The following is a 144,179-nucleotide window of genomic DNA, read 5'->3' as shown; positions in this document are numbered from 1 at the left end:
CCCTTTAGACGAAAACCACAAAAGTGGATCCCGTAGAATACTATGGATGCGTAGGGGTGCTAATACCTTCCCTTCGCATAACCGACTCCCGAACCCAAGATTTGGTTGCGAGACCCCGTCTTGTCCTTTCCTTTTTCAGGTTTACTTCGAGCGTTTCCTTTCCCTCCTTTGGGATGAATAACGCACGGTGGCGACTCTTCTGTCTTTTTCTTTCGCCGGTTGTTTTTTTCGCGCACCGTATTTTTCAGGTTGCGACAGAGTGTCAGTCTTGTAAACTGTAGGTCTGCACTTTTATCCTGCATGAGGGAAAATTATATTATTGGTACAAATTTATTCATTTGGTTTGGAGGTATATTTGAAAGTCCTAGTGCTTCAAATTTTATATGATAGAGAAAATCAACATAGCTTTAATTTTTTATTTGCTTCTTTCAAAAATAACCCTAATTTTATTTAAAACAATAGTTATATGAAAAAACTCTAACAAAAGGACCATTGAAAAGGTTTTTGAGTAACGTAGATTTTTATGCTTTTATTTATACTATTTTTTGACGAATAATGAGTTTTAATTAGTTGCAGATATCTTAAGACTTTTCAATAGTACGCACCACCCCAACATGCTACCAATATTCATTGTATTAAATGTTGTCCAAATTATTACAATGGAGTTTATGAACCTATGCAATTATAGGAAAAATATTTAAATTTAAGTTTATCTGCCCTTATATCTCAGTGGTAGAGCGTCAGTCTTGTAAACCGAAGGTCTGCAGTTCAATCTTGCATTGAGCCAAATTGAAATATTGTTACAAATTTATTCAGTTTGGTTTGTATTTTTTTTCAAAGTTGCAGTGGGTAACGTTCTACCCTCATAGGAAAGTTTTGTCACTATTTTTATTTTTAGATCTTTTTAGAGATTCTAATATTGAAGAGTGGCAAGAAGTAATGCATATAACAACGCCTCCATTAAACATCGATAATTATTATTTAGTTCAAATTATATTGTTGGTACAAATTTATTGAAATAGGTTTGGAAGTTCTAGTGTGTCAAATTTTATAGAGAAAATCAGCATAGCTTTATTTTAACATTTGCTTCTTTCAAAAACACACCTAATTATATTTAAAATAATAGTGATGTGAAATATTTCTAACAAATGGACCATTGAAAAGGTTTGAGTAAGATACATTTTTATGCATTTATTTGTATTGTTTTCTTACAAATGATGAGTTTTAATTTGTTGCGGATATCTTAAGACTTGTCAATAGTACGCACCAACCCAACATGCTACCAATATTCAATGATGTCCAAATTATTACAGTGGAGTTTATAACACTAAATTATATCAAAAATATGTAATTAAATTTCATCTGTAATTATAGCTCAGAGGTAGAGTGTCAGTATTGTAAATTGAAGGTCTGCAGTTTGATCCTGCATAAAGGAAAATTATATTATTGTTACAAATGTATTCAGTTAAGGTTGGAAGGATGTTTCAAAAGTCCAAGTACTTCAAATTTTATATGACAGAGAAAACCAACATAGCTTTATTTTATCATTTGCAACTTTCAAAAGTACACCTAATTTTATTTAAAACAATAGTTATATGAAATATTTCTAACGAAAGGACCATTGAAAAGGTTTTTGAGTAACATAGATTTTTATTCATTTTTTGTACTGTTTTTTTTACAAATGATGAGTTTTAATTTGTTGTAGATATCTAAAGACTATTCAATAGTACAGACCACCTCAACATGCTACCAATATTCACTTTATTCAACGATGTCCAAATTATTACAATGGATTTTATGAACCTATGAAATTATAGCAAAAATATTTAGATTGAATTTCATCTGCCCTTATAGCTCAGTGGTAGAGCGCCAGTCTTGTCTACTGAAGGTATGCAATTTGATCCTGCATGAGAGCAAATTATATTTTTGTTACAAATTTATTCAGTTAGGTTTGGAAGTATATATGGAAGTTCTAGTGCTTCTAAATTTATAGAGAAATTCAGCATATCGTTTTATTTTAACATTTGCTTCTTTTGGTATTCCTATTTAATGATATACATGTGTTTTTCTTTCAAAGTTGCAATGGGTTAACGTTCATCCCTTATGAAAAAGTTTTGTCACAATTTTTATTTTCAGATATTTTTAGAGAGTCTAACATTGAAGAGTGGCAAGAAGTAATGCATATCACAACGCCTCCATTAAACATCGACAATGGTTATTTAGGTTAAAATATATTTTTGTTACAAATTTATTCAGTTAGGTTTGAAAGTTCTAGATTTTCAAATTTTATAGAGAAAATCAGCATATCTGTATTTTATCATTTGCTTCTTTCAAAAAAAACACCTAATTTTATTTAAAGCAATAGTGATGTGAAATATTTCTAACAAATGGACAATTGAAAAGTTTTGAGTAAGATAGATTTTTATGCATTTATTTGTATTGCTTTCTTACAAATGATGAGTTTTTATTTGTTGGAGATATCCTGCATGAGGGAAAATTATATTATTGTTACAAATTTATTCATTTAGGTTTGGAATTTTGTTCGAAAATCCAAGTGCTTCAAATTTTATATAATAGAGAAAATCAACATAGCTTTTTTTTTATCATTTGCTTATTTAAAAAATACACCTAACTATTTAAAACAATTGTTATATGAAATATTTCTAACAAAAGGACCAATGAAAAGGTTTTCGAGTAACATAGATTTTTATGCATTTATTTGTACTGTTTTTTTTACAAATGATTAGTTTTAATTTGTTGCAGATATCTTAAGCTTTTACATAGTACGCACCTTCCCAACATGCTACCAATATTTACTTTATTCAATGATGTCCAAATTATTACAATGGAACTTATGAACCTATGAATTTATAGCAAAACTATTTAGAGTGAATTTCATTTGCCTTTATAGCTCAGTGGTAGAGCGTCAGTCTTGTAAACTGAAGGTCTGCAGTTCGATCCTGCATAAGGGCAAATTATATATTTGTTACAACTTTATTCAGTTAGGTTTGGAAGTATATATGGAAGTTCTAGTGCTTCTAATTTTATAGAGAAATTCTGCATATAGTTTTATTTTAACATTTGCTTCTTTTGGTATTCCTATTTAATGGTATACATGTGTTTTTGTTTCAAAGTTGCAATGGGTTAACATTCATCCCTTATGAAAAAGTTTTGTCACAATTTTCATTTTCAGATATTTTTAGAGAGTCTAACATTGAAGAGTGGCAAGAAGTAGTGCATATTACAACGCCTCCATTAAACATCGACAATGGTTATTTAGGTTAAATTATATTGTTGTTACAAATTTATTCAATTAGGTTTGGAAGTTCCAGTGTTTCAAATTTTATAGAGAAAATCAACATATCTTTATTTTAACATTTGCTTCTTTCAAAAAAACACCTAATTTTATTTAAAACAATAGTGATGTGAAATATATATAACAAATGGACAATTGAAAAGTTTTGAGTAAGATAGATTTTTATGCATTTATTTGTATTGTTTTTTTACAACTGATGAGTTTTTATTTGTTGGAAATATCTTAAGACTTGTCAATAGTACGCGCCAACCCAACATGCTACCAATATTCAACGATGTCCAAATTATTATGATGGAGTTTATGACACTAAATTATAACAAAAACATGTAAAATAAATTTCATCTGTCCTTATAGTACAGGGGTAGAGTGTCAGTCTTGTAAACTGAAGGTCTGCACTTTTATCCTGCATGAGGGAAAATTATATTATTGTTACAAATTTATTCATTTAGGTTTGGAAGAATATTTGAAAGTTCTAGTGCTTCAAATTTTATATGATAGAGAAAATCAACATAGCTTTAATTTATCATTTGCCTCTTTAAAAAATAACCCTCATTTTATTTAAAAAAATAGTTATATGAAATAACTCTAACAAAAGGACCATTGAAAAGGTTTTTGAGTAACGTAGATTTTTATGCTTTTATATATACTGTTTTTTTTTTACGAATAATGAGTTTTAATTAGTTGCAGATATCTTAAAACTTTTCAATAGTACGCACCACCCCAACATGATACCAATATTCATTGTATTCAATGTTGTCCAAATTATTACAATGGAGTTTATGAACCTATGCACTTATAGGAAAAATATTTAAATTTAAGTTTATCTGCCCTTATATCTCAGTGGTAGAGCGTCAGTCTTGTAAACCGAAGGTCTGCAATTCGATCTTGCGTTGAGGCAAATTGAAATATTGTTACAAATTTATTCAGTTAGGTTTATGTTTTTTTTTCAAAGTTGCAGTGGGTAACGTTCTACCCTCATCAGAAAGTTTTGTCACTATTTTTATTTTTAAATATTTTTAGAGAGTCTAATATTGAAGAGTGGCAAGAAGTAATGCATATAACAACGCCTCCATTAAACATCGTTAATTATTATTTAGTTCAATTATATTGTTGTTACAAATTTATTCATATAGGTTTGGAAGTTCTAGTGTATCAAATTTTATAGAGAAAATCAGCATAGCTTTATTTTAACATTTGCTTCTTTCAAAAACACACCTAATTATATTTAAAATAATAGTGATGTGAAATATTTCTAACAAATGGACCATTGAAAAGGTTTGAGTAAGATACATTTTTATGCATTTATTTGTATTGTTTTCTTACAAATGATGAGTTTTAATTTGTTACGGATATCTTAAGACTTGTCAATAGTACCCACCAACCCAACATGCTACCAATATTCAATGATGTCCAAATTATTACAGTGGAGTTTATAACACTAAATTATATCAAAAATATGTAATTAAATTTCATCTGTGTTTATAACTCAGAGGTAGAGTGTCAGTCTTATAAATTGAAGGTCTGCAGTTTGATCCTGCATAAAGGAAAATTATATTATTGTTACAAATTTATTCAGTTAGGGTTGGAAGGATGTTTCAAAAGTCCAAGTGCTTCAAATTTTATATGACAGAGAAAACAAACATAGCTTTATTTTATCATTTGCAACTTTCAAAAGTACACCTAATTTTATTTAAAACAATAGTTATATGAAATATTTCTAACGAAAGGACCAGTGAAAAGGTTTTTGAGTAACGTAGATTTTTATTCATTTTTTGTACTGTTTTCGTTACAAATGATGAGTTTTAATTTGTTGTAAATGTCTAAAGACTATTCAATAGTACAAACCACCTCAACATGCTACCAATATTCACTTTATTCAACGATGTCCAAATTATTACAATGGATTTTATGAACCTATGAAATTATAGCAAAAATATTTAGATTGAATTTCATCTGCTCTTATAGCTCAGTGGTAGAGCGTCAGTCTTGTCTACTGAAGGTCTGCTATTTGATCCTGCATGAGAGCAAATTATATTTTTGTTACAAATTTATTCAGTTATGTTTGGAAGTATATATGGAAGCTCTAGTGCTTCTAATTTTATAGAGAAATTCAGCATATAGTTTTATTTAAATTTTGCTTGTTTTGGAATTCCTATTTAATGATATACATGTGTTTTTGTTTCAAAGTTGCAATGGGTTAACATTCATCCCTTATGAAAAAGTTTTGCCACAATTTTTATTTTCAGATATTTTTAGGGAGTCTAACATTGAAGAGTGGCAAGAAGTAATGCATATTACAACGCCTCCATTAAACATCGACAATGGTTATTTAGGTTAAATTATATTGTTGTTACAAATTTATTCAGTTAGGTTTGGAAGTTCTAGTGTTTCAAATTTTATAGAGAAAATCAGCATATCTTTATTTTATCATTTGCTTCTTTCAAAAAAAACACCTAATTTTATTTAAAACAATAGTGATGTAAAATATTTCTAATAAATGGACAATTGAAAAGTTTTGAGTAAGATAGATTTTTATGCATTTATTTGTATTGCTTTCTTACAAATGATGAGTTTTTATTTGTTGGAGATATCCTGCATGAGGGAAAATTATATTATTGTTACAAATTTATTCATTTAGATTTGGAATTTTGTTCGAAAGTCCAAGTGCTTCAAATTTTATATAATAGAGAAAATCAACATAGCTTTTTTTTATCATTTTCTTATTTCAAAAATACACCTAACTCTATTTAAAACAATTGTTATATGAAATATTTCTAACAAAAGGACCAATGAAAAGGTTTTCGAGTAACATAGATTTTTATGCATTTATTTGTACTGTTTTTTACAAATGATTAGTTTTAATTTGTCGCAGATATCTTAAGCTTTTACATAGTACGCACCTTCCCAACATGCTACCAATATTCACTTTATTCAATGATGTCCAAATTATTACAATGGAACTTATGAACCTATGAATTTATAGCAAAACTATTTAGATGGAATTTCATTTGCCCTTATAGCTCAGTGGTAGAGCGTCCTTCTAGTAAACTGAAGGTCTGCAGTTCAATCCTGCATGAGGGCAAATTATATTTTTGTTATAACTTTATTCAGTTAGGTTTGGAAGTATATATGGAAGTTCTAGTGCTTCTAATTTTATAGAGAAATTCAGCATATAGTTTTATTTTAACATTTGCTTCTTTTGGTATTCCTATTTAATGATATACATGTGTTTTTGTTTCAAAGTTGCAATGGGTTAACATTCATCCCTTATGAAATTTTTTTGTCACAATTTTCATTTTCAGATATTTTTAGAGAGTCTAACATTGAAGAGTGGCAAGAAGTAATGCATATTACAACGCCTCCATTAAACATCGACAATGGTTATTTAGGTTAAATTATATTATTGTTACAAATTTATTCAGTTAGGTTTGGAAGTTCCAGTGTTTCAAATTTTATAGAGAAAATCAACATTTCTTTATTTTAACATTTGCTTCTTTCAAAAAAACACCTAATTTTATTTAAAACAATAGTGATGTGAAATATATCTAACAAATGGACAATTGAAAAGTTTTGAGTAAGATAGATTTTTATGCATTTATTTGTATTGTTTTCTTACAACTGATGAGTTTTTATTTGTTGGAGATATCCTGCATGAGGGAAAATTATATTATTGTTACAAATTTATTCATTTAGGTTTGGAATTTTGTTCGAAAGTCCAAGTGCTTCAAATTTTATATAATAGAGAAAATCAACATAGCTTTTTTTTATCATTTTCTTATTTCAAAAATACACCTAACTCTATTTAAAACAATTGTTATATGAAATATTTCTAACAAAAGGACCAATGAAAAGGTTTTCGAGTAACATAGATTTTTATGCATTTAATTGTACTGTTTTTTACAAATGATTAGTTTTAATTTGTCGCAGATATCTTAAGCTTTTACATAGTACGCACCTTCCCAACATGCTACCAATATTCACTTTATTCAATGATGTCCAAAATTATTACAATGGAACTTATGAACCTTTGAATTTATAGCAAAACTATTTAGATGGAATTTTATCTGCCCTTATAGCTCAGTGGTAGAGCGTCAGTCTTGTAAACTGAAGGTCTGCAGTTCGATCCTGCATGAGGGCAAATTATATTTTTGTTACAACTTTATTCAGTTAGGTTTGGAAGTATATATGGAAGTTCTAGTGCTTTTAATTTTATAGAGAAATTCAGCATATAGTTTTATTTTAACATTTGCTTCTTTTGGTATTCCTATTTAATGATATACATGTGTTTTTGTTTCAAAGTTGCAATGGGTTAACATTCATCCCTTATGAAAAAGTTTTGTCACAATTTTCATTTTCAGATATTTTGAGAGTCTAACATTGAAGAGTGGCAAGAAGTAATGCATATTACAACGCCTCCATTAAACATCGACAATGGTTATTTAGGTTAAATTATATTATTGTTACAAATTTATTCAGTTAGGTTTGGAAGTTCCAGTGTTTCAAATTTTATAGAGAAAATCAACATATCTTTATTTTAACATTTGCTTCTTTCAAAAAAACACCTAATTTTATTTAAAACAATAGTGATGTGAAATATATCTAACAAATGGACAATTGAAAAGTTTTGAGTAAGATAGATTTTTATGCATTTATTTGTATTGTTTTCTTACAACTGATGAGTCTTTATTTGTGGGAAATATCTTAAGACTTGTCAATAGTACGCACCAACCCAACATGCTACCAATATTCAACGATGTCCAAATTATTATGATGGAGTTTATGACACTAAATTATGACAAAAACATGTAAATTAAATTTCGTCTGTCCTTATAGTACAGGGGTAGAGTGTTAGTCTTGTAAACTGAAGGTGTGCACTTTTATCCTGCATGAGGGAAAATTATATTATTGTTACAAATTTATTCATTTAGGTTTGAAAGCATATTTGAAAGTCCTAGTGCTTCAAATTTTATATGCTAGAGAAAATCAACATAGCTTTAATTTATCATTTGCCTCTTTAAAAAATAACCCTAATTTTATTTAAAACAATAGTTATATGAATAACTCTAACAAAAGGACCATTGAAAAGGTTTTTGAGTAACGTAGGTTTTTATGCTTTTATTTATACTGTTTTTTTACGAATAATGAGTTTTAATTAGTTGCAGATATCTTAAAACTTTTCAATAGTACGCACCACCCCAACATGATACCAATATTCATTGTATTCAATGTTGTCCAAATTATTACAATGGAGTTTATGAACCTATGCAATTATAGGAAAAATATTTAAATTTAAGTTTATCTGCCCTTATATCTCAGTGGTAGAGCGCCAGTCTTGTAAACCGAAGGTCTGCAATTCGATCTTGCGTTGAGGCAAATTGAAATATTGTTACAAATTTATTCAGTTAGGTTTATGTTTTTTTTTCAAAGTTGCAGTGGGTAACGTTCTACCCTCATCAGAAAGTTTTGTCACTATTTTTATTTTTAGATATTTTTAGAGAGTCTAATATTGAAGAGTGGCAAGAAGTAATGCATATAGCAACGCCTCCATTAAACATCGTTAATTATTATTTAGTTCAATTTTATTTTTGTTACAAATTTATTCATATAGGTTTGGAAGTTCTAGTGTATCAAATTTTATAGAGAAAATCAGCATAGCTTTATTTTAACATTTGCTTCTTTCAAAAACACACCTAATTATATTTAAAATAATAGTGATGTGAAATATTTCTAACAAATGGACCATTGAAAAGGTTTGAGTAAGATACATTTTTATGCATTTATTTGTATTGTTTTCTTACAAATGATGAGTTTTAATTTGTTGCGGATATCTTAAGACTTGTCAATAGTACGCACCAATCCAACATGCTACCAATATTCAATGATGTCCAAATTATTACAGTGGAGTTTATAACACTAAATTATATCAAAAATATGTAATTAAATTTCATTTGTGTTTATAACTCAGAGGTAGAGTGTCAGTCTTGTAAATTGAAGGTCTGCAGTTTGATCCTGCATAAAGGAAAATTATATTATTGTTACAAATTTATTCAGTTAGGGTTGGAAGGATGTTTCAAAAGTCCAAGTGCTTCAAATTTTATATGACAGAGAAAACCAACATAGCTTTATTTTATCAATTGCAACTTTCAAAAGTACACCTATTTTTATTTAAAACAATAGTTATATGAAATATTTCTAACGAAAGGACCATCGAAAGGGTTTTTGAGTAACGTAGATTTTTATTCATTTTTTACATTGTTTTTTTTACAAATGATGAGTTTTAATTTGTTGTAAATATCTAAAGACTATTCAATAGTACAAACCACCCCAACATGCTACCAATATTCACTTTATTCAACGAAGTCCAAATTATTACAATGGATTTTGTGAACCTATGAAATTATAGCAAAAATATTTAGATTGAATTTCATCTGCCTTTATAGCTCAGTGGTAGAGCGTCAGTCTTGTCTACTGAAGGTCTGCAATTTGATCCTGCATGAGAGCAAATTATATTTTTGTTACAAATTTATTCAGTTAGGTTTGGAAGTATATATGGAAGTTCTAGTGCTTCTAATTTTATAGAGAAATTCAGCATATAGTTTTATTTTAACATTTGCTTCTTTTGGTATTCCTATTTAATGATATACATGTGTTTTTGTTTCAAAGTTGCAATGGGTTAACATTCATCCCTTATGAAAAAGTTTTGTCACAATTTTCATTTTCAGATATTTTTAGAGAGTCTAACATTGAAGAGTGGCAAGAAGTAATGCATATTACAACGCCTCCATTAAACATCGACAATGGTTATTTAGGTTAAATTATATTATTGTTACAAATTTATTCAGTTAGGTTTGGAAGTTCCAGTGTTTCAAATTTTATAGAGAAAATCAACATATCTTTATTTTAACATTTGCTTCTTTCAAAAAAACACCTAATTTTATTTAAAACAATAGTGATGTGAAATATATCTAACAAATGGACAATTGAAAAGTTTTGAGTAAGATAGATTTTTATGCATTTATTTGTATTGTTTTCTTACAACTGATGAGTTTTTATTTGTTGGAAATATCTTAAGACTTGTCAATAGTACGCACCAACCCAACATGCAACCAATATTCAACGATGTCCAAATTATTATGATGGTGTTTATGACACTAAATTATAACAAAAACATGTAAATTAAATTTCGTCTGTCCTTATAATACAGGGGTAGAATGTTAGTCTTGTAAACTGAAGGTCTGCACTTTTATCCTACATGAGGGAAAATTATATTATTGTTACAAATTTATTCATTTAGGTTTGAAAGCATATTTGAAAGTCCTAGTGCTTCAAATTTTATATGATAGAGAAAATCAACATAGCTTTAATTTATCATTTGCCTCTTTAAAAACTAACCCTAATTTTATTTAAAACAATAGTTATATGAAATAACTCTAACAAAAGGACCATTGAAAAGGTTTTTGAGTAACGTAGGTTTTTATGCTTTTATTTATACTATTTTTTTACGAATAATGAGTTTTAATTAGTTGCAGATATCTTAAAACTTTTCAATAGTACGCACCACCCCAACATGATACCAATATTCATTGCATTCAATGTTGTCCAAATTATTACAATGGAGTTTATGAACCTATGCAATTATAGGAAAAATATTTAAATTTAAGTTTATCTGCCCTTATATCTCAGTGGTAGAGCGCCAGTCTTGTAAACCGAAGGTCTGCAATTCAATCTTGCGTTGAGGCAAATTGAAATATTGTTACAAATTTATTCAGTTAGGTTTATGTTTTTTTTCAAAGTTGCAGTGGGTAACGTTCTACCCTCATCAAAAAGTTTTGTCACTATTTTTAATTTTAGATATTTTTAGAGAGTCTAATATTGAAGAGTGGCAAGAAGTAATGCATATAACAACGCCTCCATTAAACATCGTTAATTATTATTTAGTTCAATTATATTGTTGTTACAAATTTATTCATATAGGTTTGGAAGTTCTAGTGTATCAAATTTTATAGAGAAAATCAGCATAGCTTTATTTTAACATTTGCTTCTTTCAAAAACACACCTAATTATTGTCGCATCCGCGAAAAACAACCGGCGAAGCTCAAATAAAAATACAACACACAGAGCCGCCACTGCGCGTTATTTATCCCAAGATAGGGAAAGGAAACGCTCAGAGAAACCTGGAAAGGAAATGGTCTCGCGACCAGAGAGAAAGGGTAAGGGAGTCGGTTACGCAAGGGGAAGGTATTAGCACCCCTCACGTCCGTCGTACTCGACGGGATCCACGTTCTAAAATAAAGAATAGGTTGCTAAACATCACACACACACACGGGGAACGCAGGTGGGGTTGAGAGAAGGGAGCTCGATAGGACATCGCATCCTATGCCTACATATCTCGTCTGGAACGAGAATCAGAGCCACTGTAGTTCGGCTTACGCACGCCAAACAACACAAAACATACAAACAAGCAAGGGTGGCAAACATGGAGCCCGACAACCACTGGATGGAATTACGTCGGCATCCGAACCAAAACACACTCACAAGGGCAAACGTGGAGCCCGACTGCCAATCACTGGGCTTACGTCGGCATCCGAACCAAAACACACAGTCAGATAACAAGCAAACACAAACAAAAGAAAAAGGTTGCCCGGAGTGGTCTCGCACGACCACCTGCCTACATACCTCGTCTGGAACGAGGATCAGGGCGATGTAGTTCCCCTGAAAGGGACTGCATTGCTAACCAGAAACCAGGGAAAGACACACTACTAGGGAGCTGGACTCGAGCCTAGTGTTGTCATGCATCGTTGCCCTAAGTTCAGTTTTCTATCCTACTTGCATAAGCAAACTATTCCTATCCAGGAAAGAAGCAAGCACACAAGCATACAGCATAATTCAAGCATACATCAAATGAGAACAAGCATCTCAAACAGATATCCACATAGCACGCACTATAACCAAACAAGGGGCTCACACAATAGGTTTGACTGCCTCAACAAGTCATCTGTACTGGCTGGGTTTGCTCTTAACCTTGCCATTACGAGGCTAAGGTGAAGCAGATGAGAGGTGAAGTGAGGATCAGACCTCACAGCTCTTATCCCTAACCAGGGAGAGCTTCTGACAAATGAGCATGGGTCCAGAATGGGGGAACCCTTCTATACTCAGAGACTCTGACACAATGTGCACTGCACAAGATCTTGGGCTTGTGATCTCAATGCTACAACCATGTAATGGGAGCAAGGAGAAGACTCAACTGAATAGTGGGGGATAGATTGCATATCCCTACCTTCCACCAATTGCCTTGATTAAGGACTTTACCTGCTTAGGCACAATATTAAACAATCACAAACATTGCCTCTTAAGGAGGACTTCAGACAGTTTGCCCGGTCAAATAACAGACCGGGTCTCCATACTACATGAAGTTAGGAAGTTATACCTCGATGCAAGTTGCTTAAGCAAAGAAAAGCAAAAGTTCACAAGGAACTGAGCAACTAAAAGTACCTGGAAACAGTCAAACACAGTTAGTACTCAGACATACCAAAATAAACAGCAAGTATTAATCAGTCAGACGATACAAACTAATGCACAACAAAGGCAAGCTATGAGCTCAAGCCCAAACTTCACAACCTACAAAACAAAGTTGTGTTAGTGTACAAACATCAAACAACATCAATTAAATTGACTTGGATCATTCTTCATATACATTGCACCTTTTTATCATGAAAAATCAATCAAATGTTAGCAACTAGACCACTAGGCCAAGCCTAGGGTCCAAAGGTGACAAAAATTCCTAAACAGCAAGGTATCTCTAACCAAACTCAAATTAATGTCAAACAAAAGCCAACACAATTAATCCAATGTCCATATCATTCATTATATTCATTCCATGCACAAAACAATTCAAACTAGTTCAAATGAAGCACCAAACATCCAAACAGAACTATTGCATTCAATTCCATATCAAAACAGTTCCAAAAATCCCCAAATAAATTATACCTAAACAGCACATGTTCAAGGTCTAGCATGTCAAATTTTAGCTTAATTGGACAAATGGAACCATGTCAATGAAAATCAACAAAAACAGACACAATTATATGCTCCAAATCACAACATCAACACATGCAGCCACTTCAAAAATTCATAAATCCATGAAGACAATAAAGAAATGGATGAGACCAAAACAGGGATGTCATACAATGTGTCTATAACATTCCTACCAAATTTCATGATCATTCAATACCATATGAGCATTTCACAAAAGATCTACCAACATATGTCACATGAGCTTGCACATTTGACCAACAGAGATGAAAAATAGCAATCAAATTGAAATGCCACATAAAATTCCACAAAAATTCACATAGCATCTTAACATGTTAATGAACATCCATGCAAAATTTCACATCATTCTAACAAGTCTAGGTCATTCAAATAAATCCAGCAAGTTGACATAATGAGGTGTGACACAAATTGTCACACCTAGATTCCAAAATTCATAACTCAAACACCAGGAATCCAAAATTCATGAAATTTACATGTAAATAAACATCAGCCAGTATACAATTACCACAAAAAATTTCAAGCATTTCTTTGTAACCATGAGAATTTCACAATGGATATGGCAAAGTGTACCAAAATATATCACATGTTAATCAACCCTAAGTCAAACACAATTTTCACCATGCACAACTTCAATCAATAGGTCAATAAAATTCTACAGTCAATTAGGAAGTCAACAAAAAAAACCACACATTTTTCTGATCATTTAAACATTTTTTATGAATTTTTTAATGTGTTTATGATTTTTCTAATAATTATTTGGAATTAAGTTAATTAAATTAAGTGTTCAATGGCAGACCGGTAATTATCATTAGCCAGTCCAAAACGCGGCGTTAGCAATTAACGAGGTGGCGCATGGTGATTCGCTCGGCTCGGCGGGAAGCGCGATTTGAAAATTGGCAGCGAGCAGATGAACAACAGCAGCGGATTTTCCAGAATTTAAGAACAACATGAATGTTCTTCATCTCAAAATCGATTTCGCTCAAAACTCAATCAAATCTCACAAATGAATAACCGTTGGAAAGGTCTCACTCTCAGGATCTCAATTATGTCTATGATTTAACCTACAAGTTCCTAAATCTCACGGATCGATCGACTAAAGTTTCACATTCAAAGCTTCGAGTTCAGATTTCTCAACCTATAGTTCATCAATTCCTAAACTAATCACATCACTACGATCTATGATAAACAAGCTACAAAACGCACATAATCACTGGCCAAATCATTAGACTCGAGTTCTAACCTTGATTTGAAGGCAATGTTGGAATCGAAGCTTTCAAGGTGTTGTGATGCGAAACAGTCGAAGAACAAGCTTCAAGGAGTAGCCTGGAACACTCAGGATCAATGGCAATGGCTTCTAGAAGGAGGAATTCGATTTCACCATGGAAGGACCTTGCTTGAACAGTCGTGAATGGTGGTGAATTTGAGATGAATCTTCACAAACAGATGAGGTAGATGATGAATGAAGTTTGCAGCAAGAAGAATTTCGAAAGTTGATCAAGAATTGAGGAAGTTCTTGTCAATTTTTGGTTTTGGTGTTCTTGAGAATTTGAGAGAATTTCAAGAATTTGAGATCTGATTTTGGGAAATGTGTTTTTCTGTTATGATTAGATTATGATTAGGTTTATATATGATACCTTAATCCAAGCTTAAACATGTTAATTAACCAAATGCCTTTGATTAGTGAAATGGCTAATTTTCAAGTAAGGGCAAAATTGCCATTTCCACATGCCAGCTCATTGCCACCTCATGGACAGCTCACACACTCTCTAAATGACATGTGTGAGCTGTTGCAACTTGTTCCACTCTCATTGGATGTGTATTTTAGACAATCACATGTGAATGGTTATGTGTCCATTTTTGCAATTTCATTTCACAAGTCAAATTCCAAATTACAAGTCTTTGGCATGCAATGATGATTCCAACAAATTTCAAATACCATTTATGAGGTGTTGCAAAAATCCCCACTCAAAAATTCCAATTATTTCACAAGTTGGACAATTTTGCCCCTGGTTCATTTAACTGTCCAGTTGAAATTTGACTTTTTGCATTGACCATTTTTGAGAAAATCCAATTATGCACCATGAAAGTACATGTCAAATGGAGTTTGTGCATATAAAGAACTTGCAATTTGGACAAACCATGTGGAAATTATGGCCTCCTGATTATGGGTCATTTTTGAAATTCACTGAGCCATAACTTGCCAACCATACATGGGATTTTCAAGTTCTTGGACTTTTTGGAAAGGTGAGAACAAGATCTACAACTTTCATGTTGGACAATTTTTCATTTGAAGCTTCCTTGGACACGTGGTCTTGAGGTCAAAAACTTTCCATTTTTTGGAAACTTCAATTACAAGTCACTTTCTATTTTTGGCAGTTTTTGTCCTGACTTGATTTTCTTCATTCTTAAGCTTTGAGATGTCAAATAACACTTGTTCCAACATGAATGAAGTGTATCCAACTCATTTCCACCTCCAAATCCATCAAATCATGTACAGTTGACCACAGCTGACTTTTTCAACTGATAGATGAATTTGGCAATGCATAGATCCAATTAATCTCCAATCCTCTGATGAAATGGCCCAAGGGTGAAACCCTAGCCTCAATAAGCACAATATAATCATAGAATGAACTCCATATCCATCATAAACCCCATCTCCTGATTATGCCCTGACTGGCCCAATGCAACTGATTAGGGTTGACCAGTGGTCAAAACCCTAATCTCAAGGAATCCTGCTTCAATACTTGATGATGACAAGCCATGATGATGATGATGAATCAATGTAATCAAGATGACGACCAATCTCCATTGAGAATCATAAAACCCTAATTTGAACTGCCTCATCCTCAGATGGCCAATGATCAATCAATAAACCCTAGGCTTGCACTTTGACTTCCTCATCTTCTGACCAAGACTTAGGATAGTGGCTTGCACAATGTAACCACATGATATGCAATATGCAATATGCAATGCCTAATGACCTACAAATGTATGTAATATGTTAAGCTTAGTCCCAAGAGAGGAGGGCAAATTTTGAGGTGTTACAGCTGCCCCTATTCAATCCACTGTGAACCTGTCGATACGAATAGCCTCGGCTTTCCGATGATCAGGATGAAGAGTGATTGAATACCAAGAACAAGACGAACAATTTGCACTCTGATGGGATAATAATTAACGCCTGTCAGCATCGGCGAAGAAACAAACTCGAAACGTCGACCTGGGTACCAAAATAAATGGTAACGCAGGGATAACCATGGCCTGATCACCACATCCGCTCGGGATTATCACTCTCTCTTCTTTTTATGCTTTTCTTGAACCCCAAAATTTTCTCTGCGCAAACGATCCTCGGACCTCTGCATTTGAACCCCAGGAAATGCCTCAGCACTCCTTTTTTGCCAAAATAATGAACCCCATTCTCCGATTTGAACCCCAGTCGCCTGAGGATAACTCGCGATCGCCAATATGAACCCCGTTCTCCAGAAAATGCCGCAACATCTCCTTTTCTCCATTTGAACCCCAGAACATGCCTCAGCATTTCTTTTCTCCATTTGAACCCCAGAAAATGCCTCAACATTTCCTTTTCTCCAATCTCTCGTGATAATTCCGCTGGCAACGTCGGAAATAACACCAAACCACTCTGAGGGCGACATGTCAGAGGGTAAACCTTCATAAAGAAGGTAGCATGTGTAACTCTTCCTCAGAAGACACCTATAACGACCTCCATCGGCCTCAGCCAGAGTCTAAGGTAACACATGAACGGAAGAAAATCCTAAGGACCTCATCCCGGATATAATCTTCAACTCCATCTCCATTTGAACCCCAGAAAATGCCGCAACATCTCCTTTTCTCCATTTGAACCCCAGAACATGCCTCAGCATTTCTTTTCTCCGATTGAACCCCGCTCTCCAGAAAATGTCGCAACATCTCCTTTTCTCCATTTGAACCCCAGAAATCGCGCTGATCGCGTAACGTCTTCTGATTTTATCTCCATCTCTGTCCGACGGAAACATTTCCTCCAATATCGCACTACTGGGGAACATTGCTGATCTGACGTCATGATGCTAAACTCCTCAGAGCAACACCTTCACTGTCTGGCCAAAACCACTTCTCAAACGGTAACCACGACTTGAGACTAGCTTATGCTTGCAATGATGCATGATTGATTTTTTCTGCGTAATGCTCCATAAACATGGAAATGCTACGCGATTATTTATTTTTCTATGCAATATGCCATGTTATTTTTCCATGATGAATGCATAAAAAGGTATCCCCCTCAAGGGACTCTTCTGGGGAATACGAGACACTCTGCTGAGAAACTCGTCACCGCTCCGATTTCCACCCGGCTGGGGAATAGCACTGCTGCTGGGAATAAGGCAACCCTTGCTGGGGAAGAACCTCCTTTGCACCCAATCCGCTCGAGGAAATGCTGGGGATAGGAACCACCAACACTCTGTGGGGATACAACAGTCTTTGCCTTGCTGGGGATATCAATCCTGATTCTGCTTCGGGAATCCTCATAGATACCTGACGACTTCACTGGGGAAATGCTCACAGCAATTCCGCTGGGGAAATAGCAATCTCCAGACTCAACTGGGGAAACATCAATTTGAAACCTGCTGGGGATAACCATCCTGACCCTGCTAGGGAACCGCATACTACTCCGCTGGGGACAACCCATGCAATCCATAGATAGCATCAACTCAGCTGGGGATGCAGATATCCGTCCACTACGGGAACTTGTTCAATCCACAGGTAGGATGAACACTGCTGGAGATATATATCATTGAAACCCGCTCCACTCGGGGAGTAGCTACCCTCGGGCTTGGCCGCTGAGGAAACACCATCGTAAACCCGCCGGGAATAACCATCCTGACTCGGCTGGAGAAATCCACAGACCTGGGATCTGCTGGGGAGCTAGTCCTATGATTCTGCTTGGGGACCTCGCTGGGGAAATGAGAAAAGTTGGTATAGAACACCCGTCGACTCGTCGAACCATGGTATCCACCTCCCAATCTCGTATCAGCTTTCCACTTTTGAGAACTCCAGACTCGTCTGGACCTTTTCTGCTCCATCATCTTGTATTCCAAATCGCTCCGCGCTCGACGAGAACGTACTCCTGGGATTATACAGAAATTTCAGTTTTCCGACTTTGAAGAGTCTTCTTGGTTAATTCCAAAGGTCGCCGGACGTCTCGTCGTCTCTTCATCGTCCCTCGTTCCTGACTGGACCCTGCGGGGAATTACTACAAACTTTCAAGTCTCTTGACTTTGAAGAGTTTTCTTGATTAATATCAAGGATCGTCGTACGTCTCAACGTCACTTCGTCATTTTTCGTTCATTCGTCTCTGAACGAACTCTCTGGGGATCTGTCACAAAGCTTCCGCATCACAACCTGCAAGTGAGTGAAGAATGTCTAACAGTTCCTGCAAAACAGATCATTAGATAAAACCGTGCCCCAGGCGCGTCAAAATTTCAACACTTGGGTCACTCAACCTTCCAAATAGTATTTCCAGTTTTCATCTTATAAACATGCATTGGAAGGAACCTGCATGTATTAAAATGCAAAGATTCTTTATCAAAATAATCGGACGTTTTTGCAATCAAAGCGGTAATGAAAAACAAAAACAAAATTATTTGACTGAATATGCATTTTATTGATTGAAAAATGTGGCTCAAATTGAGCAATACAAAGGAAGCAATTCCTGAAAAGAGGTAATTGCGCTCAAAAGGAAAAATCTATCCTAATGGCAATGTAGAACCCGTGATCTCATCGAGTTCCAACTCGGTTACACCCCATATGTCCTCAGACTCTCCATGCTTTCTGCTTTCTGAACAAGACAATTCTGACTGATCCCCACCGGGTATTGTCCATGATGCTTTAACTAAAGCGCAAACGATCATGCTGGACGCAGTTGTTCGTTTCAATCCCTCTTTTGCCTGGACCGCCCTCTCGGGTTTTCAGTCCACCGGGATACCCTTTTTTGCCCAAGTCGCCTTTTCAGGTTCTCGACTTGCCGGGTGTACAGTTTTTTTTCTTTTTATCCTTAATTTTTGCCCGAACCTTTCTTTCTGTTTTTGGTTCGCCGGGATGCCCATTTTTGCCTGGACTATTTTATTCTTTTCGTCCAGCGGGTCTCTTTATACGAAGTATTTTTTAACTGCGTCCGCATTCACAGGGGATGGAAAATCCTCGCCATCCATGGTCGTTAACAACAAGGCTCCGCCAGAGAAAACCTTCTTGACCACGAATGGACCTTCATAATTCGGTGTCCATTTGCCCCTTCGATCGTTTTGAGGAGGAAGGATCCTTTTCAGCACCATATCACCTACGTGATATACCCGAGGTCGCACCTTCTTGTCAAAAGCACGCTTCATCCTCTGCTGGTATAACTGCCCATGACAGATGGCAGCTAGCCTCTTTTCCTCTATCAGGCTCAACTCTTCATACCGGGTTCTTACCCATTCAGCCTCTTGCAACTTCACGTCCATCAGGACTCTCAAAGAGGGAATCTGAACCTCAACAGGTAATACAGCCTCCATCCCATATACCAATGAGAAAGGAGTTGCCCCAGTAGATGTACGTACCGACGTTCGATACCCATGCAACGCAAACGACAACATCTCATGCCAGTCTTTATAGGTTACCACCATTTTCTGCACAATCTTCTTAATATTCTTATTGGCTGCCTCAACCGCCCCATTCATCTTCGGACGATAGGGAGAAGAATTGTGATGCTCAATCTTGAATTCCCGGCACAGTTCGGCCATCATCTTATTGTTCAAATTAGAACCATTATCAGTAATGATTCTCTCGGGAACCCCATATCTGCAAATGATGTCTCTTTTGAGAAATCTGGCAACAACCTGCTTCGTCACATTCGTATAAGAGGCTGCTTCAACCCATTTGGTGAAGTAGTCAATAGCCACTAATATGAACCTATGCCCATTCGAAGCTGTAGGCTCAATCTTTCCGATCATATCAATACCCCACATAGCAAACGGCCATGGAGACGACATTAAGCTCAACGGATTTGGAGGCACATGCACCTTGTCAGCATAAATCTGGCATTTATGACACTTCCGCACGAAATTAAAACATTGGGCCTCCATTGTCATCCAATAATAACCTGCCCTCAGCAGCTTCTTTACCATTGCATTCCCACTGGCATGGGTACCGAACGACCCCTCATGAACCTCTTTCATCAATTGGCTTGCTTCTGCATCATCAACACATCGGAGCAAGACCCAATCAAAATTTCTTTTATACAAAACCCCATCCTTATTCAAGTAAAACACCATGGCTAACCTCCGCAGAGTCTTTCTATCTTTCTTCGATGCTCCCTCAGGATACTCTTGCATCTCAAGATAGCGTTTGATATCATAATACCACGGCTTCTCATCATCAGGTGCTGTATCAACAGCAAACACGTAAGTCGATCTATCCAGACGTCCTACTTCCACATTGGGGAACTGATTCCACCTCTGCACCTTAATCAAGGCGGCCAGAGTAGCCAAAGCATCTGCCAAAGGATTCTCCTCTCTAGGCACATGATGCATCTTCACCTTGGTGAAAAACGTCAACAATCTCCTCGTATAATCTCGATACGGAACTAAATGAGATTGATGCGTATACCATTTTCCGTTAACCTGATTTATCACCAGAGCTGAATCTCCATATATGACAGCACCAACACCGCTTCCATTCACGTTAACGGCCCCATCAAACATCAGAATCCATTCGGATTCAGGGTCAGGCCCCTCCTCCGGGATCGGTTCCTCGCAATCTTTCGATTTGAGAAACATGATGTCCTCATCAGGGAATTCAAACTTCATCGGTTGATAATCCTCAATAGGTTGCTGGGCGAGGTAATCAGACAATACACTCCCCTTGATCGCTTTCTGAGAGGTATACTGTATATCATACTCAGTCAAAATCATTTGCCACCTCGCAACCCGTCCGGTCAACGCTGGCTTCTCGAAAATGTACTTGATTGGATCCATCTTGGAAATCAATAAAGTGGTATGAACCAGCATGTACTGCCTTAGTCGGCGAGCAGCCCAGACCAAAGCACAGCAAGTTTTCTCGAGCAGTGAATATCTTGTTTCACAGTCGGTAAACATTTTGCTAAGGTAGTATATGGCATGCTCTTTTCGACCAGACTCGTCATGCTGCCCCAATACACACCCCATAGACCCCTCGAGGACTGTCAGGTACAGAATCAATGGTCGTCCCTCCACAGGCGGCATCAGAATCGGAGGCTCCTGCAAATACTCTTTGATCTTTTCAAATGCCGCTTGGCAATCATCATTCCACCTGACCGTTTGATCTTTTCTTAACAATTTGAAAATCGGTTCGCACGTGGCTGTCAGATGAGATATGAACCGTGAAATGTAGTTCAATCTACCTAAGAAACCACGAACCTCTTTCTCTGTTCTCGGTTCAGGCATTTCTCTTATTGCTTTTACTTTTGCAGGATCAACCTCAATTCCTTTCTCACTTACAATGAACCCCAGCAATTTACCGGACCGCACTCCGAACGTGCACTTGTTCGGATTCAACCTCAGTCTGAACTGTCTCAACCGGTCAAACAACTTGGCCAAATCTACCAAATGCCCCTCTTCTGTTTGGGACTTTGCTATCATGTCATCCACATAGCATTCAATTTCATGATGAATCATATCATGAAACAAAGTCACCATGGCCCTCTGATAAGTAGCACCGGCGTTCTTGAGACCGAATGGCATCACCTTATAACAAAAGGTACCCCACGGTGTAATGAACGTTGTTTTCTCCATATCATCTGGCAACATTTTGATTTGATTATAGCCAGAGAAGCCATCCATGAAGGAAAACACCGAGAATTGAGCCGTATTATCTACCAACACATCAATGTGAGGTAATGGAAAATCATCCTTCGGACTAGCCCTATTCAGATCTCGGTAGTCCACACACATTCTCACTTTCCCATCTTTCTTCGGGACTGGCACGATGTTCGCAACCCATGGCGGATAATTAGTGACAGCAAGGAAGCCAGCATCCCACTACTTCTGCACTTCCTCTTTAATTTTCATTGCCATATCAGGTCGAGTTCTGCGCAATTTCTGCTTCACTGGAGGACAATCTGTTCTCAACGGTAGCTTGTGCACAACAATATCGGTATCCAACCCTGGCATATCTTGATAAGACCAGGCAAAGATGTCGACATACTCTTTCAACAACACTACCAATCTGCTCTTGACACTTTCCTCCAAAGCAGCCCCGATTTTCACTTCTTTCTTAACCTCGTCGGTACCCAGATTTACCACCTCAATCTGTTCCTCATGCGGCTGAATCACCTTCTCCTCTTGTTTTAACAACCTGGCTAATTCCCCTGGCAGTTCACAATCTTCTTCGTCTTCTTCTTCAGCAAGATAGATTGGATTGTCGAAGTCATATGAGGGTATAACAGGATTGTTATCAATGAGATCCGGAGAGGAATCGCATCTGCATGAATGTTGATTCATGCATTGCTTTAGAACCGGTGTGACAAAACAAAAAGAAAAATGAAAACATTGCCATTTTTATTTGTTTTTATTTTAAACTGCAAAAATAAATGAAAAACAGGGAACACCGCTTTTAATTGAAAAACATCCTTTTATTCATGATGCAAAATCTTGCAAATTTAAACATGAGGTGGCCCTTACAATGAACCAATACGTGTCGGGCAACACGCATGGCTTTCATGCATATAAAAATGAAAACAAGAAAAAGATTACTCTTCAAGGAGAGTGACCCGGATGATCTCTTCGGCCTTCCAGTTCTGGATTTCCATCCCTGGTGTGCACGGCTTTATCCATTGGTCAATGTCGCAGTCACTATCAGCGTCTTCACCCAGCATGCATATGTGATCCGGATCCAGCATTCCGGCGCTTGTGAAGGTTACTGACGTACGACGTCCTCTTCCTTGCCCTGAGCCTCTGCCAGGTTGATATCCAACCCCAAAGCGATCCTTCTTCTCGGGGACCTCCATCATTTTGCCCCAACCAGGAGCCTCTCCATTCTTAACCACCTCAGCAGCCTGTTTGTAGGAAGCGATGGATGGTTTCTCTTCTTCTTGTTTTGCGAACAGGGCATTCTCCACCCTGACGGTTTCGAAAGCCTGACTCGGCGTTTCCCAGATTTCACCATCCATCTCCACGTACTTGAATGAAGACAGGTGGCTGACAAATATGTCCTCTTCCCCACAGACAGTAACGACTTGACCTCCCCAGACATACTTCAGTTTCTGGTGCAAAGTCGATGTAACTGCTCCCGCAGCGTGGATCCATGGCCTACCCAACAAGCAACTGTAAGCTGGATGGATGTCCATAACATAGAAAGTCGACTTGAACACCTCGGGTCCAATCTTTACTGGCAATTCCACCTCCCCAAACACAGCCCGTTTTGACCCATCAAATGCCCGCACAATCAAATCAGTCGGGGTCAAAATCAGCCCATCACAGTTTAGCTTAGCCAGGGCCTTCTTTGGCAACACATTCAATGAGGAGCCGGTATCAACCAGCACATGCGAAAGCACGGCTCCTTTGCATTCCACCGCTATGTGTAGCGCCCGATTATGGTTCCTTCCGTCCACTGTCAGGTCCATATCCGTAAAGCCCAGCCCATGGCTAGCATGCACATTGGATACGACCGTCTCCAGCTGATTGATAGTAATCTCCTGAGGAACATACGCCTTCTTCAGAATTTTCAATAAGGCCTCCCTATGCCCCTCTGAGCTCAGCAGCAATGAAAGAATTGAGATCTTGGACGGAGTTTGCTGCAAATGATCGACCATTTTATACTCCGACTTTTTGATGATTCTTAAGAACTCTTCAGCTTCATCATCAAATTTGTTGTCCGACCCCGCAGGCGCCGGTATCACCACAGGAGTACCATTATTATCCACCACGGCCTTTCCCTTTGCCCTGGCTAAAGCCTCGGCCTTTTCTTTTTTATCTTTTTCTTCCTCCCCTCTCCTCAACGCATCAGGAGCAAATAACCTACCGCTGCGAGTGAAACCGCTGGGACCGGCATTATCCACCTTTAGCACGGTGGTTTCACTTGCAGATTGCTCTTCCCACTTCTCCCCATTATAGTACACCTCCCCACCATAATGCCATGGCACGGCATCATCTTTGTCGTAGGGAATTGGCCCAGGTACCGTGATGGTAACTGGAGCCTCCTCACTAAGGTTCGACAAATCCACCGGATCATAATAAATTGTTATGGTGGAGACCTCCTCTTTTTCTTCTTTGTCAGCCTTCTCAATCATAATAACCCCTTCGTCCATCAAACCCTGGACACACTTCCGCAGAAGCTCACAACCATTCACAGAAACAGCGCACTCAGCACACTCCCGGCCGCAGCCCGGATAAACCCCATTCTTCGACAACTGCCTCTTGACCTCAGCCAAAGGCGTCTTCAGCTGATCAACACCAAACAGCCCAACTCTATTCTCCGCAGAAATGGCATTCACCCCCCTCTGACCATGCGCAGGCATGGGATTGGCATTCACATTGGGAGATGGAGCAAAATTGATTGCCTTGGAATCCACTAAGTCTTGAACTGTGTGCTTAAAAGCTTTACAATTCTCAATATTATGCCCAGGCGCGCCTGAGTGGAATTCACACTTGGCATTCTCGTCATAGCTGGCTGGCCTTTGATCAGGTCTCAAAGGTGCCAGGGTTCTGGTCTGCACAAGGCCCAAATCTGCCAGTTTCTTGAACAAGAAGGCATAGGTCACCGGAGGCCTATCAAATTGTCTGTCCTGTGCTCTGCCCCTGACCTGATAACCTGCCCTTTGCTGCCTTTGCTGAAAAGGTTGCCTCTGTTGTTGTTGTTGCTGTTGTTGCGGTGCAGGTTGAGGCTCAGCAGGGATTGTTACCGCAGCAGTGTGCTGGAAGTAACGGTCCCTACTGGGTCCACGTTGAGTATAAACAGCGCTGGTATCTCCTTCCTTCTTCCTCTGCCCACCATTACCGAATGGCTTCTTTGAACCGAAAGGAGACGCAGAAGCATTACCCTGGATCTTACCCAGCTTCAACCAACTTTCAATTCTTTCCCCTGCCACCACAATGTCAGAGAAATTGGTGACAGGACAACCCACCATCCTTTCCGCAAACGGCCCCTGCAGGGTCCCCATGAACAAGTCAGACATTTCTCGATCAACAAGAGGAGGTTGAACTCTCGCAGCCAGTTCTCTCCACCGCTGAGCATACTCCTTGAATCCTTCATTATTTTTCTGAGACATACCCTGCAGCTGGGTACGACTCGGAGCCATGTCAGCGTTAAACTGGTACTGCTTGAAGAAAGCATCCCCAAGATCCTGCCAGTTCTTTATATCGGAAGATTTCAACTTAGTGTACCACTCCAGGGAGCCTCCGGACAGGCTGTCCTGGAAGAAGTACATCCACAGTTTCTGGTCCATCGTGTACGCAGATATCTTGCGGACAAAAGCTTGTAAGTGCGTCTCTGGGCAAGAACTCCCATTATATCTGTCAAACGTGGGCGCCTTGAACTTCTGTGGGATCACAATCCCCTCAACCAGCCCCATGTTCGACATATTCACTACCCCGGGAGTGGCATAGCTCTCAAGCACCTTTATCTTCTCAGCCAGCAGCTGAATCTCCTTGTTCTGAGGTGGAGCATTATACGGCACAAACGGCTCGTTCTGCATCGAGAACTGGTCAGCCTCCCTGTCTTCCTCCTGATCTTCATCGAACCCATAGAACGGAGGCACAAAATTATCCTTCTGATTCTGACCCGGTTGGCCACCCGCACCACCAAGACCACCAGCAGTATTCACGAGACCCACAGTCGTCCTCTTTCCGCCGTCTCGAGATCCCTGCCCCTGGTTGGAGACTCCATCCAGGTTAACCCCACTGTTTGCTGCAGAAGCCCGCTCGAGCTTTTCAACTTTGTCTGCCAGAGCCTTCTGACCAACTGCGAAACCTTGCATTATGTTGATCAGCTCGTTCATTTTATCTTTTAGCTCAAGCATATCTGCGCTGGGAAGTTCCATGAGTCTGGGAGTATTTCTTCTGGTATAATATCTGTGAGGGCGTGTTGAGTGCAAGGGTACTGTTCTACGAGCACGAGCAATGATTCCTGTCACAAACAAGCACGTTAGTAACAAACACCTGCAAAATAAAACACAGTTATTATGATTAATGCATGGATGCAGTGTCTATCCACATGAAGGACACTTCGTCTCTTGATCCTGGTATCATTGAGACAAGTAATAATCCGGCACCAATATTCTGATGTTCAGCATCTGATTTTATCGTGCAGATCGGAGATATGTGATTCAGCATGATACCCCCAACCATGTGTGTGCTTGTGTGAGTGCATACGGTAAAGCAAATAAAGCTCGAAGATCAATCACTGAATGAAAATTACCCTCACATAGCCAAAAGTGCACAAATAGTGCCATAGTCATACATCAAGTCAAATAAAGTCAAATACAATCCTCCAGAATAGGAAAGAAATACAGACAAGTGAATTCCGTCAACAAGCCTGACGGTAATCCAATACAAATGAAAGATCTAACTGGATGAGGGTCCCATAGATGGCCTTATCTCATCTTCCATCCTCGCGAACTCTGCGGCGAACCTGAGCTCGGTGTTCTCCTGTTGTAGTCTTCCAACTTCCTTCTGATGAATCTTCATCTGCCTGAAGTAGTGATCTCTCTCAGCCATGTAGTGATCTCTCTCAGCCCTGATCTTTGCTTTCTCCGCTTCCCACTCTGCAGCCAGAACTCGAGCTCTAGCATCCCTCTGATCTCGGACAAGGATTTGCCTCCTCTTCTCATCCTCAATGACCTGTGACGCTCTGAACAGCTTCTCCTTGGTGATGTGGTGCTCTCTGGTAGATGATGCTAATGCCTGATTAACCTTCCCATAGTAGGCTGTATCCATCTCAAAGCGTTTGGCTTCCAAGGCATGTCGCTTGTCTTGATCTTCCATCTTCACTTTGATCTCTTGATTAGATGCCTGAAACCGAGCAACACTTCTCTCCAATTCAGCTTTCTCTGCAAGTAACTGATCTCTGGCCCTCTTCATCTCGAGGAATTCCTCCATACTGACAGAAGAACTTGGACCCTCAATCATAGGACGCACAGGATCACCTCCGGGAAACGGTAGAAATGTAATCTCAATCCTCTTCCGCAACCAATCATCAAACAAAGGAAAATACCGACTGTTGACTTTGCCATAAGGAACTTTACCCTTCTTCTGGATATCTCGCCACTCATCCAATACTTGCCTCAGCTTGGTCTGGTTACCATCAATCGGGAAATAGAAGGACTCCTGAATCTCTCGTCCGAGAGGAGGACCCTCTACAGCAAACCCCATCTGTCTCCTGAGAAGCGTCGGGTTGTAATTAATGCAACCCTGAACCCCCACCAAAGGCACATTAGGTAAGCTCCCACAACTGCATATAAAGTCCCGTCCAGCCAAACCATTATGAGTCCAAGCAATATCATCAGCCCGCAGACCCATTAACCTGAAGGACCACTTGACACTAGGATCAATCTGAGCAAAGGCACCCCGAGAAGGCAAATACCCCATAAACCATCGGAAGAGCAACTGAGAACAGCATCTGATCAAGCCACCACGCCTCTTCTCATTTCTGTTATGCACTGAGTAGTAAACATCTCCAATCAGAGTAGGAATAGGGTTTCTCTGCATGAACAATCTGATAGCATTATGGTCCACAAAATTCTTCTGATTAGGAAACAGAACAATCCCATAAATGCTCACAGCAATCAGAGCACAAACCGTCTTCCAGTTACCCATAGCAGCATGCTCCTTGGCATTAGCCTCCAAGAAACTCAAATGAAACCCGGGTAACTTTCCCTTTTCCTTCAACCCTTCCTTGACCATTTCCGGACCCAAATAAAGAGCACGTGAAATTCCAAGGACATCTGGCTCTGCTCTGGTGACATGAAAAGGAATCTGATCTCGGATCTGAATACCCAGGATGCTAACATAATCCTCCATCAGAGGTCCCAACAGATAGTCTGGAAATACAAAACATCTCAGCCCCGGGTCATAGAACTGGAGAAGAGTATGAATGGCACTCCTATCACTGTCAGTGAGTCTGAAAACTATCTTCAGGATACTACCGTACGCCTCTCTGAACATCCCCACATGGTCGGGTGTAATCAATGCTATCATATCTTTCAGCACACCAATCTCTGGATCGAAGAAACTGTATGCAATGTTGTCTTTCAGACCGGTCCTCATATCTGAGCAGAAAATCTCTCAACCAGGATATCAGTCAAAAATGTCCCTGCATATGGATAAACCTGTGTTAGATGCAATTAATGCAAAATGTAATGATGCTGATGAATGAATGCAATGCGTTGCCATCCTCCGAGCCATCTGATCATCTGCACTGAATCTGGTCTCTGAACTGATCATAACCATCTGAGGAATGTACCATCACAAATCTGACCCACGGGTTCCGAAATAAACGGAAGAAAGATACATCATCATCATCATCATCAATCTCTGAGCAGACATTCGCGACCATCTGAATCGGCCCGGGGAATCCAGAAATAAACGGATCCCCACTGATAAACATCTCGGCCCAGGGAATCCTGAAATAAACGGATCCCCACTGATAAATCACGGACAGCACTCCGGCGTCACGGCAATAAATGACCATAAATCCGACTTATAAATAAGATCCACGGAACAAAAGTCACCATCTGAGTCACCATCTGAACATGCATCTGAAAGAATCACCCTCCCCTCACAGGTAAATTCTAATCAGGTCATCCTAAGGCGGACAATAGTCTCGACAATCGGGCAGAGATACTCAATGGGTTTGCCCTTTCAGGTGTGCCATTGTAGCTCCCTTAAGACCGTCTAAACCAAAGATCCGGGAAATGATCGGTCACCAGAGTCAATAACTCAGATGGAGTAACTCAAACAAAGCGGAATATCCACAGAGATGAGCACTACCAAATGAGCCTCGTCCGGCTTGTGGTACATCACGCCGCCAGGCACATGTTGACTTAACATGAAAGAGGCAACATGAGACCACACTAATCCTAGGTGTATACTCGGGCCTGGGTTTTAGCCCCACTCAGAACACCCACCCCACACAGAGGAACCACCTGCACAGAGGACGGCAACAACATGATAGTATGATGCATGCAAATATTAATGCAAGTATAGATACACACTGGTTAGAATAATAAATGCAATAAATCACACAACAAGCAACCTAAACTAATCCTAGAACGCTAGGAGAGACTCGCTTAGGGAAGATGGACCAGCACAGGTCTACATCAGAGAAGTCCCCAGTGGAGTCGCCAGCTGTCGCATCCGCGAAAAACAACCGGCGAAGCTCAAATAAAAATACAACACACAGAGCCGCCACTGCGCGTTATTTATCCCAAGATAGGGAAAGGAAATGCTCAGAGAAATCTGGAAAGGAAATGGTCTCGCGACCAGAGAGAAAGGGTAAGGGAGTCGGTTACGCAAGGGGAAGGTATTAGCACCCCTCACGTCCGTCGTACTCGACGGGATCCACGTTCTAAAATAAAGAATAGGTTGCTAAACATCACACACACACACGGGGAACGCAGGTGGGGTTGAGAGAAGGGAGCTCGATAGGACATCGCATCCTATGCCTACATATCTCGTCTGGAACGAGAATCAGAGCCACTGTAGTTCGGCTTACGCACGCCAAACAACACAAAACATACAAACAAGCAAGGGTGGCAAACATGGAGCCCGACAACCACTGGATGGAATTACGTCGGCACCCGAACCAAAACACACTCACAAGGGCAAACGTGGAGCCCGACTGCCAATCACTGGGCTTACGTCGGCATCCGAACCAAAACACACAGTCAGATAACAAGCAAACACAAACAAAAGAAAAAGGTTGCCCGGAGTGGTCTCGCACGACCACCTGCCTACATACCTCGTTTGGAACGAGGATCAGGGCGATGTAGTTCCCCTGAAAGGGACTACATTGCTAACCAGAAACCAGGGAAAGACACACTACTAGGGAGCTGGACTCGAGCCTAGTGTTGTCATGCATCGTTGCCCTAAGTTCAGTTTTCTATCCTACTTGCATAAGCAAACTATTCCTATCCAGGAAAGAAGCAAGCACACAAGCATACAGCATAATTCAAGCATACATCAAATGAGAACAAGCATCTCAAACAGATATCCACATAGCACGCACTATAACCAAACAAGGGACTCTGACACAATGTGCACTGCACAAGATCTTGGGCTTGTGATCTCAATGCTACAACCATGTAATGGGAGCAAGGAGAAGACTCAACTGAATAGTGGGGGATAGATTGCATATCCCTACCTTCCACCAATTGCCTTGATTAAGGACTTTACCTGCTTAGGCACAATATTAAACAATCACAAACATTGCCTCTTAAGGAGGACTTCAGACAGTTTGCCCGGTCAAATAACAGACCGGGTCTCCAGACTACATGAAGTTAGGAAGTTATACCTCGATGCAAGTTGCTTAAGCAAAGCAAAGCAAAAGTTCACAAGGAACTGAGCAACTAAAAGTACCTGGAAACAGTCAAACACAGTTAGTACTCAGACATACCAAAATAAACAGCAAGTATTAATCAGTCAGACTATACAAACTAATGCACAACAAAGGCAAGCTATGAGCTCAAGCCCAAACTTCACAACCTACAAAACAAAGTTGTGTTAGTGTACAAACATCAAACAACATCAATTAAATTGACTTGGATCATTCTTCATATACATTGCACCTTTTTATCCTGAAAAATCAATCAAATGTTAGCAACTAGACCACTAGGCCAAGCCTAGGGTCCAAAGGTGACAAAAATTCCTAAACAGCAAGGTATCTCTAACCAAACTCAAATTAATGTCAAACAAAAGCCAACACAATTAATCCCATGTCCATATCATTCATTATATTCATTCCATGCACAAAACAATTCAAACTAGTTCAAATGAAGCACCAAACATCCAAACAGAACTATTGCATTCAATTCCATATCAAAACAGTTCCAAAAATCCCCAAATAAATTATACCTAAACAGCACATGTTCAAGGTCTAGCATGTCAAATTTTAGCTTAATTGGACAAATGGAACCATGTCAATGAAAATCAACAAAAACAGACACAATTATATGCTCCAAATCACAACATCAACACATGCAGCCACTTCAAAAATTCATAAATCCATGAAGACAATAAAGAAATGGATGAGACCAAAACAGGGATGTCATACAATGTGTCTATAACATTCCTACCAAATTTCATGATCATTCAATACCATATGAGCATTTCACAAAAGATCTACCAACATATGTCACATGAGCTTGCACATTTGACCAACAGAGATGAAAAATAGCAATCAAATTGAAATGCCACATAAAATTCCACAAAAATTCACATAGCATCTTAACATGTTAATGAACATCCATGCAAAATTTCACATCATTCTAACAAGTCTAGGTCATTCAAATAAATCCAGCAAGTTGACATAATGAGGTGTGACACAAATTGTCACACCTAGATTCCAAAATTCATAACTCAAACACCAGGAATCCAAAATTCATGAAATTTACATGTAAATAAACATCAGCCAGTATACAATTACCACAAAAAATTTCAAGCATTTCTTTGTAACCATGAGAATTTCACAATGGATATGGCAAAGTGTACCAAAATATATCACATGTTAATCAACCCTAAGTCAAACACAATTTTCACCATGCACAACTTCAATCAATAGGTCAATAAAATTCTACAGTCAATTAGGAAGTCAACAAAAAAAACCACACATTTTTCTGATCATTTAAACATTTTTTATGAATTTTTTAATGTGTTTATGATTTTTCTAATAATTATTTGGAATTAAGTTAATTAAATTAAGTGTTCAATGGCAGACCGGTAATTATCATTAGCCAGTCCAAAACGCGGCGTTAGCAATTAACGAGGTGGCGCATGGTGATTCGCTCGGCTCGGCGGGAAGCGCGATTTGAAAATTGGCAGCGAGCAGATGAACAACAGCAGCGGATTTTCCAGAATTTAAGAACAACATGAATGTTCTTCATCTCAAAATCGATTTCGCTCAAAACTCAATCAAATCTCACAAATGAATAACCGTTGGAAAGGTCTCACTCTCAGGATCTCAATTATGTCTATGATTTAACCTACAAGTTCCTAAATCTCACGGATCGATCGACTAAAGTTTCACATTCAAAGCTTCGAGTTCAGATTTCTCAACCTATAGTTCATCAATTCCTAAACTAATCACATCACTACGATCTATGATAAACAAGCTACAAAACGCACATAATCACTGGCCAAATCATTAGACTCGAGTTCTAACCTTGATTTGAAGGCAATGTTGGAATCGGAGCTTTCAAGGTGTTGTGATGCGAAACAGTCGAAGAACAAGCTTCAAGGAGTAGCCTGGAACACTCAGGATCAATGGCAATGGCTTCTAGAAGGAGGAATTCGATTTCACCATGGAAGGACCTTGCTTGAACAGTCGTGAATGGTGGTGAATTTGAGATGAATCTTCACAAACAGATGAGGTAGATGATGAATGAAGTTTGCAGCAAGAAGAATTTCGAAAGTTGATCAAGAATTGAGGAAGTTCTTGTCAATTTTTGGTTTTGGTGTTCTTGAGAATTTGAGAGAATTTCAAGAATTTGAGATCTGATTTTGGGAAATGTGTTTTTCTGTTATGATTAGATTATGATTAGGTTTATATATGATACCTTAATCCAAGCTTAAACATGTTAATTAACCAAATGCCTTTGATTAGTGAAATGGCTAATTTTCAAGTAAGGGCAAAATTGCCATTTCCACATGCCAGCTCATTGCCACCTCATGGACAGCTCACACACTCTCTAAATGACATGTGTGAGCTGTTGCAACTTGTTCCACTCTCATTGGATGTGTATTTTAGACAATCACATGTGAATGGTTATGTGTCCATTTTTGCAATTTCATTTCACAAGTCAAATTCCAAATTACAAGTCTTTGGCATGCAATGATGATTCCAACAAATTTCAAATACCATTTATGAGGTGTTGCAAAAATCCCCACTCAAAAATTCCAATTATTTCACAAGTTGGACAATTTTGCCCCTGGTTCATTTAACTGTCCAGTTGAAATTTGACTTTTTGCATTGACCATTTTTGAGAAAATCCAATTATGCACCATGAAAGTACATGTCAAATGGAGTTTGTGCATATAAAGAACTTGCAATTTGGACAAACCATGTGGAAATTATGGCCTCCTGATTATGGGTCATTTTTGAAATTCACTGAGCCATAACTTGCCAACCATACATGGGATTTTCAAGTTCTTGGACTTTTTGGAAAGGTGAGAACAAGATCTACAACTTTCATGTTGAACCATTTTTCATTTGAAGCTTCCTTGGACACGTGGTCTTGAGGTCAAAAACTTTCCATTTTTTGGAAACTTCAATTACAAGTCACTTTCTATTTTTGGCAGTTTTTGTCCTGACTTGATTTTCTTCATTCTTAAGCTTTGAGATGTCAAATAACACTTGTTCCAACATGAATGAAGTGTATCCAACTCATTTCCACCTCCAAATCCATCAAATCATGTACAGTTGACCACAGCTGACTTTTTCAACTGATAGATGAATTTGGCAATGCATAGATCCAATTAATCTCCAATCCTCTGATGAAATGGCCCAAGGGTGAAACCCTAGCCTCAATAAGCACAATATAATCATAGAATGAACTCCATATCCATCATAAACCCCATCTCCTGATTATGCCCTGACTGGCCCAATGCAACTGATTAGGGTTGACCAGTGGTCAAAACCCTAATCTCAAGGAATCCTGCTTCAATACTTGATGATGACAAGCCATGATGATGATGATGAATCAATGTAATCAAGATGACGACCAATCTCCATTGAGAATCATAAAACCCTAATTTGAACTGCCTCATCCTCAGATGGCCAATGATCAATCAATAAACCCTAGGCTTGCACTTTGACTTCCTCATCTTCTGACCAAGACTTAGGATAGTGGCTTGCACAATGTAACCACATGATATGCAATATGCAATGCCTAATGACCTACAAATGTATGTAATATGTTAAGCTTAGTCCCAAGAGAGGAGGGCAAATTTTGAGGTGTTACAATTATATTTAAAATAATAGTGATGTGAAATATTTCTAACAAATGGACCATTGAAAAGGTTTGAGTAAGATACATTTTTATGCATTTATTTGTATTGTTTTCTTACAAATGATGAGTTTTAATTTGTTGCGGATATCTTAAGACTTGTCAATAGTACGCACCAATCCAACATGCTACCAATATTCAATGATGTCCAAATTATTACAGTGGAGTTTATAACACTAAATTATATCAAAAATATGTAATTAAATTTCATCTGTGTTTATAACTCAGAGGTAGAGTGTCAGTCTTGTAAATTGAAGGTCTGCAATTTGATCCTGCATAAAGGAAAATTATATTATTGTTACAAATTTATTCAGTTAGGGTTGGAAGGATGTTTCAAAAGTCCAAGTGCTTCAAATTTTATATGACAGAGAAAACCAACATAGCTTTATTTTATCAATTGCAACTTTCAAAAGTACACCTATTTTTATTTAAAACAATAGTTATATGAAATATTTCTAACGAAAGGACCATCGAAAGGGTTTTTGAGTAACGTAGATTTTTATTCATTTTTTATATTGTTTTTTTTTTACAAATGATGAGTTTTAATTTGTTGTAAATATCTAAAGACTATTCAATAGTACAAACCACCCCAACATGCTACCAATATTCACTTTATTCAACAAAGTCCAAATTATTACAATGGATTTTGTGAACCTATGAAATTATAGCAAAAATATTTAGATTGAATTTCATCTGCCCTTATAGCTCAGTGGTAGAGCGTCAGTCTTGTCTACTGAAGGTCTGCAATTTGATCCTGCATGAGAGCAAATTATATTTTTGTTACAAATTTATTCAGTTAGGTTTGGAAGTATATATGGAAGTTCTAGTGCTTCTAATTTTATAGAGAAATTCAGCATATAGTTTTATTTTAACATTTGCTTCTTTTGGTATTCCTATTTAATAATATACATGTGTTTTTGTTTCAAAGTTGCAATGGGCTAACATTCATCCCTTATGAAAAAGTTTTGTCACAATTTTTATTTTAAGATATTTTTAGAGAGTCTAACATTGAAGAGTGGCAAGAAGTAATGCATATTACAACGCCTCCATTAAACATCGACAATGGTTATTTAGTTTAAATTATATTGTTGTTACAAATTTATTCAGTTAGGTTTTGAAGTTCTAGTGTTTCAAATTTTATAGAGAAAATCAGCATATCTTTATTTTATCATTTGCTTCTTTCAAAAAAACACCTAATTTTATTTAAAACAATAGTGATGTAAAATATTTCTAATAAATGGACAATTGAAAAGTTTTGAGTAAGATAGATTTTTATGCATTTATTTGTATTGCTTTCTTACAAATGATGAGTTTTTATTTGTTGGAGATATCCTGCATGAGGGAAAATTATATTATTGTTACAAATTTATTCATTTAGGTTTGGAATTTTGTTCGAAAGTCCAAGTGCCAAAATTTTTATATAATAGAGAAAATCAACATAGCTTTTTTTTTTATCATTTGCTTATTTCAAAAATACACCTAACTCTATTTAAAACAATTGTTATATGAAATATTTCTAACAAAAGGACCAATGAAAAGGTTTTCGAGTAACATAGATTTTTATAAATTTATTTGTACTATTTTTTACAAATGATTAGTTTTAATTTGTTGCAGATATCTTAAGCTTTTACATAGTACGCACCTTCCCAACATGCTACCAATATTCACTTTATTCAATGATGTCCAAATTATTACAATGGAACTTATGAACCTGTGAATTTATAGCAAAACTATTTAGATGGAATTTCATCTGCCCTTATAGCTCAGTGGTAGAGCGTCAGTCTTGTAAACTGAAGGTCTGCAGTTCGATCCTGCATGAGGGCAAATTATATTTTTGTTACAACTTTATTCAGTTAGGTTTGGAAGTATATATGGAAGTTCTAGTGCTTCTAATTTTATAGAGAAATTCAGCATATAGTTTTATTTTAACATTTGCTTCTTTTGGTATTCCTATTTAATGATATACATGTGTTTTTGTTTCAAAGTTGCAATGGGTTAACATTCATCCCTTATGAAAAAGTGTTGTCACAATTTTCATTTTCAGATATTTTTAGAGAGTCTAACATTGAAGAGTGGCAAGAAGTAATGCATATTACAACGCCTCCATTAAACATCGACAATGGTTATTTAGGTTAAATTATATTATTGTTACAAATTTATTCAGTTAGGTTTGGAAGTTCCAGTGTTTCAAATTTTATAGAGAAAATCAACATATCTTTATTTTAACATTTGCTTCTTTCAAAAAAACACCTAATTTTATTTAAAACAATAGTGATGTGAAATATATCTAACAAATGGACAATTGAAAAGTTTTGAGTAAGATAGATTTTTATGCATTTATTTGTATTGTTTTCTTACAACTGATGAGTTTTTATTTGTTGGAAATATCTTAAGACTTGTCAATAGTACGCACCAACCCAACATGCTACCAATATTCAACGATGTCCAAATTATTATGATGGTGTTTATGACACTAAATTATAACAAAAACATGTAAATTAAATTTCGTCTGTCCTTATAATACAGGGGTAGAGTGTTAGTCTTGTAAACCGAAGGTCTGCACTTTTATCCTACATGAGGGAAAATTATATTATTGTTACAAATTTATTCATTTAGGTTTGAAAGCATATTTGAAAGTCCTAGTGCTTCAAATTTTATATGATAGAGAAAATCAACATAGCTTTAATTTATCATTTGCCTCTTTAAAAAATAACCCTAATTTTATTTAAAATAATAGTTATATGAAATAACTCTAACAAAAGGACCATTGAAAAGGTTTTTGAGTAACGTAGGTTTTTATGCTTTTATTTATACTGTTTTTTTACGAATAATGAGTTTTAATTAGTTGCAGATATCTTAAAACTTTTCAATAGTACGCACCACCCCAACATGATACCAATATTCATTGTATTCAATGTTGTCCAAATTATTACAATGGAGTTTATGAACCTATGCAATTATAGGAAAAATATTTAAATTTAAGTTTATCTGCCCTTATATCTCAGTGGTAGAGCGCCAGTCTTGTAAACCGAAGGTCTGCAATTCGATCTTGCGTTGAGGCAAATTGAAATATTGTTACAAATTTATTCAGTTAGGTTTATGTTTTTTTTTTCAAAGTTGCAGTGGGTAACGTTCTACCCTCATCAGAAAGTTTTGTCACTATTTTTATTTTTAGATATTTTTAGAGAGTCTAATATTGAAGAGTGGCAAGAAGTAATGCATATAACAACGCCTCCATTAAACATCGTTAATTTTTATTTAGTTCAATTATATTGTTGTTACAAATTTATTCATATAGGTTTGGAAGTTCTAGTGTATCAAATTTTATAGAGAAAATCAGCATAGCTTTATTTTAACATTTGCTTCTTTCAAAAACACACCTAATTATATTTAAAATAATAGTGATGCGAAATATTTCTAACAAATGGACCATTGAAAAGGTTTGAGTAAGATACATTTTTATGCATTTATTTGTATTGTTTTCTTACAAATGATGAGTTTTAATTTGTTGCGGATATCTTAAGACTTGTCAATAGTACGCACCAATCCAACATGCTACCAATATTCAATGATGTCCAAATTATTACAGTGGAGTTTATAACACTAAATTATATCAAAAATATGTAATTAAATTTCATCTGTGTTTATAACTCAGAGGTAGAGTGTCAGTCTTGTAAATTGAAGGTCTGCAGTTTGATCCTGCATAAAGGAAAATTATATTATTGTTACAAATTTATTCAGTTAGGGTTGGAAGGATGTTTCAAAAGTCCAAGTGCTTCAAATTTTATATGACAGAGAAAACCAACATAGCTTTATTTTATCAATTGCAACTTTCAAAAGTACACCTATTTTTATTTAAAACAATAGTTATATGAAATATTTCTAACGAAAGGACCATCGAAAGGGTTTTTGAGTAACGTAGATTTTTATTCATTTTTTATATTGTTTTTTTTTTACAAATGATGAGTTTTAATTTGTTGTAAATATCTAAAGACTATTCAATAGTACAAACCACCCCAACATGCTACCAATATTCACTTTATTCAACGAAGTCCAAATTATTACAATGGATTTTGTGAACCTATGAAATTATAGCAAAAATATTTAGATTGAATTTCATCTGCCCTTATAGCTCAGTGGTAGAGCGTCAGTCTTGTCTACTGAAGGTCTGCAATTTGATCCTGCATGAGAGCAAATTATAATTTTGTTACAAATTTATTCAGTTAGGTTTGGAAGTATATATGGAAGTTCTAGTGCTTCTAATTTTATAGAGAAATTCAGCATATAGTTTTATTTTAACATTTGCTTCTTTTGGTATTCCTATTTAATAATATACATGTGTTTTTGTTTCAAAGTTGCAATGGGCTAACATTCATCCCTTATGAAAAAGTTTTGTCACAATTTTTATTTTAAGATATTTTTAGAGAGTCTAACATTGAAGAGTGGCAAGAAGTAATGCATATTACAACGCCTCCATTAAACATCGACAATGGTTATTTAGTTTAAATTATATTGTTGTTACAAATTTATTCAGTTAGGTTTTGAAGTTCTAGTGTTTCAAATTTTATAGAGAAAATCAGCATATCTTTATTTTATCATTTGCTTCTTTCAAAAAAACACCTAATTTTATTTAAAACAATAGTGATGTAAAATATTTCTAATAAATGGACAATTGAAAAGTTTTGAGTAAGATAGATTTTTATGCATTTATTTGTATTGCTTTCTTACAAATGATGAGTTTTTATTTGTTGGAGATATCCTGCATGAGGGAAAATTATATTATTGTTACAAATTTATTCATTTAGGTTTGGAATTTTGTTCGAAAGTCCAAGTGCCAAAATTTTTATATAATAGAGAAAATCAACATAGCTTTTTTTTTTATCATTTGCTTATTTCAAAAATACACCTAACTCTATTTAAAACAATTGTTATATGAAATATTTCTAACAAAAGGACCAATGAAAAGGTTTTCGAGTAACATAGATTTTTATAAATTTATTTGTACTATTTTTTACAAATGATTAGTTTTAATTTGTTGCAGATATCTTAAGCTTTTACATAGTACGCACCTTCCCAACATGCTACCAATATTCACTTTATTCAATGATGTCCAAATTATTACAATGGAACTTATGAACCTGTGAATTTATAGCAAAACTATTTAGATGGAATTTCATCTGCCCTTATAGCTCAGTGGTAGAGCGTCAGTCTTGTAAACTGAAGGTCTGCAGTTCGATCCTGCATGAGGGCAAATTATATTTTTGTTACAACTTTATTCAGTTAGGTTTGGAAGTATATATGGAAGTTCTAGTGCTTCTAATTTTATAGAGAAATTCAGCATATAGTTTTATTTTAACATTTGCTTCTTTTGGTATTCCTATTTAATGATATACATGTGTTTTTGTTTCAAAGTTGCAATGGGTTAACATTCATCCCTTATGAAAAAGTGTTGTCACAATTTTCATTTTCAGATATTTTTAGAGAGTCTAACATTGAAGAGTGGCAAGAAGTAATGCATATTACAACGCCTCCATTAAACATCGACAATGGTTATTTAGGTTAAATTATATTATTGTTACAAATTTATTCAGTTAGGTTTGGAAGTTCCAGTGTTTCAAATTTTATAGAGAAAATCAACATATCTTTATTTTAACATTTGCTTCTTTCAAAAAAACACCTAATTTTATTTAAAACAATAGTGATGTGAAATATATCTAACAAATGGACAATTGAAAAGTTTTGAGTAAGATAGATTTTTATGCATTTATTTGTATTGTTTTCTTACAACTGATGAGTTTTTATTTGTTGGAAATATCTTAAGACTTGTCAATAGTACGCACCAACCCAACATGCTACCAATATTCAACGATGTCCAAATTATTATGATGGTGTTTATGACACTAAATTATAACAAAAACATGTAAATTAAATTTCGTCTGTCCTTATAATACAGGGGTAGAGTGTTAGTCTTGTAAACCGAAGGTCTGCACTTTTATCCTACATGAGGGAAAATTATATTATTGTTACAAATTTATTCATTTAGGTTTGAAAGCATATTTGAAAGTCCTAGTGCTTCAAATTTTATATGATAGAGAAAATCAACATAGCTTTAATTTATCATTTGCCTCTTTAAAAAATAACCCTAATTTTATTTAAAATAATAGTTATATGAAATAACTCTAACAAAAGGACCATTGAAAAGGTTTTTGAGTAACGTAGGTTTTTATGCTTTTATTTATACTGTTTTTTTACGAATAATGAGTTTTAATTAGTTGCAGATATCTTAAAACTTTTCAATAGTACGCACCACCCCAACATGATACCAATATTCATTGTATTCAATGTTGTCCAAATTATTACAATGGAGTTTATGAACCTATGCAATTATAGGAAAAATATTTAAATTTAAGTTTATCTGCCCTTATATCTCAGTGGTAGAGCGCCAGTCTTGTAAACCGAAGGTCTGCAATTCGATCTTGCGTTGAGGCAAATTGAAATATTGTTACAAATTTATTCAGTTAGGTTTATGTTTTTTTTTTCAAAGTTGCAGTGGGTAACGTTCTACCCTCATCAGAAAGTTTTGTCACTATTTTTATTTTTAGATATTTTTAGAGAGTCTAATATTGAAGAGTGGCAAGAAGTAATGCATATAACAACGCCTCCATTAAACATCGTTAATTTTTATTTAGTTCAATTATATTGTTGTTACAAATTTATTCATATAGGTTTGGAAGTTCTAGTGTATCAAATTTTATAGAGAAAATCAGCATAGCTTTATTTTAACATTTGCTTCTTTCAAAAACACACCTAATTATATTTAAAATAATAGTGATGCGAAATATTTCTAACAAATGGACCATTGAAAAGGTTTGAGTAAGATACATTTTTATGCATTTATTTGTATTGTTTTCTTACAAATGATGAGTTTTAATTTGTTGCGGATATCTTAAGACTTGTCAATAGTACGCACCAATCCAACATGCTACCAATATTCAATGATGTCCAAATTATTACAGTGGAGTTTATAACACTAAATTATATCAAAAATATGTAATTAAATTTCATCTGTGTTTATAACTCAGAGGTAGAGTGTCAGTCTTGTAAATTGAAGGTCTGCAGTTTGATCCTGCATAAAGGAAAATTATATTATTGTTACAAATTTATTCAGTTAGGGTTGGAAGGATGTTTCAAAAGTCCAAGTGCTTCAAATTTTATATGACAGAGAAAACCAACATAGCTTTATTTTATCAATTGCAACTTTCAAAAGTACACCTATTTTTATTTAAAACAATAGTTATATGAAATATTTCTAACGAAAGGACCATCGAAAGGGTTTTTGAGTAACGTAGATTTTTATTCATTTTTTATATTGTTTTTTTTTTACAAATGATGAGTTTTAATTTGTTGTAAATATCTAAAGACTATTCAATAGTACAAACCACCCCAACATGCTACCAATATTCACTTTATTCAACGAAGTCCAAATTATTACAATGGATTTTGTGAACCTATGAAATTATAGCAAAAATATTTAGATTGAATTTCATCTGCCCTTATAGCTCAGTGGTAGAGCGTCAGTCTTGTCTACTGAAGGTCTGCAATTTGATCCTGCATGAGAGCAAATTATAATTTTGTTACAAATTTATTCAGTTAGGTTTGGAAGTATATATGGAAGTTCTAGTGCTTCTAATTTTATAGAGAAATTCAGCATATAGTTTTATTTTAACATTTGCTTCTTTTGGTATTCCTATTTAATAATATACATGTGTTTTTGTTTCAAAGTTGCAATGGGCTAACATTCATCCCTTATGAAAAAGTTTTGTCACAATTTTTATTTTAAGATATTTTTAGAGAGTCTAACATTGAAGAGTGGCAAGAAGTAATGCATATTACAACGCCTCCATTAAACATCGACAATGGTTATTTAGTTTAAATTATATTGTTGTTACAAATTTATTCAGTTAGGTTTTGAAGTTCTAGTGTTTCAAATTTTATAGAGAAAATCAGCATATCTTTATTTTATCATTTGCTTCTTTCAAAAAAACACCTAATTTTATTTAAAACAATAGTGATGTAAAATATTTCTAATAAATGGACAATTGAAAAGTTTTGAGTAAGATAGATTTTTATGCATTTATTTGTATTGCTTTCTTACAAATGATGAGTTTTTATTTGTTGGAGATATCCTGCATGAGGGAAAATTATATTATTGTTACAAATTTATTCATTTAGGTTTGGAATTTTGTTCGAAAGTCCAAGTGCCAAAATTTTTATATAATAGAGAAAATCAACATAGTTTTTTTTTTATCATTTGCTTATTTCAAAAATACACCTAACTCTATTTAAAACAATTGTTATATGAAATATTTCTAACAAAAGGACCAATGAAAAGGTTTTCGAGTAACATAGATTTTTATAAATTTATTTGTACTTTTTTACAAATGATTAGTTTTAATTTGTTGCAGATATCTTAAGCTTTTACATAGTACGCACCTTCCCAACATGCTACCAATATTCACTTTATTCAATGATGTCCAAATTATTACAATGGAACTTATGAACCTGTGAATTTATAGCAAAACTATTTAGATGGAATTTCATCTGCCCTTATAGCTCAGTGGTAGAGCGTCAGTCTTGTAAACTGAAGGTCTGCAGTTCGATCCTGCATGAGGGCAAATTATATTTTTGTTACAACTTTATTCAGTTAGGTTTGGAAGTATATATGGAAGTTCTAGTGCTTCTAATTTTATAGAGAAATTCAGCATATAGTTTTATTTTAACATTTGCTTCTTTTGGTATTCCTATTTAATGATATACATGTGTTTTTGTTTCAAAGTTGCAATGGGTTAACATTCATCCCTTATGAAAAAGTGTTGTCACAATTTTCATTTTCAGATATTTTTAGAGAGTCTAACATTGAAGAGTGGCAAGAAGTAATGCATATTACAACGCCTCCATTAAACATCGACAATGGTTATTTAGGTTAAATTATATTATTGTTACAAATTTATTCAGTTAGGTTTGGAAGTTCCAGTGTTTCAAATTTTATAGAGAAAATCAACATTTCTTTATTTTAACATTTGCTTCTTTCAAAAAAACACCTAATTTTATTTAAAACAATAGTGATGTGAAATATATCTAACAAATGGACAATTGAAAAGTTTTGAGTAAGATAGATTTTTATGCATTTATTTGTATTGTTTTCTTACAACTGATGAGTTTTTATTTGTTGGAAATATCTTAAGACTTGTCAATAGTACGCACCAACCCAACATGCTACCAATATTCAACGATGTCCAAATTATTATGATGAAGTTTATGACACTAAATTATAACAAAAACATGTAAATTAAATTTCGTCTGTCCTTATAATACAGGGGTAGAGTGTTAGTCTTGTAAACCGAAGGTCTGCACTTTTATCCTACATGAGGGAAAATTATATTATTGTTACAAATTTATTCATTTAGGTTTGAAAGCATATTTGAAAGTCCTAGTGCTTCAAATTTTATATGATAGAGAAAATCAACATAGCTTTAATTTATCATTTGCCTCTTTAAAAAATAACCCTAATTTTATTTAAAATAATAGTTATATGAAATAACTCTAACAAAAGGACCATTGAAAAGGTTTTTGAGTAACGTAGGTTTTTATGCTTTTATTTATACTGTTTTTTACGAATAATGAGTTTTAATTAGTTGCAGATATCTTAAAACTTTTCAATAGTACGCACCACCCCAACATGATACCAATATTCATTGTATTCAATGTTGTCCAAATTATTACAATGGAGTTTATGAACCTATGCAATTATAGGAAAAATATTTAAATTTAAGTTTATCTGCCCTTATATCTCAGTGGTAGAGCGCCAGTCTTGTAAACCGAAGGTCTGCAATTCGATCTTGCGTTGAGGCAAATTGAAATATTGTTACAAATTTATTCAGTTAGGTTTATGTTTTTTTTTTCAAAGTTGCAGTGGGTAACGTTCTACCCTCATCAGAAAGTTTTGTCACTATTTTTATTTTTAGATATTTTTAGAGAGTCTAATATTGAAGAGTGGCAAGAAGTAATGCATATAACAACGCCTCCATTAAACATCGTTAATTTTTATTTAGTTCAATTATATTGTTGTTACAAATTTATTCATATAGGTTTGGAAGTTCTAGTGTATCAAATTTTATAGAGAAAATCAGCATAGCTTTATTTTAACATTTGCTTCTTTCAAAAACACACCTAATTATATTTAAAATAATAGTGATGTGAAATATTTCTAACAAATGGACCATTGAAAAGGTTTGAGTAAGATACATTTTTATGCATTTATTTGTATTGTTTTCTTACAAATGATGAGTTTTAATTTGTTGCGGATATCTTAAGACTTGTCAATAGTACGCACCAATCCAACATGCTACCAATATTCAATGATGTCCAAATTATTACAGTGGAGTTTATAACACTAAATTATATCAAAAATATGTAATTAAATTTCATCTGTGTTTATAACTCAGAGGTAGAGTGTCAGTCTTTTAAATTGAAGGTCTGCAGTTTGATCCTGCATAAAGGAAAATTATATTATTGTTACAAATTTATTCAGTTAGGGTTGGAAGGATGTTTCAAAAGTCCAAGTGCTTCAAATTTTATATGACAGAGAAAACCAACATAGCTTTATTTTATCAATTGCAACTTTCAAAAGTACACCTATTTTTATTTAAAACAATAGTTATATGAAATATTTCTAACGAAAGGACCATCGAAAGGGTTTTTGAGTAACGTAGATTTTTATTCATTTTTTATATTGTTTTTTTTACAAATGATGAGTTTTAATTTGTTGTAAATATCTAAAGACTATTCAATAGTACAAACCACCCCAACATGCTACCAATATTCACTTTATTCAACGAAGTCCAAATTATTACAATGGATTTTGTGAACCTATGAAATTATAGCAAAAATATTTAGATTGAATTTCATCTGCCCTTATAGCTCAGTGGTAGAGCGTCAGTCTTGTCTACTGAAGGTCTGCAATTTGATCCTGCATGAGAGCAAATTATATTTTTGTTACAAATTTATTCAGTTAGGTTTGGAAGTATATATGGAAGTTCTAGTGCTTCTAATTTTATAGAGAAATTCAGCATATAGTTTTATTTTAACATTTGCTTCTTTTGGTATTCCTATTTAATAATATACATGTGTTTTTGTTTCAAAGTTGCAATGGGCTAACATTCATCCCTTATGAAAAAGTTTTGTCACAATTTTTATTTTCAGATATTTTTAGAGAGTCTAACATTGAAGAGTGGCAAGAAGTAATGCATATTACAACGCCTCCATTAAACATCGACAATGGTTATTTAGGTTAAATTATATTGTTGTTACAAATTTATTCAGTTAGGTTTTGAAGTTCTAGTGTTTCAAATTTTATAGAGAAAATCAGCATATCTTTATTTTATCATTTGCTTCTTTCAAAAAAACACCTAATTTTATTTAAAACAATAGTGATGTAAAATATTTCTAATAAATGGACAATTGAAAAGTTTTGAGTAAGATAGATTTTTATGCATTTATTTGTATTGCTTTCTTACAAATGATGAGTTTTTATTTGTTGGAGATATCCTGCATGAGGGAAAATTATATTATTGTTACAAATTTATTCATTTAGGTTTGGAATTTTGTTCGAAAGTCCAAGTGCCAAATTTTTATATAATAGAGAAAATCAACATAGCTTTTTTTTTATCATTTGCTTATTTCAAAAATACACCTAACTCTATTTAAAACAATTGTTATATGAAATATTTCTAACAAAAGGACCAATGAAAAGGTTTTCGAGTAACATAGATTTTTATGCATTTATTTGTACTGTTTTTTACAAATGATTAGTTTTAATTTGTTGCAGATATCTTAAGCTTTTACATAGTACGCACCTTCCCAACATGCTACCAATATTCACTTTATTCAATGATGTCCAAATTATTACAATGGAACTTATGAACCTGTGAATTTATAGCAAAACTATTTAGATGGAATTTCATCTGCCCTTATAGCTCAGTGGTAGAGCGTCAGTCTTGTAAACTGAAGGTCTGCAGTTCGATCCTGCATGAGGGCAAATTATATTTTTGTTACAACTTTATTCAGTTAGGTTTGGAAGTATATATGGAAGTTCTAGTGCTTCTAATTTTATAGAGAAATTCAGCATATAGTTTTATTTTAACATTTGCTTCTTTTGGTATTCCTATTTAATGATATACATGTGTTTTTGTTTCAAAGTTGCAATGGGTTAACATTCATCCCTTACGAAAAAGTGTTGTCACAATTTTCATTTTCAGATATTTTTAGAGAGTCTAACATTGAAGAGTGGCAAGAAGTAATGCATATTACAACGCCTCCATTAAACATCGACAATGGTTATTTAGGTTAAATTATATTATTGTTACAAATTTATTCAGTTAGGTTTGGAAGTTCCAGTGTTTCAAATTTTATAGAGAAAATCAACATATCTTTATTTTAACATTTGCTTCTTTGAAAAAACCACCTAATTTTATTTAAAACTATAGTGATGTGAAATATATCTAACAAATGGACAATTGAAAAGTTTTGAGTAAGATAGATTTTTATGCATTTATTTGTATTGTTTTCTTACAACTGATGAGTTTTTATTTGTTGGAAATATCTTAAGACTTGTCAATAGTACGCACCAACCCAACATGCTACCAATATTCAACGATGTCCAAATTATTATGATGGTGTTTATGACACTAAATTATAACAAAAACATGTAAATTAAATTTCGTCTGTCCTTATAATACAGGGGTAGAGTGTTAGTCTTGTAAACCGAAGGTCTGCACTTTTATCCTACACGAGGGAAAATTATATTATTGTTATAAATTTATTCATTTAGGTTTGAAAGCATATTTGAAAGTCCTAGTGCTTCAAATTTTATATGATAGAGAAAATCAACATAGCTTTAATTTATCATTTGCCTCTTTAAAAAATAACCCTAATTTTATTTAAAACAATAGTTATATGAAATAACTCTAACAAAAGGACCATTGAAAAGGTTTTTGAGTAACGTAGGTTTTTATGCTTTTATTTATACTGTTTTTTACGAATAATGAGTTTTAATTAGTTGCAGATATCTTAAAACTTTTCAATAGTACGCACCACCCCAACATGATACCAATATTCATTGTATTCAATGTTGTCCAAATTATTACAATGGAGTTTATGAACCTATGCAATTATAGGAAAAATATTTAAATTTAAGTTTATCTGCCCTTATAACTCAGTGGTAGAGCGCCAGTCTTGTAAACCGAAGGTCTGCAATTCGATCTTGCGTTGAGGCAAATTGAAATATTGTTACAAATTTATTCAGTTAGGTTTATGGTTTTTTTTTTCAAAGTTGCACTGGGTAACGTTCTACCCTCATCAGAAAGTTTTGTCACTATTTTTATTTTTAGATATTTTTAGAGAGTCTAATATTGAAGAGTGGCAAGAAGTAATGCATATAACAACGCCTCCATTAAACATCGTTAATTATTATTTAGTTCAATTATATTGTTGTTACAAATTTATTCATATAGGTTTGGAAGTTCTAGTGTATCAAATTTTATAGAGAAAATCAACATAGCTTTATTTTAACATTTGCTTCTTTCAAAAACACACCTAATTATATTTAAAATAATAGTGATGTGAAATATTTCTAACAAATGGACCATTGAAAAGGTTTGAGTAAGATACATTTTTATGCATTTATTTGTATTGTTTTCTTACAAATGATGAGTTTTAATTTGTTGCGGATATCTTAAGACTTGTCAATAGTACGCACCAATCCAACATGCTACCAATATTCAATGATGTCCAAATTATTACAATGGAGTTTATAACACTAAATTATATCAAAAATATGTAATTAAATTTCATCTGTGTTTATAACTCAGAGGTAGAGTGTCAGTCTTTTAAATTGAAGGTCTGCAGTTTGATCCAGCATAAAGGAAAATTATATGATTGTTACAAATTTATTCAGTTAGGGTTGGAAGGATGTTTCAAAAGTCCAAGTGCTTCAAATTTTATATGACAGAGAAAACCAACATAGCTTTATTTTATCAATTGCAACTTTCAAAAGTACACCTATTTTTATTTAAAACAATAGTTATATGAAATATTTCTAACGAAAGGACCATCGAAAGGGTTTTTGAGTAACGTAGATTTTTATTCATTTTTTATATTGTTTTTTTTACAAATGATGAGTTTTAATTTGTTGTAAATATCTAAAGACTATTCAATAGTACAAACCACCCCAACATGCTACCAATATTCACTTTATTCAACGAAGTCCAAATTATTACAATGGATTTTGTGAACCTATGAAATTATAGCAAAAATATTTAGATTGAATTTCATCTGCCCTTATAGCTCAGTGGTAGAGCGTCAGTCTTGTCTACTGAAGGTCTGCAATTTGATCCTGCATGAGAGCAAATTATATTTTTGTTACAAATTTATTCAGTTAGGTTTGGAAGTATATATGGAAGTTCTAGTGCTTCTAATTTTATAGAGAAATTCAGCATATAGTTTTATTTTAACATTTGTTTCTTTTGGTATTCCTATTTAATAATATACATGTGTTTTTGTTTCAAAGTTGCAATGGGCTAACATTCATCCCTTATGAAAAAGTTTTGTCACAATTTTTATTTTCAGATATTTTTAGAGAGTCTAACATTGAAGAGTGGCAAGAAGTAATGCATATTACAACGCCTCCATTAAACATCGACAATGGTTATTTAGGTTAAATTATATTGTTGTTACAAATTTATTCAGTTAGGTTTTGAAGTTCTAGTGTTTCAAATTTTATAGAGAAAATCAGCATATCTTTATTTTATCATTTGCTTCTTTCAAAAAAACACCTAATTTTATTTAAAACAATAGTGATGTAAAATATTTCTAATAAATGGACAATTGAAAAGTTTTGAGTAAGATAGATTTTTATGCATTTATTTGTATTGCTTTCTTACAAATGATGAGTTTTTATTTGTTGGAGATATCCTGCATGAGGGAAAATTATATTATTGTTACAAATTTATTCATTTAGGTTTGGAATTTTGTTCGAAAGTCCAAGTGCCAAAATTTTTATATAATAGAGAAAATCAACACAGCTTTTTTTTATCATTTGCTTATTTCAAAAATACACCTAACTCTATTTAAAACAATTGTTATATGAAATATTTCTAACAAAAGGACCAATGAAAAGGTTTTCGAGTAACATAGATTTTTATGCATTTATTTGTACTGTTTTTTACAAATGATTAGTTTTAATTTGTTGCAGATATCTTAAGCTTTTACATAGTACGCACCTTCCCAACATGCTACCAATATTCACTTTATTCAATGATGTCCAAATTATTACAATGGAACTTATGAACCTGTGAATTTATAGCAAAACTATTTAGATGGAATTTCATCTGCCCTTATAGCTCAGTGGTAGAGCGTCAGTCTTGTAAACTGAAGGTCTGCAGTTCGATCCTGCATGAGGGCAAATTATATTTTTGTTACAACTTTATTCAGTTAGGTTTGGAAGTATATATGGAAGTTCTAGTGCTTCTAATTTTATAGAGAAATTCAGCATATAGTTTTATTTTAACATTTGCTTCTTTTGGTATTCCTATTTAATGATATACATGTGTTTTTGTTTCAAAGTTGCAATGGGTTAACATTCATCCCTTACGAAAAAGTGTTGTCACAATTTTCATTTTCAGATATTTTTAGAGAGTCTAACATTGAAGAGTGGCAAGAAGTAATGCATATTACAACGCCTCCATTAAACATCGACAATGGTTATTTAGGTTAAATTATATTGTTGTTACAAATTTATTCAGTTAGGTTTGGAAGTTCTAGTGTTTCAAATTTTATAGAGAAAATCAGCATATCTTTATTTTATCATTTGCTTCTTTCAAAAAAACACCTAATTTTATTTAAAACAATAGTGATGTAAAATATTTCTAATAAATGGACAATTGAAAAGTTTTGAGTAAGATAGAAATTTATGCATTGATTTGTATTGCTTTCTTACAAATGATGAGTTTTTATTTGTTGGAGATATCCTGCATGAGGGAAAATTATATTATTGTTACAAATTTATTCATTTAGGTTTGGAATTTTGTTCGAAAGTCCAAGTGCTTCAAATTTTATATAATAGAGAAAATCAACATAGCTTTTTGTTATCATTTGCTTATTTCAAAAACACACCTAACTCTATTTAAAACAATTGTTATATGAAATATTTCTAACAAAAGGACCAACGAAAAGGTTTTCGAGTAACATAGATTTTTATGCATTTATTTGTACTGTTTTTTACAAATGATTAGTTTTAATTTGTCGCAGATATCTTAAGCTTTTACATAGTACGCACCTTCCCAACATGCTACCAATATTCACTTTATTCAATGATGTCCAAATTATTACAATGGAACTTATGAACCTCTGAATTTATAGCAAAACTATTTAGATGGAATTTCATCTGCCCTTATAGCTCAGTGGTAGAGCGTCAGTCTTGTAAACTGAAGGTCTGCAGTTCGATCCTGCATGAGGGCAAATTATATTTTTGTTACAACTTTATTCAGTTAGGTTTGGAAGTATATATGGAAGTTCTAGTGCTTCTAATTTTATAGAGAAATTCAGCATATAGTTTTATTTTAACATTTGCTTCTTTTGGTATTCCTATTTAATGATATACATGTGTTTTTGTTTCAAAGTTGCAATGGGTTAACATTCATCCCTTACGAAAAAGTGTTGTCACAATTTCATTTTCAGATATTTTTAGAGAGTCTAACATTGAAGAGTGGCAAGAAGTAATGCATATTACAACGCCTCCATTAAACATCGACAATGGTTATTTAGGTTAAATTATATTATTGTTACAAATTTATTCAGTTAGGTTTGGAAGTTCCAGTGTTTCAAATTTTATAGAGAAAATCAACATATCTTTATTTTAACATTTGCTTCTTTGAAAAAACCACCTAATTTTATTTAAAACTATAGTGATGTGAAATATATCTAACAAATGGACAATTGAAAAGTTTTGAGTAAGATAGATTTTTATGCATTTATTTGTATTGTTTTCTTACAACTGATGAGTTTTTATTTGTTGGAAATATCTTAAGACTTGTCAATAGTACGCACCAACCCAACATGCTACCAATATTCAACGATGTCCAAATTATTATGATGGTGTTTATGACACTAAATTATAACAAAAACATGTAAATTAAATTTCGTCTGTCCTTATAATACAGGGGTAGAGTGTTAGTCTTGTAAACCGAAGGTCTGCACTTTTATCCTACACGAGGGAAAATTATATTATTGTTATAAATTTATTCATTTAGGTTTGAAAGCATATTTGAAAGTCCTAGTGCTTCAAATTTTATATGATAGAGAAAATCAACATAGCTTTAATTTATCATTTGCCTCTTTAAAAATAACCCTAATTTTATTTAAAACAATAGTTATATGAAATAACTCTAACAAAAGGACCATTGAAAAGGTTTTTGAGTAACGTAGGTTTTTATGCTTTTATTTATACTGTTTTTTACGAATAATGAGTTTTAATTAGTTGCAGATATCTTAAAACTTTTCAATAGTACGCACCACCCCAACATGATACCAATATTCATTGTATTCAATGTTGTCCAAATTATTACAATGGCGTTTATGAACCTATGCACTTATAGGAAAAATATTTAAATTTAAGTTTATCTGCCCTTATATCTCAGTGGTAGAGCGTCAGTCTTGTAAACCGAAGGTCTGCAATTCGATCTTGCGTTGAGGCAAATTGAAATATTGTTACAAATTTATTCAGTTAGGTTTATGTTTTTTTTTTCAAAGTTGCAGTGGGTAACGTTCTACCCTCATCAGAAAGTTTTGTCACTATTTTTATTTTTAGATATTTTTAGAGAGTCTAATATTGAAGAGTGGCAAGAAGTAATGCATATAACAACGCCTCCATTAAACATCGTTAATTTTTATTTAGTTCAATTATATTGTTGTTACAAATTTATTCATATAGGTTTGGAAGTTCTAGTGTATCAAATTTTATAGAGAAAATCAGCATAGCTTTATTTTAACATTTGATTCTTTCAAAAACACACCTAATTATATTTAAAATAATAGTGATGCGAAATATTTCTAACAAATGGACCATTGAAAAGGTTTGAGTAAGATACATTTTTATGCATTTATTTGTATTGTTTTCTTACAAATGATGAGTTTTAATTTGTTGCGGATATCTTAAGACTTGTCAATAGTACGCACCAATCCAACATGCTACCAATATTCAATGATGTCCAAATTATTACAGTGGAGTTTATAACACTAAATTATATCAAAAATATGTAATTAAATTTCATCTGTGTTTATAACTCAGAGGTAGAGTGTCAGTCTTGTAATTGAAGGTCTGCAGTTTGATCCTGCATAAAGGAAAATTATATTATTGTTACAAATTTATTCAGTTAGGGTTGGAAGGATGTTTCAAAAGTCCAAGTGCTTCAAATTTTATATGACAGAGAAAACCAACATAGCTTTATTTTATCAATTGCAACTTTCAAAAGTACACCTATTTTTATTTAAAACAATAGTTATATGAAATATTTCTAACGAAAGGACCATCGAAAGGGTTTTTGAGTAACGTAGATTTTTATTCATTTTTTATATTGTTTTTTTTTTACAAATGATGAGTTTTAATTTGTTGTAAATATCTAAAGACTATTCAATAGTACAAACCACCCCAACATGCTACCAATATTCACTTTATTCAACGAAGTCCAAATTATTACAATGGATTTTGTGAACCTATGAAATTATAGCAAAAATATTTAGATTGAATTTCATCTGCCCTTATAGCTCAGTGGTAGAGCGTCAGTCTTGTCTACTGAAGGTCTGCAATTTGATCCTGCATGAGAGCAAATTATATTTTTGTTACAAATTTATTCAGTTAGGTTTCGAAGTATATATGGAAGTTCTAGTGCTTCTAATTTTATAGAGAAATTCAGCATATAATTTTATTTTAACATTTGCTTCTTTTGGTATTCCTATTTAATAATATACATGTGTTTTTGTTTCAAAGTTGCAATGGGCTAACATTCATCCCTTATGAAAAAGTTTTGTCACAATTTTTATTTTAAGATATTTTTAGAGAGTCTAACATTGAAGAGTGGCAAGAAGTAATGCATATTACAACGCCTCCATTAAACATCGACAATGGTTATTTAGTTTAAATTATATTGTTGTTACAAATTTATTCAGTTAGGTTTTGAAGTTCTAGTGTTTCAAATTTTATAGAGAAAATCAGCATATCTTTATTTTATCATTTGCTTCTTTCAAAAAAACACCTAATTTTATTTAAAACAATAGTGATGTAAAATATTTCTAATAAATGGACAATTGAAAAGTTTTGAGTAAGATAGATTTTTATGCATTTATTTGTATTGCTTTCTTACAAATGATGAGTTTTTATTTGTTGGAGATATCCTGCATGAGGGAAAATTATATTATTGTTACAAATTTATTCATTTAGGTTTGGAATTTTGTTCGAAAGTCCAAGTGCCAAAATTTTTATATAATAGAGAAAATCAACATAGTTTTTTTTTTATCATTTGCTTATTTCAAAAATACACCTAACTCTATTTAAAACAATTGTTATATGAAATATTTCTAACAAAAGGACCAATGAAAAGGTTTTCGAGTAACATAGATTTTTATAAATTTATTTGTACTGTTTTTTACAAATGATTAGTTTTAATTTGTTGCAGATATCTTAAGCTTTTACATAGTACGCACCTTCCCAACATGCTACCAATATTCACTTTATTCAATGATGTCCAAATTATTACAATGGAACTTATGAACCTGTGAATTTATAGCAAAACTATTTAGATGGAATTTCATCTGCCCTTATAGCTCAGTGGTAGAGCGTCAGTCTTGTAAACTGAAGGTCTGCAGTTCGATCCTGCATGAGGGCAAATTATATTTTTGTTACAACTTTATTCAGTTAGGTTTGGAAGTATATATGGAAGTTCTAGTGCTTCTAATTTTATAGAGAAATTCAGCATATAGTTTTATTTTAACATTTGCTTCTTTTGGTATTCCTATTTAATGATATACATGTGTTTTTGTTTCAAAGTTGCAATGGGTTAACATTCATCCCTTATGAAAAAGTGTTGTCACAATTTTCATTTTCAGATATTTTTAGAGAGTCTAACATTGAAGAGTGGCAAGAAGTAATGCATATTACAACGCCTCCATTAAACATCGACAATGGTTATTTAGGTTAAATTATATTATTGTTACAAATTTATTCAGTTAGGTTTGGAAGTTCCAGTGTTTCAAATTTTATAGAGAAAATCAACATATCTTTATTTTAACATTTGCTTCTTTCAAAAAAAACACCTAATTTTATTTAAAACAATAGTGATGTGAAATATATCTAACAAATGGACAATTGAAAAGTTTTGAGTAAGATAGATTTTTATGCATTTATTTGTATTGTTTTCTTACAACTGATGAGTTTTTATTTGTTGGAAATATCTTAAGACTTGTCAATAGTACGCACCAACCCAACATGCTACCAATATTCAACGATGTCCAAATTATTATGATGGTGTTTATGACACTAAATTATAACAAAAACATGTAAATTAAATTTCGTCTGTCCTTATAATACAGGGGTAGAGTGTTAGTCTTGTAAATCGAAGGTCTGCACTTTTATCCTACATGAGGGAAAATTATATTATTGTTACAAATTTATTCATTTAGGTTTGAAAGCATATTTGAAAGTCCTAGTGCTTCAAATTTTATATGATAGAGAAAATCAACATAGCTTTAATTTATCATTTGCCTCTTTAAAAAATAACCCTAATTTTATTTAAAATAATAGTTATATGAAATAACTCTAACAAAAGGACCATTGAAAAGGTTTTTGAGTAACGTAGGTTTTTATGCTTTTATTTATACTGTTTTTTTACGAATAATGAGTTTTAATTAGTTGCAGATATCTTAAAACTTTTCAATAGTACGCACCACCCCAACATGATACCAATATTCATTGTATTCAATGTTGTCCAAATTATTACAATGGAGTTTATGAACCTATGCAATTATAGGAAAAATATTTAAATTTAAGTTTATCTGCCCTTATATCTCAGTGGTAGAGCGCCAGTCTTGTAAACCGAAGGTCTGCAATTCGATCTTGCGTTGAGGCAAATTGAAATATTGTTACAAATTTATTCAGTTAGGTTTATGTTTTTTTTTCAAAGTTGCAGTGGGTAACGTTCTACCCTCATCAGAAAGTTTTGTCACTATTTTTATTTTTAGATATTTTTAGAGAGTCTAATATTGAAGAGTGGCAAGAAGTAATGCATATAACAACGCCTCCATTAAACATCGTTAATTTTTATTTAGTTCAATTATATTGTTGTTACAAATTTATTCATATAGGTTTGGAAGTTCTAGTGTATCAAATTTTATAGAGAAAATCAGCATAGCTTTATTTTAACATTTGCTTCTTTCAAAAACACACCTAATTATATTTAAAATAATAGTGATGTGAAATATTTCTAACAAATGGACCATTGAAAAGGTTTGAGTAAGATACATTTTTATGCATTTATTTGTATTGTTTTCTTACAAATGATGAGTTTTAATTTGTTGCGGATATCTTAAGACTTGTCAATAGTACGCACCAATCCAACATGCTACCAATATTCAATGATGTCCAAATTATTACAGTGGAGTTTATAACACTAAATTATATCAAAAATATGTAATTAAATTTCATCTGTGTTTATAACTTAGAGGTAGAGTGTCAGTCTTGTAAATTGAAGGTCTGCAGTTTGATCCTGCATAAAGGAAAATTATATTATTGTTACAAATTTATTCAGTTAGGGTTGGAAGGATGTTTCAAAAGTCCAAGTGCTTCAAATTTTATATGACAGAGAAAACCAACATAGCTTTATTTTATCAATTGCAACTTTCAAAAGTACACCTATTTTTATTTAAAACAATAGTTATATGAAATATTTCTAACGAAAGGACCATCGAAAGGGTTTTTGAGTAACGTAGATTTTTATTCATTTTTTATATTGTTTTTTTTTACAAATGATGAGTTTTAATTTGTTGTAAATATCTAAAGACTATTCAATAGTACAAACCACCCCAACATGCTACCAATATTCACTTTATTCAACGAAGTCCAAATTATTACAATGGATTTTGTGAACCTATGAAATTATAGCAAAAATATTTAGATTGAATTTCATCTGCCCTTATAGCTCAGTGGTAGAGCGTTAGTCTTGTCTACTGAAGGTCTGCAATTTGATCCTGCATGAGAGCAAATTATATTTTTGTTACAATTTTATTCAGTTAGGTTTGGAAGTATATATGGAAGTTCTAGTGCTTCTAATTTTATAGAGAAATTCAGCATATAGTTTTATTTTAACATTTGCTTCTTTTGGTATTCCTATTTAATAATATACATGTGTTTTTGTTTCAAAGTTGCAATGGGCTAACATTCATCCCTTATGAAAAAGTTTTGTCACAATTTTTATTTTCAGATATTTTTAGAGAGTCTAACATTGAAGAGTGGCAAGAAGTAATGCATATTACAACGCCTTCATTAAACATCGACAATGGTTATTTAGGTTAAATTATATTGTTGTTACAAATTTATTCAGTTAGGTTTTGAAGTTCTAGTGTTTCAAATTTTATAGAGAAAATCAGCATATCTTTATTTTATCATTTGCTTCTTTCAAAAAAACACCTAATTTTATTTAAAACAATAGTGATGTAAAATATTTCTAATAAATGGACAATTGAAAAGTTTTGAGTAAGATAGATTTTTATGCATTTATTTGTATTGCTTTCTTACAAATGATGAGTTTTTATTTGTTGGAGATATCCTGCATGAGGGAAAATTATATTATTGTTACAAATTTATTCATTTAGGTTTGGAATTTTGTTCGAAAGTCCAAGTGCCAAAATTTTTATATAATAGAGAAAATCAACATAGCTTTTTTTTTATCATTTGCTTATTTCAAAAATACACCTAACTCTATTTAAAACAATTGTTATATGAAATATTTCTAACAAAAGGACCAATGAAAAGGTTTTCGAGTAACATAGATTTTTATGCATTTATTTGTACTGTTTTTTACAAATGATTAGTTTTAATTTGATGCAGATATCTTAAGCTTTTACATAGTACGCACCTTCCCAACATGCTACCAATATTCACTTTATTCAATGATGTCCAAATTATTACAATGGAACTTATGAACCTGTGAATTTATAGCAAAACTATTTAGATGGAATTTCATCTGCCCTTATAGCTCAGTGGTAGAGCGTCAGTTTTGTAAACTGAAGGTCTGCAGTTCGATCCTGCATGAGGGCAAATTATATTTTTGTTACAACTTTATTCAGTTAGGTTTGGAAGTATATATGGAAGTTCTAGTCCTTCTAATTTTATAGAGAAATTCAGCATATAGTTTTATTTTAACATTTGCTTCTTTTGGTATTCCTATTTAATGATATACATGTGTTTTTGTTTCAAAGTTGCAATGGGTTAACATTCATCCCTTACGAAAAAGTGTTGTCACAATTTTCATTTTCAAATATTTTTAGAGAGTCTAACATTGAAGAGTGGCAAGAAGTAATGCATATTACAACGCCTCCATTAAACATCGACAATGGTTATTTAGGTTAAATTATATTATTGTTACAAATTTATTCAGTTAGGTTTGGAAGTTCCAGTGTTTCAAATTTTATAGAGAAAATCAACATATCTTTATTTTAACATTTGCTTCTTTCAAAAAAACACCTAATTTTATTTAAAACTATAGTGATGTGAAATATATCTAACAAATGGACAATTGAAAAGTTTTGAGTAAGATAGATTTTTGTGCATTTATTTGTATTGTTTTCTTACAACTGATGAGTTTTTATTTGTTGGAAATATCTTATGACTTGTCAATAGTACGCACCAACCCAACATGCTACCAATATTCAACGATGTCCAAATTATTATGATGGTGTTTATGACACTAAATTATAACAAAAACATGTAAATTAAATTTCGTCTGTCCTTATAATACAGGGGTAGAGTGTTAGTCTTGTAAACCGAAGGTCTGCACTTTTATCCTACATGAGGGAAAATTATATTATTGTTACAAATTTATTCATTTAGGTTTGAAAGCATATTTGAAAGTCCTAGTGCTTCAAATTTTATATGATAGAGAAAATCAACATAGCTTTAATTTATCATTTGCCTCTTTAAAAAATAACCCTAATTTTATTTAAAATAATAGTTATATGAAATAACTCTAACAAAAGGACCATTGAAAAGGTTTTTGAGTAACGTAGGTTTTTATGCTTTTATTTATACTGTTTTTTTACGAATAATGAGTTTTAATTAGTTGCAGATATCTTAAAACTTTTCAATAGTACGCACCACCCCAACATGATACCAATATTCATTGTATTCAATGTTGTCCAAATTATTACAATGGAGTTTATGAACCTATGCAATTATAGGAAAAATATTTAAATTTAAGTTTATCTGCCCTTATATCTCAGTGGTAGAGCGCCAGTCTTGTAAACCGAAGGTCTGCAATTCGATCTTGCGTTGAGGCAAATTGAAATATTGTTACAAATTTATTCAGTTAGGTTTATGTTTTTTTTTTCAAAGTTGCAGTGGGTAACGTTCTACCCTCATCAGAAAGTTTTGTCACTATTTTTATTTTTAGATATTTTTAGAGAGTCTAATATTGAAGAGTGGCAAGAAGTAATGCATATAACAACGCCTCCATTAAACATCGTTAATTATTATTTAGTTCAATTATATTGTTGTTACAAATTTATTCATATAGGTTTGGAAGTTCTAGTGTATCAAATTTTATAGAGAAAATCAGCATAGCTTTATTTTAACATTTGCTTCTTTCAAAAACACACCTAATTATATTAAAATAATAGTGATGTGAAATATTTCTAACAAATGGACCATTGAAAAGGTTTGAGTAAGATACATTTTTATGCATTTATTTGTATTGTTTTCTTACAAATGATGAGTTTTAATTTGTTGCGGATATCTTAAGACTTGTCAATAGTACGCACCAATCCAACATGCTACCAATATTCAATGATGTCCAAATTATTACAATGGAGTTTATAACACTAAATTATATCAAAAATATGTAATTAAATTTCATCTGTGTTTATAACTCAGAGGTAGAGTGTCAGTCTTTTAAATTGAAGGTCTGCAGTTTGATCCAGCATAAAGGAAAATTATATTATTGTTACAAATTTATTCAGTTAGGGTTGGAAGGATGTTTCAAAAGTCCAAGTGCTTCAAATTTTATATGACAGAGAAAACCAACATAGCTTTATTTTATCAATTGCAACTTTCAAAAGTACACCTATTTTTATTTAAAACAATAGTTATATGAAATATTTCTAACGAAACGACCATCGAAAGGGTTTTTGAGTAACGTAGATTTTTATTCATTTTTTATATTGTTTTTTTTACAAATGATGAGTTTTAATTTGTTGTAAATATCTAAAGACTATTCAATAGTACAAACCACCCCAACATGCTACCAATATTCACTTTATTCAACGAAGTCCAAATTATTACAATGGATTTTGTGAACCTATGAAATTATAGCAAAAATATTTAGATTGAATTTCATCTGCCCTTATAGCTCAGTGGTAGAGCGTCAGTCTTGTCTACTGAAGGTCTGCAATTTGATCCTGCATGAGAGCAAATTATATTTTTGTTACAAATTTTTTCAGTTAGGTTTGGAAGTATATATGGAAGTTCTAGTGCTTCTAATTTTATAGAGAAATTCAGCATATAGTTTTATTTTAACATTTGCTTCTTTTGGTATTCCTATTTAATAATATACATGTGTTTTTGTTTCAAAGTTGCAATGGGTTAACATTCATCCCTTACGAAAAAGTGTTGTCACAATTTTCATTTTCAAATATTTTTAGAGAGTCTAACATTGAAGAGTGGCAAGAAGTAATGCATATTACAACGCCTCCATTAAACATCGACAATGGTTATTTAGGTTAAATTATATTATTGTTACAAATTTATTCAGTTAGGTTTGGAAGTTCCAGTGTTTCAAATTTTATAGAGAAAATCAACATATCTTTATTTTAACATTTGCTTCTTTCAAAAAAACACCTAATTTTATTTAAAACAATAGTGATGTGAAATATATCTAACAAATGGACAATTGAAAAGTTTTGAGTAAGATAGATTTTTATGCATTTATTTGTATTGTTTTCTTACAACTGATGAGTTTTTATTTGTTGGAAATATCTTAAGACTTGTCAATAGTACGCACCAACCCAACATGCTACCAATATTCAACGATGTCCAAATTATTATGATGGTGTTTATGACACTAAATTATAACAAAAACATGTAAATTAAATTTCGTCTGTCCTTATAATACAGGGGTAGAGTGTTAGTCTTGTAAACCGAAGGTCTGCACTTTTATCCTACATGAGGGAAAATTATATTATTGTTACAAATTTATTCATTTAGGTTTGAAAGCATATTTGAAAGTCCTAGTGCTTCAAATTTTATATGATAGAGAAAATCAACATAGCTTTAATTTATCATTTGCCTCTTTAAAAAATAACCCTAATTTTATTTAAAACAATAGTTATATGAAATAACTCTAACAAAAGGACCATTGAAAAGGTTTTTGAGTAACGTAGGTTTTTATGCTTTTATTTATACTGTTTTTTTACGAATAATGAGTTTTAATTAGTTGCAGATATCTTAAAACTTTTCAATAGTACGCACCACCCCAACATGATACCAATATTCATTGTATTCAATGTTGTCCAAATTATTACAATGGAGTTTATGAACCTATGCAATTATAGGAAAAATATTTAAATTTAAGTTTATCTGCCCTTATATCTCAGTGGTAGAGCGCCAGTCTTGTAAACCGAAGGTCTGCAATTCGATCTTGCGTTGAGGCAAATTGAAATATTGTTACAAATTTATTCAGTTAGGTTTATGTTTTTTTTTTCAAAGTTGCAGTGGGTAACGTTCTACCCTCATCAGAAAGTTTTGTCACTATTTTTATTTTTAGATATTTTTAGAGAGTCTAATATTGAAGAGTGGCAAGAAGTAATGCATATAACAACGCCTCCATTAAACATCGTTAATTATTATTTAGTTCAATTATATTGTTGTTACAAATTTATTCATATAGGTTTGGAAGTTCTAGTGTATCAAATTTTATAGAGAAAATCAGCATAGCTTTATTTTAACATTTGCTTCTTTCAAAAACACACCTAATTATATTTAAAATAATAGTGATGTGAAATATTTCTAACAAATGGACCATTGAAAAGGTTTGAGTAAGATACATTTTTATGCATTTATTTGTATTGTTTTCTTACAAATGATGAGTTTTAATTTGTTGCGGATATCTTAAGACTTGTCAATAGTACGCACCAATCCAACATGCTACCAATATTCAATGATGTCCAAATTATTACAATGGAGTTTATAACACTAAATTATATCAAAAATATGTAATTAAATTTCATCTGTGTTTATAACTCAGAGGTAGAGTGTCAGTCTTTTAAATTGAAGGTCTGCAGTTTGATCCAGCATAAAGGAAAATTATATTATTGTTACAAATTTATTCAGTTAGGGTTGGAAGGATGTTTCAAAAGTCCAAGTGCTTCAAATTTTATATGACAGAGAAAACCAACATAGCTTTATTTTATCAATTGCAACTTTCAAAAGTACACCTATTTTTATTTAAAACAATAGTTATATGAAATATTTCTAACGAAAGGACCATCGAAAGGGTTTTTGAGTAACGTAGATTTTTATTCATTTTTTATATTGTTTTTTTTACAAATGATGAGTTTTAATTTGTTGTAAATATCTAAAGACTATTCAATAGTACAAACCACCCCAACATGCTACCAATATTCACTTTATTCAACGAAGTCCAAATTATTACAATGGATTTTGTGAACCTATGAAATTATAGCAAAAATATTTAGATTGAATTTCATCTGCCCTTATAGCTCAGTGGTAGAGCGCCAGTCTTGTCTACTGAAGGTCTGCAATTTGATCCTGCATGAGAGCAAATTATATTTTTGTTACAAATTTATTCAGTTAGGTTTGGAAGTATATATGGAAGTTCTAGTGCTTCTAATTTTATAGAGAAATTCAGCATATAGTTTTATTTTAACATTTGCTTCTTTTGGTATTCCTATTTAATAATATACATGTGTTTTTGTTTCAAAGTTGCAATGGGCTAACATTCATCCCTTATGAAAAAGTTTTGTCACAATTTTTATTTTCAGATATTTTTAGAGAGTCTAACATTGAAGAGTGGCAAGAAGTAATGCATATTACAACGCCTCCATTAAACATCGACAATGGTTATTTAGGTTAAATTATATTGTTGTTACAAATTTATTCAGTTAGGTTTTGAAGTTCTAGTGTTTCAAATTTTATAGAGAAAATCAGCATATCTTTATTTTATCGTTTGCTTCTTTCAAAAAAACACCTAATTTTATTTAAAACAATAGTGATGTAAAATATTTCTAATAAATGGACAATTGAAAAGTTTTGAGTAAGATAGATTTTTATGCATTTATTTGTATTGCTTTCTTACAAATGATGAGTTTTTATTTGTTGGAGATATCCTGCATGAGGGAAAATTATATTATTGTTACAAATTTATTCATTTAGGTTTGGAATTTTGTTCGAAAGTCCAAGTGCCAAAATTTTTATATAATAGAGAAAATCAACATAGCTTTTTTTTTATCATTTGCTTATTTCAAAAATACACCTAACTCTATTTAAAACAATTGTTATATGAAATATTTCTAACAAAAAGACCAATGAAAAGGTTTTCGAGTAACATAGATTTTTATGCATTTATTTGTACTGTTTTTTACAAATGATTAGTTTTAATTTGTTGCAGATATCTTAAGCTTTTACATAGTCCGCACCTTCCCAACATGCTACCAATATTCACTTTATTCAATGATGTCCAAATTATTACAATGGAACTTATGAACCTGTGAATTTATAGCAAAACTATTTAGATGGAATTTCATCTGCCCTTATAGCTCAGTGGTAGAGTGTCAGTCTTGTAAACTGAAGGTCTGCAGTTCGATCCTGCATGAGGGCAAATTATATTTTTGTTACAACTTTATTCAGTTAGGTTTGGAAGTATATATGGAAGTTCTAGTGCTTCTAATTTTATAGAGAAATTCAGCATATAGTTTTATTTTAACATTTGCTTCTTTTGGTATTCCTATTTAATGATATACATGTGTTTTTGTTTCAATGTTGCAATGGGTTAACATTCATCCCTTACGAAAAAGTGTTGTCACAATTTTCATTTTCAGATATTTTTAGAGAGTCTAACATTGAAGAGTGGCAAGAAGTAATGCATATTACAACGCCTCCATTAAACATCGACAATGGTTATTTAGGTTAAATTATATTATTGTTACAAATTTATTCAGTTAGGTTTGGAAGTTCCAGTGTTTCAAATTTTATAGAGAAAATCAACATATCTTTATTTTAACATTTGCTTCTTTCAAAAAAACACCTAATTTTATTTAAAACAATAGTGATGTGAAATATATCTAACAAATGGACAATTGAAAAGTTTTGAGTAAGATAGATTTTTATGCATTTATTTGTATTGTTTTCTTACAACTGATGAGTTTTTATTTGTTGGAAATATCTTAAGACTTGTCAATAGTACGCACCAACCCAACATGCTACCAATATTCAACGATGTCCAAATTATTATGATGGTGTTTATGACACTAAATTATAACAAAAACATGTAAATTAAATTTCGTCTGTCCTTATAATACAGGGGTAGAGTGTTAGTCTTGTAAACCGAAGGTCTGCAGTTTTATCCTACACGAGGGAAAATTATATTATTGTTATAAATTTATTCATTTAGGTTTGAAAGCATATTTGAAAGTCCTAGTGCTTCAAATTTTATATGATAGAGAAAATCAACATAGCTTTAATTTATCATTTGCCTCTTTAAAAAATAACCCTAATTTTATTTAAAACAATAGTTATATGAAATAACTCTAACAAAAGGACCATTGAAAAGGTTTTTGAGTAACGTAGGTTTTTATGCTTTTATTTATACTGTTTTTTACGAATAATGAGTTTTAATTAGTTGCAGATATCTTAAAACTTTTCAATAGTACGCACCACCCCAACATGATACCAATATTCATTGTATTCAATGTTGTCCAAATTATTACAATGGAGTTTATGAACCTATGCAATTATAGGAAAAATATTTAAATTTAAGTTTATCTGCCCTTATATCTCAGTGGTAGAGCGCCAGTCTTGTAAACCGAAGGTCTGCAATTCGATCTTGCGTTGAGGCAAATTGAAATATTGTTACAAATTTATTCAGTTAGGTTTATGGTTTTTTTTTCAAAGTTGCAGTGGGTAACGTTCTACCCTCATCAGAAAGTTTTGTCACTATTTTTATTTTTAGATATTTTTAGAGAGTCTAATATTGAAGAGTGGCAAGAAGTAATGCATATAACAACGTCTCCATTAAACATCGTTAATTATTATTTAGTTCAATTATATTGTTGTTACAAATTTATTCATATAGGTTTGGAAGTTCTAGTGTATCAAATTTTATAGAGAAAATCAGCATAGCTTTATTTTAACATTTGCTTCTTTCAAAAACACACCTAATTATATTTAAAATAATAGTGATGTGAAATATTTCTAACAAATGGACCATTGAAAAGGTTTGAGTAAGATACATTTTTATGCATTTATTTGTATTGTTTTCTTACAAATGATGAGTTTTAATTTGTTGCGGATATCTTAAGACTTGTCAATAGTACGCACCAATCCAACATGCTACCAATATTCAATGATGTCCAAATTATTACAATGGAGTTTATAACACTAAATTATATCAAAAATATGTAATTAAATTTCATCTGTGTTTATAACTCAGAGGTAGAGTGTCAGTCTTTTAAATTGAAGGTCTGCAGTTTGATCCAGCATAAAGGAAAATTATATTATTGTTACAAATTTATTCAGTTAGGGTTGGAAGGATGTTTCAAAAGTCCAAGTGCTTCAAATTTTATATGACAGAGAAAACCAACATAGCTTTATTTTATCAATTGCAACTTTCAAAAGTACACCTATTTTTATTTAAAACAATAGTTATATGAAATATTTCTAACGAAAGGACCATCGAAAGGGTTTTTGAGTAACGTAGATTTTTATTCATTTTTTATATTGTTTTTTTTACAAATGATGAGTTTTAATTTGTTGTAAATATCTAAAGACTATTCAATAGTACAAACCACCCCAACATGCTACCAATATTCACTTTATTCAACGAAGTCCAAATTATTACAATGGATTTTGTGAACCTATGAAATTATAGCAAAAATATTTAGATTGAATTTCATCTGCCCTTATAGCTCAGTGGTAGAGCGTCAGTCTTGTCTACTGAAGGTCTGCAATTTGATCCTGCATGAGAGCAAATTATATTTTTGTTACAAATTTATTCAGTTAGGTTTGGAAGTATATATGGAAGTTCTAGTGCTTCTAATTTTATAGAGAAATTCAGCATATAGTTTTATTTTAACATTTGTTTCTTTTGGTATTCCTATTTAATAATATACATGTGTTTTTGTTTCAATGTTGCAATGGGCTAACATTCATCCCTTATGAAAAAGTTTTGTCACAATTTTTATTTTCAGATATTTTTAGAGAGTCTAACATTGAAGAGTGGCAAGAAGTAATGCATATTACAACGCCTCCATTAAACATCGACAATGGTTATTTAGGTTAAATTATATTGTTGTTACAAATTTATTCAGTTAGGTTTTGAAGTTCTAGTGTTTCAAATTTTATAGAGAAAATCAGCATATCTTTATTTTATCATTTGCTTCTTTCAAAAAAACACCTAATTTTATTTAAAACAATAGTGATGTAAAATATTTCTAATAAATGGACAATTGAAAAGTTTTGAGTAAGATAGATTTTTATGCATTTATTTGTATTGCTTTCTTACAAATGATGAGTTTTTATTTGTTGGAGATATCCTGCATGAGGGAAAATTATATTATTGTTACAAATTTATTCATTTAGGTTTGGAGTTTTGTTCGAAAGTCCAAGTGCCAAAATTTTTATATAATAGAGAAAATCAACACAGCTATTTTTTTATCATTTGCTTATTTCAAAAATACACCTAACTCTATTTAAAACAATTGTTATATGAAATATTTCTAACAAAAGGACCAATGAAAAGGTTTTCGAGTAACATAGATTTTTATGCATTTATTTGTACTGTTTTTTACAAATGATTAGTTTTAATTTGTTGCAGATATCTTAAGCTTTTACATAGTACACACCTTCCCAACATGCTACCAATATTCACTTTATTCAATGATGTCCAAATTATTACAATGGAACTTATGAACCTGTGAATTTATAGCAAAACTATTTAGATGGAATTTCATCTGCCCTTATAGCTCAGTGGTAGAGCGTCAGTCTTGTAAACTGAAGGTCTGCAGTTCGATCCTGCATGAGGGCAAATTATATTTTTGTTACAACTTTATTCAGTTAGGTTTGGAAGTATATATGGAAGTTCTAGTGCTTCTAATTTTATAGAGAAATTCAGCATATAGTTTTATTTTAACATTTGCTTCTTTTGGTATTCCTATTTAATGATATACATGTGTTTTTGTTTCAAAGTTGCAATGGGTTAACATTCATCCCTTACGAAAAAGTGTTGTCACAATTTTCATTTTCAGATATTTTTAGAGAGTCTAACATTGAAGAGTGGCAAGAAGTAATGCATATTACAACGCCTCCATTAAACATCGACAATGGTTATTTAGGTTAAATTATATTATTGTTACAAATTTATTCAGTTAGGTTTGGAAGTTCCAGTGTTTCAAATTTTATAGAGAAAATCAACATATCTTTATTTTAACATTTGCTTCTTTGAAAAAACCACCTAATTTTATTTAAAACTATAGTGATGTGAAATATATCTAACAAATGGACAATTGAAAAGTTTTGAGTAAGATAGATTTTTATGCATTTATTTGTATTGTTTTCTTACAACTGATGAGTTTTTATTTGTTGGAAATATCTTAAGACTTGTCAATAGTACGCACCAACCCAACATGCTACCAATATTCAACGATGTCCAAATTATTATGATGGTGTTTATGACACTAAATTATAACAAAAACATGTAAATTAAATTTCGTCTGTCCTTATAATACAGGGGTAGAGTGTTAGTCTTGTAAACCGAAGGTCTGCACTTTTATCCTACACGAGGGAAAATTATATTATTGTTATAAATTTATTCATTTAGGTTTGAAAGCATATTTGAAAGTCCTAGTGCTTCAAATTTTATATGATAGAGAAAATCAACATAGCTTTAATTTATCATTTGCCTCTTTAAAAAATAACCCTAATTTTATTTAAAACAATAGTTATATGAAATAACTCTAACAAAAGGACCATTGAAAAGGTTTTTGAGTAACGTAGGTTTTTATGCTTTTATTTATACTGTTTTTTACGAATAATGAGTTTTAATTAGTTGCAGATATCTTAAAACTTTTCAATAGTACGCACCACCCCAACATGATACCAATATTCATTGTATTCAATGTTGTCCAAATTATTACAATGGAGTTTATGAACCTATGCAATTATAGGAAAAATATTTAAATTTAAGTTTATCTGCCCTTATATCTCAGTGGTAGAGCGCCAGTCTTGTAAACCGAAGGTCTGCAATTCGATCTTGCGTTGAGGCAAATTGAAATATTGTTACAAATTTATTCAGTTAGGTTTATGGTTTTTTTTTTCAAAGTTGCACTGGGTAACGTTCTACCCTCATCAGAAAGTTTTGTCACTATTTTTATTTTTAGATATTTTTAGAGAGTCTAATATTGAAGAGTGGCAAGAAGTAATGCATATAACAACGCCTCCATTAAACATCGTTAATTATTATTTAGTTCAATTATATTGTTGTTACAAATTTATTCATATAGGTTTGGAAGTTCTAGTGTATCAAATTTTATAGAGAAAATCAACATAGCTTTATTTTAACATTTGCTTCTTTCAAAAACACACCTAATTATATTTAAAATAATAGTGATGTGAAATATTTCTAACAAATGGACCATTGAAAAGGTTTGAGTAAGATACATTTTTATGCATTTATTTGTATTGTTTTCTTACAAATGATGAGTTTTAATTTGTTGCGGATATCTTAAGACTTGTCAATAGTACGCGCCAATCCAACATGCTACCAATATTCAATGATGTCCAAATTATTACAATGGAGTTTATAACACTAAATTATATCAAAAATATGTAATTAAATTTCATCTGTGTTTATAACTCAGAGGTAGAGTGTCAGTCTTTTAAATTGAAGGTCTGCAGTTTGATCCAGCATAAAGGAAAATTATATGATTGTTACAAATTTATTCAGTTAGGGTTGGAAGGATGTTTCAAAAGTCCAAGTGCTTCAAATTTTATATGACAGAGAAAACCAACATAGCTTTATTTTATCAATTGCAACTTTCAAAAGTACACCTATTTTTATTTAAAACAATAGTTATATGAAATATTTCTAACGAAAGGACCATCGAAAGGGTTTTTGAGTAACGTAGATTTTTATTCATTTTTTATATTGTTTTTTTTACAAATGATGAGTTTTAATTTGTTGTAAATATCTAAAGACTATTCAATAGTACAAACCACCCCAACATGCTACCAATATTCACTTTATTCAACGAAGTCCAAATTATTACAATGGATTTTGTGAACCTATGAAATTATAGCAAAAATATTTAGGTTGAATTTCATCTGCCCTTATAGCTCAGTGGTAGAGCGTCAGTCTTGTCTACTGAAGGTCTGCAATTTGATCCTGCATGAGAGCAAATTATATTTTTGTTACAAATTTATTCAGTTAGGTTTGGAAGTATATATGGAAGTTCTAGTGCTTCTAATTTTATAGAGAAATTCAGCATATAGTTTTATTTTAACATTTGCTTCTTTTGGTATTCCTATTTAATGATATACATGTGTTTTTGTTTCAAAGTTGCAATGGGTTAACATTCATCCCTTATGAAAAAGTTTTGTCACAATTTTTATTTTCAGATATTTTTAGAGAGTCTAACATTGAAGAGTGGCAAGAAGTAATGCATATTACAACGCCTCCATTAAACATCGACAATGGTTATTTAGGTTAAATTATATTGTTGTTACAAATTTATTCAGTTAGGTTTGGAAGTTCTAGTGTTTCAAATTTTATAGAGAAAATCAGCATATCTTTATTTTATCATTTGCTTCTTTCAAAAAAACACCTAATTTTATTTAAAACAATAGTGATGTAAAATATTTCTAATAAATGGACAATTGAAAAGTTTTGAGTAAGATAGAAATTTATGCATTGATTTGTATTGCTTTCTTACAAATGATGAGTTTTTATTTGTTGGAGATATCCTGCATGAGGGAAAATTATATTATTGTTACAAATTTATTCATTTAGGTTTGGAATTTTGTTCGAAAGTCCAAGTGCTTCAAATTTTATATAATAGAGAAAATCAACATAGCTTTTTTTTATCATTTGCTTATTTCAAAAATACACCTAACTCTATTTAAAACAATTGTTATATGAAATATTTCTAACAAAAGGACCAATGAAAAGGTTTTCGAGTAACATAGATTTTTATGCATTTATTTGTACTGTTTTTTACAAATGATTAGTTTTAATTTGTCGCAGATATCTTAAGCTTTTACATAGTACGCACCTTCCCAACATGCTACCAATATTCACTTTATTCAATGATGTCCAAATTATTACAATGGAACTTATGAACCTCTGAATTTATAGCAAAACTATTTAGATGGAATTTCATCTGCCCTTATAGCTCAGTGGTAGAGCGTCAATCTTGTAAACTGAAGGTCTGCAGTTCGATCATGCATGAGGGCAAATTAAATTTTTGTTACAACTTTATTCAGTTAGGTTTGGAAGTATATATGGAAGTTCTAGTGCTTCTAATTTTATAGAGAAATTCAGCATATAGTTTTATTTTAACATTTGCTTCTTTTGGTATTCCTATTTAATGATATACATGTGTTTTTGTTTCAAAGTTGCAATGGGTTAACATTCATCCCTTATGAAAAAGTTTTGTCACAATTTTCATTTTCAGGTATTTTTAGAGAGTCTAACATTGAAGCACTACGCCAAACAATTTTTAGAGAGTCTAACATTGAAGCACTACGCCAAACAATTTTCATTTTCAAAAAGCGCTGTCTAAGCCCCCCCTATTTTAATTTTTTTAGGTATACCTTAGACAGCGCTTTTGCCTAAAGCGCTTTCTAACCCCCCCTTTAGACAACGCTTTTTACAAAAGCGCTGTCTAATGTATACGAAAATTTTTGAAGCTTTTGTTTTAAACCACATTTTTTCCAGGTTTATAAACCAGAATTTCTACCTGTTTTCAACCAGATTTTGACAGACAGTTATCACATTTTATACATGCCATTTTGGCCTTTTTTCTACCAATTTTTGGCTAACAAATATATATATATACCAATTCAAACCAATTTTGCCTTAAATGTATCAAAATATATACAAATTTATGTACACATTTACAAGTCATTACATATACTACAAATGTACACATTAATTACACAAATTTATGAAAAAACTTTGAGCTCTATCATGAATTGACACCACTCCTCTTTGATTTCGTCCACTTGATCCTTTGTATAAAATGCACACTTGAATTCCTCAAAGTATTACATAATAATATAACATATTTTGAATTAATTCCAACTATTTAATTATATGAGATATGTGTAAATATAAAAATAACTCATAAGTTAGAAATACATACATCGGTGGGAATCACTAATCGGCCCAAAGCAAGAGTATCTCGCATAAACCTCAACACGAAATACCCGCAATCTATTTGATTACGTTGTTGAGGACACTACATGAAAAAAAATATGGATTATAAATCCTAAGTTTTATCAAGTGTCATCACTAATATAATAAAAAATGTGGTAATTAAAAATATACCGCCACTTTAATCCATGTAATGCGGTTGGCGCTCCTCCTTGAGGTTTGGATATCTCGTTGGGCCCGAAAAGCTTGTAGGACGCTAATAAAATAAAAATGAAGCAATTAGAACAATTCACATAAACTAAGAAAAATTTTGAACATTCTCACTTACGTGTCAATTAGGTTCTTCATATCCGGGTATGTTGTCCAATCATTTCCTAACGAGTCAAGATAATACACAATTTCTCGGATAGGATTGATTGCGAGCAACAACCAATGTCCACTGTAATGATTAGGCAAATGTTAGATGGTAACTTGGAAAATAATTATAATAGATGAATTTAGAATGAAATGCTAACCCGGTATTAAACGGTATAAAAAACAACTTCTCCGCATCTTTATTCTCCATGAGGATCTGAAGAACATACTCCGTCACGGTATGCGGTCTACTTAAGATTAAACCTAAGTTGACGGTCGCGGGTGCTAAGAATCCGAATGACTCGTCCAAATCATTGGGGCGCATCAATTTGTCATACAAAAACCTAATATAAAAACATCATTAACACCTCTTTTGAAACATAAAGTAAACCGGATTAACATAAAGTAAACATCATTAACATAAGTTGTTTAATTAATAAAACAAAGTAGACCGGATTTACCTAATATATGTATTGACAACGTTGACGCCGATTTCTTCATGACCAAAAACTTGCATGAAGTCTTCATTACCAATCATTTGGTCGTAATCAAAGCCGAAAATCCCTACCTCCATATGTACATTCCGAACACCTCCGGTCGGTATATCGGTCATCTCTATAAATGTCCTGAGGCACGACCTATACTTGGTGGTAGGTTTTTTCCTAGCTACGGTCTTCTTAGCACCAGAACTTTTTACCCGTGCGGAGGCGTTGCTAACCTCCTTTTTTTGTTGTGCGGAGGCATTGCTAACCTCATTTTCTTTTGATTTGGATTTTGTGGGAGTCTATTTAACATAACCAAGGAAAATATGTAAGTAAAATTTTAAGCATAAATTTTAAACTTTGAATATACACATTAAAGTTAACATAAGTTTTAAGCATACCTCATATCCTACGCATATGAGGTTTGTCGGCCATGCAACAAACGAACCTACTGCTTCGTGCACCGTTGTTGCATCCGAATCATCGCTAGGATATGGTAATGCTGCATTCGGCTCAACTGCAATATCAACTGATACCTTCAAACATCCAGCAGGGAGCTCTCTAGTGTGGAGTAATACTCCGCTAACGTTATGCACTTTTCCCTTGCCAACCATCCGATAGTATGGTGACGACAAATACAGCTGACAATGGGAAATGCCCTAAAACCAATAATAACAAGAAATCGTTAATGTGTATATATGTCAAATACATAATTTAAGCAAATAGTTCAATTTAAGACAATTATATGTAATTACCTCTAGAATGTTCGGCTGAAAGGTACAGTTGATACTGTTTTTGTCCGAAGCATCTCTGTATACCGTTGAGGCGCTAGCCTCTCTTTCTCTCCTCAATGCATCAAGCTCAGCTTGCATGGCTTCCAATCTTGCATGAAGCTCCCGATTACTAGGAGCCTTTCCTTTTTTAACACTGAGGGAGGTCGGAGTGACTCCAAATCCCTTACCCCTCACCCGACCAGAATACTCAGGGACATCTAATGCCCGACTAAGTATGCTCTTAGTATCATCGGGAGATAGAGACTGAGATAGCTCCTCCTGAAAAATCAGATGAATACCGTATACTTGTCAAATATTTGTGTATAAAAATGTTATTCAATTAATGAAAAAATGTTATACTTACACATTTCTGGTATACGTTTAAAACTTCTTCTTGTGGAACTCCAGATTTGCCCACACGGGCTTCCTTCCACAAAACATGTGCAGGAAGAGATGTTTCTGAACTTTCCTCCTTCTGCAGCTACACATTAAGTCATACAATTTGATCAGATAAAACTAATATATGATGAACAAATTTGTTTTCGCAATTTATAAATACTTACCATGGATTGTTCTAAGCGTCCATATCCGACACGTCCTTTTCGGTACGGATATGCGGGACTTGATGCTCTTTCCCGATTTGTAGCACTTATTCTTTGAAAAGTCGGGTCTTGTCTTTTGGATTTGAAAGCTTCCCATTCTTCAGCCGATATCAAACTTTCATATTTTCTAGGAAGCTCCGTGTAACACCCTTCTAAATACCCCAAAATATTAATTTAAAATAATAACATATAATAATCAGAGTAATTATGCCCCGAAGGGTGTCACACGATCATCAAACAATAACCATCAAATATGTTCTGTCATGCTCATTTATTTAATTCAAAACATAAAGTATCTGCATAATACGCAGCGGATAGACATCAATTCAATTATTCCAAACATGTAACATATTACATGCAAAATGGTTCACAACCAATCAATAAGATATTCAAACGTCCCATCCCGATGTTACATCTATCAGAGCATGACCCACTTAGGAGACTACACTAGACTCCAAGCATTTGCTTCTACTCAACTCACTGCTCGTTTCCTGAAAAATAGTTGTAAGGGTGAGTTCCTCAATCAATATAATAAGCATTATACAACATTATGTAATGTTAAGTAAATAACGCATCAACTCACCCTAACCAGACTACACACTCCATAACGGCAGTATCAACGCAAACATTATACTCAACAATAATATATATCATATGTATAGTCTCAAACCATATTCAACACCAACAACACAACACAACGATTTACTCACTAATTCCTCACAATGGGAATTAGCTACAGCCCCACAGGCTATGCCATGCATTCATTATGCAATGAGACTCCATGAAATGCGGTACCAACTCTTCTTGAACATATAGTCCAAGCTCACCGATCCCTCCGGATACGGCTACTGAGCTCACTAGTCCCACTCATTGAGATCTAATGACTCACTCACTAATTCCTCACCATGGGAATTAGCTACAGCCCCAAAGGCTAGACTATGCACACTACTCATCTAGTATGCAAACATCAACAACAATTTCACAAGGATTCACTCACTAATTCCTCACCATGGGAATTAGCTACAGCCCCAAAGGCTAGAATATGCATGCTAATCACCTAGCAATGCAATAACAACAACAACAACAACAACAATTCAAGAATAGACATATGCTCACACTCTAAGCCATACAACAGTCTATTAATAATGCATACATAACCGATACATTCACAGCATTATGCATACCATCACATATCATCAACACATTTTATCACGAAAGCATATCATATCATGCCATATAATTAATCATAGTATTAGCACACCCTACTAATACCTATGCCACTCAACACAATTCATATCTTATTTGATTTCACAAAATCTAACACGGTTACATCAAATTCCTACGAATTTCCTCTCGATTCTACCCCAATTTCGTTCATCCAAAAAGGTTCACAATTCATCATAATCATCCAATTCAGAGGTAATTTAAAGGTCTATCACTACCCATGACATATTATCATATAATACCCGTTAATCAACGATAAACCCCCCTTACCTGAGTTAATCCGGCAAATTCTGCAGCTTCAAGCTCTTCCTCTTCTCTTGCTCTGCCTTTTGCCCTTTCTCTCTTTCAGCCGCTTCTCTTTTCCTTTTCACGTGAAAACCCTTTTTCCAAAAATTGGGACTTTTTATTATTCCAACTTATATATTCCAATAAATAATTATTCCAATAATTATTATTCCAAAATAATAATAATAATAATAATCCAGTTATTTAATTAAATTAATAAATAGATTATTAACTTAATTTAAATAATTATTATATTATTATCGGGGTGTTACAACTCTCCCCCACTAAAAGAGTTTTCGTCCTCGAAAACGTACCTCAAACGAACAACTCCGGATAAGACTCCTTCATCTGACTCTCCAGTTCCCAAGTTACATTGCCACCTGCTGGTCCTCCCCAAGCTACCTTCACCAAGGCAATCTCTTTACCCCGCAACTGCTTCAACTCTCGATCCTCAATCCTCATAGGCGATGTTTCAACAGTCAGGTTATCTCTCACCTGTACATCATCTACTTGGACAACATGCGACGGATCATGAATGTATCTCCTCAAATGAGACACATGAAAAACATCATGCAAATTCGCAAGTGACGGCGGTAAAGCGATACGATAGGCTACCTCTCCTATCCTCTCCAAAATCTGATAAGGACCAATAAATCGAGGTGTCAACTTCTTCGACTTCAAAGCTCGACCAACACCAGTTATCGGAGTAACACGAAGAAACACATGATCTCCCTCTTGGAACTCAAGTGACTTCCTCCTCCTGTCATGATAACTCTTCTGACGACTCTGAGCAATTCTCATCTTCTCCTGAATCATCTTAATCTTTTCTGTAGTCTGTTGAACGATCTCCGGTCCAACCACAGCACTCTCACCGGACTCATACCAACATAAAGGTGTCCGACATCTCCTACCATACAAAGCTTCAAACGGTGCCATACCAATGCTCGAATGAAAGCTATTGTTGTAGGTAAACTCAATCAACGGTAAATAACAATCCCAAGCACCTCCCTTTTCCAAAACACAAGCTCTCAAAAGATCCTCCAATGACTGAATCGTCCTCTCAGTCTGACCATCAGTCTGCGGATGATATGCAGAACTCAATCTCAGCTTAGTTCCCAAAGCCTTCTGCAAACCTTCCCAAAACTTCGATGTAAATCTAGGATCTCTGTCCGAAACAATACTCGACGGAATACCATGTAAACTTACAATCTTCTCAATATACAACTCAGCCAATCTCTCTAACGGATAATCCATTCTGATCGGAATGAAATGAGCCGATTTCGTCAATCTGTCAACAATCACCCAAATAGCCTCAAAATTCTTAACTGTTCTCGGTAAACCAGAAACGAAATCCATACTGATACTATCCCACTTCCACTCTGGAATAGCCAACGGTTGCATTAGTCCAGACGGCTTCAGATGCTCAATCTTTGACTTCTGACAAGTCAAACAAGAATAAACAAAACTCGCAATTTCTCTTTTCATTCCCGGCCACCAAAATAACTTCTTCAAATCATGATACATCTTCGTAGCTCCAGGATGAATACTTAAGCCACTACGATGTCCCTCCTCAAGAATACTCTTCTTAAGCTCAATAACATTCGGAATACACACCCGACTACCAAATTTCAAAACACCATTCTCATCAACTCTGAATTCACCACCTCGACCTTGATTCACTAAAGTCAACTTATCAACCAAATGCATATCGGATTTCTGACCCTCTCTGATCTCCTCCAGAATACCACTCGTTAACTTCAACATTCCCAATTTAACACTGTTGTGAGTACTCTCACACACCAAACTCAAGTCTCTAAACTGCTCAATTAAATCCAATTCCTTAACCATTAACATAGACATATGTAATGATTTCCGACTCAATGCATCAGCCACTACATTTGCTTTACCCGGATGGTAATTCAACCCAAAATCATAATCCTTCAGAAACTCTAACCATCTCCTCTGTCTCATATTCAGCTCTTTCTGATCAAACAAATACTTTAAACTCTTATGGTCACTGAAAACCTCAAATCTTGATCCATACAAGTAATGCCTCCACAACTTCAAAACAAACACTACAGCTGCCAACTCTAAATCGTGCGTCGGATAGTTCCTTTCATGAACCCTCAGCTGTCTCGAAGCATAAGCTATAACCTGCTTATTCTGCATCAACACACCACCCAAACCCAACAATGAAGCATCACAGTAAACTTCAAATGGTTCCGACGAACTCGGTAACGTCAAAATAGGAGCAGTAGTCAACCTTCTCTTTAACTCTTGGAAACCTGCTTCACATTTTGAGTCCCAAACAAACGCTTGCCCCTTTCTAGTCAACATCGTCAACGGTAACGCCAACTTAGAAAATCCCTCAATGAACTTCCTATAATAACCAGCCAAACCAAGGAAACTTCGAATCTCAGCAACAGACTTCGGAGCTTCCCACTTAGATACCGCTTCTATCTTAGAAGGATCAACAGCAACACCACCTCTTGAAATCACATGACCAAGAAAACTAACTTCTTCTAACCAAAATTCACACTTAGACAGTTTAGCAAATAACTGCTTTTCTCGCAGCACTCCTAAAACCACTCTCAAATGCTCAGCATGCTCTTCTTCAGATTTCGAATACACCAAAATGTCATCGATAAACACCACAACAAACTGATCCAAGTACGGATGGAAAATCCTATTCATGTACTCCATAAATACTCCAGGCGCATTAGTCACACCAAAAGGCATTACAGAATACTCATAATGTCCATACCTCGTTCTGAAAGCAGTCTTCTGAATATCCTCAGTTTTCACACGTATCTGATGATACCCAGATCTCAAATCTATCTTGCTGAACACACTCGCACCAACCAACTGATCCATCAAATCATCAATCCTCGGCAAAGGATACCGATTCTTGATCGTCACTTTATTCAGTTGCCTGTAGTCCACACACAACCTCATAGTACCTTCCTTCTTCTTAACCAACAACACTGGTGCACCCCACGGTGACACACTTGGACGAATAAACTTCTTATCCAACAAATCTTCCAACTGACTTTTCAATTCAGCTAACTCAATAGCAGACATACGGTACGGAGCCATCGATATCGGTCTAGTACCAGGTACTAATTCAATCGAGAACTCAACTTCACGCTCTGGCGGTAACTCATTCACTTCTTCCGGAAACACATCAGGAAAATCACACACCACAGCTAAATCGCCAATCACCAGTTTACCTTTAGCCTCCAAAGTCGCTAACAGCATAAACAACTCTGCTCCACCAGCTACTTCCTCATTCACTTGCCTTGCCGATAGAAACAAACTCTTTTCTTCTTCAATCTCAGGAAAAATCACAGTCTTATCAAAACACTTGATATAGACTCGGTTAAACACCAACCAGTTCATACCCAGAATAACATCAATTTGCACTAACGGGAGACACACAAGGTCTATCCCAAAGTCTCTACCAAAAATACTCAAAGGACAATTCAAACAAACTGAAGTAGTAGTCACTGAACCCTTCGCAGGAGTATCAATCACCATACTACCAAACATCTCAGATATCTCTAACTTAAGTTTCACAGCACAATCCAAAGATATAAAAGAATGAGTCGCACCTGTGTCAATAATAGCTACAAGAGGAAAGCCATTAATATAACACGTACCTCGGATCAAACGATCATCTGCAGAAGTCTCAGAACCCGATAAAGCAAAAACCTTGCCTCCTGACTGATTCTCTTTCTTCGGCTTAGGACACTGTGGACTGATATGACCCACCTCTCCACAGTTGAAACAAGTCACATTCTTCGACCGGCACTCTACAGCCAAATGACCACTCTTTCCACACTTGAAACACTTCATCTCAGCACTGGTACACTCATGAACACGATGTCCAGCCCGACCACATCGGTAACACTTAACAGGAGCACTAGAGTCTCCCCCACTAGGCCTTTTCATCCCACTCTGCCTCTGAAAACCTTTGCCAGCTGTATACGGTTTTCCACGATCAATCTGATTCTTGCCTTTCCTATCAACCCTCTGCTGATAGCTCTCAGCTCTGGCCTTGGAATCCTGTTCAAAAATCCTGCAACAGTCAACCAGATCAGAAAACACTCTAATCCGCTGATATCCAATAGCCTGTTTGATCTCGGGACGCAACCCGTTCTCAAACTTCACACACTTCGAAAATTCCCCAGCAGCCTCAGCATATGGAGTATAATACTTCGACAGCTCTGTGAACTTAGCAGCATACTCAGTAACAGTCCGGTTACCCTGCTTCAATTCCAAGAACTCTATCTCTTTCTTCCCTCTGACATCCTCTGGAAAATACTTCCTCAGAAATCTCTCCCTGAACACAGCCCAAGTGATCTCAGGATTCCCAGCAGATTCCAACTCAGTGCGGGTAGCAACCCACCAATCATCAGCTTCCTCTGACAGCATATGTGTACCGAACCTGACCTTCTGGTTATCAGCACACTCAGTTACTCTGAAGATCCTCTCAATCTCCTTCAACCACTTCTGAGCACCATCTGGGTCATATGCCCCCTTGAACATTGGAGGATTGTTCTTCTGGAACTCACTCAACTGACGAGCAGCTCCCATTCCCACAACATTCGGATTTCCTCCAAGTACTCCAGCTAGCATACCCAGAGCCTCAGCAATCGCAGCATCATCTCTACCTCTTCCAGCCATCTCTATTCTGAAAACCCAACAAGCTAAACAATAAGTACTGATAGGGTTACACAACACCTATCCCGTACAGGGGAAATAGAATAGTTACGACTCGACACGACCGACTATGCTCTGATACCACTAATGTAACACCCTTCTAAATACCCCAAAATATTAATTTAAAATAATAACATATAATAATCAGAGTAATTATGCCCCGAAGGGTGTCACACGATCATCAAACAATAACCATCAAATATGTCCTGTCATGCTCATTTATTTAATTCAAAACATAAAGTATCTGCATAATACGCAGCGGATAGACATCAATTCAATTATTCCAAACATGTAACATATTACATGCAAAATGGTTCACAACCAATCAATAAGATATTCAAACGTCCCATCCCGATGTTACATCTATCAGAGCATGACCCACTTAGGAGACTACACTAGACTCCAAGCATTTGCTTCTACTCAACTCACTGCTCGTTTCCTGAAAAATAGTTGTAAGGGTGAGTTCCTCAATCAATATAATAAGCATTATACAACATTATGTAATGTTAAGTAAATAACGCATCAACTCACCCTAACCAGACTACACACTCCATAACGGCAGTATCAACGCAAACATTATACTCAACAATAATATATATCATATGTATAGTCTCAAACCATATTCAACACCAACAACACAACACAACGATTTACTCACTAATTCCTCACAATGGGAATTAGCTACAGCCCCACAGGCTATGCCATGCATTCATTATGCAATGAGACTCCATGAAATGCGGTACCAACTCTTCTTGAACATATAGTCCAAGCTCACCGATCCCTCCGGATACGGCTACTGAGCTCACTAGTCCCACTCATTGAGATCTAATGACTCACTCACTAATTCCTCACCATGGGAATTAGCTACAGCCCCAAAGGCTAGACTATGCACACTACTCATCTAGTATGCAAACATCAACAACAATTTCATAAGGATTCACTCACTAATTCCTCACCATGGGAATTAGCTACAGCCCCAAAGGCTAGAATATGCATGCTAATCACCTAGCAATGCAATAACAACAACAACAACAACAACAATTCAAGAATAGACATATGCTCACACTCTAAGCCATACAACAGTCTATTAATAATGCATACATAACCGATACATTCACAGCATTATGCATACCATCACATATCATCAACACATTTTATCACGAAAGCATATCATATCATGCCATATAATTAATCATAGTATTAGCACACCCTACTAATACCTATGCCACTCAACACAATTCATATCTTATTTGATTTCACAAAATCTAACACGGTTACATCAAATTCCTACGAATTTCCTCTCGATTCTACCCCAATTTCGTTCATCCAAAAAGGTTCACAATTCATCATAATCATCCAATTCAGAGGTAATTTAAAGGTCTATCACTACCCATGACATATTATCATATAATACCCGTTAATCAACGATAAACCCCCCTTACCTGAGTTAATCCGGCAAATTCTGCAGCTTCAAGCTCTTCCTCTTCTCTTGCTCTGCCTTTTGCCCTTTCTCTCTTTCAGCCGCTTCTCTTTTCCTTTTCACGTGAAAACCCTTTTTCCAAAAATTGGGACTTTTTATTATTCCAACTTATATATTCCAATAAATAATTATTCCAATAATTATTATTCCAAAATAATAATAATAATAATAATCCAGTTATTTAATTAAATTAATAAATAGATTATTAACTTAATTTAAATAATTATTATATTATTATCGGGGTGTTACACTCCGCATCCACAAAATTACCATCCGCATCCTTAAGGAACTTGGATGATAAAAATGTCCGAAACCCTCTAAGAAGCTTTCCGGCCAATTTCATACAAAACCCTCTTCTTTCTTCTTCGATGTTAAAACATCGCTAAGAAAAACATACAGATTGATAGTTAGTATCGGTAATTGAAAAAACATAATTGATACCGTATAATTAAGGGCCAAATGATTGTACCTTTATCTCACTCCAAATTTTTTCTTTGGACTCTTTCAACTCTTTATTTCTCCAATCATCACATGTAATGGGAATTTCATTCCTTACTAGTGCACCGATGAAACTAGTTAAGGTATGCCCATTAGGTTCTATAAGTTGTCCCTGGTTGTTCCAAGAGACATCTAGTATGATGCCTCGAGATCTTCCTTGGACCACCCTTCGCATTACTGTGATGCCTCTTCGAATTTCTTCTTCCGCGGATACTTTACTAACTTCCTCATGTTGGTTATCAGCCATGTCTAACCTGTAATAAACCAAGGAAACCATCAAATATCAAATATAACTTATAATCAAAGCAATTGAAAACAAAAAAATAAAGAAATCATGCATTATCAGATATAACTTATAATCAAAGCAATTGAAAACAAAAATATAATGAAATCATGCATTATCACATATAACTTATAATCAAAACAAATGAAAAAAATAAATAAAGAAACCATGGATAATTTACCTAAGTCACTAACATCTCTTTCTTTTCTTTGTTGGAATATTAATCACTTGTTTCTTAGCAATGCGTACGGATGAATTGATCCAAATTCCCTCATTATGATCGTTTCTTATATATGACTCATCTGGTATAAGATCCTCAACTTCATCATTTCTATTCAACTCATTCCGTCTAATGCATGACTCATTCTCAACATCAATATCACATTGATCGACACCGCTATCATCAGTCACTTTGTTAGAGAAAAGCACTATAGACCATTTTGTACTCTTCGGGTCATTCACATAGAACACTTGTTTAGCTTGAGATGCTAGAATAAAAGGTTCATCTTTGTACCCCACCCTAGTAAGATCAACTTGCAAAAATCCAGACTTATCCATTCGTATGCCACTACTATTCACCCACTTGCAACCAAAGATGGGAATCTGAAACTTCTCGTAATCAAACACCCAAATGTGCTCAATAACTCCAAAATATGACAAATTTGCATATTTGGGGTTTAAGTCCTTCATACTTGATATATGCATTGCTTCAGCTAGCACGGTGACACCACTATTTTGCATAGTACTCTTATCATCTTGTTCTTTGGTATAAAATGTGTATCCATTAATTGAATATGCGCTATGAGAAAACACATGCAAACTTGGACCATATGCCAAACATCTCAACCTTTCTGTTACCGAAGAAGGATCTGAAGAGCGCTTCAAATAAATATGATCCTTCAACCATTGTATGAAACTTTGATTGTGCTCTATAACTATCCAATTTTCATTTCTGTTCGGATTTAACCTTCGGAGTACATCCTTGTGCATTTCAACATATGGCTCAACCTCATTATTATTGTGCAGAACATACAAATGAACTTGATCCCGTTCATCCCTTGATATTGTCACAATTTTATTCCCAATTAATTTTTTACCTTCCATTTTGTCGAAAATCTGAGTTCTGGGGAGTCCAATCGATTGAACGTTAGACAAATATTCAGTACAAAACTCAACAGCTTCTTCAACAATGTATCGTTCAACAATACAACCCTCTGGTCGACTTCGGGATTTCACGTACCCTTTTAATATTTTCATATACCGTTCAGCAGGGTACATCCATCTCATATAAGCTGGTCCACACAACTGTGTCTCTTTCACAAGATGAACAACTAAATGAACCATTATGTCAAAAAAAGACGGAGGAAAATACATTTCAAGCTCACACAAGGTAATTACAATCTCTTTTTGTAGTGTTGGTAAGATCTCGGGATCGATCACCTTACTACAAATTGACCTAAAGAAAAAACACAATTTAGTTATGGCACTTCTTACTTTTTCTGGCAAAATAGAACGTATACCTATCGGTAGAAAATGTTCCATTATAACATGGCAATCATGTGTCTTCAAATTCTTCAACTTGAGGTCTTTCATAGAAACAAGTCTTCTGATATCAGATGAGTATCCTTCTGGAACCTTAACTTCACTCAGAGACTTACACAAAATTTTTTTCTCCTTTCTAGATAAAGTAAAAGCAGCAGGTGGTAGATATGTTCGTCTTCCTTTCTTCACGGGTGCTAATTCAGTTCTCATTCCCATTTTTAACATGTCCTCCCTTGCTTTAAGGCCATCCTTAGACTTGCCTTTTATATTGAGTAATGTACCGATAACACTTTCAAATACGTTTTTTTCAATATGCATAACATCGAGAAAATGTCTCACGTACAAAGACTTCCAATATGGCAATTCAAAAAATATCGACCTTTTCTTCCACCCACCTTTCACAATCTTATGTGCAAAAGGCTTGCCAAACTCAATACGCACATCTTTCACCTTTTCAAAAACTTGTTCACCTGACAATGCGGGTGGAGCTCTACGATGTTCGGTGTCTCCATTGAATGCTTTTCTCCACCCACGGTAGTGATGTTTAGAATGTAAGAATCTACGATGACCGAGAAACACATTCTTCTGGCAAAGTTCCAATCGAATCGTATCGGTTCCGTCTTCACAAACAGGACACACACGTTGACCTTTAATGCTATACCCAGATAGATTCCCGTATGCTGGAAAATCATTAATTATGCCAAACAACATCGCCCTCAAATTGAAACTTTCTTTCCTATATCCATCATAAACCTCCACACCGTTCTCCCACAAAATCTTTAAATCTTCGATCAGAGGTGTCAAGTATACGTCTGTGTCATTCCCTGGTTGTTTAGGCCCAGAGATTAACATAGATAACATCATGTACTTACGCTTCATACATAGCCACGGAGGTAGGTTATAAATCATAAGAATCACAGGCCATGTGGTATGTGAGATACTTTGAAGACCATGTGGGTTCATTCCATCAGTAGATAATGCCAATCGAAGGTTTCTTGCTTCTGATCCAAACTCAGGATAATCATTATCAATCTTCGACCACTGTGGTGAATCAGCCGGATGCCGATACATTCCATCAATAATTCTTTCATCTGCATGCCAAGTAAGATGTCTTGCATCGGTTTCACTACGAAACATGCGCCTAAATCTCGGAATTATCGGAAAATACCATAAGACTTTTGCGGGAGATAATCTTTTCTTATATCGAGACAAACCGCATTTAGGGCACTCAGTTAACATTGCATATTCGTTACGAAACAAAATGCAATCGTTAGGACAAGCATGTATCTTATCATAGCTCATGCCAATAGAGCACAACATTTTTTTGCCTCATAGGTTTGATTAGGAAGAACATTATCATCCGGTAGCATTTCTCTCATAAGGGCCAACAACTCTGTGAAACTTTTATCCGACCATCCATTGCCCGCCTTTAAGTTGTACAACTTTAATACCGCAGAAAGTCTTGAGAATTTAGTGCAACCTTTGTACAACGGTTTCTCTGCATCGCTTACCATCCTCTCAAACATTTCAGGACAATCATGAAGATCTTCTTCCAGTGCTTCTACAATCTCTTCAACTCGATCACAATCGTATGTTTCCGTGTCTTTGTCGTATGAAGCATAGGTCGTACTACTTTTTCCACTCGATTCAACATTCTCGTTAATTTTCTCACCATGAAATATCCAACACTGATAACTTTGATCAATTCCATGCCTCAGCAAATGCGATTTCAATCCATGTGCGTCAACCTTACCAATATAACAACAACGCAAGCAAGGACAATGCATTCGTCTGGGGTTTTCAGCGTGTTGAACAGCATACTTAACGAATTCCAAAACCCCACTCTCGTACTCTTTGGTCATTCGATCGGCACAGATCCATGTTTTATCCATGGTTTTCCTACTTATTAAAGTAAACAATTAATCTAGACGAAAATACATAACTAAGGTAGTATCTTTGAACATTCAACTGGTCAAAACTATTATTCCATAGTAGTTTCAATGAACATTCAAATTGATTTCAAAATACATTCACCAAAATCCATTTAACATCCTAACTAGTATTCACCTGTCACCAAACTTTGTAGCTTGTTCTTTTCAGACTAGCATGAGTTAGTAAATTGATACACTAACTACTACTTTAACTCCTATTAGCATTTCAATAACTGATTTCAAAATACACTAATAAACCTTGTCCATTCAATATTAACTAACTTACTAATTTTATTTGCCAATTCAAACATGACTAACCAACTTTCCTAAATAACTAACTGAATCACATTTCAAATTTCATAACAGTCCTACTAACAAAACTGTTCTAATTAATCTCTAACAGTCTCTGACACATAATTAACAGTTTCATAGCTAACTATCGAATCAACTCAACTAACAATCATATTATCAATAACCAACTAACTACTTTTCACTAACTTACTAACTTAACTAACATTTCAAACTAACACTTTAATTCCCTAAACACTAACTGATTCAACTTCAAAACCAACATTCAACCCTAAGGCAACAAAATAAACTTCAAAATCTCAAAATTTGGGTCATTTTATATAACTGAGTTTTCACACATAATACAGAACCAACATTGGTGATACAGAAAAATATGACTGAGTTTTCAACAGAAGCAACATTGGTGATACAAAAAAATACAGAAAAATATAAAATGGGGCAAGAGTTTTCACACATAATGTTCATCTATAACACATTATATAAAATCAAATATCACTCACAAACCATAAACATTCACATATGCAAGAATGAATACAATGTAGTCATTACCTCTACTTCAACATGCATTTGGTACCAAAGTTATTTAGGGTTTGAGAAAGAGACTTACCAAGGTGTGGTTATGGTGAGAAGTACGTGAGCACCGCCGGTACAGTGAGAAGGAAGGGTTTGTTTCGCTGCCGGTATAGTGAGAAGAAATACGTGAGCACCGCCGTACAGTGAGAAATTTAGGGTTTGTTTCCAGAGAGAAATACGTGAGCACGGCCGCCGAGAGTGAGAAGGTAGGGTTATTGTGTGAGTTGAGAAGAAGGAAAACAAAAGCGCTTTTGTGGAAATGGCGTAAGTTTTTGAGGTGAGTGAAGAAGAGGGAAAACAAAATAACAGAGAACGAAAGCGCTTTTGTGGTCTGAAATTTTATTTTAATAAGACCTTAGACAGCGCTTTTGTGTAAAGCGCTTTCTAAGGTATGCCTAAGACAGCGCTTTCCAAAAGCGCTTTCTAAACCCCCCCTTAGACAGCGCTTTTGGTTTTAATTTTTTTTTTAATTTAAAGACTTTAGACAGCGCTTTACCAAAAGCGCTGTCTAAAGTCTATATTTATAAGCGCTTTCTAAAAGCGCTGTCTAAGGGGGGGTCTTAGACAGCGCTTTTAGAAAGCGCTGTCTAAGACCCCCCATTAGACAGCGCTTTTATTATTTTCTTGGAACATTTTCCGTGTTTGTTTTTTATTTTAACCTTAGACAGCGCTTTCTTTTAAAAGCGCTGTCTAAGATGCGCTGTTAAAAGTCATTTTTGGCGTAGTGAAGAGTGGCAAGAAGTAATGCATATTACAACGCCTCCATTAAACATCGACAATGGTTATTTAGGTTAAATTATATTGTTGTTACAAATTTATTCAATTAGGTTTGGAAGTTCCATTGTTTCAAATTTTATAGAGAAAATCAACATATCTTTATTTTAACATTTGCTTCTTTCAAACAAACACCTAATTTTATTTAAAACAATAGTGATGTCAAATATATCTAACAAATGGACAATTGAAAAGTTTTGAGTAAGATAGATTCTTATGCATTTAATTGTATTGTTTTCTTACAAATGATGAGTTTTAATTTGTTGGAGATATCTTAAGACTTATCAATAGTACGCACCAACACAACATGCTACCAATATTCAACGATGTCCAAATTATTATGATGGTGTTTATGACACTAAATTATAACAAAAACTTGTAAATTAAATTTCATCTGTCCTTATAGTACAGGGGTAGAGTGTCAGTCTTGTAAACTGAAGGTCTGCACTTTTATCCTGCATGAGGGAAAATTATATTATTGTTTCAAATTTATTCATTTAGGTTTGAAAGCATATTTGAAAGTCCTAGTGCTTCAAATTTTATATGATAGAGAAAATCAACATAGCTTTAATTTATCATTTGCCTCTTTAAAAAATAACCCTAATTTTATTTAAAACAATAGTTATATGAAATAACTCTAACAAAAGGACCATTGAAAAGGTTTTTGAGTAACGTAGATTTTTATGCATTTATTTGTACTGTTTTTTTACAAATGAGGAGTTTTAATTAGTTGCAGATATCTTAAAACTTTTCAATAGTACGCACCACCCCAACATGATACCAATATTCATTGTATTCAATGTTGTCCAAATTATTACAATGGAGTTTATGAACCTATGCAATTATAGGAAAAATATTTAAATTTAAGTTTATCTGCCCTTATATCTCAGTGGTAGAGCACCAGTCTTGTAAACCGAAGGTCTGCAATTCGATCTTTCGTTGAGGCAAATTGAAATATTGTTACAAATTTATTCAGTTAGGTTTATGTTTTTTTTTCAAAGTTGCAGTGGGTATCGTTCTACCCTCATCAGAAAGTTTTGTCACTATTTTTATTTTTAGATATTTTTAGAGAGTCTAATATTAAAGAGTGGCAAGAAGTAATGCATATAACAACGCCTCCATTAAACATCGTTAATTATTATTTAGTTCAATTATATTGTTGTTACAAATTTATTCATATAGGTTTGGAAGTTCTAGTGTATCAAATTTTATAGAGAAAATCAGCATAGCTTTATTTTAACATTTGCTTCTTTCAAAAACACACCTAATTATATTTAAAATAATAGTGATGTGAAATATTTCTAACAAATGGACCATTGAAAAGGTTTGAGTAAGATACATTTTTATGCATTTATTTGTATTGTTTTCTTACAAATGATGAGTTTTAATTTGTTGCGAATATCTTAAGACTTGTCAATAGTACGCACCAATCAAACATGCTACCAATATTCAATGATGTCCAAATTATTACAGTGGAGTTTATAACACTAAATTATATCAAAAATATGTAATTAAAATTCATCTGTGTTTATAACTCAGAGGTAGAGTGTCAGTCTTGTAAATTGAAGGTCTGCAGTTTGATCCTGCATAAAGGAAAATTATATTATTGTTACAAATTTATTCAGTTAGGGTTGGAAGGATGTTTCAAAAGTCCAAGTGCTTCAAATTTTATATGACAGAGAAAACCAACATAGCTTTATTTTATCATTTGCAACTTTCAAAAGTACACCTAATTTTATTTAAAACAATAGTTATATGAAATATTTCTAACGAAAGGACCATTGAAAAGGTTTTTGAGTAACGTAGATTTTTATTCATTTTTTGTATTGTTTTTTTTTACAAATGATGAGTTTTAATTTGATGTAAATATCTAAAGACTATTCAATAGTACAAACCACCCCAACATGCTACCAATATTCACCTTATTCAACGATGTCCAAATTATTACAATGGATTTTGTGAACCTATGAAATTATAGCAAAAATATTTAGATTGAATTTCATCTGCCCTTATAGCTCAGTGGTAGAGCGTCAGTCTTGTCTACTGTAGGTCTGCAATTTGATCCTGCATGAGAGCAAATTATATTTTTGTTACAAATTTATTCAGGTAGGTTTGGAAGTATATATGGAAGGTCTAGTGCTTCTAATTTTATAGAGAAATTCAGCATATAGTTTTATTTTAACATTTGCTTCTTTTGGTATTCCTATTTAATGATATACATGTGTTTTTGTTTCAAAGTTGCAATGGGTTAACATTCATCCCTTATGAAAAAGTTTTGTCACAATTTTTATTTTCAGATATTTTTAGAGAGTCTAACATTGAAGAATGGCAAGAAGTAATGCATATTACAACGCCTCCATTAAACATCGACAATGGTTATTTAGGTTAAATTATATTGTTGTTAAAAATTTATTCAGTTAGGTTTGGAAGTTCTAGTGTTTCAAATTTTATAGAGAAAATCAGCATATCTTTATTTTATCATTTGCTTCTTTCAAAAAAACACCTAATTTTATTTAAAACAATAGTGATGTAAAATATTTCTAATAAATGGACAATGGAAAAGTCTTGAGTAAGATAGATTTTTATGCATTTATTTGTATTGCTTTCTTACAAATGATGAGTTTTTGTTTGTTGGAGATATCCTGCATGAGGGAAATTATATTATTGTTACAAATTTATTCATTTAGGTTTGGAATTTTGTTCGAAAGTCCAAGTGCTTCAAATTTTATATAATAGAGAAAATCAACATAGCTTTTTTTCTATCATTTGCTTATTTCAAAAATACACCTAACTCTATTTAAAACAATTGTTATATCAAATATTTCTTACAAAAGGACCAATGAAAAGGTTTTCAAGTAACATAGATTTTTATGCATTTATTTGTACTATTTTTTACAAATGATTAGTTTTAATTTGTCGCAGATATCTTAAGCTTTTACATAGTACGCACCTTCCCAACATGCTACCAATATTCACTTTATTCAATAATGTCCAAATTATTACAATGGAACTTATGAACCTATGAATTTATAGCAAAACTATTTAGATGGAATTTCATCTGCCCTTATAGCTCAGTGGTAGAGCGTCAGTCTTGTAAACTGAAGGTCTGCAGTTCTATCCTGCATGAGGGCAAATTATATTTTTGTTACAACTTTATTCAGTTAGGTTTGGAAGTATATATGGAAGTTCTAGTGCTTCTAATTTTATAGAGAAATTCAGCATATAGTTTTATTTTAACATTTGCTTCTTTTGGTATTCCTATTTAATGATATACATGTGTTTTTGTTTCAAAGTTGCAATGGGTTAACATTCATCCCTTATGAAAAAGTTTTGTCACAATTTTCATTTTCAGGTATTTTTAGAGAGTCTAACATTGAAGAGTGGCAAGAAGTAATGCATATTACAACGCCTCCATTAAACATCGACAATGGTTATTTAGGTTAAATTATATTGTTGTTACAAATTTATTCAGTTAGGTTTGGAAGTTCCATTGTTTCAAATTTTATAGAGAAAATCAACATATCTTTATTTTAACATTTGCTTCTTTCAAAAGAACACCTAATTTTATTTAAAACAATAGTGATGTCAAATATATCTAACAAATGGACAATTGAAAAGTTTTGAGTAAGATAGATTCTTATGCATTTAATTGTATTGTTTTCTTACAAATGATGAGTTTTAATTTGTTGGAGATATCTTAAGACTTATCAATAGTACGCACCAACACAACATGCTACCAATATTCAACGATGTCCAAATTATTATGATGGAGTTTATGACACTAAATTATAACAAAAACATGTAAATTAAATTTCATCTGTCCTTATAGTACAGGGGTAGAGTGTCAGTCTTGTAAACTGAAGGTCTGCACTTTTATCCTGCATGAGGGAAAATTATATTATTGTTACAAATTTATTCATTTAGGTTTGAAAGCATATTTGAAAGTCCTAGTGCTTCAAATTTTATATGATAGAGAAAATCAACATAGCTTTAATTTATCATTTGCCTCTTTAAAAAATAACCCTAATTTTATTTAAAACAATAGTTATATGAAATAACTCTAACAAAAGGGCCATTGAAAAGGTTTTTGAGTAACGTAGATTTTTATGCATTTATTTGTACTGTTTTTTTACAAATGATGAGTTTTAATTAGTTGCAGATATCTTAAAACTTTTCAATAGTACGCACCACCCCAACATGATACCAATATTCATTGTATTCAATGTTGTCCAAATTATTACAATGGAGTTTATGAACCTATGCAATTATAGGAAAACAATTTAAATTTAAGTTTATCTGCCCTTATATCTCAGTGGTAGAGCGCCAGTCTTGTAAACCGAAGGTCTGCAATTCGATCTTGCGTTGAGGCAAATTGAAATATTGTTACAAATTTATTCAGTGAGGTTTATGTTTTATTTTCAAAGTTGCAGTGGGTAACGTTCTACCCTCATCAGAAAGTTTTGTCACTATTTTTAGTTTTAGATATTTTTAGAGAGTCTAATATTAAAGAGTGGCAAGAAGTAATGCATATAACAACGCCTCCATTAAACATCGTTAATTATTATTTAGTTCAATTATATTGTTGTTACAAATTTATTCATATAGGTTTGGAAGTTTTAGTGTATCAAATTTTATAGAGAAAATCAGCATAGCTTTATTTTAACATTTGCTTCTTTAAAAAACACACCGAATTATATTTAAAATAATAGTGATGTGAAATATTTCTAACAAATGGACCATTGAAAAGGTTTGAGTAAGATACATTTTTATGCATTTATTTGTATTGTTTTCTTACAAATGATGAGTTTTAATTTGTTGCGGATATCTTAAGACTTGTCAATAGTACGCACCAATCCAACATGCTACCAATATTCAATGATGTCCAAATTATTACAGTGGAGTTTATAACACTAAATTATATCAAAAATATGTAATTAAATTTCATCTGTGTTTATAACTCAGAGGTAGAGTGTCAGTCTTGTAAATTGAAGGTCTGCAGTTTGATCCTGCATAAAGGAAAATTATATTATTGTTACAAATTTATTCAGTTAGGGTTGGAAGGATGTTTCAAAAGTCCAAGTGCTTCAAATTTTATATGACAGAGAAAACCAACATAGCTTTATTTTATCATTTGCAACTTTCAAAAGTACACCTAATTTTATTTAAAACAATAGTTATATGAAATATTTCTAACGAAAGGACCATTGAAAAGGTTTTTGAGTAACGTAGATTTTTATTCATTTTTTGTATTGTTTTTTTTACAAATGATGAGTTTTAATTTGTTGTAAATATCTAAAGACTATTCAATAGTACAAACCACCCCAACATGCTACCAATATTCACTTTATTCAACGATGTCCAAATTATTACAATGGATTTTTTGAACCTATGAAATTATAGCAAAAATATTTAGATTGAATTTCATCTGCCCTTATAGCTCAGTGGTAGAGCGTCAGTCTTGTCTACTGAAGGTCTGCAATTTGATCCTGCATGAGAGCAAATTATATTTTTGTTACAAATTTATTCAGTTAGGTTTGGAAGTATATATGGAAGTTCTAGTGCTTCTAATTTTATAGAGAAATTCAGCATATAGTTTTATTTTAACATTTGCTTCTTTTGGTATTCCTATTTAATGATATACATGTGTTTTTGTTTCAAAGTTGCAATGGGTTAACATTCATCCCTTATGAAAAAGTTTTGTCACAATTTTTATTTTCAGATATTTTTAGAGAGTCTAACATTGAAGAGTGGCAAGAAGTAATGCATATTACAACGCCTCCATTAAACATCGACAATGGTTATTTAGGTTAAATTATATTGTTGTTACAAATTTATTCAGTTAGGTTTGGAAGTTCTAGTGTTTCAAATTTTATAGAGAAAATCAGCATATCTTTATTTTATCATTTGCTTCTTTCAAAAAAACACCTAATTTTATTTAACACAATAGTGATGTAAAATATTTCTAATAAATGGACAATTGAAAAGTTTTGAGTAAGATAGAAATTTATGCATTGATTTGTATTGCTTTCTTACAAATGATGAGTTTTTATTTGTTGGAGATATCCTGCATGAGGGAAAATTATATTATTGTTACAAATTTATTCATTTAGGTTTGGAATTTTGTTCGAAAGTCCAAGTGCTTCAAATTTTATATAATAGAGAAAATCAACATAGCTTTTCTTTATCATTTGCTTATTTCAAAAATACACCTAACTCTATTTAAAACAATTGTTATATGAAATATTTCTAACAAAAGGACCAATGAAAAGGTTTTCGAGTAACATAGATTTTTATGCATTTATTTGTACTGTTTTTTACAAATGATTAGTTTTAATTTGTCGCAGATATCTTAAGCTTTTACATAGTACGCACCTTCCCAACATGCTACCAATATTCACTTTATTCAATGATGTCCAAATTATTACAATGGAACTTATGAACCTCTGAATTTATAGCAAAACTATTTAGATGGAATTTCATTTGCCCTTATAGCTCAGTGGTAGAGCGTCAGTCTTGTAAACTGAAGGTCTGCAGTTCGATCATGCATGAGGGCAAATTATATTTTTGTTACGACTTTATTCAGTTAGGTTTGGAAGTATATATGGAAGTTCTAGTGCTTCTAATTTTATAGAGAAATTCAGCATATAGTTTTATTTTAACATTTGCTTCTTTTGGTATTCCTATTTAATGATATACATGTGTTTTTGTTTCAAAGTTGCAATGGGTTAACATTCATCCCTTATGAAAAAGTTTTGTCACAATTTTCATTTTCAGGTATTTTTAGAGAGTTTAACATTGAAGAGTGGCAAGAAGTAATGCATATTACAACGCCTCCATTAAACATCGACAATGGTTATTTAGGTTAAATTATATTGTTGTTACAAATTTATTCAGTTAGGTTTGGAAGTTCCATTGTTTCAAATTTTATAGAGAAAATCAACATATCTTTATTTTAACATTTGCTTCTTTCAAAAGAACACCTAATTTTATTTAAAACAATAGTGATGTCAAATATATCTAACAAATGGACAATTGAAAAGTTTTGAGTAAGATAGATTCTTATGCATTTAATTGTATTGTTTTCTTACAAATGATGAGTTTTAATTTGTTGGAGATATCTTAAGACTTATCAATAGTACGCACCAACACAACATGCTACCAATATTCAACGATGTCCAAATTATTATGATGGAGTTTATGACACTAAATTATAACAAAAACATGTAAATTAAATTTCATCTGTCCTTATAGTACAGGGGTAGAGTGTCAGTCTTGTAAACTGAAGGTCTGCACTTTTATCCTGCATGAGGGAAAATTATATTATTGTTACAAATTTATTCATTTAGGTTTGAAAGCATATTTGAAAGTCCTAGTGCTTCAAATTTTATATGATAGAGAAAATCAACATAGCTTTAATTTATCATTTGCCTCTTTAAAAAATAACCCTAATTTTATTTAAAACAATAGTTATATGAAATAACTCTAACAAAAGGACCATTGAAAAGGTTTTTGAGTAACGTAGATTTTTATGCATTTATTTGTACTGTTTTTTTACAAATGATGAGTTTTAATTAGTTGCAGATATCTTAAAACTTTTCAATAGTACGCACCACCCCAACATGATACCAATATTCATTGTATTCAATGTTGTCCAAATTATTACAATGGAGTTTATGAACCTATGCAATTATAGGAAAACAATTTAAATTTAAGTTTATCTGCCCTTATATCTCAGTGGTAGAGCGCCAGTCTTGTAAACCGAAGGTCTGCAATTCGATCTTGCGTTGAGGCAAATTGAAATATTGTTACAAATTTATTCAGTTGAGGTTTATGTTTTATTTTCAAAGTTGCAGTGGGTAACGTTCTACCCTCATCAGAAAGTTTTGTCACTATTTTTAGTTTTAGATATTTTTAGAGAGTCTAATATTAAAGAGTGGCAAGAAGTAATGCATATAACAACGCCTCCATTAAACATCGTTAATTATTATTTAGTTCAATTATATTGTTGTTACAAATTTATTCATATAGGTTTGGAAGTTCTAGTGTATCAAATTTTATAGAGAAAATCAGCATAGCTTTATTTTAACATTTGCTTCTTTCAAAAACACACCTAATTATATTTAAAATAATAGTGATGTGAAATATTTCTAACAAATGGACCATTGAAAAGGTTTGAGTAAGATACATTTTTATGCATTTATTTGTATTGTTTTCTTACAAATGATGAGTTTTAATTTGTTGCGGATATCTTAAGACTTGTCAATAGTACGCACCAATCCAACATGCTACCAATATTCAATGATGTCCAAATTATTACAAAGGAGTTTATAACACTAAATTATATCAAAAATATGTAATTAAATTTCATCTGTGTTTATAACTCAGAGGTAGAGTGTCAGTCTTGTAAATTGAAGGTCTGCAGTTTGATCCTGCATAAAGGAAAATTATATTATTGTTACAAATTTATTCAGTTAGGGTTGGAAGGATGTTTCAAAAGTCCAAGTGCTTCAAATTTTATATGAGAGAGAAAACCAACATAGCTTTATTTTATCATTTGCAACTTTCAAAAGTACACCTAATTTTATTTAAAACAATAGTTATATGAAATATTTCTAACGAAAGGACCATTGAAAAGGTTTTTGAGTAACGTAGATTTTTATTCATTTTTTGTATTGTTTTTTTTACAAATGATGAGTTTTAATTTGTTGTAAATATCTAAAGACTATTCAATAGTACAAACCACCCCAACATGCTGCCAATATTCACTTTATTCAACGATGTCCAAATTGCTACAATGGATTTTTTGAACCTATGAAATTATAGCAAAAATATTTAGATTGAATTTCATCTGCCCTTATAGCTCAGTGGTAGAGCGTCAGTCTTGTCTACTGAAGGTCTGCAATTTGATCCTGCATGAGAGCAAATTATATTTTTGTTACAAATTTATTCAGTTAGGTTTGGAAGTATATATGGAAGTTCTAGTGCTTCTAATTTTATAGAGAAATTCAGCATATAGTTTTATTTTAACATTTGTTTCTTTTGGTATTCCTATTTAATGATATACATGTGTTTTTGTTTCAAAGTTGCAATGGGTTAACATTCATCCCTTATGAAAAAGTTTTGTCACAATTTTTATTTTCAGATATTTTTAGAGAGTCTAACATTGAAGAGTGGCAAGAAGTAATGCATATTACAACGCCTCCATTAAACATCGACAATGGTTATTTAGGTTAAATTATATTGTTGTTACAAATTTATTCAGTTAGGTTTGGAAGTTCTAGTGTTTCAAATTTTATAGAGAAAATCAGCATATCTTTATTTTATCATTTGCTTCTTTCAAAAAAACACCTAATTTTATTTAAAACAATAGTGATGTAAAATATTTCTAATAAATGGACAATTGAAAAGTTTTGAGTAAGATAGAAATTTATGCATTGATTTGTATTGCTTTCTTACAAATGATGAGTTTTTATTTGTTGGAGATATCCTGCATGAGGGAAAATTATATTATTGTTACAAATTTATTCATTTAGGTTTGGAATTTTGTTCGAAAGTCCAAGTGCTTCAAATTTTATATAATAGAGAAAATCAACATAGCTTTTTGTTATCATTTGCTTATTTCAAAAACACACCTAACTCTATTTAAAACAATTGTTATATGAAATATTTCTAACAAAAGGACCAATGAAAAGGTTTTCGAGTAACATAGATTTTTATGCATTTATTTGTACTGTTTTTTACAAATGATTAGTTTTAATTTGTCGCAGATATCTTAAGCTTTTACATAGTACGCACCTTCCCAACATGCTACCAATATTCACTTTATTCAATGATGTCCAAATTATTACAATGGAACTTATGAACCTCTGAATTTATAGCAAAACTATTTAGATGGAATTTCATCTGCCCTTATAGCTCAGTGGTAGAGCGTCAATCTTGTAAACTGAAGGTCTGCAGTTCGATCATGCATGAGGGCAAATTATATTTTTGTTACAACTTTATTCAGTTAGGTTTGGAAGTATATATGGAAGTTCTAGTGCTTCTAATTTTATAGAGAAATTCAGCATATAGTTTTATTTTAACATTTGCTTATTTTGGTATTCCTATTTAATGATATACATGTGTTTTTGTTTCAAAGTTGCAATGGGTTAACATTCATCCCTTATGAAAAAGTTTTGTCACAATTTTCATTTTCAGGTATTTTTAGAGAGTCTAACATTGAAGAGTGGCAAGAAGTAATGCATATTACAACGCCTCCATTAAACATCGACAATGGTTATTTAGGTTAAATTATATTGTTGTTACAAATTTATTCAGTTAGGTTTGGAAGTTCCATTGTTTCAAATTTTATAGAGAAAATCAACATATCTTTATTTTAACATTTGCTTCTTTCAAAAAAACACCTAATTTTATTTAAAACAATAGTGATGTCAAATATATCTAACAAATGGACAATTGAAAAGTTTTGAGTAAGATAGATTCTTATGCATTTAATTGTATTGTTTTCTTACAAATGATGAGTTTTAATTTGTTGGAGATATCTTAAGACTTATCAATAGTACGCACCAACACAACATGCTACCAATATTCAACGATGTCCAAATTATTATGATGGAGTTTATGACACTAAATTATAACAAAAACATGTAAATTAAATTTCATCTGTCCTTATAGTACAGGGGTAGAGTGTCAGTCTTGTAAACTGAAGGTCTGCACTTTTATCCTGCATGAGGGAAAATTATATTATTGTTACAAATTTATTCATTTAGGTTTGAAAGCATATTTGAAAGTCCTAGTGCTTCAAATTTTATATGATAGAGAAAATCAACATAGCTTTAATTTATCATTTGCCTCTTTAAAAAATAACCCTAATTTTATTTAAAACAATAGTTATATGAAATAACTCTAACAAAAGGACCATTGAAAAGGTTTTTGAGTAACGTAGATTTTTATGCATTTATTTGTACTGTTTTTTTTACAAATGATGAGTTTTAATTAGTTGCAGATATCTTAAAACTTTTCAATAGTACGCACCACCCCAACATGATACCAATATTCATTGTATTCAATGTTGTCCAAATTATTACAATGGAGTTTATGAACCTATGCAATTATAGGAAAAATATTTAAATTTAAGTTTATCTGCCCTTATATCTCAGTGGTAGAGCGCCAGTCTTGTAAACCGAAGGTCTGCAATTCGATCTTGCGTTGAGGCAAATTGAAATATTGTTACAAATTTATTCAGTTAGGTTTATGTTTTATTTTCAAAGTTGCAGTGGGTAACGTTCTACCCTCATCAGAAAGTTTTGTCACTATTTTTATTTTTAGATATTTTTAGAGAGTCTAATATTAAAGAGTGGCAAGAAGTAATACATATAACAACGGCTCCATTAAACATCGTTAATTATTATTTAGTTCAATTATATTGTTGTTACAAATTTATTCATATAGGTTTGGAAGTTCTAGTGTATCAAATTTTATAGAGAAAATCAGCATAGCTTTATTTTAACATTTGCTTCTTTCAAAAACACACCTAATTATATTTAAAATAATAGTGATGTGAAATATTTCTAACAAATGGACCATTGAAAAGGTTTGAGTAAGATACATTTTTATGCATTTATTTGTATTGTTTTCTTACAAATGATGAGTTTTAATTTGTTGCGGATATCTTAAGACTTGTCAATAGTACGCACCAATCCAACATGCTACCAATATTCAATGATGTCCAAATTATTACAGTGGAGTTTATAACACTAAATTATATCAAAAATATGTAATTACATTTCATCTGTGTTTATAACTCAGAGGTAGAGTGTCAGTCTTGTAAATTGAAGGTCTGCAGTTTGATCCTGCATAAAGGAAAATTATATTATTGTTACAAATTTATTCAGTTAGGGTTGGAAGGATGTTTCAAAAGTCCAAGTGCTTCAAATTTTATATGAGAGAGAAAACCAACATAGCTTTATTTTATCATTTGCAACTTTCAAAAGTACACCTAATTTTATTTAAAACAATAGTTATATGAAATATTTCTAACGAAAGGACCATTGAAAAGGTTTTTGAGTAACGTAGATTTTTATTCATTTTTTGTATTGTTTTTTTTACAAATGATGAGTTTTAATTTGTTGTAAATATCTAAAGACTATTCAATAGTACAAACCACCCCAACATGCTACCAATATTCACTTTATTCAACGATGTCCAAATTGCTACAATGGATTTTTTGAACCTATGAAATTATAGCAAAAATATTTAGATTGAATTTCATCTGCTCTTATAGCTCAGTGGTAGAGCGTCAGTCTTGTCTACTGAAGGTCTGCAATTTGATCATGCATGAGAGCAAATTATATTTTTGTTACAAATTTATTCAGTTAGGTTTGGAAGTATATATGGAAGTTCTAGTGCTTCTAATTTTATAGAGAAATTCAGCATATAGTTTTATTTTAACATTTGTTTCTTTTGGTATTCCTATTTAATGATATACATGTGTTTTTGTTTCAAAGTTGCAATGGGTTAACATTCATCCCTTATGAAAAAGTTTTGTCACAATTTTTATTTTCAGATATTTTTAGAGAGTCTAACATTGAAGAGTGGCAAGAAGTAATGCATATTACAACGCCTCCATTAAACATCGACAATGGTTATTTAGGTTAAATTATATTGTTGTTACAAATTTATTCAGTTAGGTTTGGAAGTTCTAGTGTTTCAAATTTTATAGAGAAAATCAGCATATCTTTATTTTATCATTTGCTTCTTTCAAAAAAACACCTAATTTTATTTAAAACAATAGTGATGTAAAATATTTCTAATAAATGGACAATTGAAAAGTTTTGAGTAAGATAGAAATTTATGCATTGATTTGTATTGCTTTCTTACAAATGATGAGTTTTTATTTGTTGGAGATATCCTGCATGAGGGAAAATTATATTATTGTTACAAATTTATTCATTTAGGTTTGGAATTTTGTTCGAAAGTCCAAGTGCTTCAAATTTTATATAATAGAGAAAATCAACATAGCTTTTTGTTATCATTTGCTTATTTCAAAAACACACCTAACTCTATTTAAAACAATTGTTATATGAAATATTTCTAACAAAAGGACCAACGAAAAGGTTTTCGAGTAACATAGATTTTTATGCATTTATTTGTACTGTTTTTTACAAATGATTAGTTTTAATTTGTCGCAGATATCTTAAGCTTTTACATAGTACGCACCTTCCCAACATGCTACCAATATTCACTTTATTCAATGATGTCCAAATTATTACAATGGAACTTATGAACCTCTGAATTTATAGCAAAACTATTTAGATGGAATTTCATCTGCCCTTATAGCTCAGTGGTAGAGCGTCAATCTTGTAAACTGAAGGTCTGCAGTTCGATCATGCATGAGGGCAAATTATATTTTTGTTACAACTTTATTCAGTTAGGTTTGGAAGTATATATGGAAGTTCTAGTGCTTCTAATTTTATAGAGAAATTCAGCATATAGTTTTATTTTAACATTTGCTTATTTTGGTATTCCTATTTAATGATATACATGTGTTTTTGTTTCAAAGTTGCAATGGGTTAACATTCATCCCTTATGAAAAAGTTTTGTCACAATTTTCATTTTCAGGTATTTTTAGAGAGTCTAACATTGAAGAGTGGCAAGAAGTAATGCATATTACAACGCCTCCATTAAACATCGACAATGGTTATTTAGGTTAAATTATATTGTTGTTACAAATTTATTCAGTTAGGTTTGGAAGTTCCATTGTTTCAAATTTTATAGAGAAAATCAACATATCTTTATTTTAACATTTGCTTCTTTCAAAAAAACACCTAATTTTATTTAAAACAATAGTGATGTCAAATATATCTAACAAATGGACAATTGAAAAGTTTTGAGTAAGATAGATTCTTATGCATTTAATTGTATTGTTTTCTTACAAATGATGAGTTTTAATTTGTTGGAGATATCTTAAGACTTATCAATAGTACGCACCAACACAACATGCTACCAATATTCAACGATGTCCAAATTATTATGATGGAGTTTATGACACTAAATTATAACAAAAACATGTAAATTAAATTTCATCTGTCCTTATAGTACAGGGGTAGAGTGTCAGTCTTGTAAACTGAAGGTCTGCACTTTTATCCTGCATGAGGGAAAATTATATTATTGTTACAAATTTATTCATTTAGGTTTGAAAGAATATTTGAAAGTCCTAGTGCTTCAAATTTTATATGATAGAGAAAATCAACATAGCTTTAATTTATCATTTGCCTCTTTAAAAAATAACCCTAATTTTATTTAAAACAATAGTTATATGAAATAACTCTAACAAAAGGACCATTGAAAAGGTTTTTGAGTAACGTAGATTTTTATGCATTTATTTGTACTGTTTTTTTACAAATGATGAGTTTTAATTAGTTGCAGATATCTTAAAACTTTTCAATAGTACGCACCACCCCAACATGATACCAATATTCCTTGTATTCAATGTTGTCCAAATTATTACAATGGAGTTTATGAACCTATGCAATTATAGGAAAAATATTTAAATTTAAGTTTATCTGCCCTTATATCTCAGTGGTAGAGCGCCAGTCTTGTAAACCGAAGGACTGCAATTCGATCTTGCGTTGAGGCAAATTGAAATATTGTTACAAATTTATTCAGTTAGGTTTATGTTTTTTTTTCAAAGTTGCAGTGGGTAACGTTCTACCCTCATCAGAAAGTTTTGTCACTATTTTTATTTTTAGATATTTTTAGAGAGTCTAATATTAAAGAGTGGCAAGAAGTAATGCATATAACAACGCCTCCATTAAACATCGTTAATTATTATTTAGTTCAATTATATTGTTGTTACAAATTTATTCATATAGGTTTGGAAGTTCTAGTGTATCAAATTTTATAGAGAAAATCAGCATAGCTTTATTTTAACATTTGCTTCTTTCAAAAATACACCTAATTATATTTAAAATAATTGTGATGTGAAATATTTCTAACAAATGGACCATTGAAAAGGTTTGAGTAAGATACATTTTTATGCATTTATTTGTATTGTTTTCTTACAAATGATGAGTTTTAATTTGTTGCGGATATCTTAAGACTTGTCAATAGTACGCACCAATCCAACATGCTACCAATATTCAATGATGTCCAAATTATTACAGTGGAGTTTATAACACTAAATTATATCAAAAATATGTAATTAAATTTCATCTGTGTTTATAACTCAGAGGTAGAGTGTCAGTCTTGTAAATTGAAGGTCTGCAGTTTGATCCTGCATAAAGGAAAATTATATTATTGTTACAAATTTATTCAGTTAGGGTTGGAAGGATGTTTCAAAAGTCCAAGTGCTTCAAATTTTATATGAGAGAGAAAACCAACATAGCTTTATTTTATCATTTGCAACTTTCAAAAGTACACCTAATTTTATTTAAAAAAATAGTTATATGAAATATTTCTAACGAAAGGACCATTGAAAAGGTTTTTGAGTAACGTAGATTTTTATTCATTTTTTGTATTGTTTTTTTTACAAATAATGAGTTTTAATTTGATGTAAATATCTAAAGACTATTCAATAGTACAAACCACCCCAACATGCTACCAATATTCACTTTATTCAACGATGTCCAAATTATTACAATGGATTTTGTGAACCTATGAAATTATAGCAAAAATATTTAGATTGAATTTCATCTGCCCTTATAGCTCAGTGGTAGAGCGTCAGTCTTGTCTACTGAAGGTCTGCAATTTGATCCTGCATGAGAGCAAATTATATTTTTGTTACAAATTTATTCAGTTAGGTTTGGAAGTATATATGGAAGTTCTAGTGCTTCTAATTTTATAAAGAAATTCAGCATATAGTTTTATTTTAACATTTGCTTCTTTTGTTATTCCTATTTAATGATATACATGTGTTTTTGTTTCAAAGTTGCAATGGGTTAACATTCATCCCTTATGAAAAAGTTTTGTCACAATTTTTATTTTCAGATATTTTTAGAGAGTCTAACATTGAAGAGTGGCAAGAAGTAATGCATATTACAACGCCTCCATTAAACATCGACAATGGTTATTTAGGTTAAATTATATTGTTGTTAAAAATTTATTCAGTTAGGTTTGGAAGTTCTAGTGTTTCAAATTTTATAGAGAAAATCAGCATATCTTTATTTTATCATTGCTTCTTTCAAAAAAACACCTAATTTTATTTAAAACAATAGTGATGTAAAATATTTCTAATAAATGGACAATGGAAAAGTTTTGAGTAAGATAGATTTTTATGCATTTATTTGTATTGCTTTCTTACAAATGATGAGTTTTTGTTTGTTGGAGATATCCTGCATGAGGGAAAATTATATTATTGTTACAAATTTATTCATTTAGGTTTGGAATTTTGTTCGAAAGTCCAAGTGCTTCAAATTTTATATAATAGAGAAAATCAACATAGCTTTTTTTCTATCATTTGCTTATTTCAAAAATACACCTAACTCTATTTAAAACAATTGTTATATCAAATATTTCTTACAAAAGGACCAATGAAAAGGTTTTCAAGTAACATAGATTTTTATGCATTTATTTGTACTATTTTTTTCAAATGATTAGTTTTAATTTGTCGCAGATATCTTAAGCTTTTACATAGTACGCACCTTCCCAACATGCTACCAATATTCACTTTATTCAATGATGTCCAAATTATTACAATGGAACTTATGAACCTATGAATTTATAGCAAAACTATTTAGATGGAATTTCATCTGCCCTTATAGCTCAGTGGTAGAGCGTCAGTCTTGTAAACTGAAGGTCTGCAGTTCGATCCTGCATGAGGGCAAATTATATTTTTGTTACAACTTTATTCAGTTAGGTTTGGAAGTATATATGGAAGTTCTAGTGCTTCTAATTTTATAGAGAAATTCAGCATATAGTTTTATTTTAACATTTGCTTCTTTTGGTATTCCTATTTAATGATATACATGTGTTTTTGTTTCAAAGTTGCAATGGGTTAACATTCATCCCTTATGAAAAAGTTTTGTCACAATTTTCATTTTCAGATATTTTTAGAGAGTCTAACATTGAAGAGTGGCAAGAAGTAATGGATATTACAACGCCTCCATTAAACATCGACAATGGTTATTTAGGTTAAATTATAATATTGTTACAAATTTATTCAGTTAGGTTTGGATGTTCCAGTGTTTCAAATTTTATAGAGAAAATCAACATATCTTTATTTTAACATTTGCTTCTTTCAAAAGAACACCTAATTTTATTTAAAACAATAGTGATGTTAAATATATCTAACAAATGGACAATTGAAAAGTTTTGAGTAAGATAGATTTTTATGCATTTATTTGTATTGTTTTCTTACAACTGATGAGTTTTTATTTGTTGGAGATATCTTAAGACTTGTCAATAGTACGCACCAACCCAACATGCTACCAATATTCAACGATGTCCAAATTATTATGATGGAGTTTATGACTCTAAATTATAACAAAAACATGTAAATTAAATTTCATCTGTCCTTATAGTACAGGGGTAGAGTGTTAGTCTTGTAAACTGAAGGTCTGCACTTTTATCCTGCATGAGGGAAAATTATATTATTGTTACAAATTTATTCATTTAGGTTTGAAAGCATATTTGAAAGTCCTAGTGCTTCAAATTTTATATGATAGAGAAAATCAACATAGCTTTAATTTATCATTTGCCTCTTTAAAAAATAACCCTAATTTTATTTAAAACAATAGTTATATGAAAGAACTCTAACAAAAGGACCATTGAAAAGGTTTTTGAGTAACGTAGATTTTTATGCTTTTATTTTTACTGTTTTTTTTACGAATAATGAGTTTTAATTAGTTGCATATATCTTAAAACTTTTCAATAGTACGCACCACCCCAACATGATACCAATATTCATTGTATTCAATGTTGTCCAAATTATTACAATGGAGTTTATGAACCTATGCAGTTATAGGAAAAATATTTAAATTTAAGTTTATCTGCCCTTATATCTCAGTGGTAGAGCGTCAGTCTTGTAAACCGAAGGTCTGCAATTCGATCTTGCGTTGAGGCAAATTGAAATATTGTTACAAATTTATTCAGTTAGGTTTATGTTTTTTTTTCAAAGTTGCAGTGGGTAACGTTCTACCCTCATCAGAAAGTTTTGTCACTATTTTTATTTTTAAATATTTTTAGAGAGTCTAATATTGAAGAGTGGCAAGAAGTAATGCATATAACAACGCCTCCATTAAACATCGTTAATTATTATTTAGTTCAATTATATTGTTGTTACAAATTTATTCATATAGGTTTGGAAGTTCTAGTGTATCAAATTTTATAGAGAAAATCAGCATAGCTTTATTTTAACATTTGCTTCTTTCAAAAATACACCTAATTATATTTAAAATAATAGTGATGTGAAATATTTCTAACAAATGGACCATTGAAAAGGTTTGAGTAAGATACATTTTTATGCATTTATTTGTATTGTTTTCTTACAAATGATGAGTTTTTATTTGTTGCGGATATCTTAAGGCTTGTCAATAGTACGCACCAATCCAACATGCTACCAATATTCAATGATGTCCAAATTATTACAGTGGAGTTTATAACACTAAATTATATCAAAAATATGTAATTAAATTTCATTTGTGTTTATAACTCAGAGGTAGAGTGTCAGTCTTGTAAATTGAAGGTCTGCAGTTTGATCCTGCATAAAGGAAAATTATATTATTGTTACAAATTTATTCAGTTAGGGTTGGAAGGATGTTTCAAAAGTCCAAGTGCTTCAAATTTTATATGACAGAGAAAACCAACATAGCTTTATTTTATCATTTGCAACTTTCAAAAGTACACCTAATTTTATTTAAAACAATAGTTATATGAAATATTTCTAACGAAAGGACCATTGAAAAGGTTTTTGAGTAACGTAGATTTTTATTCATTTTTTGTATTGTTTTTTTACAAACGATGAGTTTTAATTTGATGTAAATATCTAAAGACTATTCAATAGTACAAACCACCCCAACATGCTACCAATATTCACTTTATTCAACGATGTCCAAATTATTACAATGGATTTTGTGAACCTATGAAATTATAGCAAAAATATTTAGATTGAATTTCATCTGCCCTTATAGCTCAGCGGTAGAGCGTCAGTCTTGTCTACTAAAGGTCTGCAATTTGATCCTGCATGAGAGCAAATTATATTTTTGTTACAAATTTATTCAGTTAGGTTTGGAAGTATATATGGAAGTTCTAGTGCTTCTAATTTTATAGAGAAATTCAGCATATAGTTTTAGTTTAACATTTGCTTCTTTTGGTATTCCTATTTAATGATATACATGTGTTTTTGTTTCAAAGTTGCAATGGGTTAACATTCATCCCTTATGAAAAAGTTTTGTCACAATTTTTATTTTCAGATATTTTTAGAGAGTCTAACATTGAAGAGTGGCAAGAAGTAATGCATATTACAACGCCTCCATTACACATCGACAATGGTTATTTAGGTTAAATTATATTGTTGTTCCAAATTTATTCAGTTAGGTTTGGAAGTTCTAGTGTTTCAAATTTTATAGAGAAAATCAGCATATCTTTATTTTATCATTTGCTTCTTTCAAAAAAACACCTAATTTTATTTAAAACAATAGTGAAGTAAAATATTTCTATTAAATGGACAATTGAAAAGTTTAGAGTAAGATAGATTTTTATGCATTTATTTGTATTGCTTTCTTACAAATGATGTGTTTTTATTTGTTGGAGATATCCTGCATGAGGGAAAATTATATTATTGTTACAAATTTATTCATTTAGGTTTGGAATTTTGTTCGAAAGTCGAAGTGCTTCAAATTTTATATAATAGAGAAAATCAACATAGTTTTTTTTTCTATCATTTGCTTATTTCAAAAATACACCTAACTCTATTTAAAACAATTGTTATATGAAATATTTTTAACAAACACTACGCCAAAAACTGGAATAGACAGCGCACCTTAGAGGGCGCTTTACTACAAAAGCGCTCTTTAAAGTGAAGCGAAAAATAAGGAGCAATAGACAGCGCACTTTAGAGAGCGCTTTTGTAACAAAGCGCCCTCTAAGGTGAAGCGAAAAAATAAGGAGGAGATAGAGGGACAACAATACATGGCGCTTTTTAGAAAGCGCCCTCTAAGGTTACCCTTAGAGGGCGCTTTTAATAAAGCGCTGTTATAAGTCCATGTGCATTTCCAGCTTATAAAGCGCTTCTGGAAAGCCTTAGAGAGCGCTTTCATAAGCGCCCTCTTAGGCCCCCTTTAGAGGGCGCTTTGTTTCCACAAGCGCCCTCTAAGGTGAAACGAAAAAATAAGGAGGAGATAGAGGGACAACAATACATGGAGCTTTTTAGAAAGCGCCCTCTAAGGTTACCCTTAGAGGGCGCTTTTAATAAAGCGCTGTTATAAGTCCACGTGCATTTCCAGCTTATAAAGCGCTTCTGGAAAGCCTCAGAGAGCGCTTTCGTAAGCGCCCTCTTAGGCACCCTTTAGAGGGCGCTTTTTTTCCACAAGCGCCCTCTAATGTCCCCTTTATAAAGGGCGCTTTATTACAAAAGCGCACTCTAAAGTGAAGAGAAAAAATAAGGAGCGAACAACTTGAATAGACAGCGCACTTTAGAGGGCGCTTTTGTAACAAAGCGCCCTCTAAAGTGAAGCGAAAAAATAATGAGGAAATGAAGGGACACCAATAGAGGACGCTTTATTGAAAGCGCCCTCTAAGGGTAACCTTAGAGGGCGCTTCTAAAAAAGCGCTCTCTATGTCCATGTACATTTCCAGTTTATAAGGCGCTTTTGGAAAGCCTTAGAGAGCGCTTAAAGCGCTCTCTAAGACCCCCTTTAGAGGGCGCTTTTGTAACAAAGCGCCCTCTAAAGTGAAGCCAAAAAAAAATGGAGGGACAACAATAGAGGGCGCTTTTGTGAAAGCGCCCTCTAAGGTTACCCTTAGAGGGCGCTTTTGAAAAAGCGCTCTCTAAGTCCATGTACATTTCCAGTTTAGAAGGCGCTTTTGGAAAGCCTTAGAGAGCGCTTTCAAAAGCGCCCTCTTAGGCCCCCTTTAGAGGGCGCTTTTTTTAAGAAAGCGCCCTCTAAGGTCCCCTTTAGTAAACATTAAAAATATAACATATACTGCATGTCTCTTTATTTTCCCTCTCTATAAGCTATTTCGTTTTCTCTCAACTGTGATTACTCTCTACTGCGATTACTCCCTCACCGTTCATCGTTCGTTCTCCCTCCCTCACCGTCATCGTCGCCGTTCGTTCTCCCTCCCTCACCGTTCACGTTCACTGCGTTATCCTCTTCCACCGTCACTGTTCACTTTCTTCTCCATCGTTACCGTCACCTTTAAGGTATTTCACTTCTCCATCGTTACCGTTCACTTTCTTCATGTGTTTGATTATGGCATTTTCTAAACTTAGTTTTTCATTTTGTGCATTATGTTGATTAATGTTGTTTAGGGCAAACTGAGTTTTTTATTTCTGATTGAAAACTGATATATTTGAAGTGTGTTTGAGCTTGTTTTTGGAAGTTTGATGATTATGGATACAAGTTTGTTCATGTTCCAAACACCATAAGTTTGCATTGGTCTTTTGCATGCAGTAGGTGTGTGTGAGTTTGTATTCAATAATGATAAAAAAAAAAGAGTTTAGATTGTTGTAACATGAGAGAAATGGAAGGTATATGAATGTGTTCACGTATTGAATCATTGTCTTACTTGGGTCTTATTGAATCATTTCTATATTACAGATAAAATGGCTAACCAAGACGATACCAATGCCGCGAATGAATCACATAATAATGTTGAAAAAGAAATCAAACGAGGATTGACTGTTATGAAGTCAATCATTCGTGCAAGAGACAAGGGTGTAAAATTTGAAGTACATTGGAGTGCTGAAGACCAACTAATTGAGCCTAACGGTTCAATGTTGGCAAGTTACATTGGTTTCCTTGTTCGCCAACATATTCTGATTACATGTGATAATTGGAGAAGTCCGGACTTGAAGGTTGGCAAGGAAAAAATATGGTCGGAGATAAAGGTACTTACCATATATTGTTATATGTTTTTTTGTTGACTATTTGTTAACCATATATTGTTATAATATTACTTTATAATAACACACTCCATTTGTATGTTTTTTAGAGATCCTTTCACATCGATGAAAGCCGGCAAAAATATTGTATTCAATTGGCCGGAAAAAGACTCCGAGGATTTCGATCCTTTTTGTGCAACAAATTTCTCAAGGATGAGGAAGGAAAATTTGTTGAAGGAGAACGGCCAATGAAGTATGCCGAGATTATTTCAGCCGATGAATGGAATAACTTTGTCGCCAAACGAAGAAACGAAAAATTCCATGTAATGTCTATTAATTATGCTATTATACAATTGTTAAGTTACTAAGTTCTAATATGCCTTAAACTTTTTTATCCAGGAAGTAAGCGACATAAATAGGAAAAGGGCATCAAAACCCGCGTATCCGTACAAAAAAGGGCGTATGGGTTATGCACGGTTACAACAAAGAATTGTGAGTATATTCAAATACTATGAGCTTATACATTGTCACAATATGTTATAATTGATGATCTTATAATCTAATTCAATGTGTAGCTAGCCGAGGAGAAAAGTGACGCAACATCTCTTCCGGATCACGTATTATGGAAGGCTGCTCGGGTTGGGAAGGATGGGGCTGTCGTTGAAGCGGTCCAAAATGTTTATGACGAATGTGTAAGTATATGTAACATTATTTCTTTAATTATATCGAAAATTTTGTTAGACATATAATTCATTTTTAATCTCCTCTAATAATATTTCAGGAGACTTTATCCCAAACCGTACCTTCAACCGAGGTCCAGGATTGCAGGAGCGTACTTAGTCGAGTACTAAATGTTCCTGAGTATTCCGGTCGTGTGAGGGGTAAGGGTTTTGGTGTGACTCCGTCGTCATTTTATAAAAAAACAAAAACAAAAAATCCTACCAACAAAGAGGTGATGGAGACCTTGGCGGAGTTAAGGGCACAAGTACTCCAACTGCAAAACGAGAATGCAAGGTATAGAGAGGAAAGGTGCGCTTCCGAGGCAAAAGATACTAGTGACCGAGCTAGTATCAATCATCAACCGAAATTTCCCGAGGTAATTATATATGTTATTATGAAATTAAAATAGCACTTTTTTACTTGACACATATACAAGTTAACAATAACATTTATTATTGGTTTAGGGCATTTCACCTTGTCAGCTGTATCTATCGTCACCAACTTATCGCATGGTTGGCAAGGGAAAAGTGCACAATACTTCGGGTGAATTACTTCACCATAATCCCCTCCCGGTGGGATTTATGAAAGTTTCGGTTGACCTCGTATTCGATACGGACGCCCGTCTACCATTACCTGACGTTGTTTCAGAGACAACGTTGATGCGAGATGCAGTCGGATCCTTTGTTGGTTGGCCGTCAGAGCTAATTTTCCCTGATGCCGAGGTATATATGTTCTAAATGATTATGAATATTTAGTATTCACATTTCAATTCAGCTACAATTATGATATTTAATCAATTATATGGTAATGTTAGACTCCTACAAGACCCACACATAAAGTTGGTAAAGGGATTTCAAGACGCATCGAGTCGGTTGCATCTCAAAAAGAGGTACAAATATATATACCCATTGAATTATATACGCAACGATTATGTTGCATCACAAAAAGTCATGATTTATTTTATATGAATTTTTAGGTTCCCGGTCGAGAGTTGAAAAGCGCTGCTAAGGATATTCCAACGACGTCCGGGACAAAATCTCAAATTTTGATGCGTCTTGAGAAAATGGTGGAGGAGTCCGATATTATGCATGGGGGGGCCATTCGTACTATAAATTTTGATGAAGGTGTTTTCGGAGTTGCTCATTTCGAAATAATTGGAAAGGAGGACTTCCAACAACTTTTTGAACACACCGAATTGGGCATCGCTGTCATTCATACATACATATGGTACTCCGATCAATCTATAATTTACTTAGTTGAACAATTTATTTACACATTTCAATGAGTAGTCTAATGTTTATTATGTTTCTATTTAAGGTATATGTATGTAACATTGATGCGGGGAACTGAATTGTGTAACCGTTTCAATTTTATTGCTGCTTCCCGTATCAACGCAACGTTAATAACGAATAATTCAACATCCGTAAAGAATGATCTAGTCGATATATTCATGGCGGCCGGCGATAAGTCTACACCCAGTTTGTATTTTTTACCGTTTAATTCTGGCAACGGGTTAGATTTTCTTTCTAATAATTTCATTCTAATCTATGTATATCTTTTACGTAGAAAATTTTCATTCATCTAAATTTTTGTTTTATTTTACAGTGGTCACTGGGTGTTGGTTGCTATGGATCTTTCGAGACTAATAGTGTATTATCTCGATTCTTTATCGGGTGATTGGAGTAAATATCCGAGTATGAAGAAGACGGTTGACGCGTAAGTGAAATTCCCCTAAATAATCGTGTGTATTTGTATATTTAATTATGTCTGTCAGATTGATCTCAATATACGTTTTTATTTTGTTAGGGCAATAATAAAATTTAGATTGAAAAAGAAATACCGCAATAGGAAGGACATTACCTGGATCAGAGTTCAGGTATATATTAAGTATCTTATTTTTGCTTATAATAGTGTTTGTTTTTTTGCTTATAATAGTGTTTGTAAGAAATTAACTATATATATATTGTTTGTTTTTCTGTGTAGTGTCCTCAACAAAATAATTCGGTCGATTGCGGATTTTTTGTAATGAGATTTATGAGAGACATCATTGCGTTGAATCGTATAGACATCCCAAAAATGGTATGGAATAATAACTTAGGGTTTATTTTAATATTATCGGATATTTCATCTAATTTGTTACTAAATCATGAATATGTTTTATTCTCTTAATTGTAGTACTTTGAGGAATACAAATCTTACTCAAGAGCTCATTTGGATGAAATCAAGGATGAATTGTGTCAATTCATTGTTGATCAAAGAATCATATAGCTAGGTTGTATATTGTTGTACATATATGTATGGAATGTTGTTGTTGTATGCTGTTGTTGTATATATGTTGTATATTGTTGTTGTAATTTTACTAAATCATGAATATGTTGTTGTATATTTTTGATCAAAGAATCATATATTAATGTTGTATATATGGAGGATTAATGTTGTATATAAATGGATTCATGTTGTATATATCAATGGATTAATGGTGTATAACATTGGATTAAAGGATGAAATCAATATGAATTTTACACTTTTGCAGCATGCGAACAGGTTACCAATTAAATATCCACTGTTTTTCAAACAAATTTTTTTTAAAATAACTAACACTTTAGAGGGCGCTTTGTCCAGAAAGCGCCCTCTAAACACTTTACATTGACAACTTTAGAGGGCGCTTTTTCCTGAAAGCGCCCTCTAAACACTTTACATTGTCAACTTTAGAGGGCGCTTTTTCCTGAAAGCGCCCTCTAAACACTTTACATTGACAACTTTAGAGGGCGCTTATTCCTGAAAGCGCCCTCTAAACACTTTACATTGACAACTTTAGAGGGCGCTTTTTCCTGAAAACGCCCTCTAAGGTGTCTCTTTATGGACCACTCCAGAGGGCGCTTTTTTCTTAAAGCGCACTATAATGTGGCCCTTAAAGGGCCACTTTAGACAGCGCTTTCTCCAGGAAAACAAAGCGCTGTCTTTACCTATGCCAGCGCCACTTTAGAGGGCGCTTAAAAGCGCTGTTATAGGCCAAAATAAGCGCCCTCTTTTCCCTTATTTGGCGTAGTGAAAAGGACCAATGAAAAGGTTTTCGAGTAACATAGATTTTTATGCATTTATTTGTACTATTTTTTACAAATGATTAGTTTTAATTTGTTGCAGATATCTTAAGCTTTTACATAGTACGCACCTTCCCAACATGCTACCAATATTCACTTTATTCAATGATGTTCAAATTATTACAATGGAACTTATGTACCTATGAATTTATAGCAAAACTATTTAGATTGAATTTCATTTGCCCTTATAGCTCAGTGGTAGAGCGTCAGTCTTGTAAACTGAAGGTCTGCAGTTCGATCCTGCATGAGGGCAAATTATATTTTTGTTACAACTTTATTCAGTTAGGTTTGGAAGTATATATGGAAGTTCTAGTGCTTCTAATTTTATAGAGAAATTCAGCATATATTTTTATTTTAACATTTGCTTCTTTTGTATTCCTATTTAATGATATACATGTATTTTTGTTTCAAAGTTGCAATGGGTTAACATTCATCCCTTATGAAAAACTTTTGTCACAATTTTCATTTTCAGATATTTTTAGAGAGTCTAACATTGAAGAGTGGCAAGAAGTAATGCATATTACAACGCCTCCATTAAACATCGACAATGGTTATTTAGGTTAAATTATATTGTTGTTACAAATTTATTCAGTTAGGTTTGGAAGTTCCAGTGTTTCAAATTTTATAGAGAAAATCAACATATCTTTATTTTAACATTTGCTTCTTTCAAAAAAACACCTAATTTCATTTAAAACAATAGTGATGTGAAATATATCTAATAAATGGACAATTGAAAAGTTTTGAGTAAGATAGATTCTTATGCATTTATTTGTATTGTTTTCTTACAAATGATGAGTTTTAATTTGTTGGAGATATCTTAAGACTTATCAATAGTACGCACCAACACAACATGCTACCAATATTCAACGATGTCCAAATTATTATGATGGAGTTTATGACACTAAATTATAACAAAAACATGTAAATTAAATTTCATCTGTCCTTATAGTACAGGGGTAGAGTGTCAGTCTTGTAAACTGAAGGTCTGCATTTTTATCCTGCATGAGGGAAAATTATATTATTGTTTCAAATTTATTCATTTAGGTTTGAAAGCATATTTGAAAGTCCTAGTGCTTCAAATTTTATATGATAGAGAAAATCAACATAGCTTTATTTTATCATTTGCCTCTTTAAAAAATACACCTAATTTTATTTAAAACAATAGTTATATGAAATAACTCTAACAAAAGGACCATTGAAAAAGTTTTCAATAGTACGCACAACCCCAACATGATACCAATATTCATTGTATTCAATGTTGTCCAAATTATTACAATGGAGTTTATGAACCTATGCAATTATAGGAAAAATATTTAAATTTAAGTTTATCTGCCCTTATATCTCAGTGGTAGAGCGTCAGTCTTGTAAACCGAAGGTCTGCAATTCGATCTTGCGTTGAGGCAAATTGAAATATTGTTACAAATTTATTCAGTTAGGTTTATGTTTTTTTTTCAAAGTTGCAGTGGGTAACGTTCTACCCTCATCAGAAAGTTTTGTCACTATTTTTATTTTTAGATATTTTTAGAGAGTCTAATATTGAAGAGTGGCAAGAAGTAATGCATATAACAACGCCTCCATTAAACATCGTTAATTATTATTTAGTTCAATTATATTGTTGTTACAAATTTATTCATATAGGTTTGGAAGTTCTAGTGTATCAAATTTTATAGAGAAAATCAGCATAGCTTTATTTAACATTTGCTTCTTTCAAAAACACACCTAATTATATTTAAAATAATAGTGATGTGAAATATTTCTAACAAATGGACCATTGAAAAGGTTTGAGTAAGATACATTTTTATGCATTTATTTGTATTGTTTTCTTACAAATGATGAGTTTTAATTTGTTGCGGATATCTTAAGACTTGTCAATAGTACGCACCAATCTAACATGCTACCAATATTCAATGATGTCCAAATTATTACAGTGGAGTTTATAACACTAAATTATATCAAAAATATGTAATTAAATTTCATCTGTGTTTATAACTCAGAGGTAGAGTGTCAGTCTTGTAAATTGAAGGTCTGCAGTTTGATCCTGCATTAAGGAAAATTATATTATTGTTACAAATTTATTCAGTTAGGGTTGGAAGGATGTTTCAAAAGTCCAAGTGCTTCAAATTTTATATGACAGAGAAAACCAACATAGCTTTATTTTATCATTTGCAACTTTCAAAAGTACACCTAATTTTATTTAAAACAATAGTTATATGAAATATTTCTAACGAAAGGACCATTGAAAAGGTTTTTGAGTAACGTAGATTTTTATTCATTTTTTGTATTGTTTTTTTTTACAAATGATGAGTTTTAATTTGTTGTAAATATCTAAAGACTATTCAATAGTACAAACCAGCCCAACATGCTACCAATATTCACTTTATTCAATGATGTCCAAATTATTACAATGGATTTTGTGAACCTATGAAATTATAGCAAAAATATTTAGATTGAATTTCATCTGCCCTTATAGCTCAGTGGTAGAGCGTCAGTCTTGTCTACTGAAGGTCTGCAATTTGATCCTGCATGAGAGCAAATTATATTTTTGTTACAAATTTATTCAGTTAGGTTTGGAAGTATATATGGAAGTTCTAGTGCTTCTAATTTTATAGAGAAATTCAGCATATAGTTTTGTTTTAACATTTGCTTCTTTTGGTATTCCTATTTAATGATATACATGTGTTTTTGTTTCAAAGTTGCAGTGGGTTAGCATTCATCCCTTATGAAAAAGTTTTGTCACAATTTTTATTTTCAGATATTTTTAGAGAGTCTAACATTGAAGAGTGGCAAGAAGTAATGCATATTACAACGCCTCCATTAAACATCGACAATGGTTATTCAGTTAGGTTTGGAAGTTCTAGTGTTTCAAATTTTATAGAGAAAATCAGCATATCTTTATTTTAACATTTACTTATTTTAAAAAAACACCTAATGTTATTTAACACAATAGTGATGTGAAATATTTCTAACAAATGGTCAATTGAAAAGTTTTGAGTAAGATAGATTTTTATGCTTTTATTTGTATTGTTTTCTTACAAATGATGAGTTTTTATTTGTTGGAGATATCCTGCATGAGGGAAAATTATATTATTGTTACTAATTTATTCATTTAGATTTGGAATTTTGTTTGAAAGTCCAAGTGCTTCAAATTTTATATGATAGAGAAAATCAACATAGCTTTATTTTATCTTTTGCTTATTTCAAAAATACACCTAACTTTATTTAAAACAATAGTTATATGAAATATTTCTAACAAAAGGACCAATGAAAAGCTTTTTGAGTAACCTAGATTTTTATGCATTTATTTGTACTGTTTTTTACATAGTACGCACCACCCCAACATGCTACCAATATTCACTTTATTCAATGATGTCCGAATTATTACAATGGAGTTTATGAACCTATGAAATTATAGCAAAAATATTTAGATTGAGTTTCATCTGCCCTTATAGCTCAGTGGTAGAGCGTTAGTCTTGTAAACTGAAGGTCTGCAATTTGATCTGCATGAGGGCAAATTATATTTTTGTTACAACTTTATTCAGTTAGGTTTTGAAATATATATCAAAGTTCTAGTGCTTCAAATTTTATAGAAAAAATCAGCATAGTTTTATTTTAACATTTGCTTCTTTTTATATTCCTATTTAATGATATGCATGTGTTTTTTTTTCAAAGTTGCAGTGAGTAACGTTCTACCCATATGAGAAAGTTTTGTCACTATTTTTATTTTATATATTTTTAGAGAGTCTAATATTTAGGAGTGGCAAGAAGTAATGCATATGGCAACGCATCCATTAAACATCCACAATGGTTATTTAGGTCAAATTATATTGTTGTTACAAATTTAATTAGTTAGGTTTTGAAGTTCTAGTGTTTCAAATTTTATAGAGAAAATCAACATAGCTTTATATTAACATTTGCTTCTTTCAAAAACACACCTAATTTTATTTAAAACAATAGTGATGTGAAATATTTCTAACAAATGGAACATTGAAAAGATTTGAGTAAGATAGATTTTTACGCATTTATTTGTATTGTTTTCTTACGAATGATGAGTTTTAATTTGTTGGAGATATCTTAAGACTTATCAATAGTAAGCACCAACACAACATGCTAGCAATGTTCAATGATGTCCAAGTTATTATGGTGGAGTTTGTGACGTTAAATTATAACAAAAACATGTAAAGTAAGTTTCATATGTCCTTATAGTTCAGGGAAAGAGTGTCAGTCTTGTAAACTGAAGGTCTGCAGTTTGATCATGCATGAGGAAAAATTATATTATTGTTACAAATTTATTCAATTAGGTTTGGAAGTATGTTTTGAAAGTCCTAGAGCTATAAATTTTATATGATAGATAAAATCAACATAGCTTTATTTTATCATTTGCTTATTTCAAAAATACACCTAATTTTATTTAAAACATTAGTTATATGAAATATTTCCAATAAAAGGACCATTGAAAAGGTTTTTGAGTAACATATATTTTTATGCATTTATTTGTACTGTTTTTTACAAATGATGAGTTTTAATTTGTTGAAGATATCTTAGGCTTTCCAATAGTACGCACCTTCCGAACATGCTACCAATATTCACTTTATTCAATGATGTCCAAATTATTAAAATGGAGTTTATGAACCTATGAAGTTATAGCACAAATATTTAAACTGAATTTCATCTTCCCTTATAGCTCAGTGGATGAGCGTCAGTCTTGCAAACTGAAGGTTTGCAATTCGATCCTGCATGAGGGCAAATTATGTTTTTGTTACAAATTTATTCAGTTAGGTTTGGAAGTATATATGGAAGTTCTAGTGCTTCAAAGTTTCCTATTTAATGATATACATGTGTGTCATACGGTGAACTGACTTTGTGTGTTTTTGCTTTGGAAAGCAAATGTCACGGATAGCAAGAGTCGCCACCGACTTTTCTTTTATCCAATAAGGAAAGGCGGAAAAGAACAGGAAAAACCTTGATTAGATTTTGGGTTCGGGAGGTACATTATACAAAGGGAAGGTGTTAGCACCCTTTGTATCCATGGTTATCCATGGGCTCTTAATTGCTTAATCACTTATGTTTTTCTTGTCTGAAAAAGTGTGTGAGAGCTGTTTAGAAAATGTTTTGAAAAAAAAAAGTTTAACTTTGTAATGATTCTTGTACGAATGTATACAAAGTATTTACCTCGTTTAATTTTGAAAGTTGTTTAGAAAAATATAACTTGGTAATGATTCTAGTATGAATGTATACCAAGTGGTGATTTTCTAATAGATGTTTTGCAAAGTGTGAGGTGTGAAAAGTATTGTAAGTTGTGAGTCAGCATTTAAGAGTTGTACCTAACCAAGGTTTTTATAGGTATTTCCTATCCTTAGGAGGGTAAGACTGTCCTTACTATTGAGAAATAAGTAGTCTTATCCTTTGGATGTAAAGGGACATCGTAGGGTCATCGATTGGTCATTGGAGGCCACATTTGTAAGGATACCTTAGCATTCGAAGGGACAATCATCATTAACTCGTAGGCTACAACGAAGGGTCATCGAGGGACAAAATCATATATTCACAGGCGACATCCGAGGGACTATGATTTATCTTATAGGGACATGATGATTTAACCGAAGGGTCTTTGCTAAGTGTATCCCCACATTCGCGGGACATGACCGTAATACCGTAAGGCAACAAAGAGAGGGCCAAGATCATATATTCAAAGGCAACAATTTATAATCAGTTAGGTAATTAGGATGAATCTCCACAAGGGTATCCCACAAATAAAGTGGAATACCTAGCAAGCTACTTTCTCCGGGAGTATGTGAGCCCTCACAAAATTCAGCAAACAGGTCAGAATACCAAATGGGGTGCGGTCAATAGTTGCACCGAACAAAGGAATCGCAGCAGTAATAATGTCAGGCAAATAATACACAACTATGATAGAACATGTCAGATAAGCACAAAACAGAACCAAAAAAAAAACAGCGACTGTCATGTTCGCTACTGCCTCGCCTAGCGAAGGCTTGGCGAACGCTCGCTACATGTTCGCTTAGCGATGTGCTAGCGAACGGCTGCGGGTTTTGAGTCTAATAACAGTACGGTTTCAGCAAGCTCCAAACCCTATGGCATCCCTTACAGAAATTACATGGTTAAATATTCAAGACATCCATGCATACTTAAATCCACATGCAAAACCTAAGATATATTTATAAATTCAACCATAATATCACATGTAAATTGGGAGCATGAAGCGATAGTGGTAGTGCAAACCTGTTTGCAATTGAATTGCAACGTTGAATTGGCAGATCACTCTTAGGGTTGGTGTCGGGTTGAGTTGGGCGGAGATAACCTTTGTGCAGATGAATTTCCTTCAGGGTTTCCTTTAGGGTTGCTCTGAATTCTCTTGGTTAGCCTCCAGGGTTTGATGTCTATGTTTGTGTTTCCTTGCTAGGGTTTCTGTCCGTCTGTCCCCTGTCTCCCCTTTTCTGAATGAGGTCTTGGTATTTATAATAGTTTTTTGTGACCTGATGGGCTCAGAATGAAGCCCAAAATTTCTGGTATTCGCAAGCTTCGCTAGGCGAGTGGTGCAGCGAAGAGTTCGCTAGGCGAAGGATTTTGCTCGCCTAGCGAGCAAGCCATTTTAAGTCATTTGCTGGATTTGGCCACCTGTGTGCTGGGTCTTTATTCTTTTAAGATCAACGTCTTGAAAAATGAGTTGGAGTGCCTTGAAAAATGTCTTGCAAGATTAACGGGCAAATTTTTGGGTATGACAGCTGCCCTTGTTCAATATTCTTGAACCGAGAGAGTTAGAATGGTATGTACGTCATTCATGGTCTGGAGGTGGAAGATTATTGAACACTTAGAATGCCCCAAAAATTTGCGCTTGCTAATTAGAAGTTAGTCTTGATGGAGATGGGCTTAGAGATGCCATCCGAGAAGTTTGATGATGAAAGATCAGAATGGATTATACGCTGCTGGGGATAAAGGATCAGAATGGACCATACGCTAGATCGTATCTGAATTGCAGAATGAACCGTCTATTAGGCTGCCTCTGGAGAGGTAAAGATCAGAATGGATCGTACGCTAGATCGTATCTGAGTAGCAGAATGAGTTATCCATTAGGCGGGTGACTTCGCTGGGGATGAAAGATCAAAATGGATCGTACGCTAGATCGTATCTGAGTTGCAGAATGAGCCGTCTATTATGCTGTATCTGAGAAAAGGGTCAGAATGGATCGTACATTAGATCGTATCTGAGTTGCAGAATGAACCGTCTATTAGGCTGCATCTGGAGAAAAAGTAGTCGTACGCTAGACTACACCTCGGGATGTACCGTACGCTAGGTAGTATTTGAGGAATGGAGATCAGAATGGATCGTACATTAGATCGTATCTGAGTTGTAGAATGAGCCGTATGTTAGGCTGTATCTGACAAAAAGTAGTCGTACGCTAGACTAAACCTCGGAATGTACCGTACGCTGGGTAGTATCTGAGGAAATGAACATCCAAATGGGTCGTACGCTAGACCGTATTGGACTAGTTGAAGGAATCATATGTTGGGCTATATCTGATAACATTTGTATATGTTGTATTTGCAATAAATGTCTGGGATGGGCTTAAAGATGCCACCATTAGGAGGATATCAGAGTGCTTATCCGAATGAATGTTCATATGGATTATATCTGAAAGATGTATTTGAATCTTGAATGTAATCGATAAAGATGTCTGTCTGAATGGATCTTTATTTTGACTGTATCAGGAGGATAATTAACCTGAAAAATAAAGTTAGCTTTATGCCATGTCATGATGCATGAGATGTTTTATGCTTTTGAAAATAAATGCGAACATTGTATGCATGTATGTGATGTGAAATGATGCATGAAATGAATTATGCGTCTGAAAATTTTGCCAGGGGAAAATAAATCCCCATATCCTGGTTGGAGATATTTGTATTGATGACCCTTTCTTAGCTGGGAATACTTGATTTCTGTTTGATGATAGAAATATTCAACAGAGCCTGGATGGGGATAGAAGAGATGACCAGTCTGTCTGGTGATGCCCATTTCTTCTGGGGAATAATTGGTTTTTGCTGGGGAAAGGATTTGTAACCGGACTTGTTGGAAAGCATGGTTAGACCTTATCCTCGACCCTAAAGTCTTTTAGTAACTGCTATTGCCATTTTATGCATGTATTTTTGGTAAACATCAATCATGTTCAAACGCATATACTCATTCAAATCAAATCAATGGACGTTTATGCAAACAAAACAGAGAAAGTAAAACAAAAGCATCTTTTTGGAAATAAAATTGTATCGATTTTGACAAAGGGCCTATAAACAGGCAATTTGTGTACAGGGAGACAGAAATCCTAGTAAGAGGAAGTTGTCAAGAAAACAAAGACAAAGCTATGCAGAAAAAGTCCCATCGATTTTAATTCCACTACTATCATTATGTCTTCAAGCCTCTCATCTCCTGCTGTCGGATAAAAGTGATTGGCTTGTTCAGTCCCTTTGATTTGGGTGAAGCTGACTGAGAACGGGACATAGTCATACGCTTTTATCCTTAATTTTTGCCTGGACCGCCTTTTCAGGTTTTCAGTCCACCAGGATACCCTTTTTTGCCCAAGCCGCCTTTTCAGGTTTTCGACTTGCCGGATGTACCTTTTTATATGTTTATCCCTAATTTTTGCTCAAACCCTTTTGGTTCGCCGGGATGCCCTTACTTTTGCCTAGATACGTCGACCTAGCGGGTCTCTTTTATGCGTAGTATCTTTTAACTATGTCTGCGTTCACGGGATGTGGGAAGTCTTCGCCATCCATTGTAGCAAGTATCATGGCTCCACCAGAGAATACCTTCTTAACTACAAATGGCCCTTCGTATGTGGGAGTCCATTTGCCTCTGGGATCACCTTGTGGTAGAATGATACGCTTGATCACCAAGTCGCCAATTTGATACACCTGTCTCTTGACTCTTTTATTAAATGCCTGGGTCATGCGCTTCTGATATATCTGCCCATGACAAACAGCCGCGAGTCTCTTTTCATCAATCAAATTTATCTGATCGAGTCGAGTCTGAACCCATTCATCCTCGTCTAAACCTGCTTCTTTCATAATTCTTAGAGAGGGAATCTGAACTTCCACTGGTAAAATAGCTTCCATTCCGTAGACCAAAGAGAAAGGAGTTGCCCCTGTCGAAGTGCGCACTGAAGTGCGATAACCATGAAGGGAAAAGGGTAACATCTCATGCCAGTCTTTGTATGTTACTGTCATTTTTTGTATGATCTTCTTAATATTCTTATTAGCAGCTTCCACGGCGCCATTCATCTTTGGCCGGTACGGAGAAGAGTTATGGTATCTTATTTTGAACTGCTTGCAGAGTTCAGTAATCATCTTGTTGTTCAAATTAGTACCATTATCAGTGATAACTCTTTCAGGGATGCCATACCGACAAATAAGACTATTCTTGATGAACCACGCCACCACATTCTTGGTGACAGAAGCAAATGAGGCTGCCTCTACCCACTTCGTAAAGTAATCAATAGCAACCAGAATGAAACGATGTCCATTAGAAGCAGTAGGTTTAATCTCTCCAATCATATCAATGCCCCACATTGCAAAGGGCCAAGGTGCTGTCAACACGTTCAATGGAGTAGGAGGTACATGTACTTTGTCCGCATAGATCTGGCATTTGTGACAAGTTCTGGAGTGATGGTGGCAATTAGCTTCCATGGTAGACCAATAATACCCTGATCTCAGTATCTTCTTGGCCATCGTATGTCCATTAGAATGAGTCCCAAAAATACCGTCGTGTATGCCTTCCATAATCTTTTCTGCTTCCCTTTTATCCACACAGCGAAGCAAATTCGAATCATGATTACGTTTGTATAATACCCCATTACTCAAAAAGAATTTAGCGGAGAACTTCCTCAGAAATTTTCTGTCGTTGATGGATGCCCCTTCAGGGTATTCCTGAGTTTCTAAATATCTTTTTACTTCGTGGAACCAAGGTTTCTCTTCTACTTCATCAGCATTAAGTTCATAACAATATGCTGGTTCATCTAATCGTTCAATGGTGATCATGGGAGCTTCATCATCCCATCTGACCCTGAACATAGATGACATGGTAGCCAATGCGTCTGCCAACTGATTCTCTTCTCGTGGAATATGTTCGAATGTAATCTCTTCAAAGCATGGGATTAATGTCATCACCCGCTCTCGATAAGGGATGAGATTCAGATGTTTAGTGTCCCATTCTCCTTTGATCTGACTGATTACTAATGCTGAGTCTCCGTACACACTCAAAAACTTGATTCTTAGGTCTATAGCAGCTCTGAGTCCCAAAATACATGCTTCATACTCAGCCATATTATTGGTACAATCAAAACAAAGTCTAGCAGTGAAAGGCGTATGGCAACCCTTGGGGGAAATGATTACAACACCAACACCATTGCCCAATGCATTAGAAGATCCATCAAAAACCATAGTCCATCGGGATCCCAGTTCGGGTCCTTCATCCGGTCCAGGTTCTTCATAATCAGTAACAAGCATGACATCCTCATCTGGGAACTCAAAATTCATAGATTGGTAATCATCAACTGCTTGATGAGCCAAATGATCGGCTAACACGCTTCCTTTGATTGCTTTCTGAGTAGTGTATTGGATATCATACTCTGTTAAAATCATCTGCCACCTTGCTATTCTTCCGGAGAGGGCAGGTTTCTCAAATATATATTTGATAGGATCCATCTTAGAAATCAATAAAGTGGTATGATTCAACATATACTGTCTTAGTCGGCGAGCAGCCCAAGCCAAAGCACAGCAAGTTTTCTCAAGCAGTGAGTATCTTGTTTCACAGTCGGTAAACTTTTTGCTAAGGTAGTATATGGCGTGCTCTTTTCGACCAGACTCGTCATGTTGCCCCAACACACACCCCATTGAACTTTCTAACACGGTCAAATACATGATTAGAGGTCTTCCTTCAACTGGGGGCATCAAAATCGGAGGTTCTTGGAGATACTTCTTGATTTTGTCAAAAGCTTCTTGACATTCATCATTCCATATCATCTCTTGATTCTTTCTCAGTAATTTGAAGATGGGTTTGCAGGTAGCAGTCAAATGGGAGATAAATCGGGAAATGTAATTCAAACGTCCCAAGAAACCTCTGACTTCTTTATCTGTACGAGGAACTGGCATTTCTTGAATAGCTCTCACCTTAGCCGGGTCAACCTCAATTCCTTTACTACTGACAACAAAGCCCAAGAGTTTACCAGATCTTACTCCAAAGGTGCATTTGTTCGGGTTCAATCTCAACTTGTATTTCTTCAACCTCTCAAACAGTTTGTATAAATGATCGAGATGTTCTTCTTCAGTATGAGATCTAGCTATCATGTCATCCACATATACCTCTATTTCATGATGGATCATATCATGGAACAAAACCACCATAGCACGCTGGTACGTTTCCCCTGCATTCTTTAAACCGAATGGCATTACTTTATAACAGAAAGTGCCCCATTGCGTCACAAACGTAGTTTTCTCCATGTCCTCAGGTGCCATCTTAATCTGGTTATAACCCGAGAATCCATCCATGAATGAGAATACCTTGTGTTGAGCGGTGTTATCTACCAGAACATTAATGTGCGGAAGTGGAAAGTCATCCTTGGGACTCGCTTTATTCAAATCTCTGTAATCTACACACATTCGCACCTTACCATCCTTCTTTGGCACTGGTACCACATTAGCAACCCATTGAGGATAAGAAGTAACAGCCAGAAAACCTGCATCAAATTGTTTCATAACCTCGGCTTTGATTTTCTCGGACATTTCAGGACGCATACGACGAACCTTTTGCTTAACAGGATGACAATCTTCCTTCATTGGCAAACGATGCACTACTATATCAGTATCCAGTCCTGGCATGTCTTCATAAGACCAAGCAAAAATCTCTATACAGTCATGTAACATTTGAATCAATCTTTCTTTGACGTTGTTTTCCAAGCCTGCTCCTATTTTGACTTCTTTCTTGTCTACTTCGGTACCCAGATTTACAGTCTCAATTGATTCCTCATGCGGCTGTATAGTCTTTTCCTCTTGCAGTAACAGTCTGGCAAGCTCTCCAGGTACTTCACAATCTTCCTTACTTCCATCCTCGGCTTGGTAGATCGGATTTTTAAAGTCATAATGAACAGTAGCAGAATTATTATCAACAGGATCCAGAGTGGATATGGATCTGCAATTTGTTACGTGAGTGTGTGTAAGAATACATAGCTTGTTTAAAAGATGACAGGAAAGATAAAGAGCGCAATATTTGAATGCAAAAAGTCCATTGATTCATTGAATGTGAATATGCTTATGAAAATGACAAAACCCTTAACAAGTTAGCTATTGTGCCCCGGGCATAGACACAATGCTTTAAGAAGTTCAATCGTAAAAATTAAAAAATTTGCAACACTAAAATAGACAATAACAATTACTCCTGACTAAAGGAAATCGGGATAGTGTCTTCAGCCTTCCAATTATTGAGTCTGTCACCAATTGTTGGGAAAATCCAGCTATCCAGGTCGCAATCGCTATCAGCATCTTCTACAGCATTAATCTGATCTTTGACTATGTTTTCAGAGCTAAACCCCAGGCCAAATCTATCAGACTTGTACGGTACATTGATCAGTTGACCCCAGCCAGTACGACCACCATCTTCAACCACGGCTTGAGCATCTTTCAGAGAAATCATAGCAGGAGGAGCACGAATAACCTTGGGCACACGGGAAGTTGGCTTAAGGACAGGACTAGTCGGAGGAACTACTTCAAATGACTGAGAAGGAGTCTCAAAGAATTCACCATCCATCTCGTTGTATCTGAAGGTATGCACACTACTGACAATATACTCTTCTTCCCCACACACAGTGACGATCTTACCCTCTGTTTGATACCTCAGCTTTTGATGGAGAGACGAAGCTACATCACTTGCCCCATGAATCCAAGGGCGTCCCAGCAAGCAGGAATAGGCAGGACGGATGTTCATTACGTGAAAGATAGTGTTGAAAACCTGAGGTCCTATCTTGATAGGGAGAACCACTTCACCATGGACAACACTCTTCGCACCATCGTAAGCACGCACTACAACGTCACTAGGCTTCAGTTCAATGCTTTTACAGTCAAGCTAATCGAGTACAGCTTTCGGTAGCACATTCAAAGAAGAGCCATTATCGATCAACACATGAGCCAAGGTGATCCCCTTACACTCAATGGAGATGTGCAGAGCTTTGTTATGATTCTTTCCTGCTGGTGTCAGGTCAGCATCGGAAAAGCCTAGGCCATTGTCAACAGTCAGGTTAGCAACATAGTTTTCGAACTGATCGACAGATGTCTCCTAAGGTACATGAGCGGTCTTCAGGAATTTTATCAATGCATTGGCATGAGATTCAGAAGATAACAACAAGGATAACATCGAAATTTTAGACGGAGTATGCCTCAACTGTTCTACCACATCAAAATCACTCTTACGGATGATTTTCAGCATTTCTTCCATTTCCCGTTTGGCAACATCTTCGGTAGTAACTTCGACCGGTGTCCTTGACTGAGAAGGATTGGTTACTGGTTCCTTTCCTCGAGTTTCAGGGGCGGGAGGTGAGATTTCTGGAGAGAAGATCCTTCCACTTCGAGTAATTTTACTAGTCCCAACAATGTCATTAGGATTAGCATAATTATCAACTTGCTTTATGCCGTGGATGTAAACATCACCTCCATAATTCCATGGAATGGCTTTGCTTGAGGAATACGGTATTGGGCCAGGTGCAGTAATAATTAGGGGAGCTACCTTGGGCTCAGCAGTAATCTTCACAGGCACTCTAGTAGCGGTAATCTTCACCGGAACTTTGGACCTAGCAATCACAGATATTTCTTCAATAGGGTTTTCCACCTTAGGAATCTTTTCGAAGAGAATTGTGCGATCATCCATCAGCCGTTGAATACCACTCCTCAACTTCAAGCAATCATTGGGTCGGGGTATACAGAGATCGCAATTTTCAGCACAACCTGGAAATAAACCAGCTTGCAACAACTTCTTCTTGATGGTCAAGAGAGGAGATGCTAAGTCAGCTACATTAGAAATGTGAGAATTGTCATCCACAGCATTAACAGTCTTGTCATGATTAGGCATAGGAGCAGTGATGATATTAGGAGTCTCTGGAGGATCAAATTTAATTTCTCCAGCGTCGATCATATCCTGAATCTTATTCTTCAACAACCAACAATCGTTTGTATCATGCCCGGGGCTATCGGAGTGATATGCACACCTGGCATTGGGATTATAACGAGGAGAAGTAGTGTTGGGATTTGCAGGAGGATCTCTGAGGGTAATCAAATTTGCTTTTAGCATACCCTGCAGTGCTTGTGCTAAAGTCATATTGATCTTGGTAAACTGCCTTCTTGGTCTGTCCTGTCTGTGTTGGAAGTTTTGAGATGGCGGTGCTGCAATCGTAACTGCTCCAATAGTATGGTCACGATTTTTCTTGTTATGACCCCTTTGACCGTACACAGCATTTGACTCGTTCCTCCCCTGGTAGGACTTTTTGGTGCTTGCAGAGGTAGCCACCTGTATCTTTCCACTTCGAATGCCGCTTTCAACATGTTCACCCGTCAATATAAGTTCAGTGAAACCCGATGAGGAACTTCCCAATAGATGGCTGTAGAATGGGCCAGTCAGTGTACCCATGAACATGTCCACTAATTCTCGATCAGTCATAGGGGGTTTGACTCGGCTAGCCAAATCTCTCCATTTTTGAGCATATTCTTTGAAGCCTTCTTTAGATCCCATAGTCATATTCTGCAACTGTAGCCGAGTAGGCGCTAGTTCAGAATTATACTGGTAGTGCTTGTAGAAAGTTGTCGCTAAATCAGTCCAGGTGCGGATGTTAGAGCTCTCGAGCTGATAATACCACTCTAACTGTGTGCCAGACAGACTCTCTTGGAAGAAATGGATCCATAGTTTCCTATCAGTGGTATACGGCTGAATCTTTCTCACATAAGCTCTCAGATGCATCTGAGGACAAGACGCACCATCATACTTAGTGAAAGCGGGGACCTTGAATTTGCAGGGAATTACCACATCAGAGACCAGACCTAAGCCTTCGAAATCCAGACCGGGCGCCTTCTGACCCTCCATAGCTAGCATGCGTTCTTCCAGCAACTTATATTTATCATCTTTTGGAGAGTACTGTTCATTTTCATAATCTTCATCGTCTTCCTCTGGGTTGAAGGGATCAACATTCTCCTCTTCCGAATCATTCTCTGTCTCCTCTTCTTGATCCTTCGGAATTCTAATCTTGGCTCCTGCGGCCTGTCCTTTAAGCCTTCTTCCCGGGTTAATGTAACTCACAGCTTTCTTGTCTTTCTTCTTCTCGAGCAAGAGAGCCTTCAGCTCATCCTGCCCCTTGGATAAGTTCAAGATCATCTCCTGGAATTGAGCAATCTGAGCCTGGAGATCTTTGACAGTTTGTTCGAGAGCCATCTTTCTGTTTAGAAGGAAGACCGTGAGAATATTGATCTTTTAGAATACCTGTTATGCAATGTTATGTTATGCTATGCAATGTATGAAATGTTTTCAAGGACTTTTGGAATTTAACTTTGCGAAAACCACCGAGAAAGGAACTTTTATTAATAATTTTTTTAGTCAACGTTTATTACAACAAAATAATAAAATACAATGAAAGCTCAAGTCTCCCAGGGACGGCTTCTTTTTGGGCGAAGATATGCATTGAGTCTTCGTTCCTCATTAAGCTGGCTGGTGAGCTCTAACACCTTCTTCCTTTCTGCACCGAACTGAGTTTCAAAAGTATCCCTTTCCTCTCTCAACTGGATCTAGGATTTCTTCAATTCTTCAACATTGGTAGGCATATCTGGATAAGGAATGATCTGAGGAGTACCTCCTTCAACTCCTGGTTCAACAATCAGCGGTCCGACCGCAAGATATGGCATGACAAGTTCACGAGCTCTTGCGCGTACCCATCTGAGTTAAGGTTCCATAGGAATAGAGTTTTTCTGTCCTAAAGTGCTTCTTTTCACCATGCCCCAAGCTCGTACAAATCTTTGACGGAGACCTTGGGAATCGTTGTCATAGTCAAACACAGTGCCTTGGATAATTATCTCATGTGGACCATCTCTTCGAGCACAACCGAACTGACGTAGGGCTAAAGCAGGATTATAAGTAATACCTCCCCTCATCCCCAGGAGTGGTACGTTAGAGAATTCTCCACAACGGTCGATGAGGATAACATTTTCTTCGAGATAAGGACACCAACGGATGTCTGAATGGGAGAGCGACATTATCCTTTGAGACCATTTCAAATTTTGCTCATTCTTCAAGACTGATCGAGGAAGGTGCGAAATAAACCACCTAGATAATAAAGGTATGCAGCACATGAGAGTCCCTTGCCTCTTCATAGTACGAGTGTGAAGGGAATGCAAAATGTCTCCAAGCAAGGTAGGCACAGGGTTATGAGTGAGAAATATCTTAATAGCATTCATGTCTATGAATTGGTCTGGATTAGGAAATAACACCAAACCATAGATTAGTAATGCTAGGACATCTTCGAAAGCATGGACATCCATAACCTTTAAGAATTCTCGGGCCTTATTTATCAGAAATTTGGCAAGTAAACCCTTAATTCCACTTCTTGTTACCCAATTGGTTTCAATGTCGGACTTTGTCATGTGTAAAGCTGCGGCAACTTTTTCGGATTTCGGACTCTTTTCTAAACCACTAAAAGGTGTTTGATCAAGGATAGGTATCCCAAGCATCCTGGAGAATTCTTCTAATGTGGGTACCAACTGATAATTTGGGAAGGTGAAGCAATGATGTTTAGGATCGAAGAACTGTAATAGAACTCTCATCATATCTTCTTTGAAACCAGTGGTAACCAAATTGAGGAGAGAACCATGTTTCTTGATGAACTGAGCATGATCGGGAAGTTCTGACACTAAATCCTTGAGTTGAGGAGAGGTCGCTACGAAATTGATCCGGATAGTCTTCCTGGAAGCCATAGCCTTACAAAACAGAGCAAAGTTAAATCCCTAAGTCCTTGAAACGGTTAGTACAATGCCATGATGTTATGATGTTATGATGTTATGTAAATAACAAGCACAAGCAAGTCACACAACAATCATTCCTAAGTTTTAAGGCTTGCATGAGTTCCATAGGTAAGTACCCTCCCCACTGAAGTTTGGTTGGTTCAACCTGTCCTAGAATAGTAACCGGGTTCTAAAAGGATCTCCAATCATTGACCTTCCCTTAAGTCCACTTCAGTGCAACACCAAGTGGTTGACCAAAGCATCCCTAAAGTCCAATCTCAAAGAGTGTAGTATCGAGTCTCAACCAACCCCAGTCGGAACCGAAGTCAGTTATCTCACTACTTTCTAATGGCCAGGATGAGTCAATTAGGGTTCTAATGGTCTGGTTAATGCTTTGATGACACCACGCAGACGCCAAATTTCTCCTCAAGTAAACATGAGGAACATCAGGACATCCAAAGTGTCACATTAACCGTAGCCATCATTTTAACCATTCCAGTATACGCCGGATAGTCGCGATGATCTCTTGCTACTTACCTAAGGTACACTAGATCCGGGTGTAGGATCTTTCACTCAAGCATAAAATACCCAAGCAATCCCTTAAAAGTAAATCAGACAATTCAAATAAGTGATCTTTTTTCTTTTCTTTTTTTTTTTTAAGGCAACCTCTCTCTCTCTCATCCCCAGCAGAGTCGCCAGTTCTGTCATACGGTGCACTGACTTTGTGTGTTTTTGCTTTGGAAAGCAAATGTCGCGGATAGCAAGAGTCGCCACCGACTTTTCTTTTATCCAATAAGGAAAGGCGGAAAAGAACAGGAAAAACCTTGATTAGATTTTGGGTTCGGGAGGTACATTATACAAAGGGAAGGTGTTAGCACCCTTTGTATCCATGGTTATCCATGGGCTCTTAATTGCTTAATCACTTATGTTTTTCTTGTCTGAAAAAGTGTGTGAGAGCTGTTTAGAAAATGTTTTGAAAAAAAAAAAGTTTAACTTTGTAATGATTCTTGTACGAATGCATACAAAGTATTTACCTCGTTTAATTTTGAAAGCAGTTTAGAAAAATATAACTTGGTAATGATTCTAGTATAAATGTATACCAAGCGGTGATTTTCTAATAGATGTTTTGCAAAGTGTGAGGTGTGAAAAGTATTGTAAGTTGTGAGTCAGAATTTAAGAGTTGTACCTAACCAAGGTTTTTATAGGTATTTCCTATCCTTAGGAGGGTAAGACTGTCCTTACTATTGAGAAATAAGTAGTCTTATCCTTTGGATGTAAAGGGACATCGTAGGGTCATCGATTGGTCATTGGAGGCCACATTTGTAAGGATACCTTAGCATTCGAAGGGACAATCATCATTAACTCGTAGGCTACAACGAAGGGTCATCGAGGGAAAAAATCATATATTCGCAGGCGACATCCGAGGGACTATGATTTATCTTATAGGGACATGATGATTTAACCGAAGGGTCTTTGCTAAGTGTATCCCCACATTCGCGGGACATGACCGTAATACCGTAAGGCAACAAAGAGAGGGCCAAGATCATATATTCAAAGGCAACAATTTATAATCAGTTAGGTAATTAGGATGAATCTCCACAAGGGTATCCCACAAATAAAGTGGAATACCTAGCAAGCTACTTTCTCCGGGAGTATGTGAGCCCTCACAAAATTCAGCAAACAGGTCAGAATACCAAATGGGGTGCGGTCAATAGTTGCACCGAACAAAGGAATCGCAGCAGTAATAATGTCAGGAAAATAATACACAACTATGATAGAACATGTCAGATAAGCACAGAACAGAACCACAAAAAAACAGCGACTGTCATGTTCGCTACTGCTTCGCCTAGTGAAGGCTTGGCGAACGCTCGCTACATGTTCGCTTAGCGATGTGCTAGCGAACGGCTGCGGGTTTTGAGTCTAATAACAGTACGGTTTCAGCAAGCTCCAAACCCTATGGCATCCCTTACAGAAATTACATGGTTAAATATTCAATACATCCATGCATACTTAAATCCACATGCAAAACCTAAGATATATTTATAAATTCAACCATAATATCACATGTAAATTGGGAGCATGAAGCGGTAGTGGTAGTGCAAACCTGTTTGCAATTGAATTGCAACGTTGAATTGGCAGATCACTTTTAGGGTTGGTGTCGGGTTGAGTTGGGCGGAGGTAACCTTTGTGCAGATGAATTTCCTTCAGGGTTTCCTTTAGGGTTGCTCTGAATTCTCTTGGTTAGCCTCCAGGGTTTGCTGTCTATGTTTGTGTTTCCTTGCTAGGGTTTCTGTCCGTCTGTCCCCTGTCTCCCCTTTTCTGAATGAGGTCTTGGTATTTATAATAGTTTTTTTGTGACCTGATGGGCTTAGAATGAAGCCCAAAATTTCTGGTATTCGCAAGCTTCGCTAGGCGAGTGGTACAGCGAAGAGTTCGCTAGGCGAAGGATTTTGCTCGCCTAGCGAGCAAGCCATTTTAAGTCATTTGCTGGATTTGGCCACCTGTGTGTTGGGTCTTTGTTCTTTTAAGATCAACGTCTTGAAAAATGAGTTGGAGTGCCTTGAAAAATATCTTGCAAGATTAACGGGCAAATTTTTGGGTATGACAATGTGTTTTTTTTCAAAGTTGCAGTGAGTAACGTTCTACCCTTATGAGAAAATTTTGTCACTATTTTTATTTTAGATATTTTTAGAGAGTCTAATATTGAGGAGTAGCAAGAAGTAATGCATATGACAACACATCCATTAAAAAACGATAATGGTTATTTAGGTCAAATTATATTGTTGTTACGAGTTTCTCCAGTTAGGTTTTGAAGTTCTAGTGTTTCAAATTTTATAGAGAAAATCAACATAGCTTTATTTTAACATTTTCTTCTTTAAAAAATGCACCTAATTTTATTTACATCAATGGTGATGTGAAATATTTCTAACAAATGGATCATGGAAAAGGTTTGAGAAAGATAGATTTTCATGCATTTATTTGTATTGTTTTCTTACAAATGATGAGTTTTAATTTGTTGGAGATATCTTAAGACTTGTCAATAGTACGCCCCAACCCAACATGCTATCAGTATTCAATGATGTCCAAATTATTATGGTGGAGTTTATGACACTAAATTATAACAAAAACATGTAAATTAAATTTCATTTGTCCTTATAGTGCAGGGGTAGAGTGCCAGTCTTGTAAATTGAAGGTCTGCAGGTTGATCCTGCATGAGGGAAAATTATATGTTACAAATTTATTCAGTTAGGTTTGGAAGTATGTTTGAAAGTCCTAGTGCTTCAAATTTTATATGATAGAGAAAATCAACATAGCTTTATTTTATCATTTGCTTATTTAAAAAATACACCTAATTTTATTTAAAATAATAGTTATATGAAATATTTCTAACAAGAGGACCATTGAAAAGGTTTTTGAGTAACATAGGTTTCCATGCATTTATTTGTACTGTTTTTTACAAATGATGAGTTTTAATTTGTTGCAGATATCTTAAGCTTTTCAATAGTACGCACCTTCCGAACATGCTACCATTATTCACTTTATTCAATGATGTCCAAATTATTACAATGGAGTTTATGAACCTATGAAATTATAGCAAAAATATTTAAATTTAATTTCATCTGCCTTTATAGCTCAGTGGTAGAGCGTCAGTCTTGTAAACTGAAGGTCTCTCGTTTGATCCTGCATGGGGGATATTGAAAATTTGTTACAAATTTATTCAGTTAAGTTTGGAAGTATCTAGAGAAAATCAGCATAGTATATTTTAACATTTTCTTCTTTTTGTATTCCTATTTATTCATATACATGTGTTTTTTTTTCAAAGTTGCAGTGGGTAACGTTCTACCCTTATGAGAAAGTTTTGTCACTATTTTTATTGTTAGATATTTTTAGAGAGTCTAACATTGAAGAGTGGCAAGAAGTAATGCATATGACAACGCCTCCATTAAACATCGACAATTATTATTTAGGTCAAATTAGATTGTTGTTACAAATTTATTCAGTTAGGTTTGGAAGTTCTAGTGTTTCAAATTTTATAGAGAAAATCAACTTAGCTTTATTTTAACATTTTCTTCTTTCAAAAACACACCTAATTATATTTAAAACAATAGGGATGTGAAATATTTCTAACAAATGGACCATTGAAAAGGTTTGAGTAAGATACATTTTTATGCATTTATTTGTATTGTTTTCTTACAGATGATGAGTTTTAATTTGTTAGAGCTATCTTAAGACTTGTCAATAGTACGCACCAACCCAACATGCTACCAATATTCAATGATGTCCAAATTGTTATGGTGGAGTTTATAACACAAAATTATAACAAAAATAAGTAAATTAAATTTCATCTGCCCTTATAGCTCATGGTAGAGTATCAGTATCAGTCTTTTAAACTGAAGGTCTGCACATTGATCCTGCATGAGGGAAAATTATATTATTGTCACAGATTTATTCAGTTAGGTATGGAAGTATGTTTGAAAGTCCTAGTGCTTCAAATTTTATATGACAGAGAAAATCAACATAGCTTTATTTTATCATTTGCTTCTTTCAAAAATACACCTAATTTCATTTAAAACAATAGTTATATGAGATATTTCTAACAAAAGGACCATTGAAAAGGTTTCCGAGTAACGTAGATTTTTATGCATTTATTTGTACTGATTTTATAAATTATGAGTTTTAATTTGTTGCAGATATCTTAAGACTTTTCAATAGTACGCACCACCCCAACATGCTACCAATATTCACTTTATTCAATGATGTCCAAATTATTACAACGGAGTTTATGAACCTATGAAATTATAGCAAAAATATTTAGATTGAGTTTCATCTGCCCTTATAGCTCAGTGGTAGAGCGTCATTCTTGTAAACTGAAGGTCTGCAAATTGATCCTTCATGAGGGCAAATTATATTTTTGTTACAAATTTATTCAGTTAGGTTTGGAAGTATATATGGAAGTTCTAGTGCTTCTAATTTTATAGAGAAATTCAGCATATAGTTTTATTTTAACATTTGATTCTTTTGGTATTCCTATTTAATGATATACATGTGTTTTTTTTCAAAGTTGCAGTGGGTTAACGTTCAACCCTTATGAAAAAGTTTTGTCACAACTTTTATTTTTAGATATTTTTAGAGAGTCTAATATTGAAGAGTGGCAAGAAGTAATTCATATTACAACACCTCCATTAAACATCGACAATGGTTATTTAGGTTAAATTATATTGTTGTTACAAATTTATTCAGTTATGTTTGGAAGTTCTAGTGTTTCAAATTTTATAGAGATTCCCATTATGCACATCTGTTGAGAATACCCGTATCTGACAAGGTACCCTTTGGTGGATTGGAGGAGATTTCCAGGTCCCATATCATAGCTGAAGCTCTTCATCTGAAGAAATCTGAGATTGAAGCTCATTTGGTGAAGAAAGGAGGTCTTATGGGGTTGAATTCTTAGTTTCTCTTTGGTAAAGCTAATGTATTTGCTCAAGCCGGTAGTGTGGATGGTTTTGAAGCCATCTTTGTATTGCTCCTCTATGGTCTAGCTTTATTCCCTAACGTTGGCAGTTTTGTGGATGTTAACGTCATTAGAATCTTCTTGATTGGAAATCTTGTTTCGACTTTGTTGGGTGACATGTATTTCTCTTTGCATTTGAGGATTTCTAAAGGTGGTGGGACTATTGTGTGATGTGTTCCTCTTCTATACAGGTAGTTTATTTTGCATTGCCTCAGACGCCTACTTTCTTGGAGAACAAACAATGTCTACGGTGGTCTCAGAGACTTATTTCTCTCACTAATGATGATATTGTTTGGTATGATTCTGCATTGAGTAGCTTGGATATTATTGATAGTTGTAGTGAATTCTTGAATGTGCCCCTCAATCGTACACAAGGAGGAATCAACTACAACCCTGCTTTGACTCGTCGTCAACTTGGGTTCCCCTTGAGAGATAAACATAATAACACACAGTTAGAAGGTCTATTTTATCAAGAGGGTAAAGATCCCCAACATTTGAAGTAGAGGATGGTACATGCTTGGCATAAGGTGCATAGGAAAGGAAGATTCGAGCTTGGTCTGTGCAACTGTGTAGCTTTGGAAGCTTACACTATTTGGGTGAAGAAGAGAGATTTGGATTTGAAGATGTCGTATGCTTGTGAAAGACCTATGTCTTTGGTTGTGGCTGAGCCATCAACTCTCCCTAACCAAGATGTAGAGGAGTTGGAAGACGCACTCGCCAAGATGAAGCAAGCGAAAGATATGTGGGAAGAACGGTTCCATGCTTTGAGCCAAAAGCATGAAGAGTTGCAACTTAAGTCGAAAGACAAGGATTCACTTATTAAACTTCTTGAAGATCGAGTAGTGAAGAGACAGAGAGAGCCAGAGGGTATACCTTCCTCTAGTATGCCGCAGCCTTTCGGTGCTTCGAAGAAGATTGTCGATCAGCTTGTCCTTGAGAAAGCTCAGATGAAGACATCTTTTGAGTATGAGATTCGACGCATCCGAAGGAAGTACGCACCCGCGGCCAGATCGCCTGATACCATTGTTAAGGGATCCTTAGGATGATAGTTTCCTTTTCTCTTTTATTTGTATTTTGGTTTCTGAAATTGTACTCAGTGTAATACTTCTAAATTTTATGAATAAAAAGAGATTTTATGGTCAATCAAATTGTTGTTATTACTATTATATATTTGCAAATCTAACTTCATTTGTCCCTTGAAATTAAAATAAACAAAAAACATTGCATTTCATGCATCATTTGCATAACAATTTTTCTTCCGCCAGATGTCTTATCGGTTATTCTTCTGCCCTTCAGCCAAGATGACTCACTGATGCAACACTCACGCTAATCAACCGAAGATCATGGAACACTTAGAGGAAGAGAACAAAGAGCTGAAGGATGAAATTTCCAAGTTGACAGCACTGACGGAGTCTGTCATTGCTGCTCAAAATCAATCTTCACCAACTCCTACAACTCCTCTCCAGAGGACTATCATTTCTGAGGTTGCTACCTCAATTGTTCTAGTTGCTGTTAGCCAATCCGATCCTCCTATGCATGCTGGATTCTCTTGGGGAATGTCATTCAATTTTATGCCAGAAGGGTATGCACCCACTTTTGTTTCTCTGTCGGCATCTAGTCAGGTCATGTCAGTGCCACCTCCAGTTGTTCACACGTTGCCTCGTGTTGAGGATACCATCTACCACTCTGAGCCATCTGAGGGTCCAGACGTGTATGAGAAAATGGACGAAATGAAGGATCAGTTCCTCGAGATGTGTAAAGAGTTGAAGACTTTGAGAGGAAATGACTTGTTTGGGAAGAGTGTTGTTGAGCTCTGCCTAATGCCTAATGTGAAAATCCTGATGAAGTTCAAAGTTCTTGACTTTGAAAAGTATAAGGGAAATACTTGTCCGCTAAGCCACCTTGTGATGTACGCCAGAAAGATGTTAACTCAAACTAATAATGATCAATTACTGATTCACTACTTCCAAGACAGTTTGATTGGTGCTGCTTTGAGATGGTATATGGGGTTAGACAGTGCAAGCGTTCATACTTTCAATGACTTAGGCGAGGCCTTTGTCAAGCAACACAAGTATAATGTGGATATGGAGCCTGATAGAGACCATCTGAGGCCTATGACTCAGAAAGATAAGGAGACGTTCAAAGAGTATGCCCAGAGGTGGAGAGAGCTTGCTACCCAGATAAGCCCACCAATGGAAGAGAAAGAAATGACGAAGATCTTCCTGAAAAATGTTGAGTTTGTTTTATTACAAACGTATCATTTCTAATGCCCCCAATGACTTTACCGAAATGGTAAATATGGGGATGAGGTTAGAAGAAGGAGTCTGTGAGGGACGTCTGTCTAAAGAAGAAGCATCATCTAGCAAGAAGTATGGAGGTAGTTTCTCCAAGAGGAAGGAGGGGGAAACTAATTCAGTAACTGTAGGGATGCAGAGGAGGCCTCAGGTCTGAAAGAGTTCTCAACCTCGTCAATATCAACATCAAGTTTCTTCAGTGATTCATGTATTTTCCAATAATTCCAATGATCAATCAGTTCTGATTCAACAACAACTGCAACAAAGAACCAACTACAACAACAATAATAACCAGCAAAACTTTGAGAGGAAAAAGGTCTCCTTTGACCCTATTCCCATGTCATATGCAGAATTATATCCGTCCTTGGTTCTCAAGAACCTCATTCAACCCAGAAATCCTCCACAAGTTCATGAGCCACTTCCATGGTGGTTCAAACCTGAACTTCACTGTGCTTTTCACCAGGGAGCCCCTGACCACGACATATAGAACTGTTATCCGTTGAAGTATGAAGTACAAAAGCTTGTGAAGAGTGGGATGGTGTCCTTCAAGGACCGAGCGCCTAATGTGAAAGCTAATCTATTGCCTGCTCATGGTAATGCTTCTGTCAATATGGTAGATGGTTGTTCTGGTGAGTACAAGGTTTATGATGTTCTCCATATGATACAATCTTTGATGGCAATTCATAAGGATATTTGTTTGGTCAGCGACTGTGAGCATGACCATGATGGTTGTGTGATATGTAGTGTGAACCCTCATGGATGTGTTATTGTCAAGAGGGATATTCAGAGGTCGATGGATGAAGGACTTATTCAAATTTACCAATCAAGAGATATAGATGATGTAAATGTAAAAGTGCCAGTGTTCAAGACCCTTGAGCGGGTAGTTTTTTAGTTTGATAGTAGCATCAACAACAACAACAATAGATCAGTATCGTCGTTGGTAATACGGTTAGCAAGCCCTATTCTGTATGCATCCGATAAAGTTGTGCCTTATCAGTACAACACCACGATGATTGAGAATGATCGAGAGGTTCCTTTACCAGTTGCAGACTCTATGGTAAATATTGCTGATATTTCTAAGGTGACCCGTAGTGGTTGTGTGTTTGGTCCAGTTTTCCTGAAGTAGAAGATGTTGCAGCCAGTAAGAAAGCAGAGATTCCAATGATGAATCCGGTTAGCACTCAAATGTGTCAGTCTGGTGAATCCAACAAACTGAAGGCTAGTGATGATGATGAAGTTTTAAAGTTGATAAAGAGAAGTGAGTTTAATGTGGTGGAGCAGCTGCTCCAAACCCCGTCAAAGATCTTCGTGATGTAATTATTGATGAACTCTAAGGCGCATAGAGAGGCATTGCAGAAAGCGCTTGAGCAAGCTTATGTAGAACATGATGTAACTGTGGATCAGTTTGACCGCATTGTTGCCAACATCACTTCTTTCAATAATTTGAATTTTTGTGATGAAGAGCTTCCTGAGGAAGGTAGAAATCACAATTTGGCATTACATATTTCATTGAATTGTAAGGAGGATGATATGTCCAATGTGTTGGTTGATACAGGGTCATCATTGAATGTGTTTCCAAAGTCAACTTTGTCCAGACTTTCTTATCAAGGCGCCCAATGAGGTACAGTGACATGATTGTTAAAGCGTGATGGTTCTCATACAACTGTCATTAGTGAAGTAGACCTTCCAGTTAAGATAGGTCTGGGTGATTTCCAAATTACTTTCCAGGTAATGGATATCCACCTGGCCTACATCGATTTATTGGGAAGGCCATGGATTAATGAAGCAGGAACAGTGACATCTACTATACACCAGAAGCTAAAATTTGTGAAGAACGGCAAGCTTGTCGTTGTTGGTGGAGAAAAAGTACTTCTGGTGAGCCATTTATCATCCTTTTCTTATGTTGATGTTGAGGAGGAGGTTGGAACTCCGTTCCAAGCCTTGCCTATTGCTGAAGAGAAGAAAACTGGGGCACCTATGTCCTCTCTAAAAGACACACAAAAGGCTATCAAGGCTGACATCATTGATCATTGGGGCCGAATGATAGAGATTGTTGAGAACAAGAATATGGCTAGATTGGGATTTCAACCAGGGTCGTTCAATGTCAGAACTGAAGATGTGCAACCGAGTTTCCGCAGTGGAGGGTTCATTCATGGGAATAATCAACACTTAGCTGCTGTAATTGAAGACAGTGACGATGATGAAGAAACCTGCGCCAACTTTGTGACGAATGGCCAGACTTGCAATAATTGGGTTGTTGTTGATGTTCCTACTGTTATTCATCACTCTAAGTAATTTTTTTTTCATTTTTAAGAAAAATCTTTCTCCTATGCCTAAGGGAGAAGTGAACATTGTTGGGCATTTTTATTATCATCAATAAAATGCAATTTTATTCATCCATGTCTTTGATGTTTTATTTTTACTTTTGCTTTTCTGAAAATGGTAATCACAGAAAACATAAATAAATAATAATATTCCATCTGCATAATATTTGGTCACAATTCACTTCTTTAAAATCAAAATATCAAATCATTATGCAGGTTGGTTCCCAAACCCATTGAATACAATGATCCTACCCCCTCTCCAAACTTTGTTTTCCCTGTGTTTGAGGCTGAGGAAGAAACCGATGATGAAGTATCTGATGAATTATCTCGTTTACTTGAGCATGAGGAAAAATCAATTCAGCCGTTTGAAGAGCAGATTGAATTAGTCAACTTGGGTTCCGAAGATGATGTGAAGGAAGTCAAGATTGGGTCTCAACTGTGTCCAGAGGCTAAGAAGGGGTTGATTGATCTTCTTAGAGAGTATTTTTGATGTGTTTGCTTGGTCCTATCAAGACATGCCTGGTTTGGATTCTGAAATCGTGGAGCATAGATTGTCGTTGAAGCCAGAATGCTCGCCGGTCAAACAGAAGTTGAGGAGAACTCATCCTAATATGATAGTAAAGATCAAAGAGGAAATGCAAAAGCAGATTGATGCAGGTTTCCTTGTTACCTCCGAATATCGACAGTGGGTGGCCAACATTGTGCCTATTCCTAAGAAAGATGGAAAAGTCCGCATGTGTGTTGATTATAGAGGTTTTGAACAAAGTTAGTGTGAAAGATGATTTTCCTCTGCCACACATTAATATGTTGGTAGACAATACAACTAAATTCAAAGTCTTTTCGTTTATGGACGGATTTTACGGTTATAATCAGATCAAGATGGCACCTGAAGATATGGAGAAGACCACATTCATTACACACTAGGGAATACTTTGTTATAGAGTGATGCCTTTCGTTTTAAAGAATGTGGGTGCAACATACCAGAGAGCTATGACCACTCTTTTTCATGATATGATGCATAAAGAGATTGAAGTTTATGTTGATGATATAATTTCCAAATCAAGTGATGAAGAAGAACATGTTGAGCATTTATTGAAGTTATTCCAGCGATTGAGGAAGTACAAACTTTGCTTGAATCCTAATAAGTGTACGTTTGGTGTTCGTTCTGGTAAGTTGTTGGGCTTTATTGTCAGCAAAAAGGGTATTGAAGTTGATCCTGCCAAGGTCAAAGCAATATAAGAGATGCCTGTGCCCAAAACTGAGAAGCAAGTCAAAGGTTTTGTCGAACGCTTGAATTATATCTCAAGATTTATATCGCATATGACTGCCACATGTCCGCCTATTTTCAAGCTTCTTCAGAAAGATCAGTCTTGTGATTGGACCGAAGATTGCCAGAAAGCTTTTGATAGTATCAAGGAGTATCTGCTTCAGCCTCCGATTCTGCCTCCGACTGTTGAAGGAAGACCCTTGATCATGTATTTGACTGTCCTTGATGAGAGTAGGGGTTGTGTTCTTGGTCAGCAAGATGAATCTGGAAAGAAAGAGTATGCAATTTACTACCTCTGTAAGAGGTTCACCGACTATGAGACTCGGTATTCTATGCTTGAAAAAACTTGTTGCGCATTGACTTGGGCTGCTAAGCTTTTGCGCCAATATATGTTAAATCATACTACTTGGTTGATATCCAAAATGGATCCAATTAAGTATATTTTTGAGAAGTCTGCTTTAATTGGAAGGCTTTCCCGTTGGCAGATGTTGTTATCCAAGTATGATATTGAATACCGATCTCAAAAAGCAATCAAGGGTAGTGTCTTGGCTGACCATTTGGCTCACCAACCGATTGAAGATTATCAGTCAATGCAGTATGATTTTCCTGATGAAGAGATCTTATACTTGAAGATGAAAGATTGTGATGAACCATTGCTTGAAGAAGGGCCAAAACTTGGTTCCCGTTGGGGTATGGTATTTGATAGAGTTGTTAATTCTTATGGTAATGGAATTGGAGCAGTGATTATTACTCCTCAAGGCACTCATTTTCTGTTTACAGCTAGATTGACTTTCAAGTGTACAAATAACATGGTTGAGTATGATGCTTGCATTATGGGGCTTGAAGAGGCCATTGATCTGAGAATCAAGTATCTTGACGTCTATGGAGATTCAGTTTTGGTTGTAAATCAAATCAAAGGTGAATGGGAAACGAATCAACCCGGTTTGATACGAAATAGAGACTACGCGAGGAGGATTTCAACTTTCTTTACAAAGGTTGAGTTTCATCATATCCCTCGAGATGAAAACCAGATGGAAGATGCTCTTGCAATGTTGGCTTCAAGGATTGTGGTAAAGTTTTGGTATGAAGTTCCCAACTTGACTGTGATGCGTCTTGATAGGCCAACTCATGTGTTTGTTGTGGAAGAGGCCCAAGATTAAAAGCCATGGTATTTTGATATTAAGTGTTTCCTCCAAAGTCAGATTTACCTGCCCGGGGCATCTTTGAAAGAGAAGAAGACCTTGAGAAGATTAGCTGGCAACTTATACCTAAATGGTGATGTGCTTTACAAGAGAAACTTCGATATGGTTTTGCTCAGATGCATGGATAAACACGAAGCAGACTTATTGATGACTGAAGTCCATGAAGGTTCCTTTGGTACTCATTCCAATGGACATGCTATGGACAAGAAGATGTTAAGAGCAAGTTACTATTGGATGACAATGGAATCTGACTGTTGCAAGTTTGTGAAGAAATGCCACAAGTGTCAGATTTATGCAGATAAGATTCATGTTCCTCCGACACTATTGAGTGTCATTACCTCTCCATATCCCTTCTCCATGTGGGGAATTGATATGATTGGCATGATTGAGCCCAAAGCTTCGAACGGACATCATTTTATTCTGGTGGCTATTGACTACTTCACAAAGTGGGTTGAAGCGGCATCGTATGCAAATGTAACCAAGCAAGTTGTTGTAAAGTTTATCAAGAACCATATCATATGCCGTTATGGTGTGCCGAGTAAGATCCTTACTGATAATGGATCAAACTTGAACAATAATATGGTGGAAGCTCTTTGCAAAGACTTCAAGATTGCACACCATAATTCTTCTCCATATAGACCTAAGATGAATAGGGTTGTTGAAGCTGCAAATAAGAACATCATGAAGATCATTCAGAAGATTGTTGTAACATATAAAGATTGGCATGACATGCTCCCATTTGCTTTGCATGGGTACCGTACATCCGTCCGCACTTCAATAGGGGAAACTCCTTTCTCTCTTGTCTATGGCATTGAAGTTGTGCTCCTAGTAGAGGTTGAGATCCCATCATTGCGTGTCTTGATGAAAGCCAAGTTGACAAAAGTTGAATGGTGCCATACCAGATATGACCAGCTGAATTTGATTGAAGAGAAGAGGTTGATTGCCATGTGTCATGGTCAGTTGTATCAACAAAGAATGAAAAAGGCATTTGATAAGAAGGTCATGCCTCATGTGTTCAGAGAAGGTGACCTTATGCTCAAGAAGATTTTATCCTTCAAACCTGATGCTAGGGTAAATGGACTCCTAATTATGAAGGCACATATGTTGTTAAGAGAGCCTTTTCAGGCGGTGCTTTGATTCTTACAACTATGGATGGTGAGGAGTTCAATCGTCCTGTGAATGTCGATGCAGTCAAGAAATACTTCGCCTAAAAAGAAAAGAATAGCTCGTTAAGTCGAAAACCCGAAAGGGCGGCTTAGGAAAAAATGAGCGTCTCGGTGGACTGAAAA

The 144,179-nt window shown here is 34.0% G+C and overlaps 1 protein-coding gene and 20 non-coding genes across 21 annotated transcripts; 20 read left to right on the top strand and 1 right to left on the bottom strand.

Annotated features, from left to right (window-relative positions):
- The first annotated feature begins 2,901 nt into the window (after positions 1-2,901).
- On the top strand, positions 2,902-2,973 carry TRNAT-UGU (transfer RNA threonine (anticodon UGU)). The gene has a single exon. It is a non-coding gene; the product is annotated as a tRNA-Thr (tRNA).
- Positions 2,974-6,326: 3,353 nt separating this feature from the next.
- Positions 6,327-6,398, top strand: TRNAT-AGU (transfer RNA threonine (anticodon AGU)). Its single transcript has one exon. It is a non-coding gene; the product is annotated as a tRNA-Thr (tRNA).
- Positions 6,399-7,382: 984 nt separating this feature from the next.
- On the top strand, positions 7,383-7,454 carry TRNAT-UGU (transfer RNA threonine (anticodon UGU)). The gene has a single exon. It is a non-coding gene; the product is annotated as a tRNA-Thr (tRNA).
- A 28,884-nt stretch (positions 7,455-36,338) lies between these two features.
- On the top strand, positions 36,339-36,410 carry TRNAT-UGU (transfer RNA threonine (anticodon UGU)). The gene has a single exon. It is a non-coding gene; the product is annotated as a tRNA-Thr (tRNA).
- Positions 36,411-39,765: 3,355 nt separating this feature from the next.
- On the top strand, positions 39,766-39,837 carry TRNAT-UGU (transfer RNA threonine (anticodon UGU)). The gene has a single exon. It is a non-coding gene; the product is annotated as a tRNA-Thr (tRNA).
- Positions 39,838-43,189: 3,352 nt separating this feature from the next.
- On the top strand, positions 43,190-43,261 carry TRNAT-UGU (transfer RNA threonine (anticodon UGU)). The gene has a single exon. It is a non-coding gene; the product is annotated as a tRNA-Thr (tRNA).
- Positions 43,262-46,611: 3,350 nt separating this feature from the next.
- Positions 46,612-46,683, top strand: TRNAT-UGU (transfer RNA threonine (anticodon UGU)). The gene has a single exon. It is a non-coding gene; the product is annotated as a tRNA-Thr (tRNA).
- Positions 46,684-50,034: 3,351 nt separating this feature from the next.
- On the top strand, positions 50,035-50,106 carry TRNAT-UGU (transfer RNA threonine (anticodon UGU)). Its single transcript has one exon. It is a non-coding gene; the product is annotated as a tRNA-Thr (tRNA).
- Positions 50,107-51,089: 983 nt separating this feature from the next.
- Positions 51,090-51,161, top strand: TRNAT-UGU (transfer RNA threonine (anticodon UGU)). Its single transcript has one exon. It is a non-coding gene; the product is annotated as a tRNA-Thr (tRNA).
- Positions 51,162-54,511: 3,350 nt separating this feature from the next.
- Positions 54,512-54,583, top strand: TRNAT-UGU (transfer RNA threonine (anticodon UGU)). The gene has a single exon. It is a non-coding gene; the product is annotated as a tRNA-Thr (tRNA).
- A 3,353-nt stretch (positions 54,584-57,936) lies between these two features.
- On the top strand, positions 57,937-58,008 carry TRNAT-UGU (transfer RNA threonine (anticodon UGU)). Its single transcript has one exon. It is a non-coding gene; the product is annotated as a tRNA-Thr (tRNA).
- A 5,719-nt stretch (positions 58,009-63,727) lies between these two features.
- On the top strand, positions 63,728-63,799 carry TRNAT-UGU (transfer RNA threonine (anticodon UGU)). Its single transcript has one exon. It is a non-coding gene; the product is annotated as a tRNA-Thr (tRNA).
- Positions 63,800-67,150: 3,351 nt separating this feature from the next.
- On the top strand, positions 67,151-67,222 carry TRNAT-UGU (transfer RNA threonine (anticodon UGU)). The gene has a single exon. It is a non-coding gene; the product is annotated as a tRNA-Thr (tRNA).
- Positions 67,223-70,573: 3,351 nt separating this feature from the next.
- Positions 70,574-70,645, top strand: TRNAT-UGU (transfer RNA threonine (anticodon UGU)). Its single transcript has one exon. It is a non-coding gene; the product is annotated as a tRNA-Thr (tRNA).
- A 1,007-nt stretch (positions 70,646-71,652) lies between these two features.
- LOC127091344 (uncharacterized) lies at positions 71,653-72,685 on the bottom strand. Its single transcript, XM_051029964.1, has 4 exons — positions 72,382-72,685; positions 72,082-72,264; positions 71,895-72,005; positions 71,653-71,822 (listed from the first exon to the last, which is right to left on the bottom strand). The coding sequence occupies exons 1-4, from the start codon at positions 72,531-72,533 to the stop codon at positions 71,729-71,731; spliced, it is 540 nt and encodes a 179-aa protein (XP_050885921.1). The 5' UTR covers positions 72,534-72,685; the 3' UTR covers positions 71,653-71,728.
- Positions 72,686-90,458: 17,773 nt separating this feature from the next.
- TRNAT-UGU (transfer RNA threonine (anticodon UGU)) lies at positions 90,459-90,530 on the top strand. Its single transcript has one exon. It is a non-coding gene; the product is annotated as a tRNA-Thr (tRNA).
- Positions 90,531-93,880: 3,350 nt separating this feature from the next.
- On the top strand, positions 93,881-93,952 carry TRNAT-UGU (transfer RNA threonine (anticodon UGU)). The gene has a single exon. It is a non-coding gene; the product is annotated as a tRNA-Thr (tRNA).
- A 3,351-nt stretch (positions 93,953-97,303) lies between these two features.
- Positions 97,304-97,375, top strand: TRNAT-UGU (transfer RNA threonine (anticodon UGU)). Its single transcript has one exon. It is a non-coding gene; the product is annotated as a tRNA-Thr (tRNA).
- Positions 97,376-100,726: 3,351 nt separating this feature from the next.
- TRNAT-UGU (transfer RNA threonine (anticodon UGU)) lies at positions 100,727-100,798 on the top strand. The gene has a single exon. It is a non-coding gene; the product is annotated as a tRNA-Thr (tRNA).
- A 3,350-nt stretch (positions 100,799-104,148) lies between these two features.
- Positions 104,149-104,220, top strand: TRNAT-UGU (transfer RNA threonine (anticodon UGU)). Its single transcript has one exon. It is a non-coding gene; the product is annotated as a tRNA-Thr (tRNA).
- Positions 104,221-113,442: 9,222 nt separating this feature from the next.
- On the top strand, positions 113,443-113,514 carry TRNAT-UGU (transfer RNA threonine (anticodon UGU)). Its single transcript has one exon. It is a non-coding gene; the product is annotated as a tRNA-Thr (tRNA).
- Positions 113,515-144,179: the final 30,665 nt, after the last annotated feature.

Source organism: Lathyrus oleraceus, chromosome 6, assembly GCF_024323335.1.
Source record: "Lathyrus oleraceus cultivar Zhongwan6 chromosome 6, CAAS_Psat_ZW6_1.0, whole genome shotgun sequence".
In the NCBI taxonomy this organism is placed as follows: domain Eukaryota; kingdom Viridiplantae; phylum Streptophyta; class Magnoliopsida; order Fabales; family Fabaceae; genus Lathyrus; species Lathyrus oleraceus.
This window is presented reverse-complemented; position numbering and strand designations above follow the sequence as displayed.

Excerpts from the sequence above, each read along its gene's own strand:
- LOC127091344 (XM_051029964.1), bottom strand. The coding sequence starts at position 72,533 with ATGACCGATATACCGACCGGAGGTGTTCGGAATGTACATATGGAGGTA. Across the intron at positions 72,006-72,081 it reads TTTATACCGTTTAATACCGG|TGGACATTGGTTGTTGCTCG; the intron begins GTTAGCATTTCA and ends TAATCATTACAG. Across the intron at positions 71,823-71,894 it reads ATGAAGAACCTAATTGACAC|CGTCCTACAAGCTTTTCGGG; the intron begins GTAAGTGAGAAT and ends TTATTTTATTAG.